The sequence below is a fragment of the Vigna umbellata genome, chromosome 1 (genome assembly GCF_029865625.1).
Source record: "Vigna umbellata cultivar VRB3 chromosome 1, Vumbellata_1.0, whole genome shotgun sequence".
Taxonomy (NCBI): Eukaryota; Viridiplantae; Streptophyta; class Magnoliopsida; order Fabales; family Fabaceae; genus Vigna; species Vigna umbellata.
Window position 1 is genome coordinate 98,803,299 of NC_142165.1, and position 141,699 is coordinate 98,944,997.

The 141,699-nt window shown below is 32.0% G+C and overlaps 15 protein-coding genes and 1 long non-coding RNA gene across 30 annotated transcripts in view; 8 read left to right on the forward strand and 8 right to left on the reverse strand.

Moving 5' to 3' along the window:
- The first annotated feature begins 1,600 nt into the window (after nucleotides 1-1,600).
- LOC124845100 (Leucine-rich repeat protein kinase family protein) lies at nucleotides 1,601-5,940 on the forward strand. Its single transcript, XM_047322143.2, has 2 exons — nucleotides 1,601-2,413; nucleotides 2,570-5,940. The coding sequence occupies exons 1-2, from the start codon at nucleotides 2,266-2,268 to the stop codon at nucleotides 5,791-5,793; spliced, it is 3,372 nt and encodes a 1,123-aa protein (XP_047178099.2). The 5' UTR covers nucleotides 1,601-2,265; the 3' UTR covers nucleotides 5,794-5,940.
- A 3,781-nt stretch (nucleotides 5,941-9,721) lies between these two features.
- LOC124845094 (uncharacterized) lies at nucleotides 9,722-13,730 on the forward strand. Of its 2 annotated transcripts, XR_015783822.1 has the most exons (4): nucleotides 9,722-10,259; nucleotides 10,331-10,461; nucleotides 13,002-13,151; nucleotides 13,418-13,730. It is a non-coding gene; the product is annotated as an uncharacterized LOC124845094 (long non-coding RNA). The 2 variants fall into 2 exon arrangements; XR_007029429.2 differs by lacking the exon at nucleotides 13,418-13,730 and having other exon boundaries at nucleotides 9,730-10,259; nucleotides 13,002-13,341.
- A 14,092-nt stretch (nucleotides 13,731-27,822) lies between these two features.
- On the forward strand, nucleotides 27,823-28,627 carry LOC124820199 (uncharacterized). Its single transcript, XM_047291886.2, has 2 exons — nucleotides 27,823-27,981; nucleotides 28,069-28,627. The coding sequence occupies exons 1-2, from the start codon at nucleotides 27,850-27,852 to the stop codon at nucleotides 28,318-28,320; spliced, it is 384 nt and encodes a 127-aa protein (XP_047147842.1). The 5' UTR covers nucleotides 27,823-27,849; the 3' UTR covers nucleotides 28,321-28,627.
- Nucleotides 28,628-37,091: 8,464 nt separating this feature from the next.
- Nucleotides 37,092-39,443, reverse strand: LOC124820111 (flavin-containing monooxygenase FMO GS-OX-like 8). The gene is made up of 7 exons (XM_047291787.2): nucleotides 38,814-39,443; nucleotides 38,624-38,694; nucleotides 38,294-38,452; nucleotides 38,137-38,219; nucleotides 37,839-37,974; nucleotides 37,583-37,756; nucleotides 37,092-37,499 (listed from the first exon to the last, which is right to left on the reverse strand). Exons 1-7 carry the CDS (start codon nucleotides 39,394-39,396, stop codon nucleotides 37,308-37,310), a joined length of 1,398 nt encoding a protein of 465 aa, XP_047147743.1. The 5' UTR covers nucleotides 39,397-39,443; the 3' UTR covers nucleotides 37,092-37,307.
- A 3,272-nt stretch (nucleotides 39,444-42,715) lies between these two features.
- LOC124822309 (uncharacterized) lies at nucleotides 42,716-45,871 on the forward strand. 3 transcript variants are annotated; one of them, XM_088105045.1, is made up of 2 exons: nucleotides 42,716-42,966; nucleotides 43,995-45,871. In XM_088105045.1, the coding sequence occupies exon 2, from the start codon at nucleotides 44,033-44,035 to the stop codon at nucleotides 45,632-45,634; it is 1,602 nt and encodes a 533-aa protein (XP_087961171.1). In that variant the 5' UTR covers nucleotides 42,716-42,966; nucleotides 43,995-44,032; the 3' UTR covers nucleotides 45,635-45,871. The 3 variants fall into 3 exon arrangements, with proteins under 3 accessions (XP_087961171.1, XP_087961170.1, XP_087961172.1); XM_088105044.1 differs by lacking the exon at nucleotides 42,716-42,966 and adding an exon at nucleotides 42,992-43,192; XM_088105046.1 differs by lacking the exon at nucleotides 42,716-42,966 and adding an exon at nucleotides 43,210-43,334.
- A 337-nt stretch (nucleotides 45,872-46,208) lies between these two features.
- On the reverse strand, nucleotides 46,209-56,927 carry LOC124822083 (uncharacterized). Of its 2 annotated transcripts, XM_088105047.1 has the most exons (12): nucleotides 56,391-56,927; nucleotides 54,733-56,028; nucleotides 52,051-53,844; nucleotides 50,432-51,529; nucleotides 49,802-49,906; nucleotides 49,565-49,654; nucleotides 49,253-49,363; nucleotides 47,631-47,782; nucleotides 47,166-47,428; nucleotides 46,877-47,090; nucleotides 46,671-46,737; nucleotides 46,209-46,583 (listed from the first exon to the last, which is right to left on the reverse strand). In XM_088105047.1, exons 1-12 carry the CDS (start codon nucleotides 56,445-56,447, stop codon nucleotides 46,401-46,403), a joined length of 5,430 nt encoding a protein of 1,809 aa, XP_087961173.1. In that variant the 5' UTR covers nucleotides 56,448-56,927; the 3' UTR covers nucleotides 46,209-46,400. The 2 variants fall into 2 exon arrangements, with proteins under 2 accessions (XP_087961173.1, XP_047150036.1); XM_047294080.2 differs by lacking the exons at nucleotides 46,209-46,583; nucleotides 46,671-46,737; nucleotides 46,877-47,090; nucleotides 47,166-47,428; nucleotides 47,631-47,782 and adding an exon at nucleotides 48,281-49,169 and having other exon boundaries at nucleotides 56,391-56,917.
- A 4,887-nt stretch (nucleotides 56,928-61,814) lies between these two features.
- Nucleotides 61,815-66,292, forward strand: LOC124821872 (heparanase-like protein 1). 4 transcript variants are annotated; one of them, XM_047293848.2, is made up of 10 exons: nucleotides 61,815-62,211; nucleotides 62,998-63,240; nucleotides 63,383-63,419; nucleotides 63,570-63,753; nucleotides 64,043-64,194; nucleotides 64,272-64,505; nucleotides 64,676-64,865; nucleotides 64,980-65,105; nucleotides 65,249-65,351; nucleotides 65,627-66,292. In XM_047293848.2, the coding sequence occupies exons 2-10, from the start codon at nucleotides 63,031-63,033 to the stop codon at nucleotides 66,035-66,037; spliced, it is 1,647 nt and encodes a 548-aa protein (XP_047149804.1). In that variant the 5' UTR covers nucleotides 61,815-62,211; nucleotides 62,998-63,030; the 3' UTR covers nucleotides 66,038-66,292. The 4 variants fall into 4 exon arrangements, with proteins under 4 accessions (XP_047149804.1, XP_047149868.1, XP_047149938.1 ...); XM_047293912.2 differs by lacking the exon at nucleotides 61,815-62,211 and adding an exon at nucleotides 62,223-62,339; XM_047293982.2 differs by lacking the exon at nucleotides 61,815-62,211 and adding an exon at nucleotides 62,346-62,616.
- A 605-nt stretch (nucleotides 66,293-66,897) lies between these two features.
- Nucleotides 66,898-69,552, reverse strand: LOC124821586 (SNAP25 homologous protein SNAP33-like). The gene is made up of 6 exons (XM_047293521.2): nucleotides 69,322-69,552; nucleotides 68,291-68,862; nucleotides 68,085-68,178; nucleotides 67,737-67,867; nucleotides 67,322-67,419; nucleotides 66,898-67,183 (listed from the first exon to the last, which is right to left on the reverse strand). Exons 2-6 carry the CDS (start codon nucleotides 68,768-68,770, stop codon nucleotides 67,084-67,086), a joined length of 903 nt encoding a protein of 300 aa, XP_047149477.1. The 5' UTR covers nucleotides 68,771-68,862; nucleotides 69,322-69,552; the 3' UTR covers nucleotides 66,898-67,083.
- A 3,120-nt stretch (nucleotides 69,553-72,672) lies between these two features.
- LOC124821405 (Low temperature viability protein) lies at nucleotides 72,673-76,524 on the forward strand. 2 transcript variants are annotated; one of them, XM_047293316.2, is made up of 5 exons: nucleotides 72,674-73,218; nucleotides 73,819-74,262; nucleotides 74,501-75,118; nucleotides 75,230-75,357; nucleotides 76,225-76,524. In XM_047293316.2, the coding sequence occupies exons 1-5, from the start codon at nucleotides 72,847-72,849 to the stop codon at nucleotides 76,226-76,228; spliced, it is 1,566 nt and encodes a 521-aa protein (XP_047149272.2). In that variant the 5' UTR covers nucleotides 72,674-72,846; the 3' UTR covers nucleotides 76,229-76,524. The 2 variants fall into 2 exon arrangements, with proteins under 2 accessions (XP_087961175.1, XP_047149272.2); XM_088105049.1 differs by lacking the exon at nucleotides 76,225-76,524 and having other exon boundaries at nucleotides 72,673-73,218; nucleotides 75,230-75,361.
- Nucleotides 76,525-77,408: 884 nt separating this feature from the next.
- On the forward strand, nucleotides 77,409-78,384 carry PSAF (photosystem I subunit F). Of its 2 annotated transcripts, none has more exons than XM_047293218.2 (2): nucleotides 77,409-78,169; nucleotides 78,286-78,384. In XM_047293218.2, the coding sequence occupies exon 1, from the start codon at nucleotides 77,476-77,478 to the stop codon at nucleotides 78,145-78,147; it is 672 nt and encodes a 223-aa protein (XP_047149174.1). In that variant the 5' UTR covers nucleotides 77,409-77,475; the 3' UTR covers nucleotides 78,148-78,169; nucleotides 78,286-78,384. The 2 variants fall into 2 exon arrangements, with proteins under 2 accessions (XP_047149174.1, XP_047149104.1); XM_047293148.2 differs by having other exon boundaries at nucleotides 77,410-78,169; nucleotides 78,281-78,384.
- Nucleotides 78,385-80,207: 1,823 nt separating this feature from the next.
- LOC124820914 (uncharacterized) lies at nucleotides 80,208-84,658 on the reverse strand. Of its 4 annotated transcripts, XM_088105051.1 has the most exons (10): nucleotides 84,433-84,652; nucleotides 84,179-84,284; nucleotides 83,905-83,964; nucleotides 83,295-83,403; nucleotides 82,446-83,043; nucleotides 81,616-81,745; nucleotides 81,317-81,484; nucleotides 81,084-81,198; nucleotides 80,529-80,586; nucleotides 80,208-80,384 (listed from the first exon to the last, which is right to left on the reverse strand). In XM_088105051.1, exons 2-8 carry the CDS (start codon nucleotides 84,239-84,241, stop codon nucleotides 81,175-81,177), a joined length of 1,152 nt encoding a protein of 383 aa, XP_087961177.1. In that variant the 5' UTR covers nucleotides 84,242-84,284; nucleotides 84,433-84,652; the 3' UTR covers nucleotides 80,208-80,384; nucleotides 80,529-80,586; nucleotides 81,084-81,174. The 4 variants fall into 4 exon arrangements, with proteins under 4 accessions (XP_087961177.1, XP_087961178.1, XP_087961176.1 ...); XM_088105052.1 differs by having other exon boundaries at nucleotides 80,208-80,586; nucleotides 83,295-83,397; nucleotides 84,433-84,653; XM_088105050.1 differs by having other exon boundaries at nucleotides 80,208-80,586.
- Nucleotides 84,659-91,471: 6,813 nt separating this feature from the next.
- Nucleotides 91,472-94,242, reverse strand: LOC124820625 (uncharacterized). Its single transcript, XM_047292394.2, has 2 exons — nucleotides 93,880-94,242; nucleotides 91,472-93,749 (listed from the first exon to the last, which is right to left on the reverse strand). Exon 2 carries the CDS (start codon nucleotides 93,520-93,522, stop codon nucleotides 91,831-91,833), a length of 1,692 nt encoding a protein of 563 aa, XP_047148350.1. The 5' UTR covers nucleotides 93,523-93,749; nucleotides 93,880-94,242; the 3' UTR covers nucleotides 91,472-91,830.
- Nucleotides 94,243-105,707: 11,465 nt separating this feature from the next.
- LOC124820544 (UDP-glucose 6-dehydrogenase 1-like) lies at nucleotides 105,708-107,704 on the reverse strand. Its single transcript, XM_047292289.2, has 2 exons — nucleotides 107,548-107,704; nucleotides 105,708-107,276 (listed from the first exon to the last, which is right to left on the reverse strand). Exon 2 carries the CDS (start codon nucleotides 107,268-107,270, stop codon nucleotides 105,858-105,860), a length of 1,413 nt encoding a protein of 470 aa, XP_047148245.1. The 5' UTR covers nucleotides 107,271-107,276; nucleotides 107,548-107,704; the 3' UTR covers nucleotides 105,708-105,857.
- A 5,535-nt stretch (nucleotides 107,705-113,239) lies between these two features.
- DGK1 (diacylglycerol kinase1) lies at nucleotides 113,240-122,651 on the reverse strand. Its single transcript, XM_047292196.2, has 8 exons — nucleotides 122,422-122,651; nucleotides 120,585-122,112; nucleotides 119,912-120,281; nucleotides 119,181-119,257; nucleotides 117,488-117,607; nucleotides 114,575-114,739; nucleotides 114,065-114,202; nucleotides 113,240-113,677 (listed from the first exon to the last, which is right to left on the reverse strand). Exons 2-8 carry the CDS (start codon nucleotides 121,746-121,748, stop codon nucleotides 113,528-113,530), a joined length of 2,184 nt encoding a protein of 727 aa, XP_047148152.1. The 5' UTR covers nucleotides 121,749-122,112; nucleotides 122,422-122,651; the 3' UTR covers nucleotides 113,240-113,527.
- A 6,542-nt stretch (nucleotides 122,652-129,193) lies between these two features.
- LOC124820289 (uncharacterized) lies at nucleotides 129,194-134,813 on the forward strand. 2 transcript variants are annotated; one of them, XM_088105054.1, is made up of 9 exons: nucleotides 129,194-129,485; nucleotides 129,752-129,836; nucleotides 131,951-131,992; nucleotides 132,307-132,484; nucleotides 133,151-133,203; nucleotides 133,291-133,512; nucleotides 134,010-134,056; nucleotides 134,159-134,296; nucleotides 134,399-134,813. In XM_088105054.1, exons 1-8 carry the CDS (start codon nucleotides 129,256-129,258, stop codon nucleotides 134,211-134,213), a joined length of 912 nt encoding a protein of 303 aa, XP_087961180.1. In that variant the 5' UTR covers nucleotides 129,194-129,255; the 3' UTR covers nucleotides 134,214-134,296; nucleotides 134,399-134,813. The 2 variants fall into 2 exon arrangements, with proteins under 2 accessions (XP_087961180.1, XP_087961179.1); XM_088105053.1 differs by having other exon boundaries at nucleotides 129,195-129,485; nucleotides 134,395-134,813.
- Nucleotides 134,814-135,621: 808 nt separating this feature from the next.
- The window catches only part of LOC124830856 (uncharacterized), a 9,917-nt gene continuing 3,839 nt past the window's right edge, over nucleotides 135,622-141,699 (reverse strand). Inside the window, exons 3-9 of one of the 2 annotated variants that reach the window (XM_047304705.2) lie at nucleotides 140,342-141,699; nucleotides 140,088-140,212; nucleotides 138,060-139,730; nucleotides 137,616-137,664; nucleotides 137,290-137,531; nucleotides 136,889-136,990; nucleotides 135,622-136,165 (exon numbers count right to left, since the gene is read on the reverse strand). The exon at nucleotides 140,342-141,699 is cut by the window's right edge and continues 1,254 nt beyond it. In XM_047304705.2, coding sequence (XP_047160661.2) covers nucleotides 135,934-136,165; nucleotides 136,889-136,990; nucleotides 137,290-137,531; nucleotides 137,616-137,664; nucleotides 138,060-139,730; nucleotides 140,088-140,212; nucleotides 140,342-141,699 — 3,779 coding nt within the window. In that variant the 3' untranslated portion in view covers nucleotides 135,622-135,933. Of the gene's footprint in view, nucleotides 136,166-136,888; nucleotides 136,991-137,289; nucleotides 137,532-137,615; nucleotides 137,665-138,059; nucleotides 139,827-140,087; nucleotides 140,213-140,341 lie in introns of both variants that reach the window. The other variant, XM_047304704.2, reaches the window with a different exon arrangement.

Here is a 141,699-nt window from a genome sequence, read left to right on the forward strand (position 1 = left end):
AATGAGTTTTCATCTTATAATTTTTGTCTTATATAATTTTATCCAATTTTCACAAGTATAAAGGAATTGGTATTTGACGTGAAAAAAATCAGAAATACTCGCTGGTAAACAATTTCTTACAAAAAATGATTTTATAATGAGTTTTTATTTTATAATTTTTGTCTTTATCTAATTTTATCTAATTTTCACAAGCATAATGACATCAAAGGAATTGGTAATTGGCCTGGAAAAAAAATCAGAAACACTCGATGTTAAACAATTTCTTATAAAAAATGACTTTATAATGAGTTTTCATTTTATAATTTTTGTCGTATATAATTTTATCTAATTTTCACAAGCATAATGACATCCAAAAGAATTGGTAATTGGCCTCGAGGGTTTTTTTTAGAGAAGTTGATTCAACATATGCAGATGATGAAATTAGAGAGATTAGTAAAAATGGTGAAATTGAAGAGATCTTGGATGAACCTTTGCCTGAAGGTGAATATGTCAATGACTCAACTCTTTACAAAGGTAAATTGTTTAAAGGCAAGTGTTTCTGATTTTTTCAATTGGAGCTACAGTAGGGATGACAGAGAAAATGTTGGAGTGAGAGAGATGAAAGAGAAAGGATTCAGAGGAATGACAGAGGTGAGTATTTCTTTTTTTTTTAGTTTTGAGAATGAAAATTATTAAAATACCCTTAACCTTAAAACATAAAATCTATGATATATAAGGATATTTTTGTCTACTAAAACCCGGTACACATTGCTAAAATGTACCAACTGAAAAACAGGCATACGCGCGTTAGCAAACTTATATATATATATATATATATATATATATATATATATATATATATATTAGAATCTTAAACAAATTATAGAAATTAAATTAAAAACTCACTCATTTTATAAATATTAAAAACATATTTAAATTTAATACAAGTGTAAAATTGATATCTATTTGGTGTAAATTTCTTTTCATTTTTTTTTTATCGTAACTGTAAAAGTCATGTAAAATATAATAACCGTAATACCCTTTATTCTAATTTTTATAGATACCTTTTATCTACTAATACTAATACTAATTCATGTAACCACGAAACAATTTTCCTAAGGAGAAGCATAATAATAATTACTTATACACTTTAAATTTATTATACTATTTTTAGATACAATTACACATCACTTAAAAAGTTATCATGAGATATTAAATTAAGTAAAAATACAATAAATAATAATAATAATAATGTTTATAAGAATCTTTAATGAAATGTTTCTTTTTTTTTGTTGATGTATATTACTTTTTGTTGGGATGAAAAAAATGATGGAAGAAAAAGTCAAAAAGCCATAAAAATGTTGACAGAAAAAAAAGGGTATTTCAATGTGGTGGTAGTAGACGAAGCTGATATGGACTGCATCACCAAAATTGTTGTGCGATGGTATGAGGTTCCTTTCGCTTTACTTGCCTTCACCAAAATCACTTATGACTATTCAAAACCACAAATAACATACACCATTCTTAACTACTTTCAATTTCATTCAACCTCGTCTAAATCCAACTGCCTTCTTACCTTATTATCGTATGCTGTCCCCTTAACAATGCCAAATTTTCCAAGAAATTCACAAAAAGGCATCTACCTTCAACCTCGAAAACGGTGGTCTCATTCTATTTATGACGTCATATAAACATTGTTTATAATACTTTTTGCCACATCAGTAATGTTATTACGTACTTCTTTTTTCCACATAAAACAAATGTAAAAACCTCCTATTACGAACAAGAATAAGGTAAACCGTGTTCTGCTTGTGCTGTTTTGTCGAGTCTTAGGTCAAACTGAAAGCCGTGATGGCCAATTTTGTTCGAACCGGTCAGCAACGGTCAGCAAGGGCGGCTCGACCGGTCTCTGGCTCCAAAACGTGAGCTTCTTTATCTTTTCCTTAGGCTACCGTTCGTAAATATGAATAGTTGAATAAATTAATGCCCCCAAAGTAGAAACACGCGAGCCATTTCACATTCGTTAACAAACAACATCAAGCAGAGCATACCCTTCTTTTGTTTTCACAAAATCATTGCAACCGTTCATTAAATTACAATAATTCCTAGGACCTGAAAACAAGTATCTTCAACGAGTAGACATATAATGCATAGGAAAATTCCTGTTGCGATTTCCTTTTTGTCCCCCTGCTGCTGCTGCACCTCCCAGTCCAACACGCTTCCCAATGACTTCAAATTCCTCACGTTCTTGAGTTACTCTTATTTTATTCTGGCAATCATCACCACATGAGTTTTTCTCATACAGAAAAACAAGAGGAGAAGCAATACGTGAAAAAGAAGAGAGAAGGAAAACTCCTCATAGCAACATTAATGTCAGAGCAGGAACCTCATTCTTGTGGCCTACTCTTGTTCTTTTTCTTGATCCTTCTTTCAGGTACAGATTCTTCTCCATGTGAGGCTGTTATTTTCTTTATTGTATTCTTGAGGATTAGTATTATTTTATTGTGTTGCAAAGGTTGGTGATTCTGTTATATTAACTTCTGGTTTTGGGTTAACCGAGGCATTTCTTGTTTGGGTTTGGTTTTGGTAGGTAAAGTTGTTATAGGGGAATCCTTGGAAACAGACAGAGAGGTTTTGCTGAAGCTGAAATCGTACCTGGACAGCAAAACTCTTCAAGACAAAGGAGCGTACACACACTGGAACACCAGTAGCTCCAATCCTTGTGAATGGAGTGGAATTTCATGCAGTGCTACGGGGAGGGTGGTTCGCATAGGCCTTTCTCAGAGTGACATCACCGGTGAGATATTCAAGAATTTCTCGCAGCTCACTGAACTCAGGTACCTTGATCTCTCTCAGAACACGCTCTCTGGTGAGATTCCTGAGGACTTGAGGCGCTGCTACAAGCTCGTGCATCTCAACCTATCACATAATATTCTTGAAGGGGAGCTGAACTTGACTGGATTGACAAGCTTGCACACACTGGACTTGTCAAATAACAGATTTTTTGGGGATATTGGGTTGAATTTCCCTGCCATTTGTGACAATTTAGTCACTCTGAACGTCTCAGGTAATAATAACTTGACTGGCAAGATCGAAAACTGCTTTGATAAATGTCTCAAGCTGCAGTACTTGGATTTGAGCACCAACAGTCTGAGTGGAAGCTTGTGGATGAAGTTTGCGAGGCTCAAAATGTTTTCTGTCGCGGAGAACCATCTGAGTGGGACTATTCCTTTGGAAGCTTTGCCTTTGAATTGCAGCCTTGAAGAACTAGACCTTTCACAAAATGGATTTGTTGGTGAGGCACCTAAGGGGGTTGCTAACTGCAAGAATTTAAGCATTCTGAATCTTTCTAGTAACAAATTTACTGGGGGTATCCCTGTCGAAATAGGATCCATTTCCCGGCTCAAAGCATTGTACTTGGGGAACAACACCTTTTCAAGAGAGATTCCTGAGTCCCTTCTGAACTTGACCAATTTGACCTTCTTGGATTTGAGCAGAAACCAATTTGGTGGGGAAATACAAGAGATATTTGGGAAATTTAGGCAAGTAAGTTTTCTTCTGTTGCACTCAAATAACTATACTGGAGGGTTGAGATCCTCAGGAATTCTGACATTGCCAAACCTTTGGCGGTTAGACGTAAGCTACAACAACTTTTCAGGTCCGTTACCAGTTGAGATCTCTCAAATGTCAAGTCTGAAGTTTCTAATGTTATGCTACAACCAGTTCAATGGATCAATTCCACCGGAATTTGGAAACATGACTCAACTGCAAGCGCTTGACCTTGCCTTCAACAATTTGAGTGGGTCTATACCACCAACCCTCGGAAAGTTAAACTCCCTCTTATGGTTGATGCTAGCAAACAATTCTTTAACTGGAGAAATCCCTCCAGAGTTGGGAAACTGTTCAAGCTTATTATGGCTAAACCTTGCCAACAATAAGCTCTCTGGAAAATTGCCTTCTGAACTGTCCAAAATTGGAAGGAATGCCACGACCACATTTGAATACAATAGGCGAAACTATAGAATGGTTGCTGGATCTGGTGAATGTTTGGCAATGAAGAGATGGATACCTGCAGATTACCCTCCATTCAGCTTTGTGTATGACCTCTTAACAAGGAAAAAATGTAGAGAACTTTGGGACAAATTGATCAAAGGGTACGGTGTTTTCCCGTTTTGCACACCTGGTAATTCCTCTCGCGTAACACAGATATCCGGGTATATTCAGCTAAGTTCGAACCAGCTCAGTGGTGAAATTCCTCCAGAGATTGGGTCAATGGTCAACTTCAGCATGATGCACTTGGGGCTCAACAATCTCTCTGGGAAGTTACCTCGAGAGATGGGAAGTGTATCCCTGGTGGTATTAAACATCACAAGAAACGAGTTTTCAGGCGAAATTCCCCAAGAAATTGGCAACATGAAATGTCTGATGAATCTGGATCTGTCGTACAACAATTTCTCGGGAATGTTTCCAACGAATTTGAACAAATTGACAGAGCTTAGCAAGTTCAACGTCTCATACAATCCCTTCATATCAGGTGAGGTCCCATCAAACGGACAGTTCGCAACCTTTTTAGAAGATTCATATTTAGGTAACCCCCATTTGATCCTACCCCGGTTTCTTCAGAACACTAGCAATGACAGAAACACCACCTCTCAGAAAGACCATAAAAAGTCCTCAAGACTACCTTTGCTTTTGGTGTGTGCGGTCATAACACTGGTTTTCATAGTATGCGGACTTCTCACTATATTAGTCTGCGTATCTGTGAAAGGCCCTTCAGAGGAACCAAGATACCTCTTGAGGGACACAAAACAGTGGCATGATTCCAGCAGCTCCGGATCCTCATCATGGATGTCCGACACAGTGAAGGTCATCCGTTTGAACAAGACAGTTTTCACACATGCCGACATTCTGAAAGCAACTGGCAGCTTCTCCGAGGACAGAATCATAGGAAAAGGAGGGTTTGGAACAGTGTACAAGGGAGTGTTTTCAGACGGTAGACAAGTGGCAGTGAAGAAGCTTCAAAGGGAAGGCCTGGAGGGTGAGAAGGAATTCAAAGCTGAAATGGAGGTTCTGAGTGGTCATGGCTTTGGTTGGCCTCATCCAAACCTGGTCACACTCTACGGCTGGTGCCTAAACGAGTCAGAAAAGATACTAATTTATGAGTACATAGAAGGTGGAAGCTTGGAGGATGTAGTGATGGACAGAACACGTTTGACATGGAGGAGGAGGCTAGAAGTGGCAATCGATGTGGCACGTGCACTAGTGTATCTACACCACGAGTGCTACCCTTCTGTTGTGCACAGAGATGTGAAGGCCAGCAATGTGTTACTAGATAAAGATGGGAAGGCGAAGGTAACTGATTTTGGGCTTGCCAGAGTGGTTGATGTTGGGGATAGCCATGTGAGCACTATGGTGGCTGGGACAGTGGGGTACGTTGCACCTGAATATGGACACACATGGCAGGCTACTACAAAAGGGGATGTGTACAGTTTTGGGGTTTTGATCATGGAGCTTGCAGCAGCAAGAAGAGCAGTGGATGGAGGGGAAGAGTGCTTGGTGGAATGGGCGAGGCGTGTTATGGGTTATGGACGACACCATCATCGTCATCATCACGGCTTGAGTCGGTCTGTGCCAGTTCTGCTGATGGGTTCTGGGCTTGTCGGTGGGGCTGAGGAGATGACTGAGTTACTGAGGATTGGAGTGATGTGCACAGCTGATGCACCACAGGCCAGACCGAACATGAAAGAGGTTCTTGCTATGCTGATTAAGATATTTAACCTCAAGGACCACTCCACTTATGGATACATTGTTTAGTCATTTTTGTTTAGGAATTCATGCCCAGGATGTAACATACTTTCCATACATACACTTCATGTCATGCACAGTTCATTCTTCCTATCTACACACAAACTTCATTCATCTTTTAAACAACTCCCTCAATTTTGTAATTACTAATGTATTTTTATTAAAAGAAATAAATTCGTCAATAAATCTAAAATTATTGATAAATTTTAGAATTTAAATTTTTAATAGATTTTTTATTAGTAATGAATTTGTCGATACAATTTATTAGTAAATAATAATTTATATTAATTCTGTTGATAAAATATCTTCAAGGAGTTCACAAAGAAAAAGAAGAGAAAAAAAAAAAGAAAGAAAAGGAAGCAAAACGGCAACAGTGTGACAATAATTTGACCACGAAGTTAGAAGAGAAAAAAAAATGAAAAAAAAAACAAATTACAATATTTAGTCAAAGTTTATCCATAATTATAATACATATTTACTTACATAACTTTAAATGTTATTCATTGTTGATATATTTTACAATCCAACAATAAAATTTATTAATAACTATTTTATTGATAAATTTTTATTGTAAGTAATCCATTAATAAACTTAAGTTATCAATATAATTTTTTTTATTATCGACATATTATGTTTATTAATAATAAATATTTTTTTAATCAGATTTTCTAAAATTTTACATTTGGATCTAAATTAGATTTTGAAATATAATAATTTATTTTTGTTCCAGGTTTTCTAACTCATATAAATCATTATTGATTATTTTAAATGGATATTATATAAAATTATTATTTTATCCTGAATTTTTATTAGGTTCTCTTCAATCCTATTAGTTTTTCCATTTTTTTAATCATTTTGTGATTTTTTTTTTCAAGTTGCTCCCTGTCTAGGTTTTTTTACACCACACTCATAGGATAAATAGTTAGTCCTAATCACATCATCGTTCTCATCATTTCTCACAAATAGGTACTATCCGTTTTGTTCTAACCACCAATTTTCTTTTTTTTCTATTTTGCTTGCTTATCTTTTTATTTATTTATTTTTTTCAATTATCTTCAACTTGCTTCATTCACTATCATTTTGTACAACTATTTTTGTTGAGATAGTTTATGACCTCACTTTGTTGTACAGTTTAGTTATCTACTACTATGCTCTGTTTGATTTATTTATTCATGGATGAGATAAAAAATTAGTGTTTAATTAATTCAATTTAATTTTTTGAACACCTCAATACTTAGAGGTTATATATATAATTGTTGTATTTTCGCATTGAGTTGCAGAGGGTGTTTATAATTAAGATATTAATGTTTAACTTTTCTCTTCTCTATCTTTTTTTTAACCCAAATTAAAAATAAACCCTAAAATATATACAAAGCAAAATCAAATATTTTGAGGTTGAGGTGTTAAATCTTGTGCTTGAAACATGTTCTGATATTGCTGCAATTTCTTTATGTTTGACTAAGTTGAAAAAAACTGTCCTTAACCGAGTTTGCTAGTGTAGTCTAAAATAATTAAATATATAAATATAGTCTTATTGAATATTATCTTGTATAAGATTTAAGTGTTCAAATTAGTTTTCAGAATTAATTTGATTATTTTACATACATAATTGGTCATAATAAATTTATCAACAATATTTTTTTTTAATTTATAATAAAACTACATGCATAATAATTGATCATAATAAAATATGAATTTATATTTTTTTATGTAAGTTTATTTGATCTCATTCTAAAAACTTATAAATTAATTTGTTTGAAATATTAATGAATACAAATTTTAAAAAAATTGTAATTATTTTTTAAATAGATATATGATAAGTAATTAGACAAATATTTTAGTATGCATGCCTAACCTAACCATTCTTTTTCTCGAACACTCTGTATGTATATTTTCAACTCAGCACGAGATTATCACATTATAAATAAAAATAAAATTATTAAACAATAAACAAGATAACTAATAAAATCTGAATTTTTTAACAATCACTAACTTTTATTCATAATAGTCATAAGAAGTTTTGTGTTTTCAATTGATAAAAATGATAACAATGATTATGTAATTTGTTATATTGTTATTACACTCACTCTTTTTCTTAATATGTTAAATATTGTTTTTTATTAAATAATTAATTTTATAAAGAAATATTTTGTAAAGAGTTTTTTTTTTATAAGTTTAAAGAAAAGAACTAAAATGAAATGAACAATGTATATTTTATGATTATATTTTAAACAAATTATAGGAAGGAAGTTAGAAATTTTTTAGCTTATCTAATTTTGGGATACATTTTTTAATAAGTACAATAATTAAGGTAAAATAAAATGATATAATTTATTCAACTTAAAAGGAATTGTTTTGAAAATATGTATTTAGTTGGATTACATCTTAGGATAGATCCTTCATTTATGCAAGTGTACATATTGATAAATATGTTGTCTTTGTGTAAATTATTTAGGTTTTATTAAATTTATTACTTTAAATTAAGTTATTTGATGTTATTTTAATTTGAGAGATATTTAAATTTGGTATTTGAATGTATTAATTTCATCAAATCTAATTAAATAAAAATAAATATAATTTAAATAATGTAGAGGATAAATTCTTTTAGATTAAAGCAATACTTGTTTTTATCCAATTATGTATTCAAGAGATAGATTGCATCTCAAGATCAATCTAACATCGTTTGAGAATAAAAGACATTAAAGCAATTCTCTATGTTGTCGAGGGATGATTATAAAGTGAGAATGCACATTCAAACCACATTTTTGTACATTTATACTTTTTTTATTGTTTAACTTGAAATTAAATAAGGATATATTGTTATAAATTATAGTTTTTATAGGGTGATTGATACAATGGACATAGAATATTAAGAAAATGAAAATGATGAGTGATTATATATTTGAGAATGTGATATGATGATATGTGTCTATAGATTTAGCATATGCAGCACAAGTGGACACTTGATATGAAATTATCACTACCAAGAAAACAAAGTAAACCCTAAACAACTTTTATTTTTTTGGATGTATTATATGAATATATATAAATATTTAAAAATAATTTATGTATAGTTCACAAATTAATATATATTAATGTTATATAGTTTTGTATTAAATTACACTAATTAACACTTCGTTATACTTAGATTGGAGAATCAATTCTATTTTGGGTTAAATATGTTTTTGGTCCCTTAACTTTCAGCGAAAATTGGAATTAGTCCCTCTTCAAAACTTTGACCTAATTTAGTCCCCAAACTTTAGAAATGTGTGAATTTAGTCCTTTTAACTAAATTTTGTTAGGTTTATTTGATGTTTCAAGTGCGTTTCATGATAGCATTTGAGTTGTTTACACCGTTTGACACATTTTTGCTTCAATGTTCACTGAGAAATGCGTTTGAAACATCAAAAAAAGTTAACAAAATTTGTTTAAAAGGACTAAATTCACACATTTTTAAAGTTTGGGGACTAAATTAGTTCAAAGTTTTGAAGAGGGACTAATTCCAATTTTCGCTGAAAGTTAAGGGACCAAAAACATATTTAACCCTTCTATTTTTTTATCTTACACCAAATTTTTTATTTCTTTAAAAGATATTATTTTAACTCCTTTTATATAATATATTTGTTAACCTTTTTAATATGAAAAAGGTAAAAAAAAATTATAACTTGTGGTGGTATAATTCTCTCCTATATTCAAAGCAATTTAGACAAGTTACACCTTTTAATGTAGAATAAATATACATTTAGACAAGTTTACTCATAAAAAAAAAACTCTTAAAAACTAAAATAAGAAAAAAAAGTGATTAGGATTCTATTTAGTAAAAGTGAACTTAAATGTACATTAAAAAAATTAAATAAAAATTATTCAAATTAGTTTACATATAATTTGATTTTAATCTTAATTTTTACCTTAAACAAGTTCTTAATTAAAACTACTGGGATTTTTTAGATGGAGGGAACAAAGGGCAATGTCAACTGTACCAAAGACTATAGTCTTCATAGTGGGGTCCATTCTTTTAGGGTTTCACTGACACATTTTTTTTTTCTTTTTACCTTTTTTCATTCATTTCCGATCCATTATTCTCTGTATTTTTGTGTGTTCTTTTTAGTTTTCTGGTTAGAGCTGGTGATGGATTCAATTGCTAATGTTAATTGGTGTGATTTGGACTTGTTTATGGGAATGAATCTGAATAGATGTATTTGTTATGGTGTGTAGGTTATATTTTTTTATTAACTTTGCAAGGTGGTGGTGTTTTGTTCCTAATTTTGATGTCATCTCTTGCATTTGTCTTAAAGTTTATTCTTCAATTGTAAGATCTTTCACCTTTTGGGGGTGTGTAGTAAGTGCAGGCATCGAGGGCAAGGCTGGCTGTACAAGGAGTACAAAGAAATGCAGCAAGAAAAAGACTGTTGATCCTGATATTAAAGCAGTCTTTGTTGATTCTAACATTTTTAAATGGAAAGGGTCTTATCAAGGTATGCTGACTATTGGTAATTAGAACTGTTTGTGATGATTCTGACAATTGCTTGATTTGTTTTGCTTACAGTTGGGGTCCCTCTGAAACTCTTTACGAGGGGTGCGAGTTCCAGTTTACTTTCTCTATTCTGGAGCAGTATCCTCTACAGCCACCTCGAGTCCTGTTTTTGACTAAAATATTCACCTAATGTTCACTTTAAGGTAGGATGAATATGTCTTTACCCATATTATGAATAGTATCTGTATGATTTCTGAGAAGAATTATTTATCCTATTTTGTTTTTCACTAAATTTTCAGTGATGAATGGTTTCTAAAATTTTCTAAGTAATGCATCCATTATAAAACATTTATGGATTCGTTTGGTGCTTAGAATTGGAATTGTTGTTCAAAATTGTAATTCCTATTCCTATTCCTATTGGTTTGGAATTATAATTCCTATGTTTGTGTTGTGTAATGAATTAGACGCTACAATTACAATTCCAAGTTTGATTTCAATTTCGTTTTTTGACATCTCTATTTAGCTAGGGGTAGTTGTGGGTACAATTACAATGGTTAGTGTGGATAGGTGGTGGAGATGGTAAATAGCGACAAGAGTGGCAGAGTGGTGATGGCCATTGATGTGGTAAGAATGGTGATTGGTGATGGTAAGAGTGACGGTGGTTATTGGGGGTGGGGAGAATGAGTATGGTGATGTTGGCAACAACAAATATTATGAGAGTGACGCGGTAGCAATCATTGTTGGCAGTGGTAATAAAAAGGACAGCGATGATTGGAGTGGACGTAGTTGGTCAAGGGGGTGGCACCGCAACGGCAATCAGTGGGAGTCTGGCAGTGATTGGTGGTAGGGATTGCGATGGTAGGGGTGATGACATTGTGTCTGGTAGCAGGAGCAACAGAGATGGAGAGAACAACAAAATAGTGAGGATGAACTTAGGAATTGTAATATAGAGGGTAGAGTTTTGGAACTGAGAAATGTTCGCTTTAATTATATTATAATTCCATGGAATTGGACTTTAGAGTTGTTCCAATTCTGGATGAACTTCCAAATGTCATAATTCCAAGTCTAAGCACCAATTCCATTTCCAATTCCGTGCATCAAATGGGCACTAATAGTTGTTTGCACGAGAAGTAAATGCGAAATGAAAAGCTTGTTACCATATATACTGGCCGCCCTGCTACGAACCATCAGCATTGAAATGAAAACTTCTATCATAGACATACTTTAGTGCTCATATGTGATGCTTATGAATGATGAGTGTTTGTGGTTGGTCTTATTAATTGGTTTGGTTACCTTCTCAATGATGGAAAGACCAATCATGCTAACGTTTTATGGGAGGCTGATAAGTTAAAGAACCTAAGCTCTATGTATACTATTAATTAGCTACAATTGGAATTTGAAAGCCATTGATTTGTTTTTAATTGCCTGGTCAATTAAATTTGTTTCTTCTGTTCTTTTTAAGTTGATGGATAACTTTTTCCTATTGGATTTTGTATTCTTAACATATCTTCATGACGATTGGTTAAAAATCTAATGAGCCTGCATGAGCCCCCATAGGCCAAGTAAATAAGGTTGTAAAATCCTTTTTTACAAGCTTCTTACGTGGCATACAGAGGACCAGGCAATTCCATCATTTCATCAATCAGAGTAAATAACAATCAACATCATCAAAACTTACATATCTTACTTCATATCTGATTGAGTGACTAGTCAGCCTGCATGTATGACTCGCCTTATGTCAGGTGAAAACGCTGTGAGTTCCTTTTGACAAGCTTCTTACATAGAATACAGGGAGTGAGGCAATCATAATAAATAACAATTATGTACAACTCTCCTCATATATGATTGACTAGTTAGCCTGCATGACTCCCCTAATGCCAAATAAAAAGGCTGGCAATTTCTTTGGCAGGCTTCTTACATGGCATTCAGGGAGCCAGGCAAGCGCATCATTTCACCAATGGGAGAGATATAACAATTTTCATTAAGGAGCCTCACCTTGAACTTGACTAGAACCCGCATCATCAAAACAAAACAGTATCAAATTGCAATACTCGGAAAGATTTAATTAAATAAATACACTGGGTAAAAGCTAGCTAATTCACTGTCTCATTTGACAGCAAAATAAAGAGCTACGTACCCTTAATTATGTAACAGAGGGACAGAATGAGTAAGAGGAGGCCATCAAAGAGGAGGGGAATACTCTAAATCTTATGCTTAACTCAAAATGACTTTGAGCTCCGAGCAGGTCTCTGTAGTTTTTGATTCTGAAACCAATGAACCTATGGGGTATTTAAGGAGACAGAATGAGGGGAGAGACAAGAGAAAATCCATGAAAAAGGGGAGAAAAGGAGGAATTAAGGGTACAATTGGCAAAGGCGGCAACCAAGCCTTGGTTGTAACAAATAGTTCCACCAGATAGAGCCAAACCTGCCTGGGTTTTACAGGTAGTCTTTTTTGGATTTTTTCCCTCCCAAAAGATGAACCCCCCTCCCCACACAAACAAATCCTCCTTTAAAAATTTTCATCCTCCACTCTTTTCAGTTGCATGCAAGATATGAGATGTGCTTATCTGTCAATTTTCCTTTGTTGAAACTTGAAAAGTCTTTTATTATGGGACCGTTTAGTCTTTAACCTTTAATCATTACTGTTTCATTGATGAGCACATTAATTAATTATCTTATTATTATTGAATGCACTACCCTGCTAGCAAAAAAGTCAATGACTTAGTGTGATCAATTTCCAGACGATGCCAAAACCAGTCAATAAGACAAGGCCAGAGTTGCAGCGAGCGTTAGCTGAGTTTGATGCTGGGGTCCGTTTCTCACTGAACCGAAGCTGGATCAAAATATGGACAAATGTGATCATCTAACTCATACTCCATCACCATCAAACGGTACTTAATATTATAGAAAATTTGTGCAGTGTCCATCACTGGATTAAAATATCTCTATCCGTTGTATAAGTATGTTTCATCCTTTAACTATAGTAACAATTTAATAATTAACAGAAAAGAACTGTACTGGCATGAGACAAAAGGCTTTTATTTTACTTCTTGTTTTAAACTTATAATAATTATTCTCATAGATATGGGTATTCCATATGAATCCTAAGCTGTAGCTTTTTACAAATGTTAATCTAAATCATTTACTGTGGCCCCAGGAGATTAAAAGGCATAATTTCAAAGTTCCAGTGTGGTCTCAGGATATCCCTGCTTAGTGCCAAATGAGGGAGTTGGGACCACTAATCCGTTTAGTCATTTCATTTTTAAAGGAATTTTATAAGGGCACTTGGCCAATCAAGGACCACATGCAACTGTGCATAAGGGAACACAGGCATCAATCCATATCTCAAAGACATGACTCATCATATGGTTGTGTCTGTGTGTGCAAGGTGCAACCGTGCTTGGGATATAGCAATTGGCTAAGTTGTTTAGAAACCATTTTATTATAATTTTTCTTCCCTTTATTAATTTCTTCATCCTCTTTTATCTGTTAACATATATATATATATATATATATATATATATATATATATATATATATATATATATATATATATCTGTGCTTTAAGATCCAAAATAAGGTTTATTATTGATAGCATATATCTGTGTCGTAAGATCCAAAAATAAGCTTTATAATTTGAGGTCCAGTCTGTCCGTCTAAGTTGTTCAAAGTAACATCGGCATGTGACAAAACGAAATAAAATTCATATTTAGTATTTAAGGATATTATTAATTTTAAGTATTAAAAATTATATAAGTTACACGAGACATTAAATATTATATTAAATATAAATAAATGCATTTCATAATGGTATTGACGACAACAAACATTGATTATAAGTATAAATAGTAATCAATTCAGATAACAAAAAATACTAAATATGATAACATATGGTTAAAAATGATTATTATATTTGAAATTTCCTTTATATATACATTCATATTAATGTCTTTAATTAAAATGAAATATTAATTACAATAAAATGATAATAATAATAACATTATTATTACTATTTGTAACATGTCAATTAAAATTATAAAGAAACTATCACATCATTAATAAAGTGGTTCAGTTAACAAAATTATAAAGTTAATTTACAGTAATATAATATAACTACATACATCAAGAGAAAACTAAACATCTATTATCCCTCTATCCAAAGCTTACTCCACAAAAATATCATCGTCTCCTGCTCATACCTACCAGATGATCATAATCAAAATATAAAAACAACAAGAACACCCAAGTACAAAAAAAACAAAATAAGATAAGCTAATGTAAATATATTTATCCTAGAATGATTAAGATGTCAACATAGATCGCATTCTAAGCCAAATAATCAAACACCCTAAAAGCATACAATGAACTTACACTTGATTCATCCAGATATAGTATGAATGCCGAACTATGGTGGTTCATACACTTGTAGTGGTAAAGCCCCTCGACTAGGACCTCATACTACTCTCACCACATGTCTTACCTCTATCTACTTGAGAATGAATGACTATTAAAGTGTCAGGATGAACCCCTAGTACTTAGCTTCCTACATTCATACTGACAACACATTGATAATCAACATCAATAATTCTCCTTAGAATTTTTATAAACTTCACATTCATTTAATCACATGTTCTAAACCATATCACTGAGTATCAGATAATACATTACACCATATAAATTAATGTTGTCAAAACGGGTAATTTGGCCCAGTCCACCATGGGTTAGTGAGTTAAACGTGTTGGTTCACTTAATTACAATTTTTTTTTTTCAAATCTAAAAAAATTTACAATTTTTTTGTAATTCAAATCTAAATAAATTTTAGGGTTAAATATGTTTTTAGTCCCTAAACTATTGGCCGTTTCTGGTTTTCGTCCCTGTTTCAAAGTAAGGTACAATTTGGTCCTCATTCTTTTCGAAAACGTTCGTTTTAGTCCTCGAAAACTAAACACTGTTTAAAAATTTGGTCCTCATTTAGCAACAAATGAGGACTAAAACAAAAATTCCGAGGACTAAAACAAACGTTTCGAAAAGAATGAGGACCAAATTGTACCTTACTTTGAAACAGGGACGAAAACCAGAAATGACCAATAGTTTAGGGACTAAAAACATATTTAACCCTAAATTTTACTCTAAAATGATGTTAAACTCCAAAGACAATTCAAAATAAAAAAGTAACGTATAATCCAAATGTAATAAAAAAACAAGCACAAAAAACAAACAAATAAGTTTATAAAATTAAGGTTTAATGTTTCGGTAGATCATTTTTTCATCCAGAATCTCAAATAGGTCCTCTACTTATTCGGTGTCTCAATTGGGTCCTTACTTTTGAAAAATTGAAACAAATAGAGGCTTCCCGTCAAATTGGACAAACGCCGTTTAAGAGACTCTTACGTGGCATGCTGATAATATTTTCGCCTAAGCTAAACCTTCTCGCCTGGGCGAGATATGCATGAGAACATTTTCGCTTAAGCTAAAACTAAGTTGCCTAGGTGAAATTTAGGCTACCCACTGGAACATTTTCGCTTATGCGAAACTTTGCTTGCTTGGGCGATAATGTCCTGCAAATAAGGTTGAACCATTGTAGCTTTCTCGCTTAGGCGAAACTTGGGTCGCCTGGGCGAAAATTTTTAGCTTAAGCGAAAATTTTTAGCTTAAGCGAGACCCCGCGACCCTCTGTTGAAACTCAGAAAAGGAAGGACTGATTCATAAACACTTTCTTTCCAACACAGTGCTTTCTTTCCTCAAAATATAGGGCGCGAGGTATGAAGAGATAAAACACTGATACTTTATCACTGAAAGAAAAATGGTTTTGCTTCCACAAGAATATGATCCCTTCTTGATTAGGATTCCTACTTTTTGATATACCATTAACATCATTGCTGGTATTGAGGTAAGGTAGCTCATTTTCATGGATTACACAACAGAGTATACTTTGATGAAATTCGACCTTGAAACAACTACCAAGAGAGCCAAACAGTAAACTGAATATAACACAACTTCATTCATTCAAGATAGTCAAATACATTGTTATTTGAGTTTTCATTCACAAGCTCACTTTAACATCATCTATTGCATCATAACAAAACGAATATATCAACAAAACTTGTGTTTAAGTTTTCTGCATATCTCGCCTAGGCGAGAAAGTTTAGCTTAGGCGAAAATACTATCAGCATGTCACGTAAGGACCTCTTAAACTACGTTTGTCCAATTTGACAGCAAGCCTCTGTTTGTTTCAATTTTTCAAAAATAAGGACTCAATTGAGACACTGAATAAATAAGGGACCTATTTGAGAGCCTAGACGAAAAAATGGGCCTACTGAAATATTAAACCTAAAATTAATCATTTTTGTGTCACTCATCTATTTATAATATTAGAGTTTTGAATGGATAAATCCATAATATTTTTCTCTCTTGAAACATCTTTTTCTTTATCCCCGTCTACACTACAATAAAAAAGTGTTAACTGATAATATTAAAACACAAAATAATAAATAATTAAAATAATTTAGGTGGGTTGGTGAGCCAACCTGGCTTACCACAGGTTTAACCCATGTGAGCCGTGTTGAAAATTGACCCGTATCAAAAAATGACATTTTTTTCAAACCCAACCTAGCCTGAATCCATGGTGGGTTGGGTTGGCTCGTGGGTTCTAACCCATTTTGACAACTCTAATATAAATCCAAGTACATATGGGAAAGAGAAAAAAAAACTACCAAACAACCTCCACCCATTTGGCCAACGAGTAGCCTCTACTCGCCCAACGAGAGGCAAAACAACAAGCTTCCCAAACTGAGCGAGCTGGCTCACCCAGCCCCTGGAACTCCCTGTCAAAACTTCCTTAAACTCGTCCAACGACTCACTAGCTCTTCCAGCGAGTTCAAAAACAATGAGTTTTGTAGGCTAAGTGAGCTTATTCACCCAGCCTTGAAAAATCTTTGGAAAACACTCCACTTATTTGCCTAGCGAGCCACTTGCTTGTCCAGCGACTCTGCATAATCTACAGAACACCAAAACATCACCAAAAACACCCTCTCAACCTTACTTGACCTCTCTTAGGTACTTTTATCAAATTTTATCACTTCCATTTGATATTTTAAACTACAACTGACCTATCCAAGCATGTATGATTCAATTAAAACCAAAACTAAACTCATTTTGAAATGGAATTCTAACTTAGACCAACTAAGACTTCAACCTATAGACCATAACTCAAATCTACTACTTTTAACCCATAATTAACTGTTTAGGGGTTTGACCAAGTCAGGAATGACCTAATAGCAGACCCCAAACACTCCACTTGACTTCATCCCACTTACTTTGAAAACTCACTACTAAAAACCTCTAAAATAGACCAAAAACAACTTGAACTTAACTTATTTACATGTTTACCAACACAACATCATATTTTTTTTTTCTCAACTAAAAGTCTAAACAAGTTTCAAATGACCAAATAACATGTTTTAAACCACAAATTCTCACCTTAGAATAGAAATTCTAAAATTCACCTATCAAAACTCCATTTTTATCCAAAAATGACCCATAACTCTACTAACTTCTTCCTCTTTAACATTTCAACCAGAATTAACACCAATACAATCACACCAACAACATTCACAAGAATTCTACAAGTCAACACATAATTTATACAAAGCTCCAAGCAATCATACAATTAATCATTCTCCTTCAAACGCAATTCTCACCACAATAATCATCTTAATTTACAAGTTTTTAATCATATCATCATATCACTCATCAACATATTTCATAATTCAAATTAAAGAAAAATACTAGCTTCCCTTACTTCAAATAGAACTATCACATATTGTTGGATGAATTTGGCAAGCGTTTTAGATAACGAGACAAGTGTTTTAGATAATGAAACGAGTTTAAAATTTTTTTCTTTATATTATTAAATTATTTTAAAATTAAAATATCCGGTCTCATTATTTTAAAAACAATTATTAACTCAAATATTCAAAATTTCATATTCTTACACTATTTACTCGAAATATTTCATATTCTTACACTATTTACTCGAAATATTAATAATGTGAATTATATGAAGCATTGGTAATAATACCAATCACTATAAATATTTAAGGATAATGTTAATTTCAATAAGTATTAATGGTAATACTTATATATCTTTTTCATTCGGTCATTTTGAACTAAATTTGTCTTCCTCTCGTAAGTTTTTTTGTCAACAGTATGTGATTCTTTTAGCCCAGATAAACACCAAACATGAACTATTCTCAACTTAGACGACGAATTGTTTTGAGAAGTGTTTCATGTGCGCTTAAAATATTCACCATTAATTTATATGCAAATAAAGAGAAAAAAAAGTTGTCAATTTATAAGGTACATGATATATTAAGATTCAATAGATAAAAAATGTATTCAATATTAATTTATATCAAATAGAAGTAAGACATATATATATATATATATATATATATATATATATATATATATATATATATATATATATATATATATATATTATATATATCTTATATGTGAAAAAAATTATCTATTGGGGACGTTTATTTTTTTGCCATTTCTAACCAGAAACTTAAATTACAAACATTACTGTGGCTATTGTTAGAAATTGTTATTGTCTTATTCCGAAATGTTATTTTTGAATGAAATTTAGATAGAAAGTTTGTTATTGTTGCATGTTTAATCTTTTATAACTTGCTTCAATCAGTTAAAACTTAAACAATTTTATAAATCTATATGTTTCGAATATCAACAATTATTTTTTAAATTGGACATCTAATTAATAAAGCCTTTATGGTTTACGTTTATTTTGTTACATCAATTCTAACTCTATAGATTAAGTTGAAACATTTGTCATCTAGAATTTTGACAAGTTTACATAATTTTTTTCTCAACTTGAAATGACACGATGCATCATTGTATAAAACAAAATCCATCGATTATCATAATTCAAATAAGTTGAGGAAAAAAAAATAAAAAATATTTAAAGAATTAGTTGAACAAGTTAATATAGTAGTATAAAATACAAGTTAAGAACTTAATTAAAATTTTATAGTTGATTAAATAATAATTATAAGAATTATTGGGTATCGATTATTGTTAACTTGCGTACGCTCTTTTTTCAGTCGGTACATTTTAACAATGTGTACCGAGTTTTAGTACACAAAAATACTCTCATATATTATGGACTCTAAGTTTTAAAGTCAAGGATATTTGAATAATTTTCATTCTCAACTAAAAAAAAGCAAGAAACCCACAAACATTTACTCACCTCCCTCATTCCTCTCAACCCTTTCTCTTTCATCTCTCTCACTCCAACATTTTCTCTCTCATCCCTACGGTAGCCCCAATTGAAACCAGAAACACTCGCTTTAAATCATTTCTTAAAAAAATGATTTTTAATGAGTTTTGATTTTATAATTTTTGTCTTATCTAATTTTATCTTATCTAATTTTCACAAGCATAATGACATCCGAAAGAATTGGTAATTGGCCTCGAAAAAAAATCAGAAACACTCGCGGTTAAACATGTTAGACTACAATATGGATGACGGAGAAAATGTTAGAGTGAGAAAGATGAAAAAGAAAGGGTTGAGAGGAACGACGAAGATGAGGTAAGTAAGGGTTGAGAGGAATGACGAAAATGTTGATTCAAGAAAATGTTGATTCAAGAAAAAGTTGTAGTTGAATTTTTGGAATACAAATGATATATACAGAAAGATATGAAAAAAATGAAAAAAAAATGTGATTTTTAGTTAATTTATTTGGTATATTTGCAATTTTTTTTTAATTTTATCTTTTTAATATCATATATTTTTCTTCCAACGAATAGAATATCAAATTCTTATCATTTACTTTTATCATAATACAATAATAATATAAAATAAGTTTTTATTTCAAGAATTTAATTAAAAATAGTAATATTTTCTCAATTAATTTTCATTATTCTTATTTCTTTTATTCTTTTTTGTCAAAATCTTACGTAAAAGATTCACATCACTTTCAATCCAAAATCTTAAGGCAAGTCTTCATGAGTCTCTTATATATTGGTATAATTGTTTATCTTAATGGGACATGATTATTGAGAATGATGTTTATTGGAGAAATACAATATCAATAAAAGATGAGTCCAACCACACAAAGAATTAACATCACTCTCAACCTAAAACTTTAAGATAATAAATTAATATGTCTTCACCTTTATATGAATACTCTCATTTATCATTTCTATCAAATATGAAACTTAGACTCATTCCTCCACCGATAGGATTAAAGTAATTGAGCTTCCTGGATACACACCTTAGGAAAAACTCCATATATATAGCTATGCAACATTTGATTCCAAGAGTTTTAGACCAACATGGATTGAGTTCTGAGTTTCTTCATATTCCAGAGGTAGCGAATGTTTTATATTATACAAAAATAGTTTCGGAAACATACAAAGTTTCTTCTTATTCAGGGAAAAGGAATAAGAAGACAAACATACGAAGAATTATTAGTTTACATGGTATTGTAAATGTACGAGCGAACAATTGATTTTGATAGTATCCATAGCTGCAAATATCTTTTCAGTCTTCGGTATTGTGAAAAATTACCGGTTTCTATGTGTTGGTGTTATCTTACATTTAGTGATTGAATATCTAAAGTCATTCTTTTGCTAATCTTGCTTTCTATGTTTTGATTGAATATCTGAAGTCTTTCTTTTACTAATCCCTGTGATTGCATTCTTTCCTTCTACATGGTCATTGTTCTTAAGGATGCTATTAAACTAATGAAATCGTATGTAGCATAATAGTCTGAACTGAAATTACTATAAAAGGATAATCTCAACTGAAATACTTCCTATACCATTTTGTGTTCCTAGAAAGCAAATTTGTATAGAAATCTAATTAAGGGCTATTTTGATGTAGGCAATGTGAAGCTTGTCATTCACAGATATACTAGGGAAGCTGGTTTGAGAAATTTAAAAAGGAATATAGCTGCCTTGGCTGGAGCTGCTGCAGTAAGAGTTTTAGAGCAAGAACAAGTAGTTCCATTAAACAAAGGGATGCAAGGACTTATCTATGGTTATGGTTTGCTAGTATTGTATCTTGAAGTTTATTGTTCCTGTTTGGATCCAATTATAAGGTCCCGAGTTTTCAAACAATAACTTTCAGCTATTATGATGTGGTTCTCCCAACTTTCTCATTTCCAATCAAAATCAATTCTTACTATTATGTATTTGGCATATTTTAGGTTGTAAAAACTTGATGATTTTATAGTATAGTTAATACATTAATTTTTAGGGTATTACGTTTGCAAATTAAAAAGAAAGAATCTGACAAACAACTACAATAATAGTAAGAATTGATTGAGAAAGACAGCATTGATAATGAAAATTTACTTTGGCATTAAGAGAATCCAGTTCACATGTATTTTTTTTTTACATTTAATTTTCTTAAATGAAAGACATGTATTTCAAACTGGTTTTTATTTTTATTACGACTGCTGAACTACTTACTTCAATTATATTCTTTTATACAATATTAAGAAGATTAGAGGAACTTTAAGAGTGAAAATTTAATGTGGTGAGGGAGCAATGAAGTGATATGATTCCAACTTTATGTGAGGCCTGGGGAAAGTACTATGCTGGCTTTCGACCAACAACACCACGATGACTAAATAAGGAGTAGCTTGGTGATGATTGAGTTTTATAGGAACCAAAAAGACGGTAGCTATTAACCCCTCCCTTTTCAGATTCATGCACCGCATCCCTTCCTCACTTTGGTGCTCATAGTAAAGTCTTTTATAATTGTGTATCACAATATGCTTCTCAAGATCCTGCTTTATGGATCTTCTATAACCTTTCACTTTACTGCATGAACACTAAACCTTTAATTAACACATTGCACAAGAAACAAAGGGATTGCAGTAATATAGGATGTTTTCTTCAAAATAATATAGGATGTGTTCCAAAGTCCTCCTAAGTTCCATGTTGTAATTGATTATGTACCATAAATTCATATTTTCTCGACAATACAGTGTACCAAATGTACTGTTGCATAATTGAGTTATCTTTGTAATAATAGTTATGGATGCACCTACCCTTGTAATAATAATGAAAAAGTGAGGAGGAACATACGTACCTACCCCTGTCTTGTTAATAAATAACTATGGATGCAGCTAAGAGGCAAAATCTTGATGATGTTAAAACGAAGGACAATTTGGATAACATTAGCAGCATGGCTCTTGGTCTAATAGTTTTTAGGGAAAGCACATAAAAGTTCTTTTGGAACTGATGAAAATAAAGTAACAATACATGTAGAGCTACATGCGCAGGGAGTTTCACAGACTTTTCTATGTTCTAGGATTACTTTGGAATATAGTTTGAACTCTTTCCATGTTGGCTCAGACGATCATATATAGCTGCTAATGTACTAAACTGTATTGTATGCATGTGAAAGAAACGTGTGGCCTCGCCTCACTAGGAAAGTGGTAATGTTATTATGAAAGGTAAGACTAAAATGTAGCCATAGCTTTCAACATTGCACCATACTCTATTAGTGAGATTGCTAGCAAAATATAAAGCCTTTTAAAAATGAGAGAAATGACTTTCATGTGGTTTTAAAACAAAAATATTACTTTCTTTTGCTAAATAAAGTATAGTAAATATGGAATCAGTAGGTTTTCATTATCAACTATTTAATTATACAATTACTTTTCCTGAATTACAAATAATATTAATTTTTCTAAAATTAATTTTCGAATATGATTAAATATTAAAAGTGTTTTATGTAGGAGGTTTGTATTCATATAACAAGTTATTAGATTACTTTTTTGTTAACAGTAGTTTTGAACACATGAAAATAATGTCTTGAAAAGTTTCACGTCGTCGTTTAAAATAAGATAGTAAGTGAATGTTGATAACTATATATAATAGATTTTAAGTTCATGATATTTCTTGTCTTAAATCAAAAACCTTTTTTCTTATAATAATGTATTATAGTAGAGTGTTGTGATATTTGAATTAAATTCTTGTTTTGAAAAGTATGAATGCACTTGTGGTCAAATTATGGACAATTGATATATAAATGAAATTTTGTATATATTTATATTATTATCTTATTTATTTATTATTAAGATGATTTTTAAACATGATAATGTTGTTTATTGATGGTACATTTACTCTCAACCGATAGAAATAGTGAAAATTATGAATCCAATCAATTGTGAACCATTTTATATATAAAAGACTTTTATATTGCCTTCAATTCAAAATTTTAATATAATAAATTTGTGGATTTTTATCTTTATATACTCATCTTCACCCAATATATATAGAACTCCTTACTACAAATTTGAATTTCTCACAAATCAAATTATATGAATAAAGATAATTAAAACTCTTATTAAGATGAATTTATTCATAAAATAAACTATTAAGATGAATTTAGTCATTTAACTTAGTTTATGAAATTGATAATAAAAGACCCAATTTAAAGGAAAGAAACACGTTTGAAACACGACCATTTTAAAGCTTTATCTATAAATTTAATAAGAATTATGAAAAATATATCTTTAAGAACCACTTTGCTTAAATATATTCTCAAAATAAATCAAATGATTAAATTATAAAATTCATCAGAATTATGAAAAAATTACTTGTAATAAATATATTTTTATGAATCACTTTGCTTCACTCCACGATGGACATAGTGCAAGGATGATGTCTGGGGCCCCAACAAATGGGTAGCACTTTATTCATTAAGTTGTATTTTCATAACAAAATCTATGATAATACATAAAGCATGGTTTATCTTAAATTAAAAATAACAAAGAATCGAGCTAATTTAATAGTCTTTATTTTAATTTATTTGGCTTCTTAACTGAAATATGTTTATCCAATAAAATAGCTTCAATAATTTTTATTTCTTTTCATTTCAATATCAATTTTATCTCATAATCTCACTTGGTATTTATTTTCAATATTTTAAAAAATAAATAATGTTCTGACAGATAATATAATATTAATAAAATCAATCACTGCATCGAAGATATCATTGATATTAAAGCTTGAAATTCTATTATAATTTTATCTTTAAAAATAATTTTAAAAAATAAAAAATAAAAATATATTTAAATGAAAAGTTTGAGTACTCCATAAGCAAAGCATGTGGAAGGAGTGAGATGAAGAGAGGCTTTTGGGGTGACTATAGCTAAGTGGTTGTGGTGTACTTTAGAATAAATTTGCGGAGGGAATTTGTTTTGGGTTTTTCATTGTAATTTGAGCCATTATTAGCCTCAAATCATTGCTTTCCAATTCCAAACACTGCCACTCTACAATGTCTTCCCACCACTTAAATTCAACGGACAAAAAGTAAAATTACTTTTCTCTTCAAGTTTATAATAAAAGTAACCCAACAAAAGAAATTGAAGAAAGAAAGGAACAAGATACAACATGCTTGTGTGTTTTCCATAAATCCCACTCCACTTTTAAAAAATGTTTCCATAGATATAATCTAAACAAGTAATTAATGTTACTCATTAAGAATTTCTTTTTTTTGTCAAATATAATCCTTAGACATGGATTTTTCTTGTATGTAATTTAGAAATTAATTATATGATATCTAAAAAACGATGTTTATCATATACTTTTTTTAGATTTGTTAACATTTTTATCGTGTAAGAGATCTATATTGATCAACAATAAAATAAACTTATTATATATAAGTGAAAAAAAAAATTATTTTTCAAATCGATGAAGTTAAATTAAATTTGAAATATATTTTTAACAACTTTTAAAAGGTGATTTTCAGGCTAAAGTCTTGAGAAGTGAAGGGACATGTCTCCCTCACTGGTGGTGAAATTTTGGGTTGAACATTATCATGTCATTGCTACCCCAATTCACATTTTCTTTACGCCAACATGTCTCTCGCACTATCTTTAAAGAGGTTTTTTTTAGGCGGCGGCCACGGCGAAGAGAAAAAATAATAATTTAATAAAAAAAATAAGGAAAAAAAGAAGAAAAGATTCAATCATGTATTTTATGGACAGATCTTACTAGCAAATTTTTACTAACAAGTATTTATAAATAGATTTATAGCAAATTTTTACTAATAAATATTTATCAATAGATTTATGATTGTTAGTACTTAGTAACTAGTGTTTGTATTTATTAGTAAAGTTTACTGATAATAATTTTATTGATAAATTTTTATTTGTCAATAATAATGTATCATTAAATCATATTTATCCAGACGTTACGGGTTTATGTGTTTTAACATAATTTTAATAATTTGACATTAAAAACTTACTTTCCTTGATGATATGACAAGGCTAACCGTGAATTTGATTTGTTTGAAAAAGTTTTAAAGAAACTAATGAAAAACATAAATAATTAGAATAAAAGGTAGTTTTCCAGAAAAAGAAAAGTTATTACTTTTGTTTCCATCTGCAACTTGTGCTTTTAGCTTTTTGGTAGATATATCATACATCTTACTTTCTTTTCTCGTTTATAAATGTGTTGAACAGTTCTCAGAGAAACTGAAAATAATGAAACTATCATATTCATGGCTCCTTTTTGTAATTTTTCATCAGTACTTTTTTATACTAGAACATGATATGACGTGGTTTTACGTTTTTCATCGCTCAAGATTTGTAGTTTCTCTCATTAGCTTTAAAATCCTACCTGTTCAATATTTTATTGGTGTCTATCAATATTTAAAAATAAAACAATATTATTGTAGCTACTAAAATACAAATAAACTTTAACCAATAAAACATTAGTAGCTTTCCAACATGAAGATTGTATTCTTTTACTTTCAAATTTATTTTCATATTCATATCTATACTTGTCTAACATTAAAATTGCAAAAAATAAAGAAAAAAAACAAATAAAATGAAAGGAAGTTAAAAATAATTTTAAAAATTCAACCAAATGAGTAAGTAAATATTTTAAAAATAATTATATCATACTAATATTATTGTTTTTCTCTTTAATGTCATCATCATTTTAATGGTCATCTCTGTTTAAATAAAATGAAAGTTGATTTTGGAGAAATGAAATAATGTTAACATCAAGAGAAAAATTATCTTCGTCCCACCAATATCATGTGTGGTAAAAAAGTGTCAAATTCACATCCAAACATAAATAATTTTCATTACTTAATAAAGTTTATTTATTTTAAAGTTAAGCTTCAAACTTTTCTTATCACTTAGTAATAAAGTGAAATTTGTACACAAAAAAATATGATTAATAATTTAAATATATCCTTATAATAATGAACTAATATATCTTATTATAGAAGGACCACATACAAGACTCTTGGTTTCTATGCATGCAAAACTTTTTAAAACTAACTTAAGATGAAAGGTAGTAACAAGAAACTTATATTAAAATAATTTCTAATAAGACAAAAATGAAATTTAAATAATTAACCTTTTTGATTTATAAATTTTATATTTAAATGATAAAATATTCATTCTTTATTTTAGACATACCATTTTTATTATCAAACAATCAACTAAGCTCTTACACAAGAGACAAACATGTGAGGACAAGCACAAACTCCAGGTCATTACAATAACCTGAAAAGCATCTCAGGGGCATGCTAGCTCCCTCCCTCATTTCCGTCAGGGAAAATCGGTATATCCTTCCAAAAAATTTCTCTACAAACTATAAATTATAAATAATATCACTAGTGTTTTAAAATGAATCACCTTGATTCTGATCATGTTTTACATATGTTTATTAATTGATTTTAAATTATTGAGAATTTATTCCTTTTATGCTTCGCATATGATTTTTTTTCTTATAATTGAATTTGTTACACGAGTACTAACTTTGTAATAAGTTCATGGAAATATAAGGACATAGGAAACGTGGATATTATATATTACACTTGATAATTTATAACTGGATGAGAATGTAAAAAAACTATGCAATTATGGTCATTTGTGTCTCTCCCTGCAAATAAAGCACAGATAGTATCGTATCCGTGACGTGTCCTTGCAATGAATTTTAGAGACAATTTCTGGATAGATTAGATTTTGCATATATTTTCTCTATAGGAATCGCAATAAAGCAGACGAGTAACTGAGATGATGTTTGTGTGTCCACACTGAATCCATGCGCAAGAGAAAAGAGACAGAATCTTCCTATGTGAAAATTTACAAGGCATGAAGTTGGCATGCAAGAAGATAAATCCAAACTGGATTCTTGTAGAAAATAAACTGGAGTGCTAGATTCTATAGAGATATGTAGAAGAGTATATAAGAGGATCAGAGAAAATAGCTATATTGAAATTTGAGCTAGAATACAACTTTTCAGGTGTAGGTAAGTGATTTCAAGTCATGGATGTAAAGATAGAGGCATATCTGCCATGCCACCACCTCCATCATTACTGTCCTACAGAAAAAACCAATCAAGTGTCCCTCCACTACACCAGTTAGTGCATATATTAGTTAGAAAGGAAATGCGAATATTTCTCATTCTCTCTCTCTTTTTCTTTCTATCTTCTAGCCCCACTCCCCCATGTTGTCTATAAATTGGACATGCACGCAACACTATTGGATCAACCAAACAAACAAACACAACCCTTTCTTACAAAAAATGGAGTACTCTAATGGATTTCCTAGAAAAAGAGATGTTTCTCTTCAGGAACTCAGCAAAAGGCTTGCTGAGTTTGCTCAAGTAAGAGGATGGGAACAATATCACAGTCCCAGAAACCTTCTTTTAGCTCTTGTAAGTCCCAGAATGTGTTGTTATGATACCGAAATTAATTTCTTTAACAAAGTTAATTAATGAACATATTCTATGCTTATTATGCAGGTTGGAGAGGTGGGAGAGCTGTCTGAGATATTCCAGTGGAAAGGAGAGGTTGCAAAGGGGTTACCCAATTGGAGTAGTGATGATAAGGAGCACTTAGAGGAAGAGCTTTCTGATGTTTTGCTTTATCTAGTGCGTCTTGCAGATGTTTGTGGGCTAGATCTTGGACAAGCAGCTCTGACAAAAATACTCAAGAATGCTAAGAAATACCCAGTTACTACCACTGACCATACCACCACTTCCAATCGCAACTAGCATCCTATGTACTACCACTAGTATGCTATATAATGCTACCTACCCCTCAGAGAAAAATAATTGCATCATCGAATATCCGTGTAACTTTCTCTTCATTTTAGCTTTCAAAACTGAGTCCATTCCCAAGAAGAGTGAATTAAACCTTTAGTTAAAGAAGCTATAACTATTTCATAATTTGTGTTACACATAGATTTGTAACAGCAGTAGTTTAATTATGTAGTCATGAGTTGTTTATCAAAAGGACTGCACTGGTATTTCATTGTTATTTCATTGTTATTTCATTGTCATGCATACATGGAACTTCACATGTGATCTCGTGTCCTAAATGTTAGGGAAATGAGAAATTTTCCCATGTGGGCACGTGCCTGCCCAACCATTCTTCATCTCATGGGTTGTTTTCCATATCATTGCTATATATATATATCATCATTCGCAAATATGTTGTATATATGTAAAGCTGAAATCATAAGAACTGTGACAAGAGAGAGAGAGAGAGGTACACAAGCATACAAGATCCTCAAAATTGTGTTTATAGGAGGTGGATTGAAGCTGATGATAATTGCAGCACTTGAAAGAGACCATTGAAATGAGAGGAATCTTTGACTTCCTTCTTAAACAGGCTGCGAATGTTTGATTCACTCTTTAAGGCATGTTTAGCTCATGCTTAACCTAAAATTAAGATATAAATAAATTAATTTATACATGAATTAACTCCTTTTTTTTTCCTTTTCTAGAGATCTTTATAAAGAAATTGGTTCAAAACAGTTGCTAGCAGCTATTTTAAACCAGTTGCGTTACAGTAGCTTCTGCAACTGAAATGATGTTGTTGCATGTGTGGTTGGAATCAGTCAGATACTGCTTGCATTTTAGAAACATGACCGTTCTTCTTTTTTCTATGTAAAAGTGTAATACCTCACATAACTTATAATTTATTTCACTAGTTTATAAATCTGTGCTCATCTTATAATTATCTCAAAGAAGATTGTTTATATGTAATTCAACTCATTGAGAGTGTCTTTGGGATTTTTCAACAATGACTTATTTTATAATTTTGTAATTGTTTTTTTTTTTTATCTTTTTCATATTTACTTTTAAGTTACATTTAAAATCATTTAGAAATTACTAATATTTAAGAACTACACTTAAAGAAAACATTATTTTTTTCCAGTAGTGTGGAGACAGCATGACTACATTTTTTTTAGATATATCTGTTATGTAAAATGTGATATATTGATAAAGCTTTTTAAATTTCATCACACTTTACCAGAAAAATAATTAATTTAGAGTAATGAATAATAGTTAGATTTTGTTCAGGTGACTTTTTACTTTAAATTCTCTACTTCTTTTGAGCCCAAAGTTAAATTACAAATCTTTTCAATCCAAATGGATTGAATTAATACAACTCTTTTCTTTCAAATAATTCGATACATTTCCTTTTGTTGCTTCTAAGATTTTAAAACCTGTTATCTATAACTCGATGATCTAAACAGTAAAAAAATAAGTATAATGAAAACATATATTATTATATTTCTTTTCACATTTATTATATATATGCAAAAAATAAAAAACCAGTATAACTGCATGTTAAAAAAAACAGTAAAAAGTAATAAACTCGTTATTTAGTTTTTATTATAATGTATACATGATCTGTAAGCAAAAGCACTTACCACAAAAATATAGATTATCATCGTTTATTGATGAGTTTATTGATGAGGTTACTGTTTACTAAAATTTGATGAGTAAATTGACGAAAAGAAAGAAGTACTTTGTTGATGAGTTTGAGATGCCCCATCCATATCCCTTTCTACCTTTCAAGCAGATGCCACATTTTTGGCTATTAATTGGGCAAATGCTAAATTGGGGCACTTGTGAATCCTTCCAAAAGATTATCATTGTAATTTGGACCCCAAAACTTCCTAATTATTGTTTGCAATACCTCATCAACATATATAAATGACCATTTAACGTTAATTAATATCAAACCCTCCTAAGTTGATATAATTTACTTTTAAAATACATCTTTTATTAATAAGATGGTAAAACTGTTGTTAAAAAGTAAATATTAAATCTAATTCAATTTAACAAAATCATCTTATAAAATAATATTTTTATTTATTTATAATTTGACATTATCCTGGAATTTTTAACACGTGTGTCTTACATTAAAACATAGTGTGGATTAAATATGTAAATAGGCAGAAAATGGTCTAACAACAAATAAAATATTAAATCAATAAATATCAAGCTTCGTTAAAATAAATTATAATCAAACTTTAATGTTACTTTAGAAAATAAGATTTAAACCTAATATAACCTATAAGTTGTAATTTATACCCACTTTTTAATATAACCTTATTCAATTAAAATATCCAAATTATTACTTCTATTTTTTTCCCTTTGACTTATTAATCGATTTGGGATTTCTCTTTTCATTCATGAGAGATTAAAAATTATTAGAGGAAAAGAAAAACTAATCAACAAATAAATTAGAGACAAAAAGATATAAATAATAGTTATGATATTATGTATAAGTGTATTAAAAGTATACAAAATTTCAATATACTTAAAACTAAGTTAAGCTTATAATTTCAGAATTAATTTTTTTAGTTTACCTAAAATCACTGTGAATAAGTATTTAAATTTATTCATTGGAACAAAACAATCATTAATTTATAGGGAATTATCACCTTTTTTATATACATTTTTTTAATTTTACTCTATAATAAATAATCATTTATTTAAATTAAAATAATTATTTTACTAACTTTTGCTTTTAATTTAACCATTTTTATTTAATTTTTTTTAAAATAGTTAATCACTTTTTTAAACTAAAATAATTATTTATAATAAAAATTTAATTATAAAAAATAAAAATGATCTATAATAAAATTATAAAAACTATTTACATTTACTTTTATTATTATAATTTTATTATTTTTTGCAATATAAAAAGAAAAAAAAAGGTTAACATTCATGTTATGTCTTTCCACTTATAATGTAGAGTAACTTGTTCTAAATTAAATATGTACATTTATGATAACTTTAACAAAGTATTTTACTGCTTGCAAATTTCATTTGTTTAGAAATTGGAATTATAATGCTATTTAACGGAACGGCCCGTGACAGTGAAATGGGCCAAGCCCAATCTTGAAACAGTAAAATAAACGAAAAATAAGAAAATAGGGTGTTGCTCCTCCACTACCACACCTTTTTCCCTCCACCTCTTCTTTACTATTTTGTGCTTCTGTAAAATTTTATTTTTAGGGTTATTATTTTTTAATTTTACCCATTCACAACCTATTTTACTAATAACCTATTCTAGTCCCTAATAACCTATTCTAGTCCCTACATAAGTAAAATACTTTTCTTTCATTTTAATATTATATTTCTTCCTCTTTCTTCCTCTTTTCCTTTCGTTGTTGTGAGATACTACAAGTTACAAAGGTTGGTGGTGGTGGAAAGAATTATCAAGCAATCAACCTCTCGTGGTGAAGTGTCACTCTCGTGGTGCAGTGTCTGTCGTGCTTCCTTATATTCGAATAAACCTTGAAATAAAACCCTAAAATAAAAAACGTAACATTTAAATGGAGGTGACATCCTTCAACGGATGTCAACATCCATTTAAGGAAAAACGGATAAACGGATGACATCCGTTTTACCTTAAACGGATGTTGACATCCGTTGAAGATGACACCTCCGTTTAAAGGTTACGTTTTTTATTTTAGAATTTGTTTTATTAGGGGACATCCGTTGAAGGATGTCACTTCCGTTGATATATACTTCCTCACGCTGGTTGATGCTTTGGACGCTCCTCGATGTTCCTCCACACCACGACGGCGACGCTCCTTCACACCACGGCGGCAATGGAAGCTTTCAAACCAAAAAAAAAACTGGGAAGAAAAAGGAATAGAAGTACGGGAGGTGGGAAGGTGAAACGAAAATGGGAAAAAGGGAAGAGAATTTCGTGGGTGAGTGCTGGGAAAGTAAAATTAGGATTTCAAATTATTTAAAATATGATAAAAATAAAAATCTTTTTAACTTAAATATATAATTGTATTTAAAATAATGTGGGGAGATAGAATAAGTATAGGATGGTGGTGGAGGAAGCAACACCAAAAAAAATATTATATATGAGTTAAACCCAACTATTTCAAAAGAGAATAAAAGATAGAAATAAAAATCTGTTTTAAAATTATCTTTCTTTCAATGTACTCTAACGATAAAGCTTTTATCTATTTTTTAATGGTTTCAACTAGAATTAGACTCTTTCTCAATAGAAAAACAACCATGGATTTTATCTTATTTGAGGTTTTTGTTGTATAATATTTTTTTTTCTGGAAATTTGGTTTTGCCTCTGTTTCTATTTTCACCTTTCTTGTGTTGGCTACAAATGGCCAATTTCGATTACTGTCTTTTCATTTTTCCATTTTTAAGTTTTGGCTAGTTTTCTTTCAAAAATTATTATTAATTTTATTTCATTTTAAGAAGAATAATTGTAACTATAATATTGCAATAACTAATATAAAATTGGATGTTCCCAAAACTAATTAATAAAATATAAGAGGGGAAAAAATAAAATTTAATAACTGTGTCCATGGATAACCATTTTATAATGTTTAAATTTTTTTATTTATTTTCAATTTAGGCTGATTCAGCTGATCATTAAAAGTTTTTAAGCCGAAATGAACTTTTTCTTGAGCCGGTTTCAAATTTGTCCATAGTTTATGAAATAAAAAGGCTGATTTATATTTATGTTAAACCTTTTATTTTATTAGATATATTATGCAATTTTATACAAAATATATTTTCTATACTTCTTTTTCTGTATATTTTACGTTAATTGCTTTCTATACAATCTCCTCTTTTCTTTTCTTTTTTCTAAGCCTTCAACCTTATATGTTAAGAGAAACTTCCTGAACCACTGCACCACATTGACCTAGTGGTAAAATTTTTAAAACAAATAATTATAAAATTTGTGAAAGAAGTTAAAAAAAAATAAAAAAAAATAAAAAAAAATACACTCATTTAAATAGTACAGTACACAGTTAAGAAAAAAAAACAGTATTTTACTCTTAAAATTTTAGTGTAATCTTTGTTAGTGAGACTCCATCTTTTTTTTATCCACTTAATCATGGTTTTGTGACTAGATCATTTTCATCTTTCTAGTCTTCGACAAACTATAATGTTTAAATATATGCATCATTATCAATATGTCTTCCATAATTTCCTTACACTTTTATAATATTTTTTCATCTCAAAACTGATCTTTTTTAGTTTATCATATATATATATATATATATATATATATATATATATATATATATATATATTATATATATATATATATATATATATATATATAAAATACATCTCCACATACAATCTTATATTATTATATGTGCATTATTGTAAGCTAACAATACTTTTACAATGATCCAATAATTGAAATTAGAACAACAAAGACAAACATAATCACAATAACAATGATATTGCTCCACCAATATTAGTTTAGCACAACTTAGCATAAGTGTACTTTTACTTTCCACAATTTCAATTAAAGAGAAAAAAAAATATACTCCACTTTCATATGTATAACTCCAATGGTTTAAAAAAAATCAAACGATTTAAAGTTGTATTTCTTAAACACGATTTTGGCTAAAAAAATACTAAACAGAAGTTGTGACTCATTGGTAAAAATGACTTCTTCCTAACGAAATCCTAATTAATGAAAAAATGATTAAAACTGTTAGTTCAAATATTTTTTTAAAAAAAAAGCTGCACAGCATTGTTAAATTCTTCCACCATCCATGTCTCCAACAATTCAAATTAACGAAATAAAAAAATTTATCTAGAACTTCATACGAGCAATGATTTGTTTCAATTTCATACCAGCAATAATTTATTTCATGCTATTTTTTTAGCTAAATTATTCCAATCGTTCTTTCCTTTTCATTTGTACAATTTACTTTTTCAAAATGGCAATGAGTACTTTTGCAAAAAAGATGTTTCTTATTTTAATTTTTAAGTGAATCATTGGGCAAATATAGATTCCTTTTTGAACAAGATCGCATATCTATCACTTTGTTTTATTCATAACATTTCTTTATAATCAATGCTGACACCAACATATCGCATGCTTTATTTGTTTATACGATTGTGTATGTCCACTTGCTACCACCTTTGTCAAATATAATTCTCTACAGTGAAACAACTATCAACTTTTTAAAAAGTTTATAAACAAAACAAAACATTTTGACATATCTCTAATTATTAACAAAACCAATTTATAAAGTAAAGTTGTATTGATATATTATAATATACTAAATTATATGCAGAAAAACACAATATAACAAATTGATTAGGAGAAGGTGACAATTTTTAATATTTAAAAGGAAGTATTCCAAAAAGCACGTGCCAATAAACACATCTCTTTCATCTATGGATACTACCAAGAACACTAAACGCAAATTCAGACCCACCACCCAAAAAAATAAACAAAAGCTCACACTTTGAGCAGTTTGTATTTGCTACCATAAGATAATTAATTGTAATTTGTATCTACAGACACAAATATATCCTTTTTTTTAAAAGAGTATTAGGTATCAGTGACTCACTAAAATTTTAGCTTTTTATGAGAGTTTGTTAATATGTTGGTATAGAAAAATTATTTATTCACAATCTATTCTTTTTCAAACAACTCCATTTAATATTGAAATATTATATTTATAGCTTAATAACTTTCTTTTAATAATAAAATATTATATTTAAATGATAATAAGAAACATTACATTATGAAATAATATTAATAATACATTTAGTTACATAAAATATAAGAATGAGAAAATATCATTATTCATATAAAAAAAATAATACTCTGACACACAAAAATTAGATTACAACTAAATTCTAATAATATAATATACAAAATGTAATAATATTATGACACTTTTATCTTTTTTTACATATATCCATTACGCAATAAAATATATTATTATTATTTTAATCTAAACTTTTATTTATATTTTTATTATCAGGAGTTATTAAGTAACTATTGAAAAAATAATAATTGTCAAAAGTTTACTTTTTAAATATAAATTAACGATTCATAAGTTAAATGAAATTATCATATAATTAATTTTATATTTTAAATGAGATTATTTTTTTCTCCTTATATATTATAGTCCACAGTTTCATAATTTGGTTTTCCATTTTACAAATCAAATTTAAATATTATGGCTATTATGTATTAGAAAATTAAATGTTGTTGTATAAATAGTAGATACCTTCTAAGTTATAACTTGATTTTTTATAATAGACTTCAACTATCTACAGAATTGTTTAATTTTTTATTACATGAGTTTATATTTTTTATATTTTTATTATTATTATTTATAAATATTTATATGCGAAGAGAAATTATTGTTGTAGTTTGAGATATCAGCTTAATCGACATTTCAAAACGCATAATAATAACTAATTAATATGAATTTATAAATAAAAAAAAGACACAATTTTGTTTTCCTGTTATATGAATGTTATGTCAAGGAGACCAAGCTAAAAATAGCAGCTTGGAAAAATACCTTAGTAAAAATTGGTGCACATGTCTATTTTCTTCAGAGGTGGATTCCACTCTCTGAAACCAGCAATTATTGAAATAAGTGGAAGAATGACCATCTAGCTAGGGTGTGTTTGGAAAACGTTGGGATTAATGTTGTTCTTCCCAACACTTCAGCTTTATTAGAAAGTGTGAAATTTCGGTTTCTTATCTTGCAAACAAAAAGCCAAACATGTATGTTGACATTGTCCTTCAAGAACCTCAACTAGTTAAACATCTTTCTTTGTCTTAACAATTATATATGTATATATATTCATACAAATTAATATGGAAGTGCTTTACACAATAATTTCAGTTTTTTTAGTATATTAGTAATTAAAATTTATAGAGTTTAAATAAATTAATGGTATGGAATAAGTTCTGCCTCATAAGCATGTTTATATTTTTTGGTGTAAAAAATTTTCTTTATATACAACTAGAGAATTTAAAAGAAAAAATGTGACAGTGGATTTAGTGTTAGTGAGCGACAAAAACTTAAGCTTGTCTATTTACCGTGGATAATCGTAGGCCAGGACTATAGGCTAAATTATTGAAAGCTTTTAAAAGATTGTGTTAGATTTCTCAACAATTAGTTAATAATATAAGTATTAATAAAATATAGAGTAGATCACCATAGATTCAACCTCATGGACAATTAACCTTGGCATAAAAAAATAGTATGCAAAATTTATTGGAAAAACTTTCACTCGTGATGACGTAAAAAGAAGAGAATAATTAAATTAAAAGCTTGGAAATCTTATCTGTGTTTCTGTTTAACAACTTATTTTATCTTATCTAATAATTTAAATAATTGAATAATTCTGAATCACTTTACATTCAATCAATGCCTAATGACATTTATTTAAAATTTTTTAATTTAACAGAAAATAAATAACGATAATCACATGTTACATCACATGGTAAAAAAAACTATTAATTATAAAATGTTTGGTTAAAATGGGCACGTATGCATACAACTTTTGCATACTCATTTTGTTTGCTTCTTAACAAAGCCTTTCCTTTTGAATTTTGATTAGTATTGTCCCAAATCATGAACTGCTATTTAAAATATTAATAAACTACACTGAATATGATAGTACTCTTGTCATTCAATAACCAGTCTCATTCAAAATTGATCGAATAATTTAGATTATTTTTTTTATTTACTAAAGATTAAATTTATATGCGTGAACTTAGCTAGAATCACTTTATTATTAACTAAAATTGACTAAAGATAGTAAATTTTGGAAGATTTTATTTTTGTATTCAAATTTTACGTGAACTTTTTATGGTGACATTTCATTTGGCCAAATTAAAGATTTGGACAAGTCAAGATTAAGAAAGTTTTGAACTTAGAAATAGAATTACATATAATTATTAAGCAAATTAGGTTTTAGAGAGAAGGATCTTGAAGTTGAGTGAAGTATGGAGATTTCAGAGCTTCTTGAAGCTTCTCATCATCATACCATGAATCACGACAAGTCTCCAAGTTGACAAAGTAGTTGACTACGGAAGATACGCACAACTCTTTTCTCCATTCTTCCAACTTTGGAAATCCAACATTTTCTCCATATTTGTCACAGTACTGCAAAACAAGTTTATCTGTTATATATATATGACTAACATTATTTGCATGCCCTAGCAGATACGAACGAAATAAAAGTTAACCTCAAAGTCTCCAATTTCATGGGTGTGACGTTTAGGAATAGCAGCAGCCTCTTTTGAATGATAAAAGTCGTCGATTGATTTCATCATTTCCTCGTATGATGGCAAAACCTTTTTCCCAGAAAGCAGTTGAGCTATCCATTTTCCTTGAGACTCAAAGAAAGGGAGCCCTAGGATCTGCACCACTTATATATATATATCAACCATATTACTAACAAATATCAGCTTTATCAGATATAATTGAAGTTAATTTAATTACCTTTCTGGGGATGCCTACGAGTGAAAGCGAAGGTGCAAGTGATGGAGGGAAAGTGTGTTCATACAAAGGACCCACTCTGTTATCATCCACAACAACCATTCCCTTTGTGTCAAGAAAAGGGAAGGAATACTCATACCTACACACAATCCATTCAATTTCCATCATTATTTATTAAGTAACGTGAAAAAGTACAAAATTCAATAAATCTCTCGGAAAACTTGGATAATTGTGTCATGGAATGATTTATTGTTTTGTTAAGCAAAAATTGTATAAATTTTAGGATGATATGAGATGTTACCCAGTGCAGTATAAAATAGTGTCTGCGATTATGCAGGAACCGTCCGTGAAAGTGACACTCCCATCCTCTCGAAGGTTGTCGATCTACAAAAAAACATAAAATAGCAATGGATAGATCTATTTCATGGGACAAGAACATGAAGATCAGGAAGTGATACCTGCGGACGAAGGTGAAAGTTCTCGTATTTGGATATAACTTTGGATAAACCATCGTAAATCTCAAGTGATTTCGAACTCAGGTGCAGTTCCTTCACTACTTTCACAAGCTCCATTGATATTTCTTGTCCACTAAAAGAATTTCCAACCACCACCACTATCTATATATAAATAAAAGAAATATTCAGTGGTTTTGTGGAGTGTTGGCTTAATAATTTAATGTAAAACGGCTCAGCTATAATTCAGATATGCCTGCATTATTTAAGTTTCCACAAAAACTAAAAAAATCCCACAAAGAAAATATAAGTTTAAGGTGGTATCTGGTCATGTACCTCCCCTCGGAAGGGCTCTGGAGACCTGTAAACGTGACTGTGCATTTGTTTTCTTCTCCATTTCTCCATTCCTGAGCATTAAAAACGGGATTAGAAATGTCATTTTCATTTGCATGAAATATATATGGATTTGAATGAGACATAAATTTAAGAGTTTGTAGTAAATTTTGATGTGCATGCATGGAGGTACCTTGAATGCAGGGCAATCTAGGCTTAGAGTAATGGCCAGTGGCCACAACCACAGCGTCAAAGACTTGTTCAACTTCCTTATTACTCTCCTTCTCTTTGCTTCTAACAAGCCATTTCAAATCCTGAGTAGAGACGCCATAGTTTAAGGGTCCCACATAAAGCACCTTTGTGTTGAACTTGATCATCTCTGTGACCTTAAACCATTCACAGAAGTCCTTGAGGTAGAGAAGGAACTCTCTGTGGCTAGGAAACCTCCTAGGGTCTCTACCTTTCTTCACTGAAAAAGGGAAATCAGTGAAGCCCATCACCTCTCTTGGGGACATCAGCCTTAAAGATTGGTAGATGCTACTGTGCACCTTCAGCCAAGGGTTTCTTCCCAAAGGGTCATCCTCTTCTTCTACATTTGGGTCATATAGCCATTGCCCTCCAATGTCATGGTTCTGCTCCAACACCACCACCTCCTGACCTTCCCTTCTCAGCTCCCTCGCCACCACTATCCCCGATGGCCCCGCTCCAATCACACACACTCTCTTCGATTCTTTTCTTTCCGAATCCATGTTCTGAATGTGTGAATATGGAAACATCTCACTAAGGATTTATAGTGCAATTTTCTCACCAAGTAAAATCACGTGTAGTATATGGAGAAACTCTTACATCTATTTTATTGGAAAAAAGAGTTATTCAATTTCTCTTTTTTTTTTTTTTCCTTGTCCTCTCTTCCACTTTGTCGGATTTATATTTAATAAAACCATTCAGAATGTTGTCGTGTTGTGATACAGGAATGGCCATTCTAAAATAAAGAAAAATGTTTTGCACACCTTTCGACAACCAATAATTGAGGATATCTTATTTATAAAAACTGTAGCAAAATAAATTATATTTTAAAATATGACCTCTGATTATAAAAGTTATGTTTGTAAAACAAGTTTTTTTTTTTTACATTTTAAACTAAAGAATAGGGTATTTTTGAAATTTTATTTTAAATGAGATGGACAGTTGAAATCACCATTTCTGTTCAAGAAGAATGCAATTGCGTCTAGAACATAACCTCGGTATTATTTTAAAAAAAAATTCTTAATCATACCCATAATCTTCTGAAAATCTATAAAAAAAGTTATTAATCATACCCATGATCTTCTGAAAATATAAATGTATTTATATTCTTTTTAAAATTTGCCCAGAATGCGCTTTCTTGTCAAAAGTGTTCCATATATGTATGTATAACTTTGAGTGATTGTTACAAAAATTACTATACAAATATTAAACAAATAAATGAGAGGAGAACGTCACGGAATAGAATTAATGAATTTTATTCTTATTTATAACCAATAATGAACTTATAGCAAGTTTAGCATTAGGATTTTATATTTTGATATTTCCTATACATATCAATGACTCTTTTTTAACCAATATATCAATCTTCTTTTGGTGTATGTAAGGTTTAATTAACTTTGTTATCTTTACCTTTGGAGATTAGAATAACAAAGTTGAACGGTTCTCAATCTAAATTGTTTTTTAAATATTCTGTTGTGATGTGATTACTTAAATATATTGAATTTGTTTATTTTGATAAATCATTTCAAGTATTATTAATCATAAAACTCATTTCAATATTAAAAAATATTAGATAATTCAAATTGACATTGTTTTTTTGTAAGTTTGTCAAAATCTTTAGTTGACAATAAGGATTTTATATCGGCATTGATTTTTTAACAATGTTAACGTTGCTTTGACATGGATGATAGAGTTATCTTCTTTTTCTTTTTTACTTTCAATAGATGTTGGCTAAAAATCCTCTTAACTAGCATTAAAGAAAATATATCCAAAAAGTTTTTTCTGTACTCAGTTAAAAAGATGTTATAAACAGTTTTGGTAAAGATAGCACTGGTGATATGAATTGAATAATAGTCTTCACAGCGAGAAGAATCCAATAAACATCAAGGGAAAAACATCTTATTAACATCAATGAAGAATCTCCATGAGAAATTAGCAATAATTAATTTTAGCTTTATTTATTGTTTATACTTATAAAATAATAATTTTATAAATGAAGTTTAGAAAAACTTATAGACCAAAAATTATTCATATTGGCTAAAAAACAGTTGTGCACAATAAACTCTTACATTATGTTATATTATGAGGCTCATAAAAACAACCACATATCATCATGTTATATAGTTTTCTTCTTCTTTCTATAACATAGATTTATGTTTTAGAATTTAGAATAATATTTTTAATTACATAATTTAAAAATATGTTTTAAACGCATTATAATAAAAACATATTTGTCATTTTGCATATTGTGTTAGGTGAGAAAGGAAAGTATAAGGTAGAAAAATCCTATAATCATAACCTAAAGGTTAATCATGGACTGATTAATTAATAAGAAGACAGAATGGAATTTGCATCTTTCTGCACCTCATATTTTTCAGGTTTTAAAAACTGTATTTTGAGAAAAACTAGTAAAAACATAACTTTTTTTATGATAGAAAAAATAAAATTATAATATAAAATAAATATAAATTATTTTTATAATTATATTATTGATAGTTTATTTATTTTGTAGGTAATTTTTTATATTATATAGATATTAATTTTAGTTTTAAAAAATGATTAAATTAAAAAGAAGTTAAATAAAAAATAAAGTTAGTAATATAGTTATTTTGATATAAAAAATAATAAGGATAAAAAATTGAAAAAATAATTTTATATAATAATATAGATAGAGCTGTCAAAACGGGTAACTCGGCCCGACTCAACCCGACCCACAATGGGTTGACCACTTAATCGGCTCATTTATTAGCAAGCCGAAAAAATTTGAACCCGACCCGACCCACCAGGGGTTGGTAGGTTAAACGGGTTGGCTTACTCACTTAATTAACCTTTTTTTCACCTCTTCTTCTCATGTTCTTAACATGTTACTTTGATCGATCAAATTGAAACAATAATAAATGGACCAATTGATATAAAAGAAAATGAAACAAAAGAAATATATTGTTATATATATTATAAGTTAATTTTGCCAATTTAGATTAATGAGACATACATAACCGTTTGACCAAGAGACTACAGTTAACAAAAATATATAGCACAAGATAAAACTATCATGCTTGTAGATAGGTCTAAAAACAAGATAAAACAAATGATATATTACTGAATTATCCAATCTATAATATTATTCATCTATTAAATTAGAGTTCTGAATGGATAAATTCATAGTATTATGTTCTCTTGAAGCATATTTTTCTTTATCTCCATCTATAATATTCCAATCTATAATCTTAGAGTTTTATTTGTATACGGGAACTTTTGGAAAGATGGCAGCGCGAAAGGCTTTATTGCTAAGTAAAGGTTGTGCATTTTGAATAATTAATTTAATTAATTTGATTTCAATAAAAAAAGGATTTTAATAATTAATTTAATTTAATTTAAAAAAACAGGTGGATTAGTGAGCAACCCAACCCACCACGGGTTCAACCCGTGTGAGCCGGGTTCTTAGTGAGTCGGTCAAAATTGGCTCGCATAAAAAATTTTGTATTTTTTTTCAATCCAACCCGGTTCAAACCCGTGGTGAGCCAGGTTGGCTCACGAGTTTTAACCCATTGACGACACTAAATATAGATAATGATATACAGATGTAATTACAAAATCACTTGTATAGAGTTAAAAGCTTAAATAATAAACCAACAAACTATATTGATAGTTATGAAAAGATGAACTATAAAGTTATTGATTTACGTGAGAGTAATATATATATATATATATATATATATATATATATATATATATATTAGATGGAGTAATATGATATATATAGATAATGTTTTGAATATATAGAGATAAAATGGTGAATGGTGATGGATGTTCACGTAGGTTCTTCCATTGATGGTCCCATGTGGCCATGCAATAATATTGCATGGTTAGGGTAGTTTGGTTGACAGAGTATTGTTCCTCATGGTGGGACTCTCTTTTGGTTAAGGTTACTTTTTCTCAACAACGCATTGTTTTGGTTAGCAGGAAAAGCAACCTCTCCAATTACAACATCTTGCACCACCCTTTTCACTTTTAATCCAACCATTCCTAACTCACATTTGCAGATCATTACTTTAACACCTTCTATGTTTTCCTTTTAAGATTAACAATAACACACCAAGGTATGCCTCCACTTCTTCTCTCATCACAAATAATTTCCTATGGTCGTCTTTTCCTTTTTCTTTTTGTTTATTCTCTTTTTAAACGAATTCCATGATGACCAAACACAAGGGCAACCCATTAAGATGCCTGGTGTGATGATGACCATGATTTCTTGAATGTGTCACAAGATCCAACTTTTCAAGGGATTATTATATTCATTCCTTTCATCAGATCATAATCTTGATGGTGAAGAGATAATCTTGTTCAGTTTCTAATTTAATTTCTGTTTTCCTTCTTTTCTTCTCTATCCACGCGGTTCTGTTTTCGCTTTTGGACAGAAATCTGAATCAGTTTGTGATGTATCATCCCGCTTTTGTAGAACACCTAGGTTTTTTTTTTCCTTTTAAAACCAAATTTTCAATCTGTAATTTCCTGGTTTGGACTTTCCTTAAACTATCTTTAACCTAACATTGGTTGTGTATCAAAAGTGAAATTCATTTCAAACTTTTATGGAGTTAGCTTTGCACAAAAGTATTAATTATTGTAAAACTGTGTATTAAGGTTATTTGTCTATCTCCTGGTAGTGTTGGCAAAATTCTTCAAGGTGTGCCACTGCATTGTTTTGTTTCATTAACTCAGTCTATTCACGAAAATGAACCAACCAATGTAATTATCTTAGTAACATGCTAGAATTTCTTTGCCCCTACGTTTTTATATAAAATCTACTTGATAGGAAGTCATTAGTAATTCGCTTTGTCAAGATAAATTCTCATTCTGCATGGTCAGTAACACTTCATTCAAGGCTTTATTCTGTGGATCTAGTTATCGTTGGAGGCTAGGCATGCTATTTGCACATTCAAGTTTTTAATTCTCGCCTTCGAAATGTTTTCAGATCACTGAACAAGTAATATATGAATGAGTTTTTGCACCATTCCAATGATCTAGATTGGTGAAAAGAAGTTGTACACATTTCGTGTTGCTTTAACTTTGACCAGCATAAATACTTCCCTTTCCTCTACATATCTAAATGGATTGTTGTTTATTGCAGGGGTCTCTGAAATTATTGCTCCATTCTGAATCAAAGTGATGGAAGAGGAAAGTAGTCTTAACCAGTTAAAGTCTGAGAAAATCGAGCCTGAAGATGTTGATGAGAAAGCAAATCCTGATGAGATTTTAACCAACAAAAAAGTTCCACCGAAGATTATTTCGCGTTATCTTAGTGGTCCAAAACGTTCCTGCCATGATCTTTGCAAATATGGCATCCCACAGGCCGTTGAAGCCAAACCATGGATACTAACACTGAGAAAGGCTACCACCAAGGAATGGAAAACCAAAGTTCCAGAAGAGAATGTGACTTCTTTGGCATGGAGAAAAAAATCAAGGCCTTCTCAAACACCAAAAGTTGAGAAGGCCAATAGTCCAGTTGACATCAAGGAAGTAGTAACATATGAAGAAACAGTTACATCAGAGAAAAACTCACCACCTTTTGAAGAAACAGATGTTCCCTCGGAGGATAACAACAGTCACCTAAAGCAAGAACAGGAATGTTCCAAAAGTGAAACAAAAAGGGAAATGGTAAAAAACAATTCAAACAGCAGAAGCAAACAGACCGGGAAACCTTCAACTGGAGGCAAGAAAAAATCAACCTCAACAAGTCTTCCATTGTCTTCAAAACGCAGTGGCAAGAAACCTCGAAGCAGAAGTTCCAATAGTCCCAAGAACATGACAAGAGAGTCTTCTATGAACTTACCAGAAAAGATCCTTCATGTCACCGAACCTGCCTCTGCAAATTCATCTGAGGACCCTACTGTGGCTTGTGATGCTAAGTTGTCTTCACCCTCACTTTCATCATCAGGGGACAGAAGCAAGCACACCAATAAGAAAAATTTCGAGTCTCCTGCATCTTCATGGAAGGGCCTTAGATCTGTGGCCGGGAACAAAGGGAACGTATTTATGCAGCTCAAAACTCGCAGTCTTTCACCATCATCATCACCATCTGCGTCGTCATCATCATCTATTTTCACTTCCAAATCTTTCCCTGAGAAAAAAAATAATGCTGCATCAAGGTTCTACAAAAGACGACATGATCATCATCAAGGTGAAGATGTGAAGATGGGTTACAAAATCAGGCCAAAAATGAGCACAAAAGTTGGGTTCACCAATAAAAGTGTCGTTGCATCCCGGAAATTGAATTTTAGGAGAGGACGAGTGATCGAACTTGAGCCTCAGATGAACAACGTTCCAAGGAGACTCAAATTCAGGCCAGCACGCATTCTTGATGATGACATTGGAAGAGATATAAATGGTGCAAGAAAAAGTACCATTGAGGATAATAAAGTAGGTGGTAATGAGGTAAATGCTGCAAATACAAAATCAGAGAAACATAGAGGAAAAGTCAGAAACGTGGAGGTAAGTAAAAGGAGAATTATTGTTGGGAGGAAGGTTGGTGTAGATAAGAGCAAGATAGGGGATTCAAAATCAGGATCTGAGAACGTGGTTTTGAAGCATCAAGATGTGGGAGGGAAGAAACAAAATCCACGTTTGTATAATAATGTGATTGAAGAGACCGCTAGTATTCTTACTGAGCAAAGGAAGAGCAAAGTTAAGGCTCTAGTTGGTGCGTTTGAAACAGTGATTTCCCTTGATTCTCTTAAAGATGCCACTGCAGCGGAAGTAAGCACAAGTTGAGTTACCTAAGGATTCTTGTGAATTCAACTTCGACATACATATAACTCTTAATTTGGTGATTGGGTTTATCTGGCTAATGATGTTAATGGTGTTTTAATGTTTCCTTTGGTATTGCTGATAAAAAAAAAGTGTCCTTTGGTGTCATTAAGATTTGAGGAATAATACTATTTCTCTGGGTGTGTTGAGTGGGCTGTTTGTTCGTTAATGATATAGCTTTTCTGCTCTGAATTGTCAGGATATGTGATAACTCTTATGCTAATACATTATGTTTGTGTTGAATGGAACAACTTTCCACCTTCATGGCCAAGTTATATATGATTCTTCCTTGTACATGATTTTGGAACCTCTTTTTTCTCTCGCTTGGATTACGTTCCTCAGAAAAGTTTCTGCTGAAGTTGAAGAGAATAAGATGATATGAAAAGGAGAACATTGCGCGGTATCTTTTAATCCGTGATTTATTACACTTCCAATATCAAAAGACTCAAAGAAAAAGAGATTTACGGTTAAGGATTTTATGTAAAACTGTGTTTCTTTTGAAATAATTTTCAAATGCAACGTAAAAGGAATCCAAATATAAGAAGAAAGAAACTTAAGATTGGATTATATGATTGGAAGGGTAATACAATGGAGTGGTGGCAAAATAAATAAAAAAGCACACTAACTTCTAATTGATGAGTTAGTGCACGTCCGTTTATTTTGCAAGCATTTTTATTGATCAATAAAAATAGTTTAAGTACGAATTACATTTAGTCACTGTTAGCTGCTTTTATTTCCATGCCAGACAACAATATGCTTTCACAGGGACCTTGCTTGTTTTTCGATTTTTGATCGAGTTCTTTCTCGTCTCAAGTTGTTCTCTTCTTCTGCGTTCTAACCCTGCTCTAGCTCCTTGCGCTATAATATCTTCCCTTGTCACCTTACTCTGGTAATTTTGCACTTTCCTTGCTCCCTGTTGTTCCATCACCAATGAGATTATTAAATTAACATATTTAAAATACATCTCTAAGAATTGAGGAAAACCTTCTTCACTTCCCACCTGGACTCTGGCCTGAATCGTTTTCACAAACTCCCAGGAAAGAAGTTTGGACTTCATTATCTCATACCTGAAAAATTATGCCTACAATATAAGAGGAAACTAAATCCAGATTCCTATTTGACAACCACTTTGCATCATAGGCAACAGTTTTTCAGGAAAGAAAAATATATATATATTGAATGAGCTGCTCAAGAAATTAGCATTACTGCTTTTGAATCATTTTCTTCAGAGCCCTTTCACATGTTTCTGGTCTGGTTTTGGTATTTTTGTGTGGTAATGGAACCCCTTGCTGCCTCTGATACCGTAGTGCAGGAGATACAGGTATTGGAGATGATGTACTATTTGGACGTCTAACAGGAAAAGCAGTTTCTTTGGTCCTAGGGTCTTGTCCGAGTGACCTTTTCATGGAAGTTTCCCCTGCTACACAAAATATAGCAATTACTCATAGCAGCTAGTAGTGAAACTTTACAATATTAGGTAGAATGTTATAATTACCATTACTTAACCGCTTTGATATGCCATCCTCTTCTCTTCTCATCGTTTGAGGCCTCGAAGATTTGGGGTGCTCTCTCATTTTTTGCGAGCCATGTAACTCTCCTTCTTCAAGAGAATGAATCGCAAATGCCGTAGCTGCAACTGAAGTTACGTACTCGTCGTCTCTTATGTGGTCATCGTGAGAAGTTATCCTTGGGAGCCAGTTCCAAGTCTTGTCACTTGACCCATGGTGTTTTGGAGAATGGGGATCAGAAAATGACACTCTGAAATAGAGACAAGAATTTTTGGTTCGTATTCAGCGATATAATTGGCAGGAAACAAAAATGATGTTTTTGTATGTGAAACATAAACAGCTCACAACCAAGGAAATATATGAAACAGTTCAGAACGAAATTACGGCATAAAGAAATTCAAATCAAGATAAACAACAAATGGCATTACAACTTGCACTTACGAAACCAATACCTTCTTTGGAGGAGTCTATTTTCCATTCCTTGAAATTGAAATCTATGCAGACTTTTCAGTACTGAACTTCTAATTTCCAACCTGCTTGACTGTATATAGATGAACTGAGAGCAGGCCTTATACGTAAGGCAGCCTCCAGCCAGAGACCAAAGCTGCATGCAGACAAGCAAAGCAAAATAGGCTTTACAAGCAGCCTCTAGATGATGCAAAGTATCGTCTCTTTCTCTTTTCCGTTTCCTTGAACTACACCCACATGCACATAAACCTTTATCATCAACTTGTTAACAGTTTTATTTACATGGTTTCTTTCTCACTAAAAAGACGTATTTGTCACAAAATCAACTTTTGGTACATTGAGGATTACAAGATATCAGAACAGAAACTTCGCCCCTAAACTGAAGCTATTCCTTTTTTTCCTCGTAGTGGAAGGGTATAATGGCACGTTTACGGGCAGGCAGAAACGTAGATTATCTTGTGAATAGAGTTGCATATATACAAAAAAGCTAGCTCGCAAGCACATCTTTTCTTTACTCTTTATTTTTCATCTGTGCCGTCAAATTAGTAAAAACTATCGAAAGTATTTTCATAATTGCATACAAAATTCACTGTATAAAAGATCCATAACTTAGAGGTAGGTTTGAACTTTGAAGTAAACAAGACAAATATATGGCCGAGGTTGTTACCCCGAACCATATCAGCTATAATTAATTACAGCAGTGGTAATTAGTGGTGGCTGTTATCAACCGCCACTTTTCTATAGTTTATATATTACAAAAATGCTCATCAACTCCTACTACAAAATATATTACTTCCAAGAAAGTACAATATTTTTGGCATTGACTAAGAAACGACCTTTGGTTATAACTCGGGCAGGTTAATCTTCAGAGACGTCAGCTTTAAGAATTTTGGTGTGGCTTTATTAGCAGTGTGAAACATGTATAAGGGACCATATTCAGTTAACGCGTGAAGATCCGTGCATTACCAACAAAAATGGGTTCACGATATTTAACCTCAGAGTTCATCAACCCCGTTAGCAATTTCAGCTGAAAAGAACTGCTCTACTTTATCGATGAAACTGGAGGGAAATCTACAGTGCAACATTAAATACGAAGGCTCGCCGTGCTTAGGAGCCAGTTCTTCAGAATGCTTAGTTGTTTTGGCGTCCCGTTGGCTTCTTATTCTGCCATTTTTTACGTTATTTCCCGATGCACCATTCTTTCCAAAGGAAGTCCGAGTGGCTTTGCCATTGGAACGGGCACATTTTACAGGAATTTCCACATGCGGTTTTTTAATTTCGGCACCTACTTGATTGTATTCACTAGATTCATCTGTAGTGGAATTGTCTAAGGCGGAATTAAGCTGAGTTGCAGGTGCAGCATTCCTACAAGACCTCAGCAAGGAAAGTAGCATGTCAACACTCAGTTCTTGCTGAACTACAAACTTGTTCTGCTCACACCCGTAGCAAGCAGCAACTAATGTGCCAGCCAAGACCGGCATCAACTCTGGGTCACTGAAGAAAACGAATGGCAGATCGCAAACCTGTCCTCTTATGGGTGAACATTAGATTAACTCGATAAATAGAACAAATAAACCAAAATTAAATAATATTTAGAGTTTCAGACCTTGTGGAGGATGGTGGGACTCTGTCCCCATCGAAGAACAGCCTGATTTCCCGGATGAAACAAGGCAAAGTGACCAAGGAGAGATAAAGATTCAAGCACAAGAGAACCAACCTGAAAAAAAAAATGCAATGGCATTTTAGTAACTATGGCATTCTAGCAAAGGTACATCCAAATACCAACCATGCATGAAGAGTGGAGGCAAGGGGTCTTTTCCATTATGAATATTAGTTAGGAAAGCTAGGCTTAGCAAGGTCAACATAAGTATTGTATCAATTAAGATTATGAAAGCATTTCAAGTTGTTGGTGATTCACCTGATCAGTGGGAGATTTCCACTTGATGGCAGAATGAGAAAGAAGGAAGCTCATCAAATGGAAAATTTCCATTTTCAAATCAGGCCTAGCCTGGAAGTATAACAGCATAAGGAAAATATGAATACATAAGCAAGAATCAGTACCAGGAAAAAGAGAAAATCAAACATATTAGCGATCTTAATTTAACATGCAGCTGTTTTAATAGATCATTATTACAAGGAAAATAAGCAAACTTACCAGCATTCGCTGCAAAAACACAAGATCCAAAAGAGCCACGTTGTTCAGCACCTTCAGTACTCCAGTTGCCACCTCTTCAAAATTAGATGGAAGGATATATGAGGCCTAGAAGAAAATGAAGTTATTCAACTTAGACATAGCACAACAAAAATAATAATAGCTACTTATTTACTTGTTACAAGGACAGACGAGCAATTGAAGTTGTTAAACATATGATTAATTACATTAAATAGGAAAATATATTATGATTTGACTACGTCAAATAAGGAAATATTTCATAATTTTAATCATTGATTTTGTTCTTTATTACTGTAAATCTTTTTCATTATAAATAAGAATACTTGTATGTACAAAACAGACAATTACAAGCAATCCTTTCAATAAAAGGACATAATTAGGCATGTGACATTAGCTAACGGCAAATTCTTCAGAAAAACAAAGAAAACATCGGTTTACTGATAAATGACAATTATTGACTGCATCGTGAACTCAGACCTGAGTAATTATCCTCGAAGAAAACATTTGTTTAACAGGCCAATATCAGAAATCTACTGATTTTTCACAATAAAGATCTTCAAAACAATTCAATACAACTTCTGTGAACGAACTTGCAGGTTGTAGAAAACCTACCTGTTCTGAGGATGATCTATTGTTTGCCTGCAGAAGAACAGCAGTCAAAAGAGAAGGGAGACTGACAAGTCCTGTTTCAGAAATAGCTGAAAGAAGAAATACTACTGGCTGACCCAAATTTGTTACTTTTTCGTTTTTCTGTATTGTAGCATTTACCACTGTATGTTTCTCGTCCTTTTGGGGAATAGACAAATTAGTCATATCCCCATTCTGACTTTTCTTGGATTCATCTAGATCTATCTTTTCTATATCATCATGTTTCAATTTAACAGAACTATCATGCTCCAATTCAGAATCCTTCCCAATAGAAATAGATTCATTATTCTTGTTCACCTTAATCATTTCATCTAATGGTCTGTCCTCAGGGACATCAGGTAAATGCACAACTGAGCTGCCATTGATCATTGATAGGGGAGTGTAATCTCCCCAGGAATTATTCACAACAAAATGTGCAGAATCAGCAAGCTTGGTCCCTTCACTACCAATTTCCTGCTCCATTGTCAAAGGGCAAGATTCCCAGTCGATATAACAAAATCTTCCAGATCTGGAGGTCAAAACCACCAAAAGTTGTATGCTTAAGAGAATAGGGCCAGGAAATGCTGACCCTTCCGTCTGTGGCCTATCATGAAGTGCAAAAAGATCTCTTAACCTGTGAATAACTTGGTAAGAAATCAGTAACTCCAATAAGCCATCTCGCATCTGAAGTTGTCTCTCTTCTGAGCTTATATGACCAAAAATCGCAGTAACAGTCCACAAAAAGTTATTTAATATTTCAGAAATTGATTCAAAGTTTTCAACTGATGCTTTACTTGATGGCAAACTGAAGTTACCAGGAACACCTAAAGATGCTGCAATCTTTATATAATTCTCAAGAGCTGCAGAAAGCATTGGGATAATTGGAGGCAGAAGATTCTGTGCAAGGAAATAACTTCTATTTGCAGGTGTAGACAGCACAACTCTCAGAAGTTTTAACAAGTGCAACATAACCTGGCATGCTTCAGGTTTTGATGTGTGAGATGCAGGCAGGGCAGAAGCAATAAAATCAAGTAGTCCAGCTTGACGAGATGCTTGTAACTCGGGATCCTTTCCTTCCAAATACTATAAAATAATAATCAATGAATAAATTAACATAAATTTAAAAAATAGCAATTGAAAAAAATTACTAACCAAAAACTCCACAATATAAAAGGGGAAATGCACTCGCTTAAACTGTAAATATTCTTAAGGGAAAGGAACTTGGTTCAACATTTAGTCAGGAACAAGGATTGGTTGGACAATTATCCGTGCAAGTTAAGTGATTTATGATTTCTGATTCAACAGTAAGAAGACCATATGCAAGCACCAACCAGATAAGACAAACTAAATCTAAGCAATAACTAAAACAAATACAGCATCAAGAATCACTAGTTATTCCAGATTAATATTTATTCACTGACTAAACAAGAGCTCTCCAAGAAGTGCTATTTTAATTAGCACAGGATTCAGAAAACAGAAGTGCAAATACAGAACATCTATCCATACAAAATTTTACCCACAGAAACATTCTTAACTTTGAACATGTTAACATACATCGGTTCATAAGGAGAGAGATATAATTACCGGTGAACAAAAAACAATACCTTGATCATTTCAGAAATTATTAAACCTATACTTGCGGCCCCTTCTTTTCTTGCTTGCCTAAGTCTTTGAAGTTCTTGAAGCCACCGGCCAACTTTTGCTCTAGCAGCACCAACTGCTACTCTATATCCCAGGCTAGCACTTTCACCACCAAGAGCGGGTTCAAGGAAGTCATACTTTAAAGCCATTAGCCTTTGCCGAATTCTCTTAATTCTTCTCTTCATTGAGTGCTGCAATGTGATATTGCCAATTCCAAGACTAGTAGAACCAATGCCAGAAACAACATTTGTTTGAGAATCATCGATGCTGTTTGTAGGGGTAGATCTACCTTGCCCTTCCTTATTTAATGATCTCCGCAGTAAAGGGGACGATTGATCCCTCAAATTTGCCCTCTCCCGAATTTGCTCCAGGTAAATCTTACGACGTTGTTCACTCTCATTAAGTCTCTCTGCCAATTTCTGGGCCAAAAGTTCAGCTTCCTCTTGTTGTGCTTTGGCTCTTTCTTCCTTTCTCCTAAGCTGTTCGATTGCCCTTGCTTCCCGAGCTGCACTTGACGCTTTTCTTTCCTCTTCCCGTCTTACTTGAGCCTCCTCCTTTCTCCGCTGAATCTCAGCAAGGCGCTGTAACTTCTCAGCTTCAATGAGTTTTCGACGCTCTATAACAGCTTCTTCTCTTGCCAAATCCTCCTTTTGCTTAGATTTCAGCACTTGAAGCTTTTCAGCTCTCCGCAACTCTGATTCATGAAGTTTCTGACGCAGAATCAATTTTTTATTCTCTTCATTTAAGGAAGTAATAAACCGAACCTCATTAACCTTGCTACTTTCATCACCAGCTCTCTTCACCACTTGAGCTAAGAAAGCTTCATGACGAGATTCACTGCGCTGATGGCGGGCATACATGCCCTCTCGTAACTTCATATGACGAACAGCATGCCATTCTGTGACACGATTTAATTTTTGTGATGTTCGTTGAAGCTTTTGGACTCTTTCATTCTCTAACTCACTTCTGATTCTCATAGCACGGGCATGCTTTTCTTCTGCTTCCCTTTTTAAGTCTGAAGTTGTTTTCTTCTTTTTGTCAGGAGACATTAGTTTATCATGCAGAGTACGTACTCGCTCAGCACTTTTCCGGCCCAGGCTTGGTGAATATGGCATGCGGGAAGAGACACGAAATGGAGATGAAAGTATGTCCTCCCAGTTCCTCTTTTCCTTCCAAGCATTCAAAGACTTTCCCGGGGCAGTACTCCTTTTCTCCTTATCTTTTTCAGGCAGTGACATTTGCCTCCTAATGTTATCTGTGGATCTGGGGGGTTTCTCATTAACACCTTCTGTTAGAACTTTATCTTTCTTATAAAGCGTCTTGTCCAGTCCAGAACCAAGGTGATTTCTTTTACCCTTGGTGGTGGCAGAAGCAAAAGAATTTTCCAATGGAGGTAATTTAGATAACTTAACTTCTGAAATTAATATGTTTTCTGGAGGGTTACATCCATTTAGCATTGTGTTTGAGTCACAGGATTTTCCCCCTTCAATAATATGCTCTTTTTCATTCAGGCTACCTTGTCTGTCATCTGAAGATCCAACATGCTTTCTTGACTTCGTCACCAAATATTTGACAGCATCTGTCCCATTAATGACCCTAGACTTGTTTGTATTGCCAATAGATTCAGAAGTCAAAGACATGGAACTTTCTGTGGTACCTGATTGCAAGATAGCCCTCTCTTGTTGAATCTTTCTAAAAGCCTCAAGAGATGAAGATAGTATATCTGCCCTATGTGGTGAAGTTGTCATTCTTCGGACCTAGAATCCATAGAGCATCTAAACATCAAGAACATAAGAAAGCCAGATTGTACAGATTTCTAACAGATAAACTCATTATGGATCAGCATCTTCAGAAACCAGAAAGCAAACAAGTAAACATGTCTAGACCATAAGTGATTTCATGCTTAAATAAAAATAAATAAATGTTATGCTTCATTTATATTTTTTTCTTAGTCCAAGACAAATAAACCAATAACTGTTAGTCTAAACTACAATAACTGTTAGTCTAAACTACAATAACTGTTAGTCTAAACCAGTTGGGATGGCTTGAATTTCATCATGCAAAAGTTATAAAAGTACAATAAACAAATAATATCCAATGGTGGGTTAGATCTTGTAACAGTGTTAGATGAGTACGTTCACGCTTAGTTCATTTGATCCTAACATCTATCATACCCATCAGACAAAGTAGAAACTTTAGATATACGTACAATCATCAAGGCAGATGCATATTTATGCAGGAGTTACAGATACATATCAAGACTTCTAATTTCATTATGCCCTCATCACAATTGATAAAAGAAAAATAAGAAGGAAATGAAAAGGGATGGTGTATATATAATGTCATTAGCGAATAATTATTCCGCCCTCTGCATAAATGCACATAATTACACTCAATTTGTCTCACGCATTCAATGATAACAAGTGTAAGTATCTTTAGTATTTTTGCTTAACAAGACGGAAAAATATAGACATTATTCAAAAAAAATTCATTATTAGTGAATAAATTTTATTTTCTTTGACAGAGGATCCACGGTTGTCATGTACAACATATAAAATTTATGATTTAGTATCTTGGAACCACAAAATATGAACTTAACCAAGGAAGGGAGCAGATAAATAGCAAAAATATGTGAACGCACATACCTCCCATGATAGAGCATGTGGCCTGCGGTGATCACTCTTCAAGATGACAGGAACGCCATCCATTATTTGGGAAGATTTTTTAACCATTTCAAATTCCTCTACTCTAGTGATTAGCTCTCTAAAATCAGATGCAGACTCCTCAAGAACAAGAATTGCCTCTTTCATCTGCTCCAAATCACATTCTAGTTCACAAAGAAGATAAAGTTCATCCACAGACCTATTAAGATTCTCAAACAGAAAGCACCAAAGCCTCTGCCTAAACCTTTCTTTGCTTTCATTGGAATCACCTTCTTCGAGAGAACCCATATTTTGAGAGGTTGAAACAACATTTTCCCCATTACGATCCAGTGAAACCCTACCGGCTTCAGTAGAAACCACAGAATCATTGACAATTTCAGGCACTTGTGACTCGGTACAGTGGGCAGTAACTGCTTCACTTAAACTGCCATTTTGTTCTGGCACTTCGCACATTTTTTTATCACTTACCAAATTGTTAGAAGAGGCATGTGCATGACTTGTGACCTCGGCAGCATCTTTGGTGGACAGACTGTCATTGTTTACGGCACCATGGGTTGTTGGTTTATTCCCTTCGTCATTGTTCTCATCTTCTGGACCAATTCTTTCCTCAACCATTTGTTGATTGTTAAAATGTTCCAAAGATACATTCTTAACATCTTTACCATTCTCCCCAAGTATTTCATCTTCATGTCTCATCAAAGGGATCTGATCAGAAGCAGACCCTCCATTGATAGCATTCACCATTAAGTCTTTTTCTTGAGCATGATATGAATCACAAGGTTCAGGAATATTCTCATTCTTTCTACAGCTAAGCAAACTATCATCTCCAATACTACCGAACTTGATCCCAACCCCAATCAAGTTTTCATGGGGCAGTGCCAAGCCCCCCTCCTCTAAATCACCCCATCTTATTTTCTGGGCTAAGTCAGGCTTATCAGTTTGCTGTAATTTCCTAACTTCTTCATGTTTACCTTGAGAATCAACAGTAATTAATGCAGTTGAGTTCTGACTTTCTGCATTATGTCTAACTACGCCTGTATTAAAACAGTTTGTGCTCTCTTTTTCATTTGATTCAGCAAGAGAACTCGACACACTCCCAGAGGCAGGGTTCTGTGAAAAATTTTCCCCTGACCTTGAAGGATTATTTTTCTGCTGGCTACGTGAACTGTCATCGGTTTTAGTAATGCAATGCTGAGTGTGCAAAGAGTTAGAGGCATTTTTGCCCGAAAATCCTCCCACCCAACTCTGCAAAGAGAATTTCGAAGTATTTCTGTGCTTCTGGATAAGAAAGAAATGACAAAATTAGAACATGTAAGTAACACTTGTACAACAAGCTACGCAGAAAAGGAAGAAAATAATCTTCAGTGCAAGGCTCAGATATAACCAAAGGAGATGAGTGATTATATTTAAGAATTAGCACAATCAAATTGAAAAATAAGATTAAAGGTTAGAGCAAATATATGAATACTTAATGACTGATCCATCCACTGTGAATGCATTAATTAGTAAATAACTATACACTAGGTCTACAGATTTCCTTATTGTGTCTTCAATTTTATCTCTCATCAAGTACAAATCAAAATGTCATAGTAAAATACATCTCAAACGAGTTAAAATATTTAAAGAAAAAAAAAAGAAACCTTTTTAACTTGGAACCACCCTGAGTTCCGATCATCAACGACTTCATTATCCTCCATCAAGAAACGACCAATGCAATAAGTGATTACGTGAAAAAAGTTAGCAACATTTCGTAAAAACTCTCATAGGGATGATAAAACAAGACACTGTCGAAATCGAGAATCATTGAAGCACGGAGGGAAGGGTATCGATTGAGAAGGAATTTGAAAGCTAAATTGAAATACTGTACCAAAAAAAGAGTGCGAGTAAAGCAATTACTCTTGAAAATTAGAGTGGAAAAGACGATGGAAAAGAAAACAGAGAGAAAAATCGAAAGGGTAGCGTGGAAGAAGGGGATTGTGCAGTTTTGGTTAGGGTTTTGAGGAAAATTTGGAAAAGAAATGAACAGAGAGCGTTGAAAAGGAGGGAATGAGGTTTATAGGTGGGTTGAGAAACAGCATGCATTGCAGACACCACACAACCATTGCGTTTTCTCTTTCCCTTTCTTTATTTTCTCTTGTTGGTTGGGTCGGTGGTGCAGTACAGATACTTTACCATAAAACAGATTTCTTCTTTCTTTCTTTTTTTTCTGTTTTATTAACTATTTTAAAGAATCTCTTCCAAACATCAAACAACAAATTATGATTAAGGTAACCGATGTGAGAAGCTTTTTATCTTGGAAAAATTAAACTATTACAAAACAAATCACTAAATAAGTGAGCTTAGAAAAATTAAGATAGCTCAAATCAATCTGTTATCGTAAGATATATTAGGATTGAAATTGATATGTCTATTTTTTTCTTTTTTGTCTTAAAGTACATACTTTGATAATTTATAAGGTTATTATATTTTTCAGTGAGAAAAAATATGAATAAATGAAGATTAAAAATCCAAATTAAAATAGTATTGGACTTTTCCATCCGACTCTTAACCTTAATTTATTTCGTTCCTCTTATTTTTGTTCATGAATTTTAAGAGAAGATGCAAGAGAAGTTATATTCTGATGATTGCGTTAGGTTGCTTATATGAATTTGCAAAAATAAAAATAAAAGAACAGAACAATAGATTTCTCATATAAAAACTCATTATTTAAGATATGGGATTTGAGAAGAATAGTTTGAATTATTTGTTTTTGGTCTAACTTTAAATTTTTTTTACACACTTCAGATCTAAAGTCAAGTAAAATTAAGTCAAGTGAGATTCAAATAATCTCAAGTTAACTAAAATGGATCTAAGTTAGTCGAATTTTAGTTAAGTTGACACAAATCATATTTATTTAAGTCAAGTTAAAATTAAGTTTTATTCAAGTTGTATTAAGTCGGACTAAACACATATTGATATAAGTTAGATTAGATTGAGTTGAAATCAAGTTGAATCTACTTTTTGACAAATTAAGATAGGTTTAGATGACTCATCTTGGATTAAGATGGGTGTTAAGACATATTTTGTAAACATATTTATATTGGACAGAGATTGTACTTTCTAATTATTTTGGTTTTGATTCATTTCCATTCTTTTATTGAGTTATTTGAGATATTTGTTTTAAATTTGCATTTTTAACTTGTATATCCTCCACTTTGGTAATGATTTTTTTTTGTTGATTTTATTATATTAGATACTTCAAAAGCTTTAATTTAAATATATAATATATTTGGACTCTTCTACTTGTTCCTATGGTTTTTAAGTTATGCTAAATTTGTTGAAATTTGGTAAACTAAACATGTGAATTTGACTTTTCTTTGTATTAACTTATCTTTTTTTATTTGGGTTTATAGACTTTATTATAGTCCATATTACACCTAATTTAGCTTCAGACTTCAAACCTTAAACCTTATATAAGGTGAAAACATATTTTGTATAGTATATAAGAGTTATACATCACAATAGAGAATTATCTATATATTTAATATTTTATAAGGATATTAATATAAATATTCCATGAGCATTATAAAAGTATCTCTCAAAAATTTCTTGCATAAAAGTTTGTTCTTCTTATACTCGTTTAGCAATTACATACAAAATAAAAATATAGAGTGAGATATTAGTAAGTCTTTGATATAAATCTTAATAAACATATAATACATACAATGAGACTTGAGATTTGACCTACAGCTATAAAACTCGTTTATCAACCTACAAAAAAACATATATATTCACTCTCCAACCTTAACAATGTTGAGCAGTCTCAAGTTTGGTTTGTAAATATATTAGTCCAAAATGTTACTTTATCTTTCATTATGTAATGTCCAAATTGTGATTTTTGAAACACGTTCTTTTATCAATTTAATCTCATCTCATTTTAACCAAATATAAAACTCTTTTCCAAATCACATACTCTTAAACAATCATAAAATTGGGTGAGTATTAAAATATGTAATTTTTTTGTTTAGTAATAATCTATACATCATCAACAGATGTAAAAAAAATAATATATAAATAACTTTCATTTAAGTTCATTAAATAAAACATTATTTACTTTTACCTTATTTTATTATTTTATACATATTTATTTGAATTATAAATGATGGTTTTTAAAATAATACAAAAATAAAATAAAAAACAAAACATTAACTTTAAATAAATAGATACGAGTCACCATGTCATAAACAAAAATAGTAATAAAGATATAAATTGATACATAAAATTAATGTATAATTAGAAACAAATTAAATAACACAATCATAAATTTAATGAAGAAGACCAATATATAATGATAATAAATTAAATAACATGAGTAAGTAAATAAACATAATCAATGAGTTAACTGGAATAAATTAAATGAGATACCTTACTGATTCTATTGACACCTTGTAATTACATTTAGATGATTAAAATTTATGACAAACCCTACAAATCATCTTTCTTTTTCTTTTTTTCTTTTTCTAGTATCTTATTTCATTCATTGTTTCACATTTTCTCTTCCACTCCATCTATTTATAAGTTAAATTTTCATTTTACTTTAATTTTTTTAAAGTTATTCTTACATTAATGTAATCTTATATTATCTTATCTCTTTCTTTTTGTTTCCTTTCTCTTTTTTTTTCTTTTTTTTTTTCTTTTTATCTGCTAGAAGTTCGTGAAATAATAATTTTTTAATATATATTTTAATTAATTAATTTTTTGTCTTTTATTTTCTTTTATTATTATTTTCATTCAATTTAGTTACACTCTTTTTAAAAGCTACTTGATCTTTTTTAATGTTAAGATTTTATCTAAATAAAATATGAAACATTTTAAATATGATATGATTTTTTATTTTTTAAACAAGAAAAAAAATTATATGAAAAGTATACATTTTACATTGTTCAAATTTCTTAAAATTCAAAAGTAGGAATCAACTAATACACAAATTTAACTTTGTGTGATAGGATAAAATTCATTAAAAATAACTTTACAGAGCAACAGAGGAAATTACAAGTGAACGTCTTCAATGCATCAAATATTAATACATGTATCTGATTTTCTAAAATTCTAAAATATCTTGTCTATTATGTATATTCTATGTTGTGTATTATATTATTATAGTTATTGTATTTTAATAACCATATATATATATATATATATATATATATATATAGGGGTTTGCTAACGCGCGTACGCCTGTTTTTCAGTTGGTACATTTTAGCAATGTGTACCGGATTTTAGTAGACAAAAATACCCTTATATATCATGGATTCTAAGTTTTAAGGTTAAGGGTATTTTAATAATTTTCATTCTCAAAACTTAAAAAAAAAAAAAAAAAAAACCCCCCAAACCCTTACTCACATCTCTCATTCCTCTCAATCCTTTCTCTTTCATCTCTCTCACTCCAACCTTTTCTCTGTCATCCCTACTGTAGCCCCAATTGAAATTGCCTTTAAACAATTTGTCTTTCTAAAGAGTTGAGTCATTGACATATTCACCTTCTTGAGGCAAAGGTTCATTCAAGATCTCTTCAATTTCACCATCTTCACTAATTTCTCTAATTTCATCATCTGCATATGTTGAATCATCATCTCTAAAAAAATCCTCCAGGCCAATTACCAATTCTTTCGGATGTCATTATGCTTGTGAAAATTAGATAAAATTAGATAAGACAAAAATTATAAAATAAAAACTCATTATAAAATCATTTTTTGTAAGAAATTGTTTAACAACAAGTATTTCTGATTTTTTCCAGGTCAATTACCAATTCCTTTATGCTTGTGAAAATTGGATAAAATTAGATAAGACAAAAATTATAAGATCAAAATTCATTATAAAATCATTTTTTTGTAAGATTGTTTAATGACAAGTGTTTCTGATTTTTTCAATTGGGCTACAGTAGGGTGTTTCTGATTTTTTCAATTGGGGCTAAGTAGGGATGACAGAGAAAAGATTGGAGTGAGAAAGATGAAAGAGAAAGGGTTGAGAGGAATGAGAGAGGTGAATAAGGGTTTGGGGGTTTCTTTTTTTTTTTTTAGTTTTGAGAATGAAAATTATTAAAATACCCTTAACCTTATAACTTAGAATTCATGGTATATAAGGATATTTTTGTCTACTAAAACCCAGTACACATTGCTAAAATGTACCAACTGAAAAACATGCGTACGCGCGTTAGCAAACCCCATATATATATATTAACTATATATTTTGCATAATAAATTTTATAATTTTTTATTTACAAATTTTATACTTAGGAGATGTTAGATATTTAACTTGTAAACAAAATTGAGGAGAGCAAAATATTTTCTTCCGTTCTAATTAACTCTAATATTTTAATAAGATTGAAATTTATAATATGAAGTAAAACGTATTTGCATATTATTTTAATTTTAATTAGTTTATTAAGCGTTATTAAAAGATGTACTTAATTGAAATTATTTATTGTTAAGAAAATAATAGCAAATTGTTAAAATAAATAAATAAATAAGAGATTGTTTTTAAAAAAATAAACCGAAACAACCATGCAAAGGACTAAGACACCGTGATTAGCGATTGCAATTATAATATTAAAGTCAAAGTTTCTGCAATTTTAATTTCGACAAACAGTTGACCTAAACCTCCTTTAATGTACATTAAGCTCAACCAAAATATAGATTCAATTTCCATTTGCGTTTACTTCTAAATAAGTAAAAACCAACGGGCAATTTCAGGATATTGAAACCAACTCCCAATAATCAAAAACAAAATAACTACTCATTCAATAATTATGTTTAAAAAAATGTGTTAAGCAAAAATATATATTTTTTTCTATAGAGAAAAAACCTTAAATTAATTAAATTTATTTAAAAAAACATCATTTAGATAAAAAGAGGCATAATTGTTTTGAAATAATAAAATGAATTAAAAAAAAGTCTCCCCTTGAGACGGTACATTGATGTGGTGGAATATGGTTTTGTGAAAGAAGGTATAGCTTCTCCACAAAGGAAAGACAAGACAGAGACGACTTGAAATATCAGCAAATTGCAAAAATTGTATTCCATTCTGGTTTTATCAGAAACACAATTGTGTACTTTTTTTTTCTTGGTCCAATTAAGCAAGAGGGAAAGAATTGACCCTTGCTTTGCTTGCACCCGTTATCTGAGTTGGTATGTTTTCCTAAAACGATGCATACCTTCAACCAATCTACCACAAAGACAACTAAGTTTAGAGGCAACAATGACCTCATGAGAAAACCTCTTCAGCTAAAAATTAATATTAATTTAGCATAGCAGCAGTGCATGTGAGTTGTGCCACGACCCTTCTCAGACATCCAGCCAACTACTACTAATCTAACTTTACATCACGACAATCTTGTCCTTCATCATGGCTGCTTCGTTTTCTTAAACCTTTCCTTTTTTCTCTTGGACAGTACGAGGCAAGGAAAGTGCTCCTTCTTTGCCAGTTACGTGAGACATTATTATTATTAATGTTGTTATTGTGGTTGTCTTTTTTACACCTCTTGCCTTACACTTGAGCCTCACTTTCGTTTTAAAGGTTGTGCTTGATCAAAAAGTCAATACAAGGTTGAGGTTGGTGTTGTGTTTATGTTTTATAGTTTTTCACTGTTTCTCTATCTGGGTGTTCATCAAGTTTGATTCTTTTCTTCTGGGTTCGTCCTGTCTTGTGAGAATACCAGTTTTCCTTTCTGGTTATGGTGTGGTGTTGTATTTAGATCCATAGGCTAATGCTTCCGGGTCCTTTGATCTGTCATTGTGATTAACGATTTCCTTGTTGTAAATATAGGCATATTGAATAGAATATGTATATATAAAGAGTTCGTTGTCATTCGCGTTCATTGAACGTCAGGTACCTTGTTTAAAACATTGGTAATGGAGAAATTGTCAAAGTAAACGAATTATTGACTCTTGACTAGAGTTTGAATTAGACATTACTGGCTCAATTTTCGTGGAAGATTGGAAGTAAAAAATTCGTTCTTTTTGTATGCATTTGTTTGTTTATTTTTGTTGTCTTAAGTTTTTAACCACGGGCTAATCATTAAAAGCTTATATAGAAACAGATATTAGATAAAGAAAATATCAATTATGCAGCTTCAAAAGATTTGTCTCTAAATTATAGGGTTTGATTTGTTTTTTCCTTTTCTGCTCATATAGTTGTAATTATAAAAAGAATGTTTTTTTTACCCTTCACAAAAACCTAACTTTTTTCTTTTTCCTTTTTTTACTGCAGTTAATTTTGGATTCTGTGGTAATTGATCTACTCATGGGAATCCAGCTGGTCTTGTTTCTCTTTCTGGCTTCTCTGCGATTGGGTTTATCTCAAGATGTTGAACATGGTTTGATTCTAGTAGAAGGAACTCAAGCAATCGCTGAAACTGATGATAACTTCATCTGTGCAACTATTGATTGGTGGCCTCATGAAAAGTGTGATTACAACAATTGCCCCTGGGGTAATTCATCTGCTGCAAATTTGGTGAGTATTTTGGGCTTGTTTGTATACAACATGACTTACGTAAAGAGTATACGTATTCTTCCTATTTCCTATGACTCATTTAGAAGTCTAGAAAGCTTTGCAGAAGTTTCAGTCATTGCTCAATGTGGATTGGTTTTTTCAGGACTTGTCTCATCCTTTCCTTGTGAAGGCAATCCAAGGTATTTATATTGTAGAAAATCAGTCACTGTGATGAAATTCTATTGTTCTGTTCTGTGACTTCCTGATGCTGAATATACTTTTATTGTTGGTAACATGTTTGGAATATTTACTAGTGTGATATCATTCTTTCCATAATGGTTGCTTGATAGCTCTCAAGCCTTTGAGGATAAGAGTTGGAGGTTCTTTGCAAGATCAGTTGCTGTATGAGGTAGGAAGTTTGAAGTCCCCTTGTCATCCATTTCAAAAGATGAAAGGTGGATTGTTCGGATTTTCAAAGGGGTGTTTGCAAATGAAAAGGTGGGATGAGCTGAATCATTTTTTCGATAATACAGGGTGAGAATTTAGCATTCGGATCGTTGTTTTATTCACCATCTCCCTCCCCTTTTCCTTCCGGCTGAAGCAAAAACGTGAAAACTCTTGTGTAGGGTTCCACAACTTAAGTAAAGCAAATTAAAATTAGAGTTATGTCTCAACTGGAACTATAAAAGTTGTCAGAAACCTCAGTTCTGTTCACATGCATTTTGAGTGCTAGCCTAAGCACATTTGTAGTGTAAGGAAAGAAGAAAAGGGTGGGGAAGAGGTGATTATCTGTGGTGTAACAGCTTGAGTTTGACACTTGCAGGGCCATTGTGACATTTGGTTTGAATGCACTCAAGGGGAGGCACCCCAGTGGCCATAATACTCTTTGGCAAGGAGACTGGGACTCTTCCAATGCTTATGGTTTAATCAATTACACTGTTTCAAAGGGGTACAAGATTGACTCATGGGAATTTGGTAGGACAGAAGACAAAGCTATTTGGTATGTTCAATTTTTGCTTCACTGGAACTGATTCTTGTCTGTGCTGTCATAGGTAACGAGTTGAGTGGGAAGGGCATTGCAGCAAGTGTGAGTGCTGTACAGTACGGGAAAGACTTGATAAAGCTTAAAGAAGTTTTAAACTCATTATACAATAACTCCGATTTCAAACCTTTACTTGTAGCACCTGGAGGGTTCTATTCTAAGGACTGGTATGATAAGCTTCTTCAGGTTACAGGTCCAGGCATAGTCAATGTGCTCACTCATCATCTCTATAATTTGGGCCCAGGTTTGTTTTCAGTTACCTTACTATTTCTACTATAGTCATCTTTAGAGAATATTTTACATTCTAACATAACTAGATGATGGATGTGAAAGAAAACAGCTATATGGAGAGTGTTTTAGTCTAATCCTTTCTGGTTAGTGTGTCAAGTAAATTTCTCTTCTTTTTTTTTTCAGGTAGTGACGAGCATCTTGACAGGAAGATTCTAGATCCCGAACACTTGAGCAAGGTGGAATCAATTTTCAGAAGTCTTTCAGAAACCATTAAAAAATATGGTCATTGGTCTTCTGCATGGGTAGGAGAAGCTGGTGGAGCATTCAACAGCGGTGGTCGTCAAATTTCTAACACATTTGTAGATAGCTTTTGGTAATCTTGGTTCTTCCTTGCGTCATTTTCTGTTCCTCTTTAATTATAATATCTTGTTTTACAAAAAACATCATTAAAATAATCAAGGAGTTCTAAGATTTAGGTGACTTACAGGTACTTAGATCAACTTGGAATGGCATCCAGATACGACACTAAGGTTTACTGCAGACAAACTATAATTGGAGGAAACTACGGACTTCTCGATACCACTACTTTCGTTCCTAATCCTGACTACTACAGGCAAGTGTAAATTTAAAAAATGTAAATGAAGGGAAAAGGAATACAGAAATACGTTTTTCTACATTCTTGAGTAGTTATAATAATGTAAAAATATATTGCTTTACATATCTAATCTATGTCTGTCATGATGATGTTTTGAGCAGTGCACTTTTGTGGCATCGACTAATGGGGAAGACTGTTCTTGCAGCCAGTAGTGATGTTTTTTCACCTTCTTTACGCACTTATGCACATTGTTCGAAAGGCAGAGTAAGTGTCATATAATCTTATAGAAGCATAAATTGTGCGAAGGAACAATAGGATATTCGTTCTTCTATATCTGATCTTTGCTTACAAACTTGTGAAATTTTAAGTTCGTGTAACATCCAACAATCATACATTATTATATGCTAGATTGCATTGTAGGTCGATTCATAGAAAAAGCAACGTGATATTATATATATTAACATCCATGAATTGAATTGTAGGTAGTTTGAATTGCACGATAAGCATTCCTATAATTTTGTTTTAACTTGATTATACAGGATGGTATAACATTACTGCTGATCAATTTGAGCAATCAGACTGGTTTCACACTGATGGTTCGTGATCGAGTGCCTCTGAGTAGTGGAGGACATGAAAAGGGTACAAGTATACATGTAGAAAATTCATTCATAAATAATCTGAAGAGGGCATTTTCTTGGATTGGAAGAAAAGGATCAGATGTGACATTCAGGGAGGAGTACCACTTAAATTCAAAAGATAATTACCTTAGAAGCCAAACCATGTTGCTGAATGGTGTTCCCCTAGAGTTGACAAATGATGGAGAAATTCCGAAGATGGAACCACGTCTCATTAGTGTGCACTCTCCAATACACTTAGCTCCTTTATCCATTGCATTTGTTGTATTGCCCTACTTTGATGCTCCACCTTGTGCTGCTCAAACAAAACTTTAACCCAAACCCTCCTTAAGTGAATCTTGTAGACTACTAATTATTAGGACTGTCATTATGTATTTAATAGCTTATATATACTTGTGTCAAAGTTGTAATCACCTTTACACTTTATTCAAATTATTTAAAATTTGTCTCTAGTCCATGAAAAAGTTCAACCACTTAATTTTGTTAGATAAAATTTAGATTAGAGTGAAACTATCTATTGTAAATATGTTATCGCTTGATTAAGTGGTTGACTGAGTTTTTTTTTTATTATTATTGAGCAAGTCTTTTGCCTAATTATGTTGGTTATCAATAAAATTATCTTGTTTAAATAAAAACGTTTGATGTATTTGTTTTTTACTAATTCTTTTGATAAAATAATAAGCAATGATATTGCAGCTAAATTATATCTAATTTTGTTAACATTTTTTAATCATTAATAAAATAAAAGCAATGTACTTATTATTGACTGTACAAGTTTGATATAAATAGAATGAATTTTGGCTTAATTAATATTAACTACTGAAATTATAAGTTTGACATAAATAGAGTGAATTTTGGCTTAATTAATATCAACTAATAATAAATGAATGCGATTAAGAGAGTAATGCTATAAAAATGTTTCATTGCTCTGATAAGCTTGATATTTAAAAACCTACTTCAATTCGCTAATTCAATCAAATAAGAAATTATAGTTTTACACAATTCTAATGCCAAAAATTGTTTTACATAGTTAATTTAAACGGATTGCTTTTTTGGAAACAGAAAAACCATTCGAACCATGATTTTTGTCCCAACAATAAATCTGTGCAAGGTCAATTCTGCATTGCAAAACAAGGTTTTTGAGAAATACACCCATAAAAAAGCAGGGTGAGAAATGAACAAATTAAATGTAGTATTGCAAAAAGAATAGTTGAATCAGTTGCAAATTGAATACAATGCAACACAGGTATAAAGTAAATGAAAATATTGTTTTATTATAACAAGTGATAATCCAAAGAAAAAACAATGATGAAAGAGGGTAGGGGAGGTAATAAAAATTTTAGCAAGCGTGGAAATCATTCTTATTTTCCGAGTAAGCGACGGCCACGTTGATTAGCACCTTTCATTCGGAAATTCAACTCATCCACATCATCGTACAGATGATTCAATGCTTTGTTATGCCTGCAAGTGCAATGGCATTCATGAAAATGTTAGGTAAACTATAACCTTGTTTTACAAGTATATTAAAATCTAAAGTTCATGAATCAATTGAGAAGTAACGGTTATTGAATGCGATACAAGACAATGTGATTCACTAACCTCTCAATCTCGGATCCCATGTCAACAGCCATGTCTTTAAGCTCTCCCAGCAGATCACTTAAATCTGATAGCGCATCATCTTGCTTCATTTTTTCAACCTGTTTCAGGACATTTCATTTAGTACCTCAATTCAATATTAAAAATAAACATAATGTGTCCAATAGTGACTAGAGTCTAATGTTAGTGGCAGAATTATGAACATAAAGTCAGTAAAATTGGTAACGATTGTAAATGAAACTGGCTTGTTGTAAAAACTTGTGATATGGTCATGAGCTGACACTATTGTAAGTAACCATCAAAACTACTTAACTACATCAAAATCAGATACGATAGAGAATAACATGTACCATAACAGTACCTAACACATTAAATCTTTAAACAACAATTTAATCTTCCCCAACTAGTTGATACGAACCTCAACTTTTTCAATTGCATTGGATGGTTCTTGAGGTGGGGTCCGCAGCTTGGACTGCCCTTTGGGGGCAGATGTCAGTCCTAACTTCTCTCTCTGCTCCAGATGACTGCCCTTGCTCCTCACTGGGTCATCTGCAGATCATGAACCACATTATGTCAATGATACAACAATACTAAGAACAACAAAGGCTTATTCCGTTAGGTACGTCCGTTACATGGATCACACACGCCATTTGATTTGGTTAAAACCAAAAGGTTTCAAAGATGCTAATTATCATGTGATTACGTCAATGATACAACAACAAAAAATTAAAATTGCAAAAGAAAACTATGCGGAGAAGACATTAACCTCCAACAATAACTGGGCCTGTTATTGCTCGTGTCTTCTTTGGTTTCCAAGTTTTGGAGAAGAGGCCACCAAGGCTTCCCAAAAGCTTTTCCCCCTGGAAAAAACAATTAGTCAGATTTAGAGCAGAATGCTATTTCAATTCAAAAGGAGATTCATAACATCACAATATTTTCAGCAAGGTAAAACAGCGTGAAGAAGATTGATACCCGACTTAAATCGTGGTCAATGTCAGCAGCAACATGGTGACTCCTGGTAATTTGCTCACCCTGTTGATGAAGGGTGACTAGTGTTTTGGTGGCATCCTCTCTTATATTCTCTGCAATCTTCAAACAGTTGTTGACTGAATTTGTGGTCTCTTCCGCCTTGTAAACAGCATAACTCTCCAGTTCTTGAACCGATTGATTCTCTAATCCGCCTGAATCGCGAAAATCATTCTTGTACCTGTTCCGGTTGGCCGATTGAAAGGCATACGATGTCAATGATGGTTTCTTAGGGGCATCAATGTCATCGTTAAAGGGGTTAGTGTTAACTTCCAGCGTAACCAGTGCGCGATCCGAAGAAGTCTTTCTGGAGGAAGAATACTTTTTGGTATTCTTCTCCTCATCGTCAGAATCAAATGGATTAGTCCAAGATTCAACAGAACTAGGTTTAGCATCCTTCAAATGAGATTTCTTTGCACCTGACATTATCTCTCTTCTTGCAAAATTGATTCAGAGGCAGATTAAGAAGTAAATTTCTCAAAATCTGGTTCAACCTAAAAAGATAACGTAATTTTTCCCTGCAAGACAAGCAAGTGCTATTCAATCACTGTATATGTTCCTCAACAAGCAAAAGAAACCCAAATATAAAATTCTTAAATCACTTATCACAAAAGCACTAATTTTGTCAAGAAACCTTATTCATAACTTGACTAAAACTGCAGGTTTATGAAAGAGCCAAAAAATCGGACCAAAGCGATTAAGTGTAAAGCAACGTACAGAAAAACGGAATCAACAACCCCTAACAATGCCAGGGAAACGGATTTAGAGAATAAAAAAAGTACAAAAATTAGCAACAGAAAATGAAATAACATTCTCTTTTTCAGAAGCCTGTGTAAAAAGATCAAGAAACCCGAGATTTTCGAGAATAGAGCAACACACAAGAGCGCAAAAACAGACGACCCAGATAGACCAAAAGGCTTATCCAAGTAACAGAATCATCAAAATCAAAACTTGTACAAGAGAAAGCAAGATGGTACCAGAGAGAGGAAAAGAAGTGCTCAGAAAGACTCGTGAAGAAGCACAAATTTTGAGAGGTCTAAACAACGGAAGAAGAAGAAGACGGTTTCTATAAGAAGTTGGTAAAGCCAAAATCGCGTCAAGAAATGTCAGAATTGGAGGGTGGAAACTGCAAAGAAATCGCAGTGCGAAAGGCAAAATCGAGAGTGAAAGTTTTCTCTTGGGGGGTTTGTTGATGCGCTCTTGCACTGTTCTTTCGTTTATTTAATTAAAAAATTTTATTATTCATATGTTAGTTTATTGGAGGCGTCGTTTGAATTGAGACGTTGAATGGATCAAGTGGGACCTTTTGAGATGTGCTATGTGGGGGCCACTCCAAACAGGAAAAAAAAAATGAAAAGGACTTTTTCAAACGCGAAAAATGAAAGTCTTTTTTTGGGGTTTTAGGGTACCAATTATTCCGATGAAAGGGAAAGGAAGAGGATTCTATTCTACCTTCATATGTGAAGGAAGGGAGGGATACTAGAAGAAGAATGTTTGGGATTCTCACTTACACTTATTCATATTTTTACAAAACTTGAAAATATTTCTTTATATTGAATATAATACCAAACAAATTATTCATAGATAATAATTTTTTTAGTGTTTAAGAATATTTACTGTACTAGAGAAAATATTTACGCATATACAGTTATACTATAATATTAAAATTCATGATAAATAAATAAATATTTAAAAAATGGAAATATTTTTATGTATACTAATAATTTAAATCGTAATATAACTTTTTTAATTGAAATAGGTTGGTGGTTAAATATTTAAAAGATAAATATAAAAGGGATTTTTAATTTGAGATAACCATGTGGAACCTTTTTTATTAGTTACCTAGTTCCGTGCCAAATGCAATTCTGAAAAATAGGAATTAAAATTATATCTAAACTTCATAATTGTTTGCAAAATATATCTTTTTTTAATAAATTATTGCCGGCCATTTGACATAGTATTGTGTTGGGTCAGTCCAAAAGCAAGTGGCACCCCAAAGATGTCACTGAAACTCAGCAACTGTTATTTATTATAATAAAATGAGACAAGGATTCTAACTCTATTATCATCCTATCATTTATAAGTTTTACCGGATTTAATTTTCAATTTTTATAAATAAGTTTGAGTATTTTTATTTTTGTTTCTATTAAAAGTTATTATTAGGTATTTATACTTTTATAATTTTTAATTAATTTTTTATCGATTAATTTCTTTGTTGATTGAATGGCGTGACGTGATGTATTATTCATCATTGTTATCTTGCTCACATGTATATTTGTGTTAAAAATGTGAGATTTGTATTAATATAAAATTATATTAAGATTAATGTAAAATCATAAGTGAATTTTTTTATTGAAGATATATTGTATCATTATTCACTTGTAACAGCCACGATTTTTTATCGTAAATGAATATATAAGTTATAAAAAATTTATTATTCAATGTCTTTTCAATTAAAACAATAAAAATTACTTATATTTTTATATTATTCATAATGTCATTTCATATTGATAACAAGTTTTCATGTTAATGTATGACAAAAAGGAAATAATAATTAACAAAAAAAGAGTTAAAGGGTAGAAAGTCAGTTAAAAAAAACTTAATAAATAAAAAGGTTAATAAAAACACAGTGACATTGTTTTGTGTAGTCTCCTGTAATTTTTTTTATGTCATGAGTTTATAATATACTTAATTACTCAATTAATATAATTTGAAATTATTATCTATTTTAAAAATATTTCATAATTTTAATTCATACTAAGTGGAATGTTTTTAAATCATATCGCAATAAAGATCAGTGTATTCAGTGAAAATCATTTTAATATATAATACTAGTTGCTATTAGGGTTTATGTTGGATTTGTTTGAAACAGAAAATATTCGTCACCGAAACCAATACGAGTTTTAAATTATTCAGGAACGATAGTTGCATTATCATGGACTGTGATGCATTCAAGAATAAAAAAAAGTGACAGTACAATCTTTGGATTTAAATACTATATTTATTAAATATAACACAATTAACTTAAACCAATTTTATTAAATGTCATAATATATATATATATATATATATATATATATATATATATATATATGTTAAGTGGATGGCCTCCAGCACATCATTAAGAAAAATGTTATTAAAATATTTACTACATGGAATATAACTTAAAAGAAAAAATCATTTTGATTTAGAATTCTGTTTTAAAAAAATAAACCAAACCCTGAAATCCAAATTCAAACTTAGATTTGTATATCATGGGAAAAAAATATTAAAATATTTAATATTTTAAAAATCATTTTTGTACCATTCCTGTCATTTGGGATTTAGCTTGAATCTGAATTCGAAAAGGGAACAACCCAAATATATGTGATACTTATTTTGGATTTATTAGATAATTTTTAAGATACATGATTTAAAACCTTAAAGGTTTAAGACAACAACTCAAATTTGTTTTAAGAATTTAGAGTTTTTATCTTGAATTATTGTTAACTTTAAGTTAAATTATTCACTCTGTATATTTTTTTCTCAGAACATTCAACTTCTTACCAGAACAATTATATTTACATGATTTATAATAATAGATTCATGTATATTTTTTTTCTATTTTACGTATATATATATATATATATATATATATATATATATATATATATATATATATATATACGTAAAATAGAAAAATAAAATATACATGAATCTGTTATTATAAAACATTTCATTATAAAACATGTAAATATAATTGTTCCGGTATATATATATATATAGAAAAATAAAATATACATGTATCTGTTATTATAAAACATGTGAATATAATTGTTCCGGTATATATATATATATTCTTTTATAGTAGTAAAAATAAAGAAATATAGCTTTATTTATAAAATAACAATAAAAATACACTATTTGGTTCTTTTTTATTAGGTTACATTTTGTTTCTGAAAATTATTTAAGGATTAATTTTAGATCTTTTATACTTTGGCCTATTAAAATAATAAATTTTGTGTGTGTTTTACATTTAGTTGACGCCACTTTTGCTATGTTTTTATGAAAAAAACAATTCAATGTAAGTAAATTTTATTCTTTTAATATTAAGGTTTTTGTCGATAAACCATTTTAAATAAAGTAAGAAAAATCGAATATCAAGTTATTAAAAAATGAATAAAATAAATATTATTTAATAAAAATAAAAGGAAAATATATATTTAAACAAAGTTAAAGAAACAATTATTATTTTTATTAAAAATATAAAAATGATTTTTTATTTATTTTAAAACTAGAAAAATATTATTTTATTTTCTTGGACGAGAGGAGGTACTTAGGGTTTCCGTTTTTCTTCTGGCAGTCCTACCACTGTTCCAATTTCCAAATCGCAATTAAGACCCAAAGGTTGAGAGTAGCACTGTGAGAAACACAACAAACACCGCTGCCCAACCGTTACCTAAACACTGACACACTTTGTAATTGTTAGAGTCTCTCCTTTCGTCGAACAATTGGAAGGCAGAATGGGAGGGAGGAAGAAGAAGTTCATCGACAAGAAGAACTCTGCCACATTCCAACTCATCGCTCGCGACTCCTCTGACCCTTCTTTTTCCCAATCCGACCGCGTCTTCGTCCGCGTCGACAACAACCCCGTTTCCTTCCCCGACGCTGAAGACGCCGGCTTCGACGATGCTACTGGTGACTACGACGACTATGATGGAGCTAGCGGTGGCCCGTTGCCCGAGGACGTCAGGAAGGAAATTCTGGAGCTAGGGTTTCCGGATGATGGCTATAACTACTTGAATCACTTGAGGGAAATCAAGAATACTGGCGCTGGTGCTGCTTTCTTTCAGAACCCCAAGTTCAAGCTTCAGCACCTCCCTCGTGATGTTAAGGTGCTCCCACCTTTGTCTCTTTTTTTGTGGCTTTTAGATAGGTTTGTGTCTTTTATTTTCGTTCCGGTTCATAGGATATGTGCAAATAAGAAAGGAAGCTGTTTGTTTTAGGGTGTGATTTTGTGGTCGCAGGAATACTATACCCAGTGATGTACTCCCATAAACAGGCTAGGTTTGAATATTTAATTTTAGAAAAAAAAAATGGCAAATAAATTAATTGAAGAAAGATAGCCTAGCAGGAATAGGCAGTTATATTCCTGTTTAACATCACACTCACTCTTTTTGATGATAGAAACGGTTCAAATTGGGAAGGTGTACTTTTTTGCTAACAAATGTAGGACTATTTGTTCTCATCTGGAATAATGAAAGGTGACATCAAACGAACATTCCCATCCAAAGTTATAATTCTATTTGTAGTTGTGCGATTGAAGTTATGGATGCGTTTGGCATTTTGTAAACTCAAACTCGGCCTTAGTGATTTTTGTTTCGTTTGGCATTTAAATTGTGAGGTCTATGATGTTAATATTGAAGCCATGGATTACTAGGTTGCTTGTTGAAGTGGAAACTGATTGTTTGCGATTTTTTTGCTGGTGAGTGTAGGCATATGATGCTTCGAGATTGCAAATTTCTGAGTCCCATGGAGAGCCCGAGGAGAATTCTTTGTACAGTGTCGCATCCAAGACTACCAGCGTAAGGGTGCAGAAGGCGGTTGATCCTGAAGTGGCTGCATTGCTAGATGACAGTGACGTGTCACGGTTGGGATCTGATGTTGAGGATTTGGAAGAAGACTTTGTTGTTCAGGCAAATCTCCTTGAAGATGAAGATGACGAAGAGAAGAATCGAATTTGTAATAAAACGAGTTTTCCTGAGGAATCTCTGGTAAATAGAAATCCAAGCAGTGCACATGTACTGCAAGTTTCTACCCATTCCAGAGATACAGATGATTATGAACCTTTTCATGGGGTAACAGATGGTGTACCAGGGGTGGACTGTGTTGGTGAGAAGCCAAGACCTCGTCGTTTGCTGGATGAGCAATTTGATTTGGTGAGTTTTTCTATACATAAAATTTTGTTATGTGTGTCAATACTTTGGTCCTCTGTTGCTTTCTCTTTAGGAATCAAAGTATTTAATGAGGCATGTCGAGCCTCTTTCTTTCCGGTATCTGAAGAGGATACATTTGCCTAAAATTTCCGTTGCTATAATTGCAAGTATTATTATGTCTTTATTGACTGTCCGTGCCTTTTAGCCTATGTTTCTCATTCTCTGCATATTTCTGTCACAGCTTGAACGTCAAGAATATGGAACTGATGATGATGAAGATGATGGTGATTATTATGAAAATTATCAAGCCGATGAAGATGAGTCCCTTGCTGAGAAGCTCAAACACTCTCTTAAGAATCATGGGATGGATGATGTAGAACTTGATGATGACAAGTATAAGGTTCCTGCAGATTTATTGAAGAATAAAGAGGCCCCACAGGAGGAACAAGATGATTCTGCTGCTGATGTGATCCGTCGTTGCAAGGAATACGCCGAGGGGTATGAAGTTGAAGATGAGAACAAGGATGTTGTATTTGTAGAAGAAAGTAGTGATGAATCAGAAGTTTGGGACTGTGAGACTATTGTTTCAACATATTCTAATTTAGATAATCATCCTGGAAAGATTGAAGCACCTGGAGTCTATAGGAAAAAGAGATTGGCTCAAACTGTGTCTGCAGTCTTGGGTTCCTCTGATCAAATAATATCCCTTAGAGGAAAAGAGAAACTTCCTGTAGACTTCCTTCCTGGAAGTAGGAAAGCTTCCACTGAAAAGTCTAAAGGCCAGATCATTACGAAAACTGAACAGAACAAGAGAAAACAACATGGCCTTGAGACAAAGGAGGAGAAGAAAGAACGGAAGGTATCTATATTGCCTACTTGATTCTATGATACCTATGTTGATGTTTTCCTTTTATACGCAATTCTTATTATTACCACTTACAATGACAGGAATGGTTGTGTTGTTTTGTAGGCTGCTGTGAAGGAGGAACGACGTGAGGCACGTCGCACTAAAAAAGAAACAAAAGAGCTTTATAGATTTGAAGCACATCGGGCACAGAAGGCTGCTGCTGTGTCTGGTCCTTCTTCCATTCATCTTCTGTAAGTCTTCAAATTGGCTTATGACTTTATACAAAAATGGAATGCATTGGTTCCTACATGTATGCCTACATTATATGAAACCTTCAGTTAAAAGGAGAAAGTAGATCAATATCATTAGACAAGGCCACAGGTACTGATATGATATGCCCCAATACTGTAGAAGCAGATATCACAGTACAGGGATATGACAGATAGATTACAGAAATAAGGCATTATGCTAGTACAGTGGGATTTATTAAATGTTGTATTTATTAAATGGACACAAATATTGTATATATATTAATATTCAAAGCTATCAAAATCTAACAAATTTGACTTTTATTGCGGGGGCGCGATTGGCTCTTTAGTAAGTTTAGAGACATTTTAAGCTGGCTTGAATTATTTCAACTTGTGTCAAGTTCCTTCACTTTACTTTGAAATGTGTTTCAGGCGTATCGAATTATCCATCATGATTTAAATTGATAATTTTAATTGCATTAGCCTGAATCCTATGCTTATGATGGTTTCACGTGTTTTTGTTTTGAGACGTATTATTGTTTGCATGCTGTATCCTTCCTGGTAAGAAAAATAGGTTTCTATCTGATAAATAAAACTTATGATTTTATATGCTGGTCATGGCTGGAAGACCTCGTGGTTCATCAAAAATATATTCGAATTTTTGTGCTTGTAAATTGACTTGTAGGGTGCCCAGTGTTCACGTTATATGGTTGACTAGGATAGGGATGATTACAAACTTTGAATTTCAATAGATGCCATGAAAGGAAGGCATCATTTTGTGTTAATTCTCACTTTAATTGCGTGTGTCTAGATGCCGTGGCTTATGTGTTTTTGTTAGTGTTGACTCTGTTTTCCTATCTATCTCTGTAGGTAAGTTAACAGTTAAAAGTACTGGCATGTCACTCGTGTGTGTCTGCTGTTCCGCCTTTTTAAAGCTTTCGAGGTTTGAGGATGCTTCGGACATGGCTGTTGAGTCTTTTTACACAAGCAAGAATGTGCTCGGAGAGTTTATTTGCTATTCTTATTCATAATGTTTACCAATAATCTTTATTTTGTTATCGGTGAAGAAGTTATTTTAGTGGCTTTTTGTTTAAAACAAAGTACGGCAACAGTAAGTACGTTTTGTTTTGGGCTTAATTATACATGAGGATACATAAATAGTTTTGATTATTCTTCTGAGTTGAGTTATATGGTTTACTGATGAAAAATATTTTATGCCTTTGGTCAAATATACTATGATATAGTAACATCCTACTTTAGTTATTTAGAAAATTTTGGAACTTTGGAGTTCTGTTCCAAATTTGGAATGTTCCATTATATGACAAACTGGTCTGGTGGAGTTTTGTACTTGGCCGAATCCCGTAGTTGCACAGAATTCGGACAATGAACAATTGAGCCTATTACCATAGACACCCCAAAATCCGCTTAACATGAAGCTTTTCCTTCAGCAGTTGAGCCAAGTTATAACTAGCAAAACTTAACATGTTATTTAATGTGACTAAGAATACTACTTGAAGATAAACAGGAATGATTACATTTTCAATGTGCATGATCCTTAATAAGAACAAAACTCCTACAAGTTTTAGATAGAAAAATTCTATACGAAGATCATTAATTTTTCTATCCCTAACATCTAATAAAAGTTAATACTTTTTTAATTCTTTTAAAGCTATTTTATAATTTAAAATAAAAATAAAATTTTATTGATGTAGTGTGGGTGTAGAGTAGAAATGGAAGTGCCCATGTATCTATCATGGATATTTTTATCCACATTGTGAATAAAAGATGAAACTTGATGTGGAAAATATGAATAGGAATGCTAAGATATAAGAAGAAAGGAAGGAAGGAGTGTGTTAATTAAAGTATGAGGCACGAGGCAGGCACATGACGTTCGCTTATCCGACCCAAAGTAGATAACAGATGAGAGAGTGGCACTGAGGCACAACCAATAACGAGAATCCAACTCAGCTTCTTCACTCTCCTAACCTTATCCACAATCCACAACCCTCTCCTTAGTTAACAACCACCAATCTGCTTCTATCAGAATCTAAAGACCTTTCCTTCTTACTTCTCTTACCACCCTACACTCCATTCTCACACACCCTTTCCAAACAACCAACCATGTCGCTCACAATTCCCACCAATCTATCCAAGCCCGCCGCCCTCCGCCCCAAACTAGGCTCCAAACTGCGTCCCACCATTGTCTGCAGTGCCACTCCCAACAACTCCGACAACAACAACAACATCATATCCTCCGATCTGAAGGCCTTCTCCGCCGCCCTCGCCCTCTCCTCCATCCTGCTCTCGGCGCCGCTCCCCGCCGTCGCGGACATCTCCGGTCTGACCCCGTGCAAGGAGTCCAAGCAGTTCGCGAAGCGCGAGAAGCAGTCGATAAAGAAGCTGGAGTCATCGCTGAAGCTGTACGAGCCGGACAGCGCTCCCGCCCTGGCGATAAAGGCGTCGGTGGAGAAGACGAAGCGGCGGTTCGACAACTACGCGAAGCAGGGGCTTCTGTGCGGCGCCGACGGGCTACCGCACCTGATCGTGAGCGGGGACCAGAGGCACTGGGGCGAGTTCATCACTCCTGGGTTCCTATTCCTGTACATCGCCGGGTGGATCGGGTGGGTGGGTCGGAGCTACCTTATTGCCATCAGGGATGAGAAAAAACCGACGATGAAGGAGATCATCATCGACGTTCCTCTCGCCTCTCGCTTGCTCTTCCGGGGATTCAGTTGGCCCGTTGCTGCCTACAGAGAGCTCATCAACGGTGACCTCATTGCCAAGGATGTCTAGCCCAATTCATTCCCTTCCCAAGGTCCATTCTTTACTCTCTCTCTCTCTCTCTCTCTCTCTTTCCATTTCTGTGCTTTGTTTTTCCTCCCTCATTATTATTCACTTTGCTTTTTTTTCTTTCTTCTCTTCTCAGATCAGATAGAGGAAGCCAGTGTGGGATGTTTATGCGCTCACTTTGTATCATTTTTTAATCCATGTAATGTAATGTAATCAAATGCATCTCAACCTTTTCGCTTCCTTTCGTTTCTAACTCTCTTCCATTATATAACACTACACCGTCTGTATGCTCAATTTCGTCACTATTACTCAATCACTCAATGCCTATACTCTCACCTTCTATCTGACTACAAAATTATTCATTCTTAAATTTAAGGGTTAATAACTTTTATGGTCCCTATCTTTGTTGGGTGTGTTCGATTTGGTCTCAGTTTTTTCTTTATTCAATGTTATCCTAAAGAATGTAATTTTTATTCAATTTAGTCCTTTTTGCAAACACGTTTAAATCGCTAACGGCAGTCAATACGGATGTGCACAAGACTAATGAGATGACATTTAATTTCTGTCACGTCACCATTTTCTTTAACCTTCAATCCAAACATAAATCGAAACCCTAGCGCCGCCACCGAATCCTAACGCTAACCGCTGCAGAGATCGTCCAAAGTCACCATGCTGTCGCGAAGCCGTTCCTGTAGAGAACCATGGCAGCCATCACGTGCAACCTCCGTGGCCACCACCATCAAAGTCGTGATTTCCTCAAGTTGCCCACCCAAACCGCCAGAAACAAAGAAAGCTGAATCGCACCAACCAAATCGAGAGCTTCATCGTCAGCGCGACAATCCTTGTCGCGCAAAGCTCCTAGGCCATCATCTTCTCCAACCTGTAGAGAACCACAACGAAATCTAGAAAAATTCCAAATCAAAGAAACCTAAAATTGCGCCGCTGCTTGCCTCCACCGGCCACCATGAGTGTTTTCTTACACAACTAGGTTCGTCTTCTTCATGCTACCATGAGCCGCACAATTCGTGAAACCATCCTCCATTGAAGCAAAACCGTGAGCAGCGCTTTCCTTCTCGCGGCGCAGGAAGGTTTCCCCCAAATGCATAACCCTAATTTTGGGTTGAAGGTTGAAGAAGATGGTGACATGACATAAGTTAAATGTTATCTCATTAGTCTTGTGCATATATGGACTGGCTACCGTTACCGATTTAAACGTCGTTTACAAAAATGACTAAATTAAACAAAAATTACATTCTTTAATACAATATTGAATAAAAAAAGAAAACTGAAACCAAATCGAACACGCAGATAGGGACCATTACGTGTATTAAGCCTAAATTTAAATACAAGCTTTTTTATGCAAAACTTTCGCTACACTCTTCTTTTGCTACAGCCCTAAGATTTACAATGATTCATTTTACAGAAATAATTGCATTTTCTTCTTAAATAATTAATAATACTAAATCGATTATACACCAGAGTCAGAATTGCTGCAAAAAGCTATACCGAGGTATTAAAGTAAAGCAAAATGATAGTGTTTCGTTGATGTAACGCTGGACTTTTGGTTTATAAAAATATATTGTTGTATTAATTATGACTATTACAGACTGTACATATTATAATTAAAATTAAGGTAATAAAATTATTTTAAATTAAATTATATTATTTCAAAATTTATAATTAATCATCTATAATGTTACAAGTATTTAAATTACATAATGAAAGCAATTAACGTAATTATCACGTTAAGAAGCATAAGATTGTATATTCCGAATTCAAGAAAAGACATGCAACTTGCAACTAAAATTTGGTAATTGGTGTACTACTACCTTGAAAATTTAAAATATTTAAGCACTGTCCGAATATGTCATAATTCTATATACAAGGGGACAGTGTTCCGTCTGTTTTGTGAAAACGTGTACTGGTGGAGTGACCAATTTTTCTATCTTTATCCTTCCTTTTCTGGAGATGTGCATACTTTGTAAGGAGAAAATATTCCCCTCTGATAAAACTCCGTTGACATTTGAGAGAAAGTAAAATTATGGTAAGAGGTAGGCACAACATGCTGGAAGTCATCTTATTTTTAACGTGCATTTGCTATTTAAAAACATAATCGTTTACTTTTATCAATCTTAAATGAATTATGTCAAGAATCATTCATTAAAAAATTGTATGCCAACTAAATTCATACGTTGATGACGCACAATTCCTACAATCCTATCTTCTCCCCTCCCTGCTCCCTAAACACACAAAAAGGAAAAAAGTAAATATCTCCGGGCATCCTTAGTCACTTCTGCAGGTCTTCCCCTGTTCTTCTATGCTATCTACTTTGATTCTTTCAGATTCAATAGAAACCATAAGAAGACGTCTTAAAGAAATCTTACTTCACAAGTAGAGGGACTGTGCTGTTGTCCAGAATAAAGCAATTTTCTTGCCAGGACCCTGAGGAACAATGGCAAATCGAATTAGTGGACTCGGTTTTGTAAGACGCTGAAGTACGAGACTGAAAAGAGTCAAAATGGAAGAGGAAAATTGACATGAATGTTGTAGAAACTGCCAAGAAGCAAACTTCAATTTTTAAAGACTCAAACAAAGGGAAGGGAGAATCAGTGCATTTTCATTTTATTCTGTTCTTCCACCATTAAAATTTTCTATTATTTCATTTCCTCCGTAAATTAGATATTAAAATTATTCCTCAATTGATTTCTGGCCGCACTATGTGAACTATGCAGCTATAATGCCTGAAAACTACCAAACTGTCTTCAGTAAGTACACAAGCCAAGCCAGTCTGGTCAAAGGTTAGAGATGTAAGATACAAGGATTATGGGCTGGACTTTCCATCCAACCAGCATTTTGAATTCGATAGTTGTAATGACAACAGTATTTAGTAAGCTACTTTTATGTTCAGAGAGAAACTGTTGAGACACATTGATACAAACCTTTGAGGTCATTATCAACTGCTGACTCTGGACGAATTAGAACAGTCCCAGCCTACATTTGAGGGAGGAGACAGGCAGCACTTATGGGGTTTTAATTTTTAGGCTTTCTCTGAAGCTGAAATAAAAACAAAATAGGAAAATGTAAGCAAGTTGCACTTTCAATGAACTATAATGAATTAGCAAGAGAAAGAAAAATAAATATAAAAAATAGATTTCAGCTTGTAAATTCATACCTGAGCCTCTAACTCGGCAATTCTTTGCAAGGATGCATGTTCAATGCAAGCACGACGCTTACATTCTTCCTCCAGCAAATTGGTCAATTGGTATCTCAGCTCTGCCATTTCCTGAACTAAGTCCTCCGCTTCTTCTTTAGCCCTCGACTTTTCCTCTCTTAATTCTTCCTAGCAGAGGAGTTCAAAATACCATATAAATCTCAGCTAAATAAATCATTCGCGTGGAGTTATGAAACATAGTGTCATTAACAAATTCACATAGACCACTTCAATGATTAGGTTTGGATGGATGGACATACCTTAAGCTTCTTGATAACACATTCATATTCTTGGATCTGTTGTGACCTCTCCATCTCCCATTTCGAATCTGCAGCTGGATCTAAGAAGATTACAGATCTTCCAACATGCGGACCATGTACTTCAGAAGTGCTGAGGAAATATTAAGAAAAACATTACATGAAAATTTAGTGGAAACGTATGAATCATTTTTAAAAATCCAATCCAAAGCGACACGAACTTGGGTATACTGGATTACGAAGAAAGAACTAAGAGAATAACAATATGGATGGGATAATTTCAGCATTATTACTCAAAAAGTATCAGAAATACAATAGGGTTAATGATCCTACGGACACACAGCAAGCTCCTTCAAAGGAATACAGCATTCCTCCCTCTTAACAGATTTTTCCTCCTCCCCCCACTGTCTCTTATTTTACTCCCTTATATTCTTCGTATCCCTCTCACTCCTAAGTTGATTTTGTTACATCTTTTGCCACCTCGGCACTACTCTTCACACCCTTTTTTTTCTCCTCTCACACACCCTCCAAACCTTGGGCTTACCACTATTGTCTAAGCCCAGATTCCTTGTCCTATCAGGGTAGGTGCTCAGTGAAATACTTAAGTGGCTTGGTTCTCCCTCTTGATATCCTAAATCTTAAACACTAAAATGTTAACTGATAAGTCCCCACTATGAAACTATCAATTGAAGGTCAAGGCCCCGAAAGATAACTACAGATCCCATTGAAAACATCTTCATCCTTCCGAAACTATATGCAACTAACATAACACACTTAAGGTCCCATTTTAAAAATAATTATTCAAACATCTAAATATAGCTTCAAATATGTACCTCGTGTCCTTCGCTATGGTAGAATTGTTGCCTTGTTTACTCAAGGAAGATTGAGTCTTGAGTAGTGGTCTGTCCTTATTTACTAGCCAGTATTCATCCTTTTGAGAAGAAATTTTAGAGGTTTTGTTGGCAGTATCAAGCTTCTCTTTAAGTTCTCTATTCTCTTCATTTAGACAGAGAATTACTTTTTGGGCATCCTGCAATGCAACCTGGAGCTCCTCAATTGATTTACTCAATTTATTATTTTCATCCAGAGTTTCTTCCTGGATTTTCTTGGCCTCAAAAAGACTCTGTTCCAAGACCATCATGTCAAGCTTCATGCTCTCTACTTCAAGTTGAGACTCTAACACTATGGATGAAATTGAGTCCTCTAGTTTCTCCACGGACAAAGCGGACTTCTCTAATTCTATTTCTTTATAACCTAGTTCCTGGATCAACGAAAATTGCTTTGAACTGAATCTTTTCAGCTCTTCCCTCAAGCTGACAACCTCATCTTGTAAAACTTCCATCCCCTCTAATTTCAATTCAAGACTGTGAGCACGCTCTTCCAGATAGTTCACCTCTGCATTCCTAGCACTGAGTTGATCCTGAAGATAATCTGTATAAACTACAAACAGATTAGGCCGGTGAAAGAGTGCTAAAAACCTCAAAAATTTTACAGCAGCATTCAATAAATGCATTCCATATAAACAACTATTAAAAAGTAATTTTGAGGTAAAAGAGACATGTAAGAAAGGGGTAAAGAAGGACTACTCTTTCAAAGACAACGATCTCTGCTGCCAAGTTTTTTACCCATGGAAGTTAAAATGTATGCCACGAAAATAAAAATAATTAAAGAAAACAAACTACCTATTTCTTGAGAACAGTTCAGCAGCTCTTTTTCCAACATCTGAATGCGTTTCTTATCTCCTGCCCGAGCTTCTGATAATGACTTCTCACATTGGTCTAGTATCTGCATCTACATCGTAAATCAAGACTAAGTTTGTTAATTTTAATGATCAACTGGCAGATGTACAGATGTATTTTTCAAATCATTATAGAGATTTAAAATTAATTATATTTGTAACAAGCTTTATATATATGATTTGTATGCACTAGTTTGAAGGAGAGTATTAGATGTAATGGATTTAGGGATTCAGACTGTGTCTCTCTTTTTTTATTTCAACATATACCACTACAGCAAGATTTACCGAACTAAGTTCAAACGGATCTATGCAAGGTTTGACTTCACTCTGTATTGTTCCTTTACCAAGTGTTTTCTCTCCCTCTCTCTTTAACTAATGTCTACTTGAGTGATGTTAACATTTAAGCATGCTTTATTTTGACCTTGAAGTTCAGCAAGAAGAGTGTGTGCAGTAAAATTTGACACTGGAGTTCTCTATATAGGATCAACAAGCATTAAAATCTCATAACACCGCTGTCGAACTAACCTCAACAACCTACCAACCCCGTAACATACCTTGACTGATTGAATGCTTAGGGACTGAGAACTTTGTAAAACGCGCTTCTCTTTTCTGTTCTGCAAATCATAGACAAAATATATAGTGGTTAAAGAAAACGAGATGATGCATAACTTCACTCGCAAACTGCGTGGAAAAGCCAATCAATATTTGAAAATTACAACATTAAAATAGAAAAAATACTCCATTCTACTCAGACCTCGTAATATTATACATTCATAAAATTAGGAATTCAACAAGAAGTAGTTAGGTTTAAAAGGAAGGGATGACTACCTGGTTTCTAAGTTCCTCCGCGTTTAAGGGACAGCTATTATCACTTCTGAAACTATTTGACATTTATGTAAACAAATTCGACACAAAGACATAGGAAGAACAGTACCTGTTTAAAGTTCATTGCAGATAAAACATGTCAAAAATTCCATGACAATAGAGAAACCCTAACCAATTTGCTAAAAGCATGTCAAAAATTTCCTAACCAGTGAATAAGAAAAAACAAGAATAAAATAAGCAAAACTGAGAACGCTTACACTTTTCTAATGAATGTTAGATTTTAGGGGAATTAGTGGGAAGGGTGAAGAAAGCAATTGAAACGGAAATTCGAAATTGGAGTGAAAAAAAGATCGTAGAAGTGATCGGAACAGCAACCGCGGTTGAAGAGACTAGAGACCCACTGCCGCGCCGCGGAATTGCATTTCCGTGGCCGGTCTCTTCCTTTCAAATGCACTGTTTGTCAGCACTTGATTGGGAATTATAAATAAATAAGTACTTTAAGAGGAGCGGAAATCTTAATTCTTACATGTTAAAATTTATACTCCCGACATAATACACTAGTATGATGCACAAAACAAATGTTTATAATAATGATATCTGAATTAAAAGTTAGATATAAAGATAAAAACAATTAAAAAAAAAATACATTCACATTTTTCATAATAATAAAAAATAATAAAATTATTATTATTACTATAAAATTAAAAATAACTTTATTATAAGTAATTTTTATTTATTTGGTAGGTAATTTTATAATTAAAAAAAAGTTAAATTTAAAAAATGTCAAACCAACAAAAAAAATTACACTTAAAGAAACCATCACTTAAAAAGTAAAATTAATAATATTTTTATAAAAAAATATTTAAATGATAAAATTTTAAAAAAAATCCATTGATCGGTATAGATAATTATGTTTCATATTTATTAATATATTCAAACCATCATATAAAACAAGTAAAATATTGTCATGTAATTGTTGGCGTGAAAAGTTACTTAAAAACATAATGAAAATTATTGTAATTTTGTTTTGGATCAAAAGTTCTCTACTTTAGTTGTTTTGTTTTAAATAATGAAATTAAAAAAAATGTAAAATAAGTCATTGTAACACGAAAAAAAAAATGTTCTTACAAAAGAATGAGTTGGGTGGTGGATTGACATGAAACATAAAGTGTAACAAAAATGTCCTTCCCTTTGTTGGTGTGGAGATAAGTGTGTTGTTTTCACAGTTGTGTTACATTTGGTCATTGTGTTATGCAGGTGGTGATTTTAGTTTTTTGCATGTGAGTGATCTTGGTTTCATACTTAGTGACGTTGTAGTTCATTGTTGGTGGTGTGGCCTTCTGTTCAGTTGGTAAATATCTGCTTCATTACTATCGAAAGGGTTTTATTGGTTCACATTTAAAGGTTATGCTTGATGGTAAGAGATAACCAAATAATAATTATAATATATAAGAATAAAAAGAAAATAATAATTTATTTAATAATAATAATGACAAAGATAAAATAATAATAATATTAATACAAATAATAATGGTTATATTTTATTTTATATTAATTTTAATTATAAGGATAAAATTATAATGTAACAAATTTATTTATTAAAATATTTTTATTTATTTATCTATCATACTCATAGTATCATTTACAAATTTTTATAAATTTTCGTTTCAAATTATTTTATTTTAATTTTTCATTTCTTAAGACAAACAACTCCATCTCTCCCTTCATATCCATCTTCGAGAACATAAGAAAAAAAATTGAATTATTTTTGTTTACTAGATTATTTTACTGGTGAAAGTTGTAACTATTTTACACATACTTTAATGTTTTGTTCTTTTGAGGGGATTTAAGAGAGTGAATTTGAGGGGATTTGAGAAGATTTGAAAATAAATTTTTTTTTGTCATTTATTTGAGTGAATTTGGAGGTAAATGAGAATGAATTTGAAAATTCTTTTTTTTTTAATTTGTCACGCCAATACAATTGGCCTAAAGGTCTACCAAATTATCAACGACGTGCCTATGTGACATGAGTGAGAATTAACATCTGTTCTATACAACTAAAACTTTGTGACAAAATAATATTTTAATATTATTTATGTATATATTTGTTTATTATGAAATAATTTTGAATCAACTATAATACGTAAATAATATTAAAATATTATAAAAAAAATTTGTTAAAGTATTATTGTCTTTGTTTAAAACGATAACAAATCTTTCTTCTTGCTCTTTTCCTCCTGCGTTTCTTCTGCGCTACAATTTTGTTGTGAAGGAGAAGGATAAAATGTTACTCCGGTAATCATGCTTCAATGCTAACATATTGGTCCTCGGTTAATCCCTTCCGTTGTATAAGCTAGCATTGTTTAACCTTTCTTTCTAAAATAACACGGGAAAAGCTTTATAATTTCTAAATTATACTATCAAAGACAGAAAATTATTACAAAGTATTTAATTGAAATAATATAATATAGAAATATATTTATAGAAATCAGTTTTTATTTTTGCCTTTTCTGTTCAGTTTTATTTTTTTTAACTTTTTAGACTGATTTAACAGTTTGGATTTTGTTTTCAAAAAGTGTCATAGTTGTTGCATCCAATTCTGTCGCTTCATTATGCTATGTGACGTATGCTACTAGGGTTACCTAGTTTTCTTCATCTCTGCTTCCTTTTTTGTTTCTTCCCACTAATAAAAAAAATGCTTTTGAATTAGTTTAAATAGGTTTTGGAAAACCCCAAACTATATTAATTAACATGTTTCCAATAACATTTTAAAATTAATGCGCTCTTAAATTAACAATCTAACACAATTAACACTCTCACACATTGTATATATACTGATATTTGAATTTCAGTATATTCATAATTTAATGAAACTTCTCATACACACCCTTTTTTTATATTATTTTTAAATCAGTAATCTATTTTAATATAAAAAGATGATTGTACATAAACAAGGATCTAAAACGTTAATTTATAAAAATAAAAAAAAATCCCAAGTGGTTGAATCTGATTGTAAACAGTGATTCATCTTTGGAGTTAGCGTGTGGGAGAAGTCACCGCTATAATAATATTTTAGATAGTTTTGTGTTTTATAATAAGTTTAAAACATCTTGACATAAAAACTACCTCTCTTTAAAATTTATTATAGAAAATCAATTTCAATAAAATCCAATTTATTCAATTTTGCAATACCTTTTCATAATCATTTTTGATAATTTACTAAAGTATTTCGTGAAAAAGAATAGTTTGATATAATTTAAAATATTAAAATCATTTTTATTTGAATAAAATAAATAGATAAAAAATGTAAAAAAATATATATATAAATCCCACCTCCTTTGCACAGCTTTAGCTGTTTAAGGATAAGCGCATGAATTAATAAAGATTTAATGAAAGTGAAAATTACTATATTTAATAAAAATATATATTTATTTAATTCCTTGATTATTAATGCATACAGAACTAATAATGAGTATTAAATAAAACATATTTGAGCAAAAATGTTAGTTAGAGTTTTATATTTTAGAAAAAGAAAAAGTTAAAACGACCAAAAGAGAAAGGGAAATATTACCCTGATTTTTTATTTATTTTTTAATTATACCTTTCCTTACATTGAAGGAATGTTGAGGAATAAATTTTTACCCCTACTTTCCATGTTGAACCACCTAATTAATATACACACCCCGGTTCCAATTTCTTAACCCACCCGAACCTAAATAGATTCTAAAGCATTGGGCTTAAATTACAAAAATCCAGAGAAAGTGGTCCATAATTAAATGTGGTTTAAGCTAAGCTAAGCACGGTGTAGGTCTAAGTTGGTTTAATTCACCTTTTAGCATTTTGGTTTTCTTTTTAGCTGAAAGTTTCCCCCACTTGGACAATAGAATTAAATTATCAGATAATAAATTCTTGAAAATGGAAGCCACGTGGTAATAAAGATTATTGGTTTAAAATGTAGTAAATTTTATCCATTGATTGCTTTGAATTTTAATGGATAATTAATCATATATCTCCCAACCATTTTATTAGGCATAATAGCCTACTGTCCCACTACTTTGAATTTCAGAAAGTAGATTTTGATATATAAGTTGGAACTGGAACACAAGAAATTAGTTTATACATGATCAAATTAGCTACGAAGATGGAGGAAATAATGTTGTTTCCAACATCAAGAACTGAAAAGTGAATCCATTTATAAGGCAAGAATAGCTGAAACAGAAGGACTTTTGTGCATGCTTTCCATTACCATGTCCATGGACTTAATTAGACATAAATCATACTTTATAAGTACTTTATCAGAGTGGGAAATCACAACGTAGTTCTGTTGTTGTCCCTGTTAGGTGTAGGTACCATGTCATGCAAACTAACATTGACCAGAATGTAGCCATGACATTCATCACCTACATTTTCAATAACCCAGTTTTGCTTTTGTCAAACATCACTTGGGAATGGCATTACAAATTTACAATAACCAACTACATAAGCTGCTTTAATGATGTAACATTAAAAAACCCTCAGTAGTTTTTCTGGGTAAAATTCTATATTTCATTATTCATGTAATAGTTTAACTCAAAATCTTTAACAAAATGATCATACCATAATAAACTAGAGAATAATTTCATTGGCGAATGATGACATTGTTTTAGGATAATAAAACAACATTGTTCAGACAGAAATACAATCCGAAGCAAGCTGAAGAAAATGTTTTTAATGATCAACATCACATATTCTAGAGTTTTAGCTCAGACTTTTTTGTGACCCTTAATAAACTAATGGAAATGGAAAACTCAAGATCCAATAAAAGCTGAACTAATCATTTGTTGTTTATTTTCACGACACCTACCACAGGCTAATAGCCACATGTTGGATTTGTACCTCACGGGGCACCGTTTGATCAAGACTGCATCTGATCTTAACCTTAATTTTGATTACTAGTTATTAAACCTTAATGATATTATTAAATATTGCCACTAATGATGTTCCAGGAATCAAACTTCCAAACGAATCCCATTGACTCTATAAACTAAGTTGACGAAGTGGCAAGTATTTTAGCCCTTCTCCATCCAAAACTAACTTTTATCTTCTTTATTTTCAAAATCACTTTTAAGTTTTCCCTTAGGCCATGTTTGGCTGATGTAAGGCTGCTACGTGTATACAACAATTTAATACTGTAACACTATTAAATTTCTTGTCGAACTTTCTTTCAGACGTGATTTTTTTTCTTAATTTCAAGTTATACTGTACTTTCTTCATATATGTTATTCCCTCATTTTCAAAATAATTCACTTTAAAATGTTTTTATTTTTCACTAATTAGTTATTATTTTGAAAACAAAAAATATTTGTTAATGTTGTTCAATTTTATCTTGTGAACGGTGTTTCCATTTTGTTGGAAATGAAATATTATTGATAAAATGGAGAGACGTGGTTTTCTTCTAAAATTGAGAATCTGTACCGACTTTCTTAATCTCCGTGTAAAACCCTATAAGACAGTTATTTATATATTGGTTAAAAAATTATTAATAATATAATACTTAATGTTAAAAATAAAAATATACGGATTTAGTACATAGTTTTCTTTATATTACTTTTTAACTATTATTGCAAGGATAAATATACGGATTTAGTACATAGTTTTCTTTATATTACTTTTTAACTATTATTGCAAGGATAAATATACGGATTTAGTACATAGTTTTCTTTATATTACTTTTTAACTATTATTACAAGGACAATGATTCAAGAAAAAGTTTTTTTTTTCCAGATAACTAGTTTTAAGGAGAACAAAATAAGTAGTTGTTGACAGATTAAATTATTTATTTTAATTTTACTCATTTCGTAGAAGTCAAAGCCAAACAAGAGCAAGCCAAATGACTTCTGAAAGACTTTGATTTAAAAAATAAACAACAACTGTCATTAGCAAATTTTATTTAGTAAATGTCATACTGACTTTTTTAATTTACTAGTATGATGATACTACCTAATCAACACTTGAACAGATAGAAAGATAAATATGTAAGCATTTTTTATAGGACATTAATATTCTAACATCCAATAAAAATTTTACACATAACATATACTATTTTACTCTTCAATTTTTTTAAGAATATAAAAATCTATTTTCTTAATAACTTTTGAAAGTGGGTAGTAAACAATTTTTTATACGCACTTTATATTTATTATTTTATCTTTTAATATTCTTTTCTAAATATAAAGTTCCTTTTTTTAATGCCAATTTTACTTTCGTTTACAAGTTTATAAGAGTACTTATGTCACAAATTAAAGTAATATAGACACATTTTACTCCAATAATACATTCCTTGAACAGTCTTTGTTTGTATATATTTTTTGAACGTAATTAATTTTGTTCAATCATTACAATATTAACTTTTTATTCATAAACAATCTTTCCCAGTATAAAGAAATGTGCTGCAATGCTTTTTTAAGTTTAAAACAAAAGCAACTGCATTAGAGTTGCTGTACCTAAGAACCAAACTTGCACTGTTCAGATTGCAGAGCTTTCCTTTCAGTCTGTTAGCAATAGTTGACAAAACAGTATCAGAATCTTGTGGCAGATACTGAGAGTGAGCAAACAGAGGAATTCCGCCATACAGTGCAAGTGACCAAACGCTACGTTGTTGCCAACGAAGACCGTTTACAAAATAGTTACATGCGCGTGACACATACAGATAATGCTAGCAATCAATCCATATTAATTGGTGCCAGCATCGGATCTAAAATTTATTATGGTTAAATTCCCATTTTATTTACACATTCCATGACCAAAATGCAAGAAATTTGAGGTGATTCTAGTAGAAAAGAGAGTGTTCTTTAACCACTCGGTTGAATTTTTTAGTAAGCTAGGTAGAGAGAGCTGCAGCACTTTGCGTCAAGTTTGTGGCGTTGTAATTTGAGTTTGTTGCATAGTAGTGGTCCAGCCATCTCCCTCACTCCCTTGATGAATTATTATGATTTTTGCTACTGGGTGTACATAGTGATTAGTGAGAAGGATTTATTAGCACACCACTTGTGTGCCAAGAAAGAGAAGGAAACAACAGATGGGTGGTCAGGTTTTATGGTAGGTGACTAAACAACCACCTTGTGCTCACATGTCTTCTTTATGTGTATTATAAAATCTACCTTTCTATCTCTTCATTTGTAATGCCTCTGGCTACCTATCCCAATTTTTCAACACCTCATTCATTTCTCTTTGATGCAAAGAAAAATAATTACCCCACAAACATGTCACCTTCCCAGTTTTTCATTATATAATTAACTACATATGTCTCTCAATGAGTAAAAAAATAAGAGTACCATTCTGTGGCACAGTACCACAGATATCAGTTAGAATTCTTCAACTTTCAAAAAGAACCAAAACAGTGAGCTTGAACTTTTCTGAACTGAAACTTATTCTACCAATAACATATGGCACACGGGAAAAAAAAGAAAAAAAAAAAGAAACCAGAAGAGGAAGAAAACAGTGTGTTATGAGCTAATTGAAAAAACTGAACAAAAATAGAAATACCCTGATGATGAAGAAGAAGAAGAAGCATAGCCTGTAAAGAATTAATGAAATGAATGCAGAAACATCTCTATACAGTTTGAATCTTCACTCTGAAGTAGCAGCACTGATGGAATACACTATGTCACCTTTGGCTATAAGATCAGGCCTACCAGTGCCTCCTGCTTGTGGTTGTCTTGTACTACCCACCAGGGTCTGTTAGAGTCAGCATGACTATTGCTTTCTTCCTCGGTAGCAGCGGGAAGATTAAGATCAAGGAAGTCCCTGATTTCTGCCACTGGTTCCTGGAGTACAACTGTTTGAAAGTTTCTACTCTCAGACCCACCAGTCATATGAGATCTCTTGTGGCCACCCAAGGCTTGGCCTGATGGAAAAACTTTGAGGCAAATTGGGCACTCGTGCCCCTTGCTCTTCTTGGATTCAGTAACTGTTTCCACCTCATCATGAAAACCGGCACCCTGTTGGTGTTCCCCAAGATACTCACGGTCAGTGCTGTTCACGAGCTTGTGTTCGGTTGTTATTGGATCAGGAGAGAGATCAGTTTCAATGCTGTTTTCGCTGCTCTCATTTTTCGAAGCAAAGCATCCCTTGATCTTCTTGTGGCTAGCTCTATGGCCTCCAAGAGCTTGGTATGAGTGGAAGGTTTTATTGCAAGTGGTACACTCAAACTTGCCTCTCTTGTGAGAGTTCTTGCTTGATTCAGGTTCTGAAGCCTTGTCCGCCCAGTTCTTGTTTGACTTCAATTCAGAGCCGATAAGCTTTGTCTTGATCGAATTGTACTTGTTGCCGGTAGCAGCGGACTTTGATAAAATTGATTCTGGTTCATTGACTCTGCTCCTCCCACGTTCCCCTTCTGAATCCTCCAATGCAGACACATATTGAAGCTCAGAGTTGTTGACCTTTTCATATCCTTTACTAGAAACTCCGCTTTTGTTCGCTCCAAATCCATTTTCAGTAGTCTCCACAGTAGCAGCAGTAGTAGTCAAACGCTGCGAACTCTTTCCTCTGATTGAGCTGGGATTTTCCGAATTCCCAACCTCCCACTTATTATCACTTTGCTTGATCATTCTTGCCGTGTTAGGCGTGAAGTCAGTGCTGCCATCAAATTTGGCAACCAGATTAGTTCGAACCGAAGATCGAGCTTCGAAATAAGCAGAGTTGTTGTCAGAGGACTCGGCAACAGAATGAGGACCACTCCAAGGACTCACATCCCTACTGAGCATCATCAAGCTCATAGCAACCTCTTCTTGCTCCTGCTCAACTTCAGAGAGAGAAGAGGAAGGATTGGCAAAAGACACAACCGAAGAAGTTGCTGCGGCAGAAGCAACCGTGTACCTTGTTCTTCTCTTGGACCTTCTTCTCTTATTTGGAGCAGTTGCTTCGTTATCAGACTGACTATCCATGACCACCTTAGCATTAGTCCACGAATCTTGATCTTCCAAGCTGTCAGAAGCTCTCTCTTTCTCGGAGTGGCATTTCATGTGACCAAACAAGGCCTTCCAAGAGTGGAACGCTTTGCCACACTCTTTGCAGAACTTGTCAAACACCAAAGCGTCTTCGCTCGAATGATCCGAGATTCTCCAAGTCTTCTTGGGGTTCTCTCGGAGGCCATAGCCAGCGTTGGTTGCAGCAGCTTCGGAATCTTTGTCTCCATCATTGTTGAGAGACGACGAAAAAAGCTTCCTCGTCGGAAGCTTTTCTTTTTCCTCCGACGACAAGTTGGTGATATGAGACCTCATGTGGCCCCCCAAGGATCTGCCACAAGGGAAGCACTTGCCGCAGAACTTGCACGCGTGTTTGAATTCTTGAATTTGATCTCCTTCCATTGAATTCGGTCACGGATCAGTGAAGCAAAAGGGTAGGCCGTTGATTGGAGGCCGAATCAGAGAGAGTCCAGGAATGCTGAATTCATCGATCTCGTGACACCAATCAGAGAAGAAGAAAAGTACAACCGAAGAGACCCAGATCAGATTATTGATGTGAAAGTGCGAAAAGCTGCATCAGGGTACCCTTTTGCACTGAGGTTCTTGGAGTGCCCACAAAATTTGGAAATCTAAGGAAGAAAAAGAGGAAAAAGGAAAGAGATGTAGAATGAGAAGTGAAGGAAAGCAAAGTAGAAGAAGCAGGATTATGGTTAGTTGAGTTTGGAAGAAAAAATGAGAACTTGGAAGAGATGTGGTTACCTTTGTTGGCAATGATGGCGAAGAAGAAGAAGAAGAAGGGAAGAGAGGAGAAAAATAGGGAGAGAGATGAATTCTCTCTCTTCTCTCTACTTGACTATATTTGGAGGAGAAATCCATGCATGGAAGCAAAGATAAAAAAGAGGGAGTGGTGAAGAGAGAGAGGATAGCAGCACGTGTACTCAACTGAGAATACTACTCCACTCCTAATCGAACGGTATAAGATGTGTCCACGTCATCATCCAACAGGCGAGGAACCTACGAAAACTAACTGGAACCCCAACTATTCCTTCCTTTGTCTTGCTATTAAGGAAATGGTTATTGCTATTTCCACCACTCACTTTCTCACACTTGAAGTGAAAGGTTCCACCCTCCGGCCGTTATTCTTTGGACTTTCTATTAGTGAATGGTTTTTATTTGAGAAATTAGAAAAGATTTTGAAGTGGGGCCCATGCAAAGCCTGCTCCTATGCCCACTGTTTCCTGATTCTCTCTTTGGCACGTTTCGAGGGCATTTTCGTAAACCAAAACTCCCCAACTCTCTTAAGTTAGCTTCTTCTACTTTTCAACCTCCTTTTCCCCTTAGTCGCTCAGCATGCACCTTCTCTTAAATATTAAATCTTTCTCTACTTAATATCTTCCTTTTCTTTCACATCTTGTAAATTCATTTAAATTTAAATATCACTTCTTAACGTACCTAAACATATATAGGATGAGAAATTAGTACTTATAATGTGATATTTTTTTCTTTAAGGGCAACAGAGATACAGCTAAATTCGCTTGGCATGACAGGAATTGTTTAAATTGGTTAGGTGGACTCTGAAAAGCATTTAAGAGTAAGAAGTTGGATAAAAATTGTAAGGCATAGTTTGTATCAGTAAAGCAATGCTAATTGTAATTAAGTTTAAGGGAAACATGTTGGGTCTGGGTGTTTCCCTGTTTTTGAATTTTCTTTCATATCACACGTACAAACTCTTAAATAAAAGTATGAGAGAAATGATAATTTGGTGAAGGATCAATTTCCAATATTGACGTTACACATAAATGATTAAAATCATATAATTTTGGGTCGTTGTCATTTCAAGTATTTTCAATGGATAAAATTTGTGGTATGTCCCCACCCACACCCCCTGAAAACCAGTGATGCGTTTTTTTCTATTATGTCGCAACGGAGTAATAAATTGCTCTTAGCACTGAAATTTACCAAATGCAGTATTCAGATTCTTCTTTCTGTTATTAATTAGTTCACAGGTTTATATTCATACACCTAATAGTACAAGAGAGAACCCACGATGCAGGTGAAAAAGCTAGGTCAAATATACATTTACTGTCATTAAAACATCGCATAAATTTATGTTATGTAAATATATACACAGGGATTTGCACACGCGCGTACCTCTCTTTTTTGGTACATTTTAATAATGTGTATCGAGTTTTAGTAGACAAAAATACCCTTATATATTATGAATTCTAAGTTTTAAGGTTAAAGGTATCAAAACTAAAAAGAAAAAAGAAATCCCCATACCCTTACTCACCTCTCTCATTCCTCTCAACCCTTTCTGTTTCATCTTTCTCACTTCAATTTTTCCTCTCTGTCATCCTACTGTAGCCCCAATTGAAAAAATCAGAAACACTTGTTGTTAAACAATCTTATCAAAAAAATGATTTATAATGAGTTTTCATCTTATAATTTTTGTCTTATCTAATTTTATCTAATTTTCACAAGCATAATGACATCAAAGGAATTGGTAATTGGTTGAAAAAAATCAGAAACACTCGTTGTTAAACAATTTCTTACAAAAAAAATGACTTTATAATGAGTTTTCATTTTATAATGACTTTAAAATGAGTTTTCATTTTATAATTTTTGTCGTATATAATTTTATCTAATTTTCACAAGCATAATGACATCCGAAAGAATTGGTAATTGGCCTGGAGAGTTTTTTTTAGAGATGATTCAACATATGCAGATGATGAAATTAGAGAGGTTAGTGAAAATGGTGAAATTGAAGAGATCTTGAATGAACCTTTGCGTGAAAGTGAACATGTCAATGACTCAACTTTTTACAAAGGCAAATTGTTTAAAGACGTTCTGATTTTTTCAATTGGGACTACAGTAGAGATGACAGAGAAAAGAGGTTGGAGTGAAAAAGATGAAAGAGAAAGGATTGAAAGAAATGAGAGACTTGAGTAAGGATTTGGGAGGTTTCTTTTTTAAGTTTTGAGAATGAAAATTATTAAAATACCCTAAACCTTAAAACTTATAATCATCATATATAAAGATATTTTTGTCTTAACATTGCTAAAATGTACCAACTGAAAAACAGGCAAACCCCATATATATATATATATATATATATATATATATATATATATATATATATATAAAATAAAACTTATTTTATTATTCTCAATCATAAAAAATAAAATACATTCTCATATCCTTTATTTGTAATAATTTATTCCTCTTAAAAAGAAAATTAGGAAAACTAAGAAAATAAAATAAAAAATTATATATTTTCTCTAATTAAAAAATTGTAAAGATATTAACTCAAATTACAACACTCCCCTCTTCAACTTGGAAAATGAATATTAATCATATATATTCAATTCTTTAATGATATTTTTTGTTCGATTCTTATAAATTAAAAATAACAAAAAGTTAATACTGAAATTCTCACCACAGTTGAAGAATAAGCATTTTCATAATGCTTTCTACAGACATGTCCAATAAAATAAATAGAATAAAATCAACAAATTTATCATATATAATAATTTATATTAAGAGAACTGAAATCATTGTTACACGTATAAAAGGAAATAAAATCTTACACATGTTGGTCTAACTTCATTTTCTCACTTAAAAGGTATTTTTATGAGTTAAAGTGAAAATAAAGTTTCAAAAATGAAGTTGAGATGAGCTGAAGTTTTTTATTTAATTTAGTTTTAGAATTCCTTTTAAGTTAATTTTTTTTTGGAAAAATAGAAACAGTTTTTTGTTAACTTTTAGTCAACATATATTTATGTTAGAGATAAAAAAAAGTCATAAAAACATTAATTTATGCATTTAAACCTTTCAAGTTTTTTTAATATAAAAGTACTTTCATTTTAAAATATTAATTTTGAGAACAATATCTTTATTAAAATACAAATATATAAATTAAATATAAGGGATAAACAATAATTTAAATTTCAAACTGTAGATATTATTTATTCATTTTAACGATAAGCTTTTATTTTAAGTTATGAACGTTTACAAATAAAACATATAATATTTAAATTCTCTATGTCAAACTAAGACTTCACAATACATAAAATCATTTTAAAAATAAAATAAATATGTAAGAATTATTTAAATAAAATACGGTGAAGTATTCAAATTCAGAAATCAATCAATGCTTATATAAAAAATTTAAGAAACCAAAGAAAAAGAAATTGGTATTAATAAGCTCTGTATAACAATAAAAAATATATTTTTTGCTAGTTTTATTAAAAGTAACTTAGCTTTAAATTTTGTATCATACATATGACATTAAAGTTTAAATGTTCTCAATTTTTACAAGGAAGTCAAATAGGATATGTTTTTTTTTATAGCTGATACAAATTTTGATTACTACTGGTAAACTAATAAGAATGATTTTTGATCGATTAAGAGTGTAAAACTTTTTTACATATAATCATTAAATTCTATATTTTAAGCACTTACATGACAAGAAAAATATGCCTAACTTTTATAAAATTGTCTCATAATTAACACAAACGAATGTAATCCAATGCATTTTTTTACCGAAAGGATATGGTGTTGGATTTCAGAGTAACAAAGAAGAATATCTTATCGTTAAAATATCTTGATACAATCACTTCCTTTTAGTTAAAATAGACATCATAGAAACTCAACCTCCATTCTAGAAGTGCGTGAGGGAGAATATTTGCTTAATATTTTTTTTTAAATTATTATTTTTATTTATTATTTAAATTTAGAAAATGAAAGTTAAAATATTTTAAATATTTGATATTCTATCACATTTATTCTATTAAAAAGTATAAAAATAAAATAAAATAACAAAACTTTCTGTGTATAACATATATCTTTTATGTTTTGAAAAGCCAAGTGTACTAAATTTCACGCACAGCGTATCTGACCTAACCTAATATTTCCAATAGAGAGAAGGGAGATGAAATATTGAAATTAAAATATTATATAAGAAAAGTAGATGTAGATGTGATTAGCAAGAGTTGAATTAATTAGAAAAGGGTATCTGAATAAGATTAAGCATGGTTAATTCATTAAGAGAGGTTGAATAAAGAAGTAGTACAAGCTGTCTAGCATCGTGACTTGTGAGTGCCTTGTTATTTTAAGACAAAGGGTGCATTGGATCTTAGTTTCTCCTAATTTTCTCACTATTATATGTCACACATTGGCCACCATGGCTACCTTTAAAAGGGTCAAGACCCAAGTAAGTGCCGGCAATTTTTCATTTTTCAAGCCGGCCACCTTCATTAACATCACTGTCCTATTACCACTCAAACAACTTCACTGTAATTACTTCATTTTGTGCCTCCTTTTGCCGGCAACTTAGTATTCTCGTTCGCTGTATTTGTCCATACTTTCGTTGTTCTAATGGCTGATATATATATCCACTCACAGAAGAAGAACCTTCATATGCAAAAGGGTAGCATTAGAATATGATGTTTCAAAATAATATATATACTATATGATTGGACTTTCTATCCCTTCCTGTTAATTTTCTATTTAGGTAACATGTGCATGCACATAATGCATGCGGTGTGCCTAGCACCAGCTACCACACCTTCACTCGATGTACACTCTCCACATTTTTTAGCCTCTATCAAAAATATATGCTATTTATGTGTATGCCCTTTTATGTATACTAATCTGAAAAGAAACTGTGTATGGACTTGTGAGAAAATTGAGTAATTTGATGAGAAAAGGCCAACAGAATGGAACTTCCGTTGTCATGTCATCACTTTTTTTCCTTTAAAAAATGGAAGTAGATGGATAATGGATTTACATCATGATGGTGGCGCACGTGAAAACTTAAATTTGGAGAGCACGAGTCGTTAAAAGTAACGCTGCATTGAACGGTACTAAATACTGAGGTACATGAGCTGGTGTACTGGAAGAAATTTGAAGCATAAGAATTTAACAAACTCAGAGGCAGATGCAAAATCTTTGGGTCCACAGAAGAAAAATAGATGGGCCAAAATAAATATTTAACGAGAATACAGCTGAGCATATAGTTTGCTTCGATGTGGTTGAACTTCTCTGTACTAACTGGTATATAATAGAGTACAACGCAGAGAATTCACAGAGCAGCCTTGTCTCTTTTGGCCCTCATTAAAGCATCTGGAATCTGTCAATCTCTCCTTGCCCCCCAAACAAGCTTCACTTCTGGGGGAAGATTTTTGCCTTTGCAAAACTCATAACAGAATTAACAAACATAACCACCAAACATGTGGACAGTGGACACAGCTTTTACAAGTACTTAAAGAGTTCAAGTGAGAAGCCAGTTTTGTTAGATTAAATTAGGTTTAAAATTCTATTTATTAACATGATATAAAGTCACAAGTGAGAGTCTATCTTAACAAGATTTATTGTTAGGTCTGTTGTTCCGATCTGAACCATCTACTAGTTTCACTTAGGAATTCACCTTCTTAACAATGTAAATGTATTAAATGATTTGGAAGAGTGTTTTGTCATACTTATGTTAGTGTTGTCTTACTCAGATACAATTTGTTTATGATAAAAGATACTTATGGTCTTGAAACTAAGGGAACTAGCAGAAACAGAATTGGAAAAAAAAGTTGAACACTCAGTGGTTAGTGAGTAGTCAGACTACTTGCGTTCCACTCTAGAGAATGTAGTAGCATATGCGGTGTGAGATGCTTTTCTTAAGGTTTGTGCTAGATTAACCATTCAAAAGGGTAGCTATATCCGTGATCAAGTTCTGAAAACAGTGTCGGTGGCAGTTGATTGAGGTGAGGCATACACGTGCTTTAGTGTTTAGACAGAGCTTAGTTTTGCTTAGCTCTTCCACAAGCTCTACCTTTTCTTTAATTATAGATCTAGTTGTTGTTAGTCTCCATTCCTAACCACCCTAAAGTTGCTTTTGGAGAAATTACCTTCATTCATGTCGCATACTGCTCTTGATGAAGTTTGATGATGTACAAAATGAAAGCTCAAATGATTCTGAATGGCCTACATATGTAGGTGAATTCAATGCACATAATTGCTAACAAGCACTTGATTTCAAAGCTTTCAAGCTGCTTTTTGCAGACACCCTCTTCGTGTAATTATCAGAAGAAGAATTGTAAAAAATTAGACAGAGGTTAGTTGAAGATGTAATAGATGTCTTAGCCACTTTGTTAAGGTTTCGATTTTTTATTGGTCCGAAACATTAGTGATTGATGTTACAAAAATGATCAGAAAGTAGAACTTTCTTTTCCTTTGGTGGGTGATTAGATAGTAGCAGATACTGATTTGCTGTAAGCAGGGTAGGCTTTAATCAAGTCCCAAGCTTGTATTTTCTTTTCAGAAAAGTTCAGTTAAAAAAATGAGTATTACCCTCACAGATAAATAGAAAAAAAAAATCGACAATATAAGAGCATTTTTTTTCTATATAGAAGGTGTAGCTAAAAGGTGCATGTGTTGCTTCATTGAAGCTAAAAGGTGCATGTGTTATGGAGAGGAAGTCATCACCAGAAATGCTTTGGGGATACTCAAAAAGAATTATTAAATTTACATGTAAGAAAAGGGAGTTTTGTCTGAGTAATAAAATAAGTTTTGTGATAATGTGGGACCACACCATACCTCTGCTTTTATATGAAAGGAAAATGTTATTTGGACAACAAAAGTTTGACACAATTTTGACAACGGCGACGTGGCAGCTGTGCATTGGCTCAGTGAACCGGGGTGAGGGGTATTTTGGGTTTTTTCTGGTTTGTTTTCAATTCACTGAGCCAATGCACAGCTGCCACGTCGCCGTTGTCAAAATTGTGTCAAACTTTTGTTGTCCAAATAACATTTTCCTATATGAAAAGTGAGACTTGGTGTAGAAAACCACCATTATCACGTTTCTACCTTTGTATTTTGGTGCAATTGGTTTAACCACTGAGTACAAAGTGCAAACAAAGCAAAATGTCCTGCTCCAAGTTAATTACAACCAGACAACATTCGAAAATATTAACCTAGAAAACTGTTCCACTAGGAATTCTTACCTTAAAAGTTATACGGAGAGGAAGATGAATCGCACTCTGCAACAAACCTCAATTCGGAAAATATTTTTTTAACAGTTCTTTTTACAACTTTTTTACCATCATGATTAGTCCGTTTTAAATATATTATTAAACCTAATTTATGGTCAAAAAATTGTTAAAATATCGGGTCCTTTCTTAAAACATCTTTTAATTATTTAATGGCTCAATTCATTATCTCCTCTTCATTATCATCAATTTATCGTAAGTATCAAATTTTAATCGAATCCTTCACTTTTTTTTTCTTAACTCATCCTTTTCTTTTGTATTTTCATTCCTGTGGCTACACTCCATTTAATTATAAATCTATATTTCCTTTTTAATCTTCCTTCTTTCATCAGTTTACTTTTCCTGAAGCGTTAACGTCTTTTCTAATTAACTTTTTCTTTATTCAATTTATGAGAAAATATGTTTAAATTTTAGAAATTTACGAAACTAATTTGATTAGTATAAGAAAATTTCAAAGTTCAGTAGTACTTGAAATGTTTTATGCCATTTTATCTCTTACTTTTTCATATTTTTTCTGTCGTTTGGATCAACTTCACTCAAAACATTATTAGCTTCCTTAAAGTTACTTTTTTTTGTTATTATTTGTCAATGTTATTTCTTAATCAACGTTAGAGTTACTTCTTTTCTATTAACATAGATTATACTTGAGAATCATTTCTCGATTAATATTAATTAGGATATCAACCAAAGTTTTTATATTAATGTCTATTAAATTATTTTCTCTACCAAATTAAATTATGGATTTTAATTAATATTTATATAGGTTGTTTTTTTTATTAATGTTGTTGGATTATTTATATGCTTATGTAGGTCGCAACTATTTTTCAGTTGATTAATGTTAGTGAAATTATTATTTATTTTAAAAGCTGTAATATTTTGTTTTTTTATCAATGTCAATAATGTTATTTAATGATAAATTTTTATATTTCGTTAGAAATAATAGTACGAGTGAGTCTCACTTGAAATAAAAATGAATAAAATAACTAATATAAAAAAATACCAACAAACCTATTACTTTAAAGTTTTGAAACTTAAATTTATTGTTTTAATCATAACTAATTGGTATTATATATTTAAAAAACAACCCTTTTTTTCTGTACTTTTCCCTATCTTAATAATAACTTAATTAACATATTATTTCCTTGCAACTAAAATGTCGTCTTTCTAATTTTAACATTCAGGAAAAAAAATCAATTCATTTGTCATACTTTAGGGTTTAGTACAATGTATCTTCAACTTTCACTCTAACTTTAATTTGATGTTAATATTAATGTCCTTTTAATTACTTGATTGACCATTTACCTTGTTGATATTTTTTACAATTTGTTACAAGTGGAGAGAAATTTTATTTGATTGAAAGTGTTATTTTATTGTTTTGTGACATCTACATATAAAAAAAGTCAGAAATTGGGAGAGTTAGTGAATATATAGATTTATTTGAAAGCATGAGCAGCAGTGAAAAGTAAGAAGTGTGATATTTCATAGACCGCAAAACACGTTACATCACATGCATTCTTCTTCTCCAGAAAAGTTCTCATCAACTTACTGCGTCTTAAAGCGTGTTTTTTTTGTTTTTCTCGCTGCTGGAAGCGTCTTCAAATTTTATTTTCTTAATATATACTGATATATAATTTTTTTTTATTAAACATAACTTTAGTAACTTTGATTGAATATATATTACGCGTAAATTTTGTCCAAATCCTTGGCCAAAGCAAAAGAAACAAAAAACATAGCAGCAGCATTCATTAAAGGTAAGACAAAAATGAAGATAAGGAAATACAAAGTACTGAATAGCCTTGTTTCCACAAAAATAGCAGGACAAACCAAATGAACTTAACCCGTAAATAAAAAAGAAAAAAGATGGTGAAAATAGAAGATCAAGTTAACAGATCCGAATAAGAGTATTGAAATTCTTTCCCAGAGTGAAAAAAATAGGTGTGTAACATGTGATTCAAGTGCGAGCTACAAGTTTAAACTTTCGAGACTAACGTTAAATAAGACAAATAAATAACATATAAGAAAATAATTGTAAATTTATTTTTAAGATTTTAAATTAAAAATGATCTTTTAATTTTTTTTTTACATGAATTGGTTTATAATTCATTATACTTAGTGTCCCACGAAAAATGTAATAGTATCTAACTTTTTATGTTTTGGTTTTTAAAGAAAAACCTGTGAAAAGATATACAATTCTAGAAAGCCGTGTTATTATGCAATCATAACACTTAAATCATGGCAAAAAAAAAATCCAATAAAAGTGATGACAACAGAACTTTTTTACACACTTCCTCTAAAGAGATTATTTAGATATCAATAGAAAAAACATTACATTTTAATAATTTAAATATTCAAAGTGTTTATTACAATAAAAGTTCTCGTATCAAAGTGTTAAAGCATAGGAAAAAATTATTCACAACAAGAATCATATGAAGTAAAGAGTTAGCAAGTGATAGATCAATGAGACACAAAGGATTGTGTAAGATTAGAATAAGAGAAAGCTTAAAAATAAAATATTATTTAAAAAATATAGTGAAATAATCGATTATCATTTGAAATAATTGATTATTTAAATTAAAATCAGAAATAACAATGTTTCTTTAGATAATCAATTACCAATTAGCATTATCACTCATGATAATCAATTAAGTAATAATTAATTGTTCCAATTAAAATCAGAAATAGTAATGTTCTTTTATTAGACAAATGAAAAGTAAATTACCACTTAAAAAGAAATATATTTTCTACCTTTAAATTAATCAAAGTCAGATCTCTTAATTCACACATAGTTTTTTTCTTTTTAAAAGTAAGAATTTTATAATTTATGTTGGGCTTAATTTTTGTTATCATTGATAAGAACAATTTTGTATAAGAATTGGATAATCCCAGTAACCTATATATCTTTGATATAGGTTAGGCTGTTTCTCAATAAATATTGATGAAGGTGTTTTTAGTCAATGTCGATTAAAGTGTTCTCCATCAAAAACATTTGAAAATTTTTAGAATTTGAAGTAAATGAAATGATATTACAAGGGGTAAATATCATGGAAGAAGTAAACTACAAGGGAATCAATGCATCACTTGGATTTTTTTAATAAATATATCGACGAAAGGGGAAAAGTATAAATGAGTGTGTGTTTTTTGAAATGGATGGTTTTTCTATTTGCGTTTATTCTATCAGTGAAACATTTTTTATAAAATTGAAAAATAGTTTTTACTTAATCAATATCTTGGGTTTTTACCTAGTAGATTTTTCTAGGTTTAATAGCCAATTTAGTCCTCACTTTGGTTGAAAAATCTCAATTTAGTCCCTCGTTATAAAAGTGTTTTGAATTAGTCCTAACTTTTAAAATAGTGGGTCAGATTGGTCCTTTCTGTTAAATATAAGTTAACAAAATTAATGGATGATGATGTGACACAACTTAAAGCTAACGAGGGACCAATCTAACACATCAGCTTTAAGCTGTGTCACATCATCATCGATTAATTTCGTTAACTTATATTTAACGAAAGGGACGAATCTGACCCACTATTTTAAAAGTTAGGACTAATGTAAAACACTTTTATAACGAGGGACTAAATTGAGATTTTTCAATCAAAGTGGGGACTAAATTGGCTATTAAACCATTTTTCTATTAGTTAATGTTATGTAAAATTTTGAAGGCAGATTATCCGGGGAGTGCAAAAAGAAAGTTGAGGTAAAAAGTTGAATCGGTTACTGAGTCCAGAAGCATAGTCTCTGATTTTCAAACAGACAATCATCGATTCTTAACTTTTGTTTTGTTTGGGGGCTTGTGTTCACACATGACGTTATAGGTAGCATGGTGAGGAAAATCAGATTCTGCATATGTAAAAAAGTGATTATTGGATCCCACTTGTTTTGCTTCTTCTGCGCCAAACAATAACCTTGCCTCACACTTCAAGCATCACACTAATTATTTAGCAGTATCAATGCTCCAAAACAACCACTAATTTTATTCAAAACAATTCTTGAGAAAAGGAATTTGAATTGAAAATAATTCAAATTTAATACTTTTTAATTTCTTTGAAAGCATAAATGCTTGTCATATCAGTTTTGAACTTACAAATTTATTTATTATTTAATTAAAAAGTTTATTGATTAGACCTGATTTTTACTTAATTATAATTTCATCAGTGCGATCTAATTAAGAAGAAATAAGAAACAAGAACAATAACCAGAAAAAGTCTCAGAATGAAAAGGAGAGCCGGTCTTACATTGTGAAAGTAAATTTTTTAAGATTACTAACTGTTTCAATACAACTATTATAAAATTATCAATTTAGTTTGTAATTCAGTGACCATGTGAATGTATTTACAAAGTGTTATTCTCATAAAAAAAATATAGTTTAATGGACAGATATTATAATTTCTAAAAGTAAACATTTTAACATTGTTAATCGATATCAGTATAATTATTATAAAATAAAAAAAAATAGATTATAATTTAATGGCAGTGTTAGTGTATTTCTATATTATATTTCTTAAAAGTATAAACATTCAATCTGGTTATAAGATAATAAAAATAGTTAATAAAGTAGAAACCAAATCCCCTTCATATTCTTAGTTATGTATACAAATTATTCTGCAACACCGAAGAAGACAGACAAATTTCATATCTTACATATAAGGAAAAAAAAAGCATGAAATGGTGAAATGAGAGCAAAGACAACATGGTCTTGCTCAATTCATGACGTTGATGTTCATGAGCCATGGGTCTAAAGGCTTCCCAATTGAGTAAACAATGAATCCAATTTCCCTTAACTTGTGAACATCCAAGATGTTTCTACCATCAAACACAAAAGCTGGTTTCTCCATGTTCTGGTACACTCTTTGATAGTCAATTGTCTTGAACTCATCCCACTCTGTAAGAATGCACAGTCCGTGAGCATCTCTAGTTGCCTCATAAGCATCTCCAACAACATTAACCATTGGGTGCTCCCATTCAACACCATTCATACAAAGGTCCTTTTCAATCTGATTCTCATTAACGCGTGGATCATAGATGCTCAAACACGCGTTATCTCCCAAAAGACCTTTGCAAACATCAATTGCAGGACTTTTCCTTGTGTCACTCGTGTCCTTCTTGAAGGCAAATCCCAGAATTGCAATCTTCTTACCAGAAATTGTGTTGAACATTGAACTCACAACCCTGTGCACAAACCTACTCTTTTGGTACTCATTCACCTTGATCACTTCTTTCCAGTAATTTCCCACTTCGGTGAGGCCATTGCTCTCACATATATACACCAAGTTGAGTATGTCCTTTTGAAAGCAAGAACCACCAAAACCAACACTGGCATTGAGGAACTTTGGCCCAATTTTGGTGTTTTTGCCGAGAGCAAGAGAAACTTGTGAGACTTCGGCCCCGGTGGCTTCACATAAAGCAGACATAGCATTGATAGATGAAATCCTTTGAGCTAAGAAGGCATTGTCAGCTAACTTGGACAGTTCTGCCGACCACAAGTTTGTTGTTACGATTCTGTCCTGAGGCACCCAATAAGCGTATATGTCCTTCAACTTTTGGATTGCATCTAAACCTTGAGGGTCTTGGTTCCCTCCAATAAGAACCCGGTCAGGGTTCAGAAGGTCTTGAATAGCCGTTCCCTCAGAGAGAAACTCGGGATTTGACAGAATTTCGTACTTGATACCCTTGCTTTTACTGTTTTGACTTAGAATTTTCCCAATTGCCTCAGCTGTTCTCACTGGGACAGTGGATTTCTCGACAACAATCTTATCAGAGTTGGAAACATCAGCTATCATCCTGGCCGCACTTTCCCAATAAGTTAAGTCTGCAGCCTTACCGGCTCCAATTCCTTTGATTTTTGTGGGGGTGTTAACTGAAACAAAGATTACGTCTGCTTCGTAAACGTGCTTTTCCACATCGGTGCTGAAGAGGAGATTCTTTCCTCTACACTGATTCACCACTTCTTCTAGGCCAGGCTCATAAAAAGGGAGTTTCTTGCTATTCCAGGCTGATATGCGAGACTCAGATATGTCAACCACAGCCACTTCAATTGACGGACACTTCAGGGCAATCACAGCCATTGTAGGACCCCCCACGTACCCAGCTCCAATTCCACATATCTTCACCATTACAACCTATCAAGTTCAACACATTTCAAGCACACCAGTTTCAGATCATAAATTTAAGATTACTTTCAAAACCAACCACAACCATTATTAACTGTATCCTTATTTTATTACTGAGAAATATCTACTGGAATCCGGAGAGATAAAAACACCAATAAAATCTAAACACAATCGTATAAAGAATTCACATCACTCTACTCAAAACCTTAGAACCAATCAATTCTGACACATATATGTTATCGATGAGCAGAATGAATAAAGTAACAAGAGTTCAAAGTACCTTGTATTATATCTGTGTTCAAAGTTTAAACTTCACAGCAAAAGGATCATACGAGAGAAGAGTGTTTGTGTACAGATGATAAGATGAGAAATATTGTCAGAAGACAATAGATTTGGAAAAAGCATGAGGACAATGTCTTTAAAAAAGATTTTGAAACTTGACTTACGCAGTCTATTTATCTGCCGCTAAACAATTGTTTGAAAATTCACAAACAAATCAGATACATAACGCTATTAAATTTTTATAATTACTTATGTCCTACATTTTACATTAAAAAATTATTATATTTAACTATGGATAAACTGAATTCATTATTTCACGTTTTGACCTATTGATTCTATATTCACAAATTCATCAAACAAACTTATTAGTAGTATTTTTACCTAAAGTTAAAAACAATTTCTGTAAAAAATGGAATTAGTGTTAGGTGGGAGAAAACAAGAGATCAAATCCAAATTGGCTTATTCATGCTATTTTCCACAATGCCAAATTCCAATAATTGATGGCCATATGCCCAATTCCAGGTATCAGCAGTAACACATGTCACACCATTTAAAGTGTTTAACTCTCTTATCTTATTAAATTACCTGTTCTAACAATATATTTCATTATATAATAAAAAAATCATAAAAAATAAATTGAGACAGAATGAAAATAACATATCAATAAGACAACGCAAATATACTTTTAAAGAATCTAAACCCAAATTGTATAATTTATTAAATACTCAGTTCCGTTTTTTTTTATCAAATATTCAAAATAAAAATAGATTATTTTAACCACATAAATATGTTTAACACAAAAATATAAAATAGCTATTATATTTAAATATATTTTTAGTAGTTAGAATTGCAAGACTATATGATAGCACTGTTAAGAGTGCAAAGAAAAAGTATAACAATTTTTAATAAAGAAATATGTTCTATAAATAGAATGATTAATAGAATTGATCAATGATTTAAACAACAACTTAATAATAAATTAAGTATACCATAAGTTTGTAGATGTAGTATCTGAGAGAATTTAACCTAAAAATAGATCATTCTTTTTAATTTTACAATTTATCTAGATATTTTGAAAAAAAACTATTATTTAATTCTTGGTATTTGATAATATGTGTATACAAATATGTACTTGAAATATTTTTTAGGTTTAATCATTTGAAAATTTCTATTTATGTATATTATGTTAATTAGGTTTTTTATTTTGAAAGAGTTCAATTAAATTCCTTTTTATGTAAAATTCATTAATTGTTATAAACGGCATTAAAATGACATTGTGAGGATAAAAAATATTCGATAATCTATTTCAACCTATTTAAACTGTATTATATATAACCTGATCGATCCGTCTGGGACTGAAATTAACGTCACATTACAAACTTCATTATTGAATGATCGATGATTTTGTCTTATTAAGTTCATTTATATTATCATGTAATGAGTGGTATGTGGTCCAAAGAATAAAAAGTAGAAAACCCGTTGGAAACTTGAGCAAATAATAATAATAAAGTAAAATGATTGTAACATGAAATTAACAAATATATGAGAATTTAGAGAGACATAAAAATAGATTAATAAATAAAATACAAAAAAGGTTAGTATTTCTATAAAAAGTAAAAAATATTTAAATGCTGAAAAAGTTGAATACACTACTTACTTACTGATTGAATGATTTTAATTAATTTTTTTATTAGAAAAAAAAAAGAAAATATATATATATATATATATATATATATATATATATATATATATATATATAACAGAATACGTAAAATCCATTTAATAATATAAATTACTAAACAAAATATTATAAATTCTAATATTATAAGTAAACTAAATACAAAATATAAATACATATCTTAAGTAATAGTCATACAAATATTTTATGTATATAAGGTCTTTAAAAAAACAAAGAAAAAACAAACATTTATGTTCTATATATAAAGTAAACAAAATAACAGCGAAACATAGATTACTCAAGTGCATCTTTTGTCCCAACAAAGGAGTGTTGACACTTAATTCTCCTTTTATTTATACAATTAGGTAATCGCCAAAAGAAAAAGGAAACTATTATTTTAAAAGAACTTATAATATTAATCATTTAAGTAAATCATATAATACCATATCACATCAAATTTTACTTTTCATGAGGCATATAACAATAAACTCTACATTCAATTTATTTTGATATATTGTAGAGATATAAATGTGGGTTATCACCTTACTACTTACGAAATTAATCTTTTACACTTAAAATCAAATTCTAGGTAAAGACCTCCAACCATACTTCTCCCCTTCCCATTCATCTCTGTATTTGTTGAATGGTGGTATATCAAAATACCTTCTTTCAAAATTTCTTTCTATCAAGCATACACTAATCATTCACCAATTCATAAAATCTTTCCTTGAGACCTTACCTCACAATACACATCACACATGATTCAAGTATATTCACATCCCATAATATAAATCATTCACAATTCAACATAAATGCATTTATCTAAATCAGTTTAACCATCCAACTCCTAATTATCATAGAAAATCTGTATTGATCTTGCTACAGGGAGCGCACAGTGTCAAAATTGATGTTCAATGAATTGACGTAAATTAAACTCCAAACCCCTTCCTACAACGCTAACACTTAGTTACACAACTTTAATAATTAAAATACAACTTTGTTGTTAAACATTTTAAAATTATTAAAAATAATGAATTTTGAACTTCTTAAGTGTGTTAACCAATATCTATTTAAAATGTTTAATAAACAATAATATATGCTTGTTTTTAACATTCTAAAAATTATTTTACAATAAAAAATAGTAATTACTTTTTAAAATGTTAAAGAAAAACAAATTAATTTAAAATTTACATATATAAAAATATAATTTTAAAATTTAATTCAATCTTATTCACAACTTATTTCTATCTATATATATTCTAGAAATTTTCTTTTGAAAATTTTGTTCAAGAAATCTTTTTTTCAAAATATATTTCACACGTTCCGGAAAACTGATTTTAGAATTTATGTTTAGATATTTTTGTACAAATCTTGTTCCGAAAATTTCAAAAGGTCTATTCCAAAAAGTTTTCAAAATATATATTATGTACTCGGAAAGTCAGTTTTTGAGAGGGTAAAATGGTTATTTTCAAAAGTTGAGGGTCCGCAAAGAAATTGGGGTATGCAAGAAGTAAAAGCCCCATCAAATTAGGCCTTAAGCCCAGTTAAATAATAAGCATTTGAGCAATTTTCATAAGACCGTCAAGATTTGTGCTATGTGACAGGAATTCTTCTATGTGCTGATCATTAAGACAGTAATTAATATTCTTACTCCTTTCCTCAACAGCAATACAAAGTCCACTAATGAATAATCACAAATCTAAGATATTCATTTATAACTATGATTTCATTTCACAAGCAAACGATACAGATGGAAAAAAATAATTCTAAGTAGCTATTTCGTGTTCTTTCTCATTTTTATTTTCTTTTTCGTTTTTTCTTTCAAAACAACAGCATTAGGTCAGTGGAATCCGCTGAATTTCTCTAAATAGAATGGACATGGATTGGATTTTTAAAGATCCAAATAACTAGATTTTAGATCTAAATATATTTTTACAACAAAAGTAGTTTGAATTATTTTAAAATTCAAATATTTTGGTCAAGTTTTAAATCGAGACCAAAGATTAAATTTTAAATCTAAAATCATAAATTTGGTTGAATTTAGTCAAATTTTGATCGTTTTAACTCTTCTCAATTCAGTTAAATTTTAACATGAGCTAAGTTAGCCAAATTTTGATTATGATGACTCAGATGAATTTCGACTTGGAATAACTCGGTCAAATTTCAAGTTTAGCCAAATTTCAATTTCAGTTAGGACTGAATTAGTGAAATTTGCCAAATTTTGGATGTTCCCACCTCGTCCAATTCAACCAAATTTCGACTAAGGCAGACTTAACCAAAATTCAATCAGGATTGTCTCGACGAAATTCGGTCAAATTTTAATCTAAACTAACTTGGTTGACCTTCGACCTAAGCTAGTCTGTCTCGACCTTTGGCCCGAGAGTCGGACAATCTCAACTTTCAATCCGAATTAACTTGTCTTGACTTTTAACCTAAGTTGGCCATGCTCAATCATCAATCTAGATCCCTAGTTTTACTTGTTTCGACTTTCGACTTAAGCTGACTCAACTTAACCTTTTGCTTGAGTTGACCATTTCAACCTTTGAACAAGAACGAATCTTTTCAACCTTCTGTCTAAACCTGACTGAGACGACCTTCAGTCCGACCTTATCTATCTCAACTTTCAACCTGAGCCGACCTAGTTTAACTTTGCATGCATCTCAGATGACTCATCTCGACTTTCGACCTAAACTAACTTAGTTTAATCTTACATTCAAACAAATTCATTTCGATATTCAACCTAAGCCAACCATTCTCAAATTTTGTTCTAGGCTAATCTATCTTAACCTTCAATCCAACCCAACTAAAAATTTAAATTGAAAATTTGGATTGAATATTTGAATTTTCCATATTTGTAAATCTAGATTCAAAAGATAAATATCCAATAAAAAAATTTTAAAATGTAGATAAGATTAAAATCGAGACAGAATAAAATGGATTTTAAATGGGATGGACTTTTAATAAAATGGATTGGATTGGAGCAGATCACATCGAGAAAAGTGGATTTTTTGCCCACCGCTAAGAACAAACATGCCTCAATGAGATGTGCATAGCCATGTTCATGTCACCTGCAAAAAATGCTTGATATGTCTCCGAGCTTTCTAACTGTTGTCACTGGTTACATTGGAGAAGTCACTGAACTTTCATAAACCTAGTTGCTTCGACATAAATCAAGGGCATGAGAGAAACGTAGAAAGCAATGCAATCACCTCTTGTTAGTAACGTACTTTGAGTACGTTACTTTCAAGGCAAGGCAACTAGCTTCCACTTTCTTGAACAGTAAACATTTTGAGTTTTTAATGAAAGAATACAGTGAAAAAATGAAATGCAATTAGGTGTGAATATTGCAGTTGAGGTAGGTGGCGGAGTAAATTTACTTAAGCCCTTGTTCCTCTTGCATGGAAAATCTAGAGAAAGAGGAAGCAGTGACTACTCCTACAAGGAGACTCAACATCGAGTACAATGGCAGTGACCTGTACGACTCGTTTGAGTTCAAACATATGACTTTGCAACTCAACAAGGCCATTCAAACCTCTAAAGCATCTTCACCAACATACCAAGAGATGGCACACAAACTCAGCAAGGCCATTCAGGGCTCTAACGCCTCATCTCCATCATACGTCTTCCACATAAATTCCCCCTTTTATCGACGCCACCTGAAGCGTATCTACAAACAAAACACAAAAACACCGAGAAGAATTTCCAGTCCAAAAGTACCAGACAAGCGAGTGTGCACACGAGGAACAAGAGATAAAGGTTTCGTAACACGTCTGTGGTTGAAAGTTAAAGGTCTACTCGGAAAGAAGGACGAAAGTGACGAAGGGATAAACCGACCCTCAAAAGCATTTTGACAAGAGCCTCTCGCTTTGGTTATGCAAAGGTAACACTAGCAACTCAGTTGAGCTAAGTTTTTCAATTACGGTCTGATAAACAATTAAAATAAAGTGCAACCGTGTGTAAAACATTCCTTCTAAGTCATAACCATTTACTATATATATTCTGGAGTGAAATCTAAGACAACATCCTCAAACAATGTATGTAATAGATAAAATAGTGAACATAGCACACGTAAGCTTCTTGCTGTATGGGGGCATGGTAATTGGTTACATATAACTGCGTATAGCTGATTCCATTCTTTCTATCGTGTAAAGATTCATAATACACAAGACTGCTTCAGAAGTAGCAGGAAGTTTAGACAAAAGATTCAGAAAGGGGTAGTAGTAATACACATGGTGAGTAAAATATATTTCAAAAGAAATACAAAAATCTCTAATCACTTTCACAGGGTGGAGAGATATTTCTAGGACAGCCTCAGCGCCATTTCATGAAGAAGAGCTCTCTTTTGTGAAGCATTAATTACATTGTGTGTTTCAGCATTCTCAAGTACTTCTGCAATTATTGCAGATGCAGGGCCAAGAGGTTCCTCAGCTACCCTCTTCAACATAAAAGCCTGAACAACCACAATAAAGTAGAATAAGCCAACAGATGTTGACGCATTTCATCAATGGAACAGTCATAAATCAATAATATAAAAGGATAAATAAAATCAGAAACTTCTACTTTAAATGAGACAAAAATATATGTTGTCGTATTCGTTTTTCTTAGCAGTATCGATCGTTTTACAGGATATGGAGAATTTGTTAATTTCAGTGATATTGGTAATTTTCTTACCATAAATTACTAAAACCGGGTAGGCAGATTATTGCAAGTTCGTACAGGTTTGCAAAACATGCTGAAATTGTTATTATACAAACAGTACAAGGATATACCAAACTGCAGATCAAGAAAGAGTTGAAGCTGCCTGTTATGTACAGCGCAGGAGTTCTAGAATGATAACCTGGCCATGATGGCTTATGGCAATTGTGCAAGGTTCCTGAAACCAAGGTTCTCCATCAATTTGAACAGGAAACATGGCAAACAATTGTATCTTAATTGACTGTCCTTGTGCAAGTCTTCGAGCTCGAGAAAGCCCTACCTGTTGACAAAGTCATTCTCAGGAATTTGAGCTTTCATAATTTCATAGGCCAAATAACTCCCTAGTTTTAGACAAATGCGATTCAAACGAATTATCAAAGAGAGCTAAAATGATACTGAAATAAAGCAAAGGTAACATCCACACACTTAATACAAATGAGAAGCAGTTCCACCTCCACGCAAGAAAGCAATTTCATGCTTCAGTTATTTTATTAATTCCGTTTGTGGTTTTTATTTAATTCAAGAAGAAAAAAGGGTCAGCCGCATATTCTTTAAATTAATGTCAAATCTCAAGTAGTAGATCCTTTCGCTATAGCATCGTGTACATACTAAAGTCATGTATCACTAGTATGGAATCAAGAATGCATTTTACCTGAAGCTTTCCCAGGTGCCATGTTCCCGATATGCTTACAACTTCAAGTACCTTATCATGCATAGATTGTTGATCAAAATTATCATAATTGTCGTCCTCATTTTGCCACAAATCTACACCTCCCATGTAACTCCCAATATTTGCAACAAGCACGCCTTCTGCATCCTGAACCAATAGAAACCAATATTTTTATGATTCAGCAAAGGGGCTTTGCTCTTATTTTCGGTGGGGATAGGTTGCTGTGTAAAAGAAACTAAAAAGGGAAGTTCTATTAAAAATTGAGTAAATTACTTTGACCTCCTGTCCCCAAACTTAACCCCCCATGCCGACAACAGAAAAGATATTACTACATCCGACCTTATTTTAACTGATTTACACCAATTAAAAAAGGTAGTTGATTTAGTTACTAGAAATGTCATAATTTTGATGCATGTTTTCTTTCAATTTTCTTAAGGCAGAAACTTGTACCAGTGTTCCTATACATGTTCTTTGTCTTGTTTTACAAGAAAATCCATTAATCAAGTTTTGCACCCATTTCTTATGCAACTCGGTGAAACATGTGCATTCTTTATGGGTATGTTTGACAGCTTGGTTAATCTAGTTTGAGCCTACCTTTCTTGTTTTTAGTCTGCCATTTTTCTTTGGTTCTCTTGTTCAAGTGCTTGGACAATCTTGTGTAGGAATAGAGTAATCATTCTCTCATCTTTGGAGAAGTTGCTTCCATGACAAGGTTCTTTTGAAAGTTTTCCAAAGTCGGCTTTCGTTGTAACTTATTTGGAACTTATAAACATTAGATTCAAGTGTAGTCAATTCTTACATTGAAAATTTCATTTAAGTTTGAGCTTAAGTGTAGATTCACAAAAAATTTCAGTACTGATCATGAGGAATTAAAGTGTGGTAAATTTACAACAAAATTTGAAGAAAAAGAAAATAAAAACAAAGTGGTTTAATGTTTGGGAAACAATAATTTCAAAGATCCCTTGCCCATAAAAACCTGCTTAAGAGAAAGGTTTGTACCATACAAATATAATATACTTCATCTTCAAAGGTTAAGGTACTAGGGTGGAAGAATACTACAAGGAAATGGAAGTGTTACTCATAAAGTGGGAGATGGAAGAAGGCATGAAGTCTACCATGGCAAGGTTCCTAAATAACTTGAATTGTGATATATAAGATATAGTAGAACTTCAAGTACATAGAACTTTGAAGGAACATGTACATCAAGCTACCAGAGTAGATCAACAACTCATAAAGAAGTTCTGACAGGAAACAAAGTTTCAACCACACTCCACGGAAAGATAAAGAAAAATCAAGAAATGAAGTATTTTCCAAGTATTCTTCCTCTTAAAAACATTCTCAAACACCTTCTAAACCATCAAACCTTCACACACCATCATCTCTAAAGCCCAACAAAAATAAAGTAGCATAAAATGTTTTAAATGCTAGACCATAGCTTCACGATGTATTAAGAAAAGTGTTGTTTTCCAATGGAGTGAAAATCAAGAAACTGCCTCTCAAAAATTAAAGGAATATTTTTTTTTTCACCACACCAATTCTTGCACTTTCAATTGCTAAATCTTTTGAAATAAATTGTGATGCTTCGAGAAAGGGGATAATGATAGTGTTACTTCACGAGGGGCACCTTATAGCCCCACTTAAAGGAAAAATTAAAAGGCCACATCAAGTATTCGACATATGACAATCTTCATAGTGATTCATAGTAATTGTAAATCCCTTAAACATTTGGAATTGGAAGACGAAGAAAAGCTTAACAAGAGGCATGCCAAGTGGGTATAATTTATAGAAAAATTCCCTTATGTGATTAAATACAAGCAAAAAAAGGCTAATGTAGAAGAAGATGCACCTTGCTTGCTTTTTTGAAAAATTGTATATAATACAAAGGCTTCCTTTTAGAGACAAAAAACTTTTTTGTACTAGTAGGACCCCTAAGGAAGTTATTTATCAAAGAGACACACGAGTGAGGTCTAAAAGGACACTTCAGAGTTTAAAAAACTTAGAAATATTAACTAAACATTTCTTTTGGCAACATTTGAAGTGAGATGTTCAAACGTTTTGTGAAAAATAAATCATATGTAAAATGGCAAAGTCTAAATTAATGCCTCACAGTTTATGCACACCTCTTCTTATTCCATACATTCCTTGGTTTGACATTTCATTGGATTTTGTGTTTGGTCTCCCAATATCAAGCAAGGACCATGATTCCATCTTTATATTGATTGATAGGTTTTAAAAATGACTCATTTTATAGTCACAAAATAGATGATGCTTTATTTTAAAATCTCGCAAAAACGAGAGCTTTGTTTTGAAATATGTTGGAAGATTCTAGATATTCTAGAACTTCAAGTATGTTCTAGACAAGGAGATTAAGTGTCATAACTGACTCCAACTACAATCATATAGAGTTGGTTCAAGCCCCTAAGTAACTCATTATTACATGAAACAAGGAAGTTTCTCTAATACATCTTTTCCTTTGAATAGAAAGTTCCTACATTGTATCCTACAAACTTAGATAAATGAAAATTAGAGTTGTGGAGATTTTAAGTGTCTTGAGTGTTTGATGATTTTAGTTTATGTTCTTATCTTCAAGAGCTTCTTCAAAGGGTGAATCAACATCCACTTATATTCGTTTGGTCCTTGATCATGTAAATTTTTTAATAGAGTTCTTAAGATTTCTCTAGCCACCACAAATCGTCATTTTTTTTGGCGATTTCGAACTGCCAAAAAGTAATCCCAAGAACCTACTTCTTTAGTTTAGATACCTATTTAAAAACTTGCAAATATATCAAGGATGTACAGAATAATCAAACCAAAAAAGAAATCTATAGTCTAAGCAATTTAACTAAAAAGAGTAATATGATCCCAATAAAGTTTATTTATACCTAACAAACTCACCTCAGGGACCTCAATTTCAACTCCATCCACATCAACACGAATCTGCCAAGGTAAATCCGCAAATGTCTTATCCATAATGCTTTTTGCGCCCTCTCTTGCATATAGAACTTTATTCATAAACTGCACGTTAGAGTAATTTCAGCATTTAATCTAGAACTTCCAATGCATAAGATCAATGTAAGCATATTAAGATAACTGAAATAATGCAGTGGATAATACTAATATAAACTTCTACTGTAAGATTTCAAATGATAAAAGTCAGCTGATAACTATTTCACATAATTCTTCGTGAGAATACAACCAACATGAAAGGAAAGGCCATTTCATCACATAGAAAGGTTGTCAAACAAATAAAAAAACACTGATAATAATGAGAAGGATAACTATTATATCACTACTAAATATTCTACAACTAAAGTTAAAATTAATAATTCTGATTTTTCATTGATAATGATTGAGGAATACCATAAATTTATAACAAACACATACACTCAAACAAATTCTTAACAAGATCAATTACAAAACCTACCTAAATGAGATATTACCTATATTTAATTATTATTATTATTAAAAGACAAAAGAAAGGATATTAATTCTCTATATTGGGCCTCAGAATGGTAGATAATTAATAACAAATACTACTTGCAGCTCAACAAAATGTCAATAGATAAAACCTAGTGTGGCAACTGGGTAAAGTTTGTAAGAGTTTCCCAATAGAGTAGAGGTAATAAAACAGGCTAACGGACTTTATGCGAGTTGTGAACTATGAAGCACAAGACCAAGGGCAGCTTTTTAGGATTTTAGTGGGTTTTTTTCCAAAGCATGATTGGACCATGATCGGATCAAGCTAAAAGAACCATGTTTAATTTTCGCTCAAATTTAATATCCAAGTCACAAAGAGATAAACAAGAGTCACATGTCATACAACCACAATAATTATGCTGATTTTAATCAGAGTACCAAACTAATGCGTCAATAACTTTCTTCAAAGTTATTGAAGGGAATAATCTACTCTTTTATTATACATAATAGTACACAACTTTGCTAACTTTTTGTCCTTTCTTTTGAATGTTTATTTCATACATTAACCCCAATAACCAGCTAAAAAAATTGCCACAAACCACCCGCTTTTTAATTTTATCTCTATATTTTATCTTTTTAATAACTCATGTGCTTCAGTCCACTCTCTTTTCTATCTCCAAAATGAATTTTAATAATATTTTTAAAAATTGTGAATAGTTAAAAAATAGATCACTACTTAAATTATTCACTATATATAAATATTTTTTTTCACTATAAATTTCAATTACTACATAAAAATAAACATTTATCATATGCAATGTATAAGCTAAAATATTAGCGATAAATAATAACTAAGATAGTAATACTCAAAAACGATATCATCAATATACGCTTCCTTTTCCATATTTAACAGCATATATATTTCTTACTTCCCCGCAGCAGCACAACAGAACAGAACTTCTCAATCCAATAGCAGGTTTTAAAATTAAGCCAAAACTAATCTAATGTAACTAAACTCCAACTAACTGAAAGAAAGCAATCTTATACGGAACAATCATTCAAGAAAAACAATAAGAATACGAATTTTATACCACACAACTAGCCTCCTATTAATACACAACTAAAACTAGTCAATCAATTCAAATTTCAGTTTCAATTAGACACCAAATACCTGGTTATAAAATTTTTCTGGATTCTCTTCACGCAGATTATGAATGTCCAAAGCAACCTTTGCATCACAACCAATACCTAAAACCAATATTCGTTAGATTCAGAACTAGTCAAAATGATGGACAGAGATGTGCGTGCTTGGGAAAGCATACATTAACAAAAACAGTTCTCCTTTATTTTCTCAAAACTCTCGAGAAATTGCAGAACAAATAACAATTATTTTCTTAAAATAAGCTAATCCATACACTTGCTATCATAGCTTATCAATAAGCAAATGATGTAATCTAACAAAATGAAAGTGGTATACAATTAATGTTAGAAAAAAGCAGAAGAAGAATACCAACTTATTATAATTCAAGTAAATCCATTAGCGAGGACAAATTTGCACCAGAATTGAATACCCAAATTCACATATGTTAAACCTCATTTCAACTACACAACACAATGTGAGTAGAATCAAACTTGACTGTACAAAATCAAGACAGTCAACCCATTGATTTGCTTCTAGCAGATTCAAAGTCAAACAAGATTACCAGATTATTAAATCAAACTCCAGAATCCTAAAGACATTTTTCTCTACATCTATTACCCACCCAACATCCAATCCCTACCATGAAGAAACTAGCTCTGCCTATCAAAGATTAACAAGCTGATTTTCCAGATGCTTTAAACCTACAATCAACAAATTTTAATGTAATTAACAGTAACCATGAGAAATGTGAGTTCACATACCAAGATAATTGTTCATAAACTTTGTGGGTTGCAGCTGCTGCTTTCCTTGTGGATTACTAATTGTTACCTTCCACCGGTCAAGAACAGTAACAGCAGCATGTTCTATTTGATGCAAAAATGTACTAAGGCCCCCTTGCTTCTCCACTGGACCCATGCCACCTCCCCAGGACAAAACTCTAGCAAGATCATTTCCTGTACCAGCAGGAAGAATAGCAACTGGAGGAGGGGAAACAAAATTTTGCTTGTCTATCGCATTCAGAACCCAACCAACAGTACCATCTCCCCCACATACAAGAACTCTGAAGTGAGACACCTTTCTGAACAAATACAGTCCCATTTCTGGCCCCTGTGTTGAGCTCAATTCAAACACCTAATCAAAACAAACAAAAGGCTTCGAAATCATGTTGTCAAAGAGTATATCTCCAACAAGCAAGAGAACTATATTTGGAATTTCGCAGTCTTTCATGTATACCAATAGAAGAGTAATCTTGTAGTGTTTGGTCATTTTTTATGAAGACTTGAGTGTTTGATGAATAGTAGCAGCTTGGTTAACTCAGCTGGCCCAAAGCAAAAACACTTGAAAAGGGTGCAAACAATGCAGGGAACAAATTTTGAACCAATGGTCTATACTCAAAGATAACCACATTTTGTAAAAAGCAGCAGAGTAACAAACCTGAACTGGATTTAAAAGAATGTTCAGACGTGTCCTGAGTGAGTCTCCTCGTTGGGCACCACTCTTCTTGTTTATAAAAACTAACAACGGTCTTGCATCTGGAGGCAAATCAACCAAATCATATTTCTGCTTCACTCCCAAAGTGTGGGATTCATCCCTCTGATTGATTGATGAACTGCGTCCAAGACTGGGTTTTCTATCCACCTTATTATCTACTTCGCTATCTTGATGTCGTACCTCCTTATTTGAGCTACTTTTTTCATCCACTTCATGATGACCATTCTGTATTTGATGAGAATTACCTGTACTTTCTGTGGACATTTCACCAATGCTCTCAGTATTCCCTGATTCAAATGATGGTTCATTTTCATGCTTGTATCTTTTGCTCTGGTTCCTAATACTTGCCCGAACAGAAGATGCTATCTCATTTGCCCCATGAGTAATTGAGCTCAAAAATCCACCTGGCATGTGCCTGTTTAATTCCTTTACATGCAGTGGTGATAGTATCAATCTTCTAAATTGGCCCAAATCACAAATATCACCCGTTTCATTAGACATTGTACTATGACAATCAACATGTACTAAACGTTGGCACCACAAGCACGACCATACAGGAGAACCACTGAGGAACGTCCCACCACATGGCTCTTCACAGTAACTACAGAGAGCAGTTTCGTCAGGTTGGTCAGCTACATCTGTCCAACGAACAGCCCATTGGTGTGTGACATGCTCATATCCAATCATTGAAACACACTTGCAGTCCTTGTGGGCACTAGAGGAACAGCTTAGATGAGCCACAGCACCACAAATACAGCAACGGTGGATGAAGCCTTCAGAAGCTACTTTAGGCCCAAGAGTTTGAGATGGTGACATGGACTTAAAACATACACAGCAGTTTAAATTCTTTGCACGAGACACGGATTCTAACTCCCATGCATGAGGGGCAACAGGAATTTTGTGCCTCGCCTTTGGGTTTTTCTTAGACCTAGCTATGGCTTTCATCCAACTTAGGTTGATGTTTCTCCTCCATTGAAAGGCCGTGTAGGCTATGGTCAATATTCCAACAAGAGCAGCAACAAAACAAGATACAAAGAAAAGCCGATCAGTTGGATTCTTTGCATTCCAACTGTAAAAGAACAACTCAAAATCTCTATCATCATCCATTCCTAGAATAAATAATTTCTAAAAGATGCAACTGTATGTTAGTTTTATAATACTATAATTTGCTTGGTTGTGACAATCCAAGTTAACTACGACAAATTCCTAATTAAGATCATAAACATCGGTGTGTGTAAACAACATACAGAAATCACACCATATAAGTCTCATTCTTCGAACAAAATTCATACATAGGAAATTCCACTCTCTGTAATACATAAACACTCATCCTCCTTCTCTCAAGAAGCATAAACAAGATAGCGATTCTTCATCCCTATTTTTTCTCAAAAGCATCTTCTGCCAATCTCTGCTTGTTAACTCCAAACTTCCAAGCCCGAGTAAGGGTATGAACGACAAGCATACAGAATACCTACATAAAAAAAAAATCATGAAAATTAAAAAAGGGGGAGAAAAACAATTTTCCAACATATTCTGGCAACCATGTGTCTTTGATCTTCATCATATATCATAACTATAATAAAATAAAATAAAGAAGTATGTATCCATATGACATTTAAAACTAACATGCTACATTTAAAAAAACACAGTTTATAGAGCATCGAATGCGCGAACCTCAATTCTCAGAAACCAAACAGACAAAAGACTCATCCAATCAGCTATAGCATCAATTAAAAATTTAAAAAGGCGATCATTAACAATTGATCACAAAGTAGCTTACACTTGCGAATGCGTCTGAGAAATCGAGGTAAACCTGATGGTTGGATCAAACCCTAGTTGATAGAGGAGGAAAGTTATACTCGGAGATGAGGTTATTAAAAATGGAGAAAGATATAATCTATGCAAGCAACTCCCAAACAGAGCGTTCCTTTTTCTTAATAGAGAAGAAAATAAAATATTTATAGAAATGAAAAACTCCTTGAAAATTAAATCTGATTCTCTCTTTTGCTTTTGGGGCGCTTCATATAACTTATTAGAGTGAAATTAATTTATTATAATTATTTTGTAACTTGTTTGTTTGGGGAAGATTCTGTGCTCTAGATGTGACATGGAAGAATCTCCAATGGAATCGGATACGTTCTGTTTTACTGAGCCACGTGTATTCCTCGACACTAGACAATCCTCTTTATCATACACTTAATAGTCAGATAAATTATGGTTTATTCAAGTTTTTTATCATTTTTATTTAGTTTTCCAAATTTTAATTATTTTTTTTTAATTATTTTTCTCTCTCACTTATTACTATATTATTATAAAAGAAGAGGTAGGCACATGATTTAATTGGTCTCCTAAATCAATATTATCACGTTTGTAAATGTATATTAAAAATACTATCTTCTTTTCACATGTCAGGTTCTCACTTCTTTAATGTAATATTTTTTCAGGTTTATAAACTTAATATTTTAACTAGATTTTCAATTAGTATTAGTATTTCTACATTTATCAATTCATTAAACTTAGTATTTGTTCTCAAATCCCTCTCCAGGCTTCATTTACTACAATTTTAGTTCAAATATATTTTTGCTTCGTTTGATATACAAATTAAAATAGTAGTATATCTATATCATCACTATATAAAAGCCATATAAGATTGTTTTATAACTATTTGTTTAAGTGTGTTTTTTTAATTAGAAAATGTTATTTTTTAATAAATTTTAAAAATTTATTTAACAATATATATATATATATATATATATATATATATATATATACATATATATATATATATATATATACACATATATATATATATATACATATATATATATATATATATACACACACACATATATATATATATACATATATATATATATATATATATATATATATATATATATATAAAAGAAAAAAACTTCTCTAGTTAAAAGCAATTGCATAATATATTTGTATTGTTTTAATTAGAAAATGTTAGCTTTTGACAAATTTAAAAAATCTCTTTAACAAAACATATAACTAACTATGAAAAGAAAATTCCACTAAAAAGCAATAAGGAATATCTCATTTGTTTAAAATTATTCTTTTTTCTAATTGCATTGTTTATAACAATTAGTATTGTGAATTGGTTTTTATAATTATTTGTTTGGGCACACATTTTTATTACATAGTTACACTAATGTGTATAGTTATTGTGATGTTAGGAAAATTACAAGTGTTTATACCATATACAAATAATATTACGAATTTTAAAAAAATACGCATTTTATAACTCGTTTTTATATAAATATTTTTTTTGTAGATTTTTTCATTTATAAAAATTAATAATGTGAAGTGTTTTTTTTAATTATTTCTTTGTATTTATTGATATTAAAAACTATAAATATTTGTATTACGTACTGTAACCTTGTAAAAATATTCATTTTATATATAGATAGATATAGAGAGAGAGGAAGATATTTTAAGATTTTTTTAATAAAAAAAATTGAAGTTTAAAAAAACGAATGAAAACATGTGCCATAATGTTTGTTTCTGGGTGTATACTTTTCATAGCAATAAAAACAGTCACTAACATAATTAAAAAAAATCAATTTTTTTTTCGAATAACCGTTCTCTCGTCAATTGTTATTAACAATAACACACAACACTAATTTAGATTAATAAATTATTAAACTATATGTTCTTTATTAAGTATTAATGAATTAATATAAATTAAATTGCTGATATGAGGGTCTTGGAATTAAGACACGTTATCGTCGGCAATGTGATGCGTTGTCATTTCGAAAATACGAAAGACGCGCGTTTAACACGTCGGCCAACTCTCCACTCCACACCTAGAAAACTATATCATGTTCCTCATTTATTGCTACGCTGTCCTTTCCATTTTAAAAAAAATTACATACAAATTAAGGAAATTAAATTTACTAATAGAGAGTACTGATTTATGAGAAATTAATGGTGAATAATTTTGTATTTCTGAATTCTGGTTTTATAAATATCTTCAGTTAACGCCAACTACACAATAAATATTTAAATTTTATTCTTTTATGAATAATAAATTATTAATAAATACTTTAAATTTTAAGTTTGCCTTAAGTAATGTATTTACTTTTATAAAAATGAATTTAAAGATTTAATTTTATTCTAATTAGTTTTAAAAATTTATAATTGATGAATAATATTTAATTGTTGTCTAAATGAATCCTTCAAATTTACTATTTTTATAAATAATTATTTTAAAAAAAATAAAAATGGAGGTTTTCGTTGTCTTAGTTTGTTGATATCCTATACGTATAAATATGATATTTTTTTATGTTAATTGCTTTCTTCGCATTATTTTAAAAATGTGCTTTTATAAATTAAATATAGAAATTTGTTAAGAAACTAGACCAATATTTCAAATTGTAATTGTTCATTAATTGTAAAGATGGAGTAATTTAATTTAACAAGTATAAGTGGTTTAAATAAGATAAAATATTAATTATTTTATTATTTGAGACAAAAGGTTTATAAACAGAAAATTTAATACTTTTATTTTATACAAATAATTTACTTTTCTAAAATTTCTTTTACTTTCTTTTCCATTGCATCTTTTCAATCTATTTGAGTCTTGATGTTAATAAAGAAGAAAAAATATTTTATCGTTAAAATTTTATTTAAAGTAAGTTTTTTTTTCTCCTTTATCTTTTTGGATGTTTTTTCTCTGTATCATTTGCATGTTGAAATGAGGTGTATGTACTTGCATGTGAAGTTTGATGGGAAAAAATTGGATATATGTTTATTTTGGATCGTAATAATATTTTTAGTTTGAAAAAAGTGGATATATTTAAATACATCTCAACATTTAATTATTTATGTTAGATAATTATTCAGTGAATTTATTAAAAGATTCATGTATGACATTCATAAAATATAATTGGAACAAATCATTTGCAAAGCATTCGTTTAAAATCATACTTTAAGAATTGACAAAAGAATTTAAACATAAAGAAAGGAACACTTATATGCTTTGCTTAATAATAATCCACATCTAATTGAACTAGAATAAGAACCAACACTACATGTCACTCGATTCACTTGCAAAATGAATAGAAAAGACACCAAAAGAGGAATACGTCCAAGTCCGACGCCACTTCAACGATCACGATGAGTGAAAGGAATTGTCGCTTGAGCTACCTATTAAAGATAAAACTCACGCACAATCCGCAACTCACATCAACAACATTTCAACATATATATTTCAAATATAAATGTGATAGAAGTGCAACTCTCTTATTTATAGGAAGAGAAATTACTCTCATCACATGTCTAATCACCTCATAATAAAAAAATTAAGAAGGATTATATTACAAGGTATCCACTAATTGGAATTGCAAGCTACTCTTAATGTAAAATATGCTAAAGAATATACTAAAATGTTTGCTCTAAGCTTGCTTTCTCTCAAGTGCATATGCTATAAGTTGTTAGTTTTTTAACGTGTCTACTTCATTATAGTTGCGTTGGACGAAGAACACCTTCCGTTAAGCAAGTTATTCATGTCATCGCTAGGCACAAAATAATTATCATTAAGGGTTACCTATTTTTTTTTTTTTTTATAAAGGAATGGTGAGCATTGATTCATGCTTTAAGGTTAAATCAAATTATGAAGATTATTTAGAATTTTCAGGTAAGGAGAGATACTCGGTTTATCTTAATATATCATTTTAAAATATAGTTATTTCGCTGCAACAATTTAGTTAGATAATCTTCTATTGTATGTTGAGTATAAAATGCTTTACTTGCATACGAGTATGAAGTTCTTTAGTAGAGTCAACAAGCACTTTGCCTGTGTTTGACATTCATTAAATGTATATATAATTTGGTATTAATGTGTTGCATGTAAGTTTCTTGATCATTCATTCCAAGGTTCATTTGTACCGTGTGAGTAAAATGTTATTTAGATGCATGTTGATATTGAAGTTATTGATTTGGATGTTGAACTAATATTATTTTTTATTTGTCTAATTGGAGTCTTCATTTTTCTTTTAGCGCTAAAGATAAAGTAATTTCATTATTGTATTTTTATAGAAATAATATTTTTGAGATGAGAGGGGAGTGTTGTTTGGGTTCGAGTGAGTTAATTTTGTTTTTATAGTTGTTGAAATCGAAAGTGTTTAAGCGAAGGTCTAAGTCACTATAATAAGTGTTTCTTCTAATGCTCACACTCGATTAAATTAAAAACGCTTGAATGCAAATGTAGTGTCTCAATTATTCAAATGCGTGCTTAATCTAATGTCCTTGCTCAACGAAATAAAAAAAAAATTAAGTAAATGTATTGTTTGAGTTACTACAGTGAGTGTATTGTTTAATGTCTTTTCTCAATGAATATACTGGTTTAATAACTCAAATGAGTGTTTTATCTTATTTCGTTAGAGAAACTATTTTCACTTAAATTGAGTAATATTGAATTATAAACTTGAATGATTTATTGTTTTAATTAAAGTAAGTTACGACACACACATACATGTAATGGAGATGTGAGTGACATGCTTATGTATGACATGTGATTGGAAGTCACATATTGAAATGATTTATAGACTATGACTTGATACAAAGTATTCATTATTAAAACTTATAAAGAGATATTTGACTTCATAAATAGCCTCGAACAACATGAAGTAAGACATTACTGGTGGTGAAAGATTGAAACGTAATTTATTATTCATGTGACATATTATTAGTTTTGGATTTTGAACATCTTAAACCTATTACGAATCTGTAAAACTTGAACATGTTTAAATGATAAATGCGTTGTTCTATGATGGTATATGATAAGACTTGTTTAATTGTGTGTTTAAAAGGGTGTGAAAAAATAAATGTGTTTGATAGATGGTGCGTGAGTAATTTGAATACATATACCATTTTAGAGATTAACAACTTTTGTTGGTTCACTATATATTAACTAGTTTCTACATCTATAGGACCAAAAGGAGATCAGAAAAGTAGGTATGGTGGAAGAAGATGGAATGAGGAAGGATGACAGTTTTGTTTGAACGAAGAATACATGAAGATTTTTAGTGGCAGCCATGCAATTCTAAGTTCACCCTAACTCTCAAATACTCGGGACCTTATTAACATTTTTATGCTTAGAATGTTTGTTATGGTTTAGTAATTATAATGTATAGGGATGAGCTTGAAATAAATAATGTTCAAATATTACGAGAGTTTATTCATGTGAATTTTATGTTGGTCGAATGATTTTAAATTGACTGATATTTATTGTTTGACTTAATTTCTACCTTTATGTCATGTTGCAATTCTCCCATGGACCGAGATGTATGTTGTCTTATTGGAATCATAGTGAAATTTTAGTCAATTACTAGACATATCATAAATTACGAGTGGGAAGAGGAATTCTCAGTGTAAGGATTTTAATTTTTATGTTATAACACAAGTGTATGAAATAAAAGGTGATAATTAAATTTAATTATGTAAAATCGTTAGTTTATATAGTTAGATGCTTGAAGTGTGTATGAGAATTGTGTAGTGTAGGTAATTACAGGTTTTATTAATAGTATAAATAGTTAGATTTTCATAGAGATTGACTTTGATTATGAGCTTGGTTGGTGTGTTGTAACAAAAAAGAAGAGAAGAAAAAATAAATGTCTGGACAGTTTTTTACTCCATCTCCTTTAACTTCACAAAAGATTTTTTTTATTTAAAAACATTCTTTGAATTACACGAAAGTTATTTTTAATTTTAACTTATAAATTATAATTTATATATTTTTTATTTTCAAAATACCCAATTTAAAAAGACAAAATAGAAATTTTTTTATATGGGATGCAGGAAAAAAAAGTTATGGATTCCTGATGTGATTAGATCATTTGTCCAAACAGTAGTGATTGAATCTCTTAAACTTTCACAAAAGGCAATTACTTCAGTTATTTTCTTCTTCATTATCCTCTCTTCTCCAACTTTTATTTCTCTCTCAAATTCAAAGAACCATAATTATGATTTTTCCATTTACTATAAATGCTAATGATAACTATGAGGAGAAATATTTGAATTTGAAATATGCAATAAAGAACCTAGCTCAATTATGAAAGAATCATGGTTTTGGACTTATACAAAAGTATTAAATTCTAAAATGCCACAAACTTCAAAGTTATCAAAATTAACAACTAATTCTTGAGGGTAAAAAGGTCTTTTAAACATTTCATAAAAATTCACGTGACTTCACCTAATTTTACATGCAAAATAGAGTGAAGAGATTTTGGACCATTGTAACTTTAGAGCTTCCATTATTTATACAGCTACATTTTCATTATTTTAAAATTTTATTTATATTTATTTTTATCATCTAATACGAAGTTTTATTATTAAAGAAATTGTCAGAGAAATGAATGTTAAATTATTATTTTCCTTATATCAACAATAATATATAATAAGATAAAAAGTTTGTTATAACAAAATATTAATCATGTTGATTGATTATTTTGTTTTCACGATGAGTCTGGGGGTTTAACCGTCTTTTAGTTTATGTGCATCCCTTGAAGAATTATAAAGGATGTTGGTCTGTGCATGCACTTACATAACTGCAGTGCAGGGGCACCTGTAGCCGCTCTTCTACTCAGCAATGGAAACCCTAGACTCAGCACCATCAACTCCTGTAAGAACCACTGATTCGGAGGATCAAACACCATCACCATTACCGCCATCGGTGCTCAGACTGTGGAGGCCTCAAGCGCAAAGAAATTTGAGGAACCAATGGTCACAATTGGCGTCGCTCAAAAATCGATGGTTCTCTGCTTCGTCTGCAGGAAGATCTCATGCAACTGCTCTCGTTAATTCTCATCTCTCCCAAAGGTCTTATCAATACGTTGAGTTTCATTCTATTGCCGATTTCGCATTCAAAACTAAAGACATAGGAACAGTGTGTACTTAATTGAATTTGGAACATAGGAACAGTATGAGCTTAATTGAATTTGAAAATTTGGATGTTTTCTTCCGGTGGAGCTTTTCACGGAGTTGTATCTGGCGAGTTATTTTTTTAATTAATGAGATTTTTTTTGTTTGGCCTGTAAGGTGTTTGTGGTTATGCTGTTTTGATTGTTGTTTTGTAATTGATGTAGGTACATGCCTGATATGAAATTAGGTGTTCTGAGCGATATGCCTGGTATAAGAAAGAGAGCTTGTTTGAAGCTATTTAAGCGGCAGGTATTGTTAATTTTTGTTTTATTGTCCTTCTTCAACTTCTGTGGAAAGTTTTTTTTTTTTTTCTTTTTTTGCATTAAGATTGTTTGATTTTAAGCTAGCTATTCCGAATATCACACAATGACATCAAACTCTATTTCACATTTCAATTTATCAGGGGAAAAGAAAAATCAGTGCATGGTCTTGGTTTGACAAGAGAGGTCATGGATTTAGTTTCTGATGAACTAAAGATAAAATAAACATTTTGTATTGGAATTCAAAGTAAATTGAATTTGTTTATATAATACTTGGATTCACCCTATCATGCCCTTGTGTCTACCATATAATGAATGCCGGGAGTTTGGTTGTATTCTCCCTGTTGCATCTGATGAAACTGCCAATTGTAGACTTGATAGATTATTGGTGGTAGCAGATGAACTCTTTCCAGTAAATTATCATTAGTTTGCAAAAATGCTATTTTTCATGGTTTTAGTAATTATTTTGTACATGTTTATAAGAAATAATTCCACTTTGCCTTTTGCAAATTTGTCAAAGGCCAGTTATGTATTTATTTATATCATATAGAACCTCTGTGTGTTGAGACTAATTAAATATGCAGATTTTTTATGCTGAAAGTTGATCTCTTTTACTTCTCTGTAACTTCCATTTGGACATTCAGAACACAGCATAAATGACAAGATTTAGTTCACATTGGAGCTTTATATAAGCCATATTTTGTCTGATTTAATATGAACTTTGACATCACATGTTGGTAGCGTGGCAGTGGGTTCTTTTTGTGATCAATTTCTTTCACTTATCCGCATTAACATAGGCTCTATTTGGAGCCACTAATTCTCTTTTGGCCTACCATTATAAATATTTCAATATATACTTATCCTTTGAGAAAACATAAGAGTAGTGAGCTGGACTGTTTTAGATAAGTTTCTCATGCGAAGTATGCCTTTTATTCTAGATTGAGAAGGTGAATCTGTAGTTGCTTTTATATTGCTATTTTTTTTTGTGTGTGTGTGATTTTGAATGGTGAACATAACTGTGGGTCTGAGGTTAGAGAAGTCTGGGTAGCGATATTTATGTGTGCTCTTGTTCACAATAGTGGTTGATGTGCTTAAAAAGATGTCCTCAGATATTCAAATATTTGATGTTTTCTGAATTAAAATTATGCAGAAATTTGGAAGGCCTCACTCACTTTAGGATCCCTTGGTTATAAATGTCTCATAGTGTTGATAGTTGTAAGGGTGTGTTTTTTTTCTCACTGATTATATTACCTGCAGTCAAGCATGTATGTTCTTTATTTTCATTTTCTACCTCTTTTTGATATCCCAATTTAGGGTTGGGGTTGTTTAAAATGATTAAGATTCCATGGGAGTTGTTTGTAGTCTGGAGTGGAAGAGGAGATCATCTTGGTAGTGGGAAGTTTACTGTAGGTTCAAGAACAACGGAAGTGAGATATTGGAAATCCGGTGTCCTAAAAACATTACGTTGGCTGATGTGTTTAATCATCGGGAATTAAACCCGTGACACCTCTAGGCAAACACAAGGGCATGCTGTGCTATATTTTACTTGATAAAGTGAATAATGAAATGCTATTTGTTGTCTGAGTGATATCCTCAATAGCTTGTTTTTAAAAGTAATACTCGGGATAAGGTTTTGACTAGAATGGTTGAGATGTTATTAACCTAGTTAGTATCAGTTCTCATGCAATGCAAGTTGTTGAAAGTTTATTCCTTAAGTATACAGTCCTTTTAGACACCATTTTATTTGAGTCTACTTGAAGGTTCCTATAGTAGGTATTTGAGCATAGTTGTTGGAAAAAAATACGCTCCGGTTGGCTCTCCTACTTCTCTTGGATGTTTATCTAAACATAATTTCTATCGATAAGGGGTTTAATTTTTCTCAAACTAACAAAAACACAGTGATGACAAGAGTCCTTTCTGCTTTCACAGAAAAATAGTTCATAAAAGTCAGTTATTTTTGTACATCTGTTCAGACGGATACCTTATTCTCTCGTTAATCTTATTATTCTCCTCCCATATAAATATCTTTTATTTAAAAAATAACCTTTAAAGTATATGACATCATTTTAATATCTATTTCTGTGGTTATTGTACTTGATTCAGGAACTGCAAAGGAGCAAATTATTGTTGTGTTATAAGGACATGGTATGTCACATCTATATTGTTTAATTTCAATTGGGAGCCATTGATATATTTGTACTGCAAAGAAATGTAACGGCATATTATGACATGTATTAATTACATAAGCTGCTTGATGGACTAAAATTCATTGTTGAAGCCATATAATTTTAGTAAATGAATTCCAAATTTTTGTTCAATATTCTAGTGACTCTTTAACATCTCTGTGCTTAATAAATATAGCTGTCACATACGCATGGTTAAAGTAGGCGATTGTTTTACTTAAAAATGCTGATTGTATTTATGTTTTATGTTTTATTTTTATTTTTTTGTAACTTCAGGTGGGTATTGTAAGTGACATGATCAATGTTAGCAGATCGATGAAGTGTTTCTTCAAAGGATCAAGCAGTAGTCCTCTGTTACAGTTTTCTTATAACTCTGCAGACCAGAGTGACTTTGGAGATGCTGGAGATGGTGGTGGAATTCCAGTATTTACATTTTATTCAATCACTTCACATGGTATGGCAATATTTGCTGAATAAGTAATTGATAGTTTATACAGCTGCCCAGTTGTTGAGACAATTTGCCAGTTATTTTCCCAGTTCCTTCATTTTTTTTCTGAATATATTTTCACATAAGGACGTAACTCTTTAGATCTTGCTAATAATAAGTATTCATCGTAGAATCTTTTAATCCTCGGAGGTAATATTGATTTCATTTTAAGCATTATATACTTACTAACCACAGAGTAAGTTTATGGGGAAGTTGCAACAATGAGACTGTATTTCGCAATTTTTCCTATTAAATTGGATAAAGATTGTGATATAATCCAATAAAGGGGAAGAGAAATTTTCAGAATGCATACTTTTTTTTTCTGATAGAGTTGTCAGCTGTTAGTACTATGCATTGTTAGTCAATCATTGAGGGTTTAAGTTTAGCTTAAATATTATAGATTTTTTTTTTAAGGTTTAGCCTGAATATTATAGAATTTTTCAAATTGTCTCGAGGAGTTATTCCAAATCTGAAAATAATTCAACGATAACAATGTTTCTTCCACCAAAAAATCAATTCATATCTTTTACTTTCTCTCTGTGTAACTAACCCGTAAGGGAAATAATAGTGTGACGCGTTCCCTGAAGATTATTCATGTCAATTATGCTAAAATTGCAAGGTTTGAAATCGCAGAGAAATTTGCTGAGGAATTGGTTCAGATGTTTAGGCTGGAACTGTGTTTGAAGGTGAATTGCAATTTCTGCAAAAATATTTTCATTATATATTTGATTCCTAACTTTGTTCTTACTGGGAAACTTGCATCAAATGGGCAGCGATTACTTGTTCTTGAATTTATGTCCATTGGTTATGACACTTCAGAGGTAAAACAATTGCACTGGTCAACTCAGCTTTATGACGATGAATTCAAAGATTTGACAGACTGCAATCTGTACTGTGAAGTGACTCATGGACCAGTTCCACCAAGTTTCAGGGATGGGAAGTCTGACATTGCCTCTTTAAGATTTGACAACCAACCCAATCCTGAGATTTTACAGGTATTCAATACCACGTTTGCTTGTGAATTCATTTACATTTGAGGTTTAAATATATAAAATTGATTTATTTCCATCATTTAGAAACTGCACTACGATCTGGAAATCTAAATTAGAATATGATACATTAGCCGAACTGTAAATCTATTTTAATTAGACTAAATTAGTTTTGGGGCGGAGAGGGATGTAAGCTAACATGATAAGAGTCCGGTGCGATTTTAGTAAATGCCGTTGTCTTCGCAAGGGTTCATTCGCAGTTTCTTATATACTGGAGTTTCCCATCTCTCTCTGATTGAAGAAACAATGTAATGTCGGAAATAAATTTGTGCAGTTACTAAAATTGAAAAAAAAATGAAAAGCAAGTTTGTAAGTCGATGACGTAAGAATACTGTGAATGAATACTTATGCCACTTGGAGCAGAACATGTTTTTGCTATTTTATGCATAATATAAGTTTCCTTCTTATAATATGATATTTTCTAAATATATTGTACATAACAGGTTTATTTAACAACATGGCTTGCAGAGGCAAACCTAGACACTCTCAAGTAAGATTGCGACGAAGTTCATATATGTAGTTCATGAATCTGTTTATCAGTGTCTAAAATGCTTCTAATCTCCCCCACCCTCTCCTTTCCCTCTTTAATTAGAGTGAATGAGATATTTACAGTGGTTGGCGAGGAAATGCATGTTAGCATTGTTTAAAGCTGCCGTCAACAGGAATGAGTCTTTAACATTGAGTGACATTCTTTTTAGACGTTTTCATAGTTGGCCATGCCAAAAGAGTGGTAAGAGTTGCTTATTGCTTGCTGTTGCTGTTAAAAATGATAATTATGTTATATAGATGATTAATTTTAGTCTCACAACACTAACAAATTGTGGACAGACAGGATCTTCATATGTGGATGAAATTTGTTCAAAGGAAAAATTAGCAGAATTGGTGTCTGCATAGATAATATGCTCAATATATTGCAAATATGAGGGAGGTACTAAGCTATTTTTCTATGGCGAATTTATTTTCCCCTTTAAACCCTCTAGGAAAGTTTATACATTTTGAATGTTATAACTGTATAGTTGGAAAGAACCTACAGACAACAACGATTGGGTTTTGGCTATTTGGATTTTGAACTGGATTAACTGATATGGTCCAAAAGCTGTTATGAAGAAGAAATATATTAAATAAAATGTTGGCCGAAAATTAATTTCAAAAGTATGTCGTCAATCAGTTTAATTTTTTATTTTAAAAATTGAAATTTGTAAACTGTTGTGTTTCTTTATTATATTATAGATGTAAAGTGATTAGAAGCAGGGTGTTTTGGTTGCTTTCTAAAGAAACAATGGATAACTGTCAGTGTTGTATATATATGTTTGCTTTCCAGCTTTGTCTTTTGGCATCTTCCCTTGGATGTGCGCAAGTGCGATTGGTTGAAAACATAGTACAAGTTCATTTGCGTGGTAAAAGGACGAATTTTGTCGCTGTCAAGGTCCGAGTTCATTTATTATTAGGATGATGACTTTCATGCATTCGCTGATATGAATGGTCAATTCATAATAGCATCCCAAGACGTTGACCAATCCAATTTTTCAATAATTACAATTAATGGAAACTAAGCTGTCATTGCTGAAAGATAATAACTTTAATCATGATATGATACTTTGGACCACTTTAGAAATATATGGATCAGCATCCGCCGGCGGTTCGCATCATACGAATAAAATACGTCGAACACAGGAAACATGCGCTGAATTTTTGGGACAACTGAATGAGAAACTTAAATAGTTCAAAATCTTAAATGGAACGAAAGATGCTTACGAGTGCGAATAAGACTGAAACTCAAGCCACGCACATATTAAATTCTACATATGAATCAGACAATCGACCCATATGATTTAGAACATGAAATATACAGCCTATGGTATTTTTTTGCTCAGATATTTCACTAAGTACTGAGGTTATTATATTATATTAGTACATATAAAGGAAGATGATTTAGAATTGGAATTATAGAAATAATTAAAGAAACAGTTTAAGATCTTATGTTCTTTAAAGAAAACAATTAAACATTGAACAGCTCATGCTTAAAGTAATCAGCTAAAAACGAGCCAAATGGTATGATTAAAACTAAGTAAACTGCATATCTTATCTTAATATATATACAAAAGGCTTGGAACCTGAAAACCAAGGTAAAAGATAACTAGATTGCGAAGATCTAGACATACATACATACATTCATATATAGATTGAAAAGATCTAACAGCCTCCATGGTTGGGGAGGCAATCTAGTACCATTCTTCTCCTACACTGCCAGTTGTATGGTTCTATGGCGATGAAGTGCAATAATATAAGTTGAAAGAAAACGGACCATAAACAGGATGTTGCGGAGACAACTGACCAAGAAAGATGGAAAAATGAATTAATTAATTATCAAAGTGAAAGACATTGTACCCTGTCTGGTAGATTTCTAGGCATTGGAACTGCGGTAACATATTTCTGGGGGTATGATTTTTGAGCATTTGCAGTTGAATCAGATGATGAGGTTTCTGCCCCATCATTTTGCCCCCGACCATGGAACTTGGCAAATCGATTGATCACAGAAAATCTTTCTAAATCCTGACATTCCAATCTCAAGTCCAAAATTGAGGCTCTGCTATCCAATCTGCATAATCAATATAAAAATTGTTAAAAAAAATAAGCAAAAGGATCGAAAAACCAAAGCAACAGACAGAAAGAAAATAATAACCAAAACTTAAAAACAAAGCAGTATATGTGTATGAGATATTGCAGATATCATCATTACCAAGAAAAACCAAAAAATAGGTGGTGCATACTGTTATTTAAAAAAGTTTAGTAAATTTACAGTCCATCAGGAGAGGCATGTTAATATCATTGATATAATAATTTTTCTTCTTCTATGCTTTCTAATCTTGCAGTTTACATGAGATGAGATACATGTTTAAAAGTTCAGAAACTGAAAACTTCTACCATCATAAACACACTTGGTTTTTTCTACACTAACAATAGAAATATGAACCTTTCCACACTAATACAAGTGGAAACAGGATATCCAACCTAAATTTCCAGAAATGACCTGTATGTGTATTTCACAAGCAACTGAACCCATTCCTCATATAAAGAAGAAAGTAAAATGGTCTGAAAATATTCCATATTTGAACGTGTCAAATAATTGTTCTACCGAAATTATTACTACTGAAGAACATTAAAAGGCCACGACTTATTAAACTCATTATTTATTCAAGACACAATAGCAAAGCACCTATTCATCTGTATTCATACACAAATGACCCTGCATATGAAATCTGTTACCCACACAGACCACAGTATTGGCCAAGGCCATGAGAAAAATAAACACTGATAGTACCTCAATATATCATTTTCCAGTTTTCTCGCTCTACTATCGAAGTCTTCCACTTTCAAATTGTACTGGTCAAATTTCGCAGATGCTTTAAGCTTATCGGGCAGGCTACAGAATACACCAGTAAGAAAATTAATGGTTGATATAACATATCTGAAACATGGAATCATGCATGTATGGTAAATATTAAGGGCTTTTAGGGAGCTTATTTCAGACTATCATAAGGTTCGTGCATGTGTTTGGTCAAGCTTATGAAGTAGCTAATGACTCTTCTATGAGGTCTTTTTGGCTTATTTCAGTATGCTTTGTAGTGAAGCTTGTACAAATAAGCTTGTTAATAAATGCTCAACTACGTTGTTCACTCATTGATCAAATTTCCCATTTAAAAAAGAATAAAAAAATCTTACATGCTTTTGCTTCCAGGGGACATGATTGTGTCATTTCCTGTTTGAGAGATGGAACTGCATGCATCTCCTAACACTAATCTAGCAACAGAGTAGACCAAACTTTCATAATGCAACTTGACATCTGCAGAGAGAACTACAGCAGGAGGGGGATTAAGTAGTTGCTGCATAAGCTGTGTCGTCAACACAAGCCTTCTTTTGGACTTCATTGGCACATCTTCAATTAGTTCAGCTTCATCCTCAATCTAAAGTCATATACGAGCAGCATGAACTTCTAGTAGCAAATGAATTAACATATTTAGTTTAGATTGATTTAATTATGAACAAACCTTCTCAACCAATCTATTTGCAGCTTGGGCCCAGTCTAATTCTGCCACACTGCCAAGTAGTAAAGAACCTCAATCTCAGAAATTAGAAGGCAAAAACACACTGATAAATGTAAAACAAGATTATATATATATATATATATATATATATATATATATATATATAGAGAGAGAGAGAGAGAGAGAGAGAGAGAGAGCAAAAGTATGAGGCATAAAATACTTCTAAGAAACTAAAAACAGATCTAGCAAAGATTAAGGACCTTTTGTAACTTCTAGTCATCAGAAATACTAATAGAAAATTATAAGTGCATTAAATCTACATTTAGTTAGCTCATTTTATGTTAAGAACCTAAAATCAAAATCATAAGCGAACTTGGGACTGAGTTGTTTTCTGTGAAATAATCTAAGGCAAGAAAGTGGGATAAATCACATCATTTTGTCAATCACCTGATATCTTGAAGCCTTTCACCCTGACTCAGCTCTTTATGCCATGGTATAAGTTCAGATGCGGAACTTTTACGCTTCTTTGGTCGCATACTAGATGACAAATCAGGTTCAACTGCAGGAGGAAGTAATGACTGAGAAGGCAGATGCTCATTCGAAACCGAAGTAAGCATGGGATTTTGCCCAGCATCATTGAGACTATTAGCTTGCTCCATTGAATTAGTAAGATGCAAACTACCAGATTGGTTCCTCATGATTAAAGGCTGCTCCAAAATCTTTGGTGGAGTCATTGTTCGCATATCATACATTTGCAACATCTTACCATTTTTAAAAGTTCCATACTGCTCAAACCACGACGGAGCCATCTGAGGATTTATCACAGAATGCTCACTTCCAACAGCAGTTACTTTGTTATTATTACCAACATTAAGAGCATTTCTCTGACCATATCCAATGACCTCCTGAGAAGATGCATTAGTATCTCGACGAGCATCACCCACCTTTGTTGAAAAGTTTACCAAGTTCGGATCTGATGGTGGCACTGAAGAACTATTATCTGACACATCTTTGACTATGTTATTGTATCCATACGATTGTTGTCCACGGTTGGAATCTATCTGTTGCTTTTCCATCATATTATCTGAAACCTTGAATCTCTTGACATCCCGGTTACTAGGATCAATCTCCACATTTTTCATGGACTGAACTTGATTTAGCATAGAGACATTCTGATGCAAGAAATTATTTGGTCTTAAAGATCGGCCAAAATCTTCAATATCTTTAGAGGTAGCAGCTGGGCTTGATTGAGGTGCATCAGAAGTATATTTCACATGTTCCTTCGTGTGTGAAGCATTTGCAGTCTCTTCAACAGCATCAACACTCTCAGACAACACCTGCTGCACAGAAAGGTTACCATCATTCTCTGAATCTTCAATACCTGGCTTCTGTGGTCCTGTTGTCGTCTCATAAATATTATTTGGTTGGGGATGGGATGGAATCTTCAAAGCATTAGGATGTTGCTTGCTAGAAACACTTGTCCATACATTGTGTAATAATTTTGAATGGGCACCCTGTGGAGATGTTGTAACAGAAGAATGAGGAGCAATGCCAGCTTCCATTGCTGAAGATTTCATGAAAGGATCTCCAGCACGGATTTGATTCATACTATCCATCTGGGACATCTCCTGAGCAGATTGCAATTCAGATTGACTAGTTTGAGCTCTTTCACAATACTCATCTACTTGATTACTGGAAGCAGTCCGATCAAAAAACATTGCATTATCAGATTGGGTGTTTGCTACTTGTCCACCAAGATTAGCCACGTTCTGATTTTGAGTATGGATCCTTGGAAAAGGAAAGCCCGCAGCAAAACCCTGTGGAATATTTCCCAGTGCACTGTACTGTGAGGCTTTGTCAAATAGTTGTCCTGAGGAACCTACGTTATTTCTAAGCTCGTGAGGTGACTCTCGAGGAGGAAAAGTATGAGTAGCAGACAACCAAGTAGGACCCTTATCCCCTGTCTCAGATGCAACATGTTGTGGTGTGGCATGAGATGATGTCATAGGAAGCCTTTGAGTGGGAGGAGCCAGTTGCAAACCAAAGCCCTGAGACAAAGAACCTTGATTTCGTTGAGGATGTACAGAAGACCCATCCGAAGATTCTGCATCCATCACCCTGGAAGATAAAGGGCGGTTAGAAGTGCTTGTGTTTGTTGCAATGCCATGCTCCCTTGACTGATCCACTTTATGAAGAAGCTCAAGAATATTTTGACTACAATAATTTAACAAATAAAACAAATTGTTGAGCTAAGGTCACCATGTACGTCATGGAAGAGTAGAGTTGTAGGCAAACAAAAGAAAGAGACACAAGTAAAACAGGGTTTTAGTACCCAATTAGACAGAAGCAAGCATATGAAAAACCAAAACAAACACAAGTCATGGTTACAAAACAAACAATAATTTAGAAGCAAATCGTATGACACACTAAACTTTTTAGGTCAACAAAACCAACAAAATTTTCAAATTCAACTACCTGGGCGAGGCAGTCTTGTTCGAGGCATAATTACCAACACTTCTATCATATGTAGTCAATGTTTTGGGTATATGACCAGATATCATGCTTTTTGAAGCATTGTCATCTATAGGTTTTGAGTCAACCTGAAAAGCATATGTATATTCCTATGTCAAATTCCAAAGTATTGAACTTTTTGATTGTGCAATGAATAGAGAAAACTTTGAGCAATCAATCTAGTCACACTTATAATAAGGGCAAAGTCCTAACATTACCTTCTCTGTTTCATTATAAATCCCATCAGAATGACTGTATTTTGACTGGCCAGGATGGCTTTGGTCCTGACCTTTAAATCCTCCTATTGGTTGATGTGGTGTAGGCTGTGAATTTAAAGCATGTTTATTTCCATAAGGTTCTATGTCAACACCGCCAACCCCCGTTGGGTGATACTGAAATTTACGAGTTACAGGAGGTCTTCTATTTCCCTGCCCAGAAAACTTTGGACTATGCAAATCACCATCAAAACTGGGACTTTCTCTCAAACCACCAGTTCTATGATGTGAAGAATTAGAAGCAAGACCATCCACTGATTTATCCTTTTTGTTAAAGTTTTCCATATCATGTGCCTCTCCTTCTGACTTTTCATTCTTTAATGATTCCAAAACTAAAGGATTCTTCTCCAAATGATGCCTATATTTTCCTGCACCTTCATTTCTTCTATAGCTACCCACAGAATCTGTCTGTCTCCACACATCAACATTAGGGAGCTGATGGTTGCTTTGCCTGCTGACCCATGTAGCACCTGAATTGGGTATGCCAGCAATGCCATTAATACCAGAATCATCCCCACAAACCTGCATATTACCTGAAGACTTTGCATGTTCCAACACACCAGACGAATTTGTATCAGAATCAGGTTCCCACATTGCAGGAACCTGATTCATATCCTCTTGCACAGCTTTGTCATGATGAGGCTGCAAAACACTTTCACTTTCACGGATCTTTATACGAGAATTGTTACTAGGAGTGGGTGATTTAATAGCATTCCACCCATTAGATCTATTGAATTGCTCACCCCTACTATTAGGGGATGACAGTGTCTGTTGATGGGACCAAGAACCTGAAATAACCTTATCATTTACTTCTAAGCCTGAGGTATTAGCAGCATTCCCATAACTATGACTCCCCTCTGCAATTGGTTTTTGTTGAGGGCTGCAATCTAACCATTTTCCTCGTTCTAAAAACTGTGGAATTGATCTTTGAGAAGAATCAGTCTGTAACCTGTCTTGCTGTTCCTGTGCAGTATCAGCACCTGACTGATGAAATCCAGGAAGACCAGAATAGTTTACAGTGGTACTGGGCCTGCTGCTGAGATCATCAGGCCGTAGAAAAGGCCTTGAATTTATATTGGGTGTTGACTGCAAGTTATTCTCAGCCCACACTGATTGCTGTTTGCTGCTATCCATGGTTGATGGCCGCTCAGTCCCAGAACGTTCATTATTCCGGAAACTTAGACCACTCCATTCTTCCTGTATACCCATTTCACTACCAGAAGTTTCAGCTACAGCAGACTGCATAAGTGCACTCCAACTCCCACTCTGAATTGATGGAACTCCACCTAAACTATCTGCGC

Excerpts from the sequence above, each read along its gene's own strand:
- LOC124845100 (XM_047322143.2), top strand. The coding sequence starts at position 2,266 with ATGAGTTTTTCTCATACAGAAAAACAAGAGGAGAAGCAATACGTGAAA. Across the intron at positions 2,414-2,569 it reads TTTCTTGATCCTTCTTTCAG|GTAAAGTTGTTATAGGGGAA; the intron begins GTACAGATTCTT and ends TGGTTTTGGTAG.
- LOC124820199 (XM_047291886.2), top strand. The coding sequence starts at position 27,850 with ATGGAGTACTCTAATGGATTTCCTAGAAAAAGAGATGTTTCTCTTCAG. Across the intron at positions 27,982-28,068 it reads GAAACCTTCTTTTAGCTCTT|GTTGGAGAGGTGGGAGAGCT; the intron begins GTAAGTCCCAGA and ends CTTATTATGCAG.
- LOC124820111 (XM_047291787.2), bottom strand. The coding sequence starts at position 39,396 with ATGTTTCCATATTCACACATTCAGAACATGGATTCGGAAAGAAAAGAA. Across the intron at positions 38,695-38,813 it reads TAGATTGCCCTGCATTCAAG|GAATGGAGAAATGGAGAAGA; the intron begins GTACCTCCATGC and ends TTTAATGCTCAG. Across the intron at positions 38,220-38,293 it reads ACTTTCACCTTCGTCCGCAG|ATCGACAACCTTCGAGAGGA; the intron begins GTATCACTTCCT and ends GTTTTTTTGTAG.
- LOC124822309 (XM_088105045.1), top strand. The coding sequence starts at position 44,033 with ATGGAAGAGGAAAGTAGTCTTAACCAGTTAAAGTCTGAGAAAATCGAG.
- LOC124822083 (XM_088105047.1), bottom strand. The coding sequence starts at position 56,447 with ATGGAGGATAATGAAGTCGTTGATGATCGGAACTCAGGGTGGTTCCAA. Across the intron at positions 47,783-49,252 it reads GTCCCACCATCCTCCACAAG|CTTTGGTCTCTGGCTGGAGG; the intron begins GTCTGAAACTCT and ends GTCTGCATGCAG. Across the intron at positions 47,429-47,630 it reads AATAGACTCCTCCAAAGAAG|AGTGTCATTTTCTGATCCCC; the intron begins GTATTGGTTTCG and ends TCTCTATTTCAG.
- LOC124821872 (XM_047293848.2), top strand. The coding sequence starts at position 63,031 with ATGGGAATCCAGCTGGTCTTGTTTCTCTTTCTGGCTTCTCTGCGATTG. Across the intron at positions 63,241-63,382 it reads ATTCATCTGCTGCAAATTTG|GACTTGTCTCATCCTTTCCT; the intron begins GTGAGTATTTTG and ends TGGTTTTTTCAG. Across the intron at positions 65,352-65,626 it reads CACATTGTTCGAAAGGCAGA|GATGGTATAACATTACTGCT; the intron begins GTAAGTGTCATA and ends TTGATTATACAG.
- LOC124821586 (XM_047293521.2), bottom strand. The coding sequence starts at position 68,770 with ATGTCAGGTGCAAAGAAATCTCATTTGAAGGATGCTAAACCTAGTTCT. Across the intron at positions 68,179-68,290 it reads TTGACCACGATTTAAGTCGG|GGGGAAAAGCTTTTGGGAAG; the intron begins GTATCAATCTTC and ends TGTTTTTTCCAG. Across the intron at positions 67,868-68,084 it reads AGGCCCAGTTATTGTTGGAG|ATGACCCAGTGAGGAGCAAG; the intron begins GTTAATGTCTTC and ends CATGATCTGCAG.
- LOC124821405 (XM_088105049.1), top strand. The coding sequence starts at position 72,847 with ATGGGAGGGAGGAAGAAGAAGTTCATCGACAAGAAGAACTCTGCCACA. Across the intron at positions 73,219-73,818 it reads ACCTCCCTCGTGATGTTAAG|GCATATGATGCTTCGAGATT; the intron begins GTGCTCCCACCT and ends TGGTGAGTGTAG. Across the intron at positions 75,119-75,229 it reads AGGAGAAGAAAGAACGGAAG|GCTGCTGTGAAGGAGGAACG; the intron begins GTATCTATATTG and ends GTTGTTTTGTAG.
- PSAF (XM_047293218.2), top strand. The coding sequence starts at position 77,476 with ATGTCGCTCACAATTCCCACCAATCTATCCAAGCCCGCCGCCCTCCGC.
- LOC124820914 (XM_088105051.1), bottom strand. The coding sequence starts at position 84,241 with ATGTCAAATAGTTTCAGAAGTGATAATAGCTGTCCCTTAAACGCGGAG. Across the intron at positions 83,404-83,904 it reads TAAGCATTCAATCAGTCAAG|ATGCAGATACTAGACCAATG; the intron begins GTATGTTACGGG and ends TTTACGATGTAG. Across the intron at positions 81,199-81,316 it reads TTGCCGAGTTAGAGGCTCAG|CTTCAGAGAAAGCCTAAAAA; the intron begins GTATGAATTTAC and ends TTTTTATTTCAG.
- LOC124820625 (XM_047292394.2), bottom strand. The coding sequence starts at position 93,522 with ATGGAAGGAGATCAAATTCAAGAATTCAAACACGCGTGCAAGTTCTGC.
- LOC124820544 (XM_047292289.2), bottom strand. The coding sequence starts at position 107,270 with ATGGTGAAGATATGTGGAATTGGAGCTGGGTACGTGGGGGGTCCTACA.
- DGK1 (XM_047292196.2), bottom strand. The coding sequence starts at position 121,748 with ATGGATGATGATAGAGATTTTGAGTTGTTCTTTTACAGTTGGAATGCA. Across the intron at positions 119,258-119,911 it reads GTTTATGAACAATTATCTTG|GTATTGGTTGTGATGCAAAG; the intron begins GTATGTGAACTC and ends TATTGGTTTTAG. Across the intron at positions 117,608-119,180 it reads CAGAAAAATTTTATAACCAG|TTTATGAATAAAGTTCTATA; the intron begins GTATTTGGTGTC and ends TCTAACGTGCAG.
- LOC124820289 (XM_088105054.1), top strand. The coding sequence starts at position 129,256 with ATGGAAACCCTAGACTCAGCACCATCAACTCCTGTAAGAACCACTGAT. Across the intron at positions 132,485-133,150 it reads TTATTCAATCACTTCACATG|AGAAATTTGCTGAGGAATTG; the intron begins GTATGGCAATAT and ends TTGAAATCGCAG. Across the intron at positions 133,204-133,290 it reads GGCTGGAACTGTGTTTGAAG|CGATTACTTGTTCTTGAATT; the intron begins GTGAATTGCAAT and ends TCAAATGGGCAG.